General features: G+C 46.8%; 4 protein-coding genes across 13 annotated transcripts in view; 2 read left to right on the top strand and 2 right to left on the bottom strand.

Annotated features, from left to right (window-relative positions):
- ETV7 (ETS variant transcription factor 7) overlaps window positions 1-3,870 on the top strand; it is a 123,187-nt gene extending 119,317 nt beyond the window's left edge. For both annotated transcript variants that reach the window (XM_058432190.1, XM_058432189.1), the window contains one exon: window positions 3,261-3,870. In XM_058432190.1, coding sequence (XP_058288173.1) covers window positions 3,261-3,432 — 172 coding nt within the window. In that variant the 3' untranslated portion in view covers window positions 3,433-3,870. The remainder of the gene's footprint in view (window positions 1-3,260) is intronic.
- Window positions 3,871-21,254: 17,384 nt separating this feature from the next.
- BNIP5 (BCL2 interacting protein 5) lies at window positions 21,255-42,570 on the top strand. Its single transcript, XM_032140735.2, has 12 exons — window positions 21,255-21,431; window positions 27,441-28,054; window positions 29,451-29,567; window positions 31,087-31,151; window positions 31,432-31,675; window positions 32,738-32,869; window positions 34,028-34,089; window positions 34,693-34,933; window positions 35,781-35,912; window positions 37,104-37,168; window positions 38,727-38,978; window positions 40,940-42,570. Exons 2-12 carry the CDS (start codon window positions 27,445-27,447, stop codon window positions 40,973-40,975), a joined length of 1,956 nt encoding a protein of 651 aa, XP_031996626.1. The 5' UTR covers window positions 21,255-21,431; window positions 27,441-27,444; the 3' UTR covers window positions 40,976-42,570.
- A 1,571-nt stretch (window positions 42,571-44,141) lies between these two features.
- PNPLA1 (patatin like phospholipase domain containing 1) lies at window positions 44,142-87,997 on the bottom strand. Its single transcript, XM_032140733.1, has 9 exons — window positions 87,396-87,997; window positions 66,633-66,865; window positions 65,059-65,124; window positions 63,786-63,995; window positions 62,760-62,820; window positions 56,059-56,667; window positions 52,173-52,257; window positions 50,729-50,854; window positions 44,142-46,331 (listed from the first exon to the last, which is right to left on the bottom strand). The coding sequence occupies exons 1-9, from the start codon at window positions 87,598-87,600 to the stop codon at window positions 46,208-46,210; spliced, it is 1,719 nt and encodes a 572-aa protein (XP_031996624.1). The 5' UTR covers window positions 87,601-87,997; the 3' UTR covers window positions 44,142-46,207.
- Window positions 87,998-125,308: 37,311 nt separating this feature from the next.
- BRPF3 (bromodomain and PHD finger containing 3) overlaps window positions 125,309-142,756 on the bottom strand; it is a 92,899-nt gene continuing 75,451 nt past the window's right edge. For 5 of the 9 annotated variants that reach the window (XM_058432577.1, XM_058432578.1, XM_032140263.2 and 2 more), the window contains exons 9-13: window positions 140,070-140,163; window positions 135,827-135,924; window positions 132,738-132,835; window positions 129,033-129,187; window positions 125,318-127,669 (exon numbers count right to left, since the gene is read on the bottom strand). In XM_058432577.1, the coding sequence (XP_058288560.1) occupies window positions 127,486-127,669; window positions 129,033-129,187; window positions 132,738-132,835; window positions 135,827-135,924; window positions 140,070-140,163 (629 nt within the window). In that variant the 3' untranslated portion in view covers window positions 125,318-127,485. Of the gene's footprint in view, window positions 127,670-129,032; window positions 129,188-132,737; window positions 132,836-135,826; window positions 135,925-140,069; window positions 140,164-142,756 lie in introns of those variants that run through there. The other 4 variants (XM_032140261.2, XM_032140265.2, XM_032140266.2 and 1 more) reach the window with 4 other exon arrangements.

Below are 142,756 nucleotides of genomic sequence, written 5' to 3'. Positions count from 1 at the left end.
GTAGTGGCACAATTTTGGCTCACTGCAACCTCCACCTACCAGGTTCAAGTGATTCTCATGCCTCAGCCTCCCGAGTAGCTGGGATTACAGGCGTGTGCCACCAAACCTGGCTAATTTTTTATATTTTTAGTAGAGACAGGGTTTTGCCATGTTGGCCAGGCTGGTCTCGACTTCTGACCTCAGGTGATCTGCCTGCCTTGACCTCCCAAAGTGCTGGGATTACAGGCGTGAGCCAGCGCATTCGGCTGGGGAGGTGTTCTTATGGGAGACGCCCATCATTTCTGCCCATATTCGTTGTCAGAACTCAGGCTTGTGATATTCCACCTACGTTCCTTGCTCCTTTTGAGTGACTTTTCCCCTTATCTATACCATTCTCCACCCTTCTTCATCCTGCTCTGTGGCCAGGAGACTGTCCTGTATGGATTGCCCCAATGGGCTTCCTGTCCTCTGGCTCCTGGTTGGTTTTAGTCAAGGAACTCTCTGGTTGGAGATTGCCAAGGTGTTTTATTTCTCTAGTCCCTCCCTGCTGGCTCCCATAGGTTGGCTGTGTTCTCCTACTTAAGGCCGCAGCTCCTGTGCACTGCCCTCTTTGTGCAGCCATATTCTTTCCAAGCTGTGTCACTGCTCCTTCCCCTGGACCTTTTAGGCTTTCGGTTGAAATCTGTTCAACTGACATTCAGCAGCCCTCTCAGTGGCAAATGGTGTCTTGATTTTCCTGAGATACCTGGCTCCCTACATGTAGATTCAAACATAGGTTTCTCCTTGTGGATCCAAAAAAAAGAGATAATTTGTAATGCACTGTCTGCCATATATCTTCTCCCAACTTCCCATCAAAACTCCATGCTGGCTTCCAATCCTTTACAGCTGCTTCTCTGCATTATGGCATAGAACTTTGATGAATTAACCTGTGATGATGTTTTCACGGATGGTGATGGGGTCCCTCAAATTTCCCTCCATAGTGTATCTCTACTTGATACACACATCTTCACAGGACAATGCCTTAATCCTTAGGAGAGACTGGCAGTGAAGTAATGCAGGTATCAGCCCAGCATTCCATCCACTGTCCTCCTGGTAATAACTTCGTCTCGGGGAGCAACTCTTTTCCTACTCCATCACAGTGTCCTGCCCCCAGCAGTTGAGGGGGGACCCTGTAGCCCAGGCTGGGCCATTAAAAGAAGCCCATTTCCATGGCCACAGCAACTGGTCCAGATGGTGCATGATCCAGGATAGGCCAATCAGGGTCCTCCCTGGGATTTCTCTTTCTGTGTCTGGCTGGGAAGTTACCCCAAGCTAGTGGTAGCTGTGTCTTCTGCCATGAGGGGACACCAGAGGGGCAGAAAGGTGAGGTGAAGTCCCTGGAGGGTCTGGTCTCCACTTCTAATCTTGGGGCTCTTGGAACTGTCATGATCCCTGCAGATCTTTCTTCAATTCTTTTAAAAAAATTGATATATTATAGTTGTATATATGTTTGGGATACATGTGTTTGTTTGTGTGTGTGTGTGTGTGTTTTTTTTTTTTTTTTGAGACAGAGTTTCACTCTTTTACCCAGGCTGGAGTGCAATGGTGCCATCATTGCTCATTGCAACCTCTGCCTCCTGGGTTCAAGCCATTCTCCAGCTTCAGCCTCCCAAGTAGCTGGGACCACAGGTGTGCACCACTCCACCTGGCTAATTTTTGTAATGAGATGGGGTTTCACTATGTTGCCTAGGCTGGTCTCAAACTCCTGAGCTCAAAGCAATCCACCTGCCTTGGCTTCCCAAGGAGAAGGGATTACAGGTGTGAGCCACTGCGCCCAGCCCACATGTGAAATTTTGATAGCTGTAATTGCTTCAATTCTTTGACAATCCCAATAGCTTTCGAATACATCTCCTTTTCACTTATGTTGGTTTGAGTTGTGGTTTCTGTCTTGCACAATTATGAAAGGTCTATTTCTTGAGGAGGTACAATTTTTAGTCAAGGGATTGTTTGATACTCTTTAAGTTCACCACCAGGCCTACCACTTGTCTCTGTTGTAGGAGGAGAGTTCCTGTAACGAGAGGTTTTTAAGATGTCCTTTGTTCTGGGATGAATCAGAGGGAATGACTGCCTTGGAGCTCAGGATATTAAACTGAGTGGTGTCGAATATTCCCAGGATCAATCGACAATGCCATGTGTACCATCTCCTCCTGCAGGGATTAAAGGCCTGACATTTGGATATGATTCTAGTTTTCTCTCAAATCCATACTTTAAGAGCTTATGGGCTGGGTGCGGTGGCTCACACCTGTAATCCCAGCACTTTGGGAAGCCAAGGTGGGCGGATAAGTTGAGGCCAGGAGTTTGAGACCAGCCTGGCCAACATGGTGAAACCCTGTCTCTACCAAAAAATACAAAAGTTAACCAGGTGCAATGGCGCACACCTGTAATCCCAGATACTTGGGAGGCTGAGGCAGGAGAATCACTTGAACCTGAGAGGCGGAGGTTGGAGTGAGCCAAGATCATGCCACCGCACTCCAGCCTGGATGACAGAGTGAGACTCTGTCTCAAAAAAAAAAAAAAAAAAATCTATGAACATCAGTGTTATATACCACACTAATCCAATAAAATGAAAGACAAAACCCACATAATCATCTCAATAGATACAGAAAAAGCATTTGACAAAATCCAAGTGTCTTATCATAAAAATATTCAACAAACCAAGACTAGAAGAGAACTTCCTCAACCTGATCAAGACCATCTGTGAAAACCCCACAGCTACCAACCTACTTAGTGGTGAACGACTAGATGCTTTTCTCCTAATATTGCAAGGTTCTAGTCAGATCAGTGAGGCAAGAAAAAGAAATAAAAAGCATCTAGGTTGGAAAGGAAGAAGTAAAACTATCTCTGTTCATAGATAACATGATACTGTGTATAAAAATTCTAAGGAATAAAAAAAACTGTGAGAACTAATTAATGAGTTCAGTAAGTTTGCAGAATACAAGATTAACCTACAAAAGTCAATTGTATTTCTATGACAATGAACAACCTGAAAATGAAATTCAGAATAATTCTATTTCCAATACCATCAAAAGAATAAAACACAAATAAACTTACAGCACAAGACATATACTCTGAAAACTACAAAGCATTGTTGAAAGAAATTAAAGTAAATCTAAATAAATGGACAGATATAACATGTTGCTGGATTGTTAAGATGGCAATACTCTCTAAATTGGTTTACATATTCAATGCAATCCCTATCAAAATTCCAACTGTTTTTTTTTTTTTTTTTTTTTTTTTTTCAGAAATGGACAAGCTGATCTTCATATTCATATGGAGTTTCCAGTGACCCCAAATAGCCAAAACAGTCTTGGAAAGAAAAACAAAGTTGGAGGACCCACATTTCCTGATTTTGAAACTTGCTACAAAGCTATAGTACTCAAAACAGATTGGTACTGGCATAAGGATATAGATTAAGAACAGTTTTTTCAACAAATAGTGTTGGGACAATGAGTGTCCACATGCAAAAGAATAAAGTTGTCCCCTTACTTTACACTTTCTCCAAAAATTAACTCAAAATATGTCAAAGACATAAACGTAAGAGCTAAAACTGTAAAACTCCTAGAATAAAACATAGGAGTAAAGCTTTATGACCTTGGATTAGATTAGGCCATTGCATCTTAAATATAACACCAAAAGAATAAGTAATAAAACAAAAAAAGAGATAAATTGAACTCCATCAAAATTAAAAGCCTTTGTGCTTCATAGGACACCATCAAGAAAGTAAAAAAAAAAAAAAAAAACCCCACAGGATGGGAGAAAATATCTCCAAATTATATATCTGATAAAAGAATTGTATCCAGGATTGATAAAGAGTTCATACAACTCAATAATAAAAAGACAAATAACCCCAAATTGGGCAAAGGACATGAATAGAGATTTTTCCCAAGAAGATATACAACCAATAAGCACACGAAGAAATGCTAACATCATTGTATTAGTCCGTTTTCACACTGCTGGTGAAGACATACCCGAGACTGGTAATTTATAAAGAAAAGAGGTTTAATTGACTCACAATTCCACATGGCTGGGGAGGCCTCACAATCATGGCGGAAGACAAGGAGGAACAAGTCACATCCTACATGGTGGCAGGGGAGAGAGAGCTTGTGCAGGGAAATTCCTCTTTATAAAATTATGGGGTCTTGTGAGACTTATTCATAATCATGAGAATAGCACGGGAGAGACCTGTCCCCATGATTCAATTACCTCCCACTGGGTCCCTCCCACAACATGTGGGAATTGTGGGAGCTACAATTCAAGATGAGAATTGGCGGGGGTTGGGGGGGACACAGCCAAACCACAACAATGATTAATCCTTAGGGAAATGAAGAAAAAACTACCATGAGATACTACTTCTTGCTCACTAGGATTGTTAGGGAAACAGAAGCATAGGAGAGCCATGGTGACATCATTGTAAAGTCAACTCCATCTTAAAACTATCAAGGCACGTTCCTTGCCAGTCATGACTCATGGTCCTAAGATGTTTACAGTTGAGGAAACACCTTAAAAATACCTGCAAGGACACACTCCTACAATAACAAAAAGTCCAGATGTCCCACTATCCTTAACAAGATATGCTTTTAAGATGACTATAGTCATGCTTTGTTGTACTTATACACTAAAATGCCAAAGACACTTTCTTTAAATCAACAAAATACTAAATTTTATCATGCTGTCAGCCCACCCACACATAGACATAATTTATCTTAGCTTTTACATAGATGAGACTCCTATATGAGAAGAGTTTAAGACAGAGATGGCGTGTTCCTCCTCTTGCTTTCTGAGGATGTCCTATTCTGTGACTGAGTAGCTTTCAATAAACTATCCTCTGTCTGCACTTTGTAACTTGCCTTGAATGCCTTCCTGTGCAAGATCCAACAATCCTCTCTTGGAGTCTGGATTGGGACTCTTTTTCTGGCAACAGCAGAGCTATAATTTAAAAAAAAAGATGGACATTAACAAGTGTTGGAGAGGATGTGGAGAAGTTAGAACCCTCATACATTACTGGTGAGAACATAAAATGATGCAGCTGCTGCGGAAAACAGCTTAACAATTTCTCAAAAAGCTAAAATAGAGTTACTGTATGACCCAGCAATCCTGCTTCTAAGTATATACCCGAGAGAATTAAAAACATATGTCCACACAAAAACGGGTACACAAATGTTCAGAGTAGCATTATTTGTAGTTGCCAAAATGAAAAACAACCCAAATGTCCATTAACTGCTGAATGGATAAACAAAATGTGATCTAGCCACACAATGGAACATTATGCAGTCATGAAAAAGGGATAAAGTTCTAATACATGCTGTAACACGGGTGAACCTTGAAGAAATAGTGTTGAGTGTAAGGAGCCAGGCACAGCATATGATTGTATGGTTCTGTTTATATGAAATGTCCAGAGAGGCAAATCCACCCAGCCAGGTGGGAGATTAATGGTTCACTGGGGTTGGGGGTGAGAGGGCCTGGGAAGGGACTGGTAATGGGTATGGGATTTCTTTCCAGGGGTATGAAAATGCTCTGGAAGTGGGCAGTGGTGGTGATTAATGCACATCTCTGCAAATATATTAAAACTCATGGAATTGTACACTTTTAAAGAGTGAATTTTAGCCAGTCATGGTAGCTCACACCTGTAATCCCAGCACTTTGGGAGGCCGAGGCAGGTGGATTGCTAGAGGCCAGGAGTACGAGACCAGCCTGACCAACATGGCAAAACCCCGTCTCTCTTAAAATCACAAAAATTAGTTGGGTGTGGTGGCACGTGTCTGTAATCCCAGCTACATCAGGAGGCTGAGGCACAGAATTGCTTGAACACAAGAGGCGGAGGTTTCAGGGAGCCAAGATCGTGCCACTGCACTTCAGCCTGGGTGACAGAGTGAAAAAAAGAGAGTGAACTTTGTGGCCTGTGAATGAGATCCCAATAGAGTTATTAAAAAAAAATTTATGAGCAAACAGAGGCTCTGCATAGAGTGGCAGCTTCCCCAAAGAGGGCAGCAAATCAGGGGCACTTTCTTAGGACTGGCAAAGTGGGATGTAGCATGAGGATTAAGAACCCAGGCTTTGAACCTGAAGGTTGTGGGTCTGAATCCTGCTTCCACGTCTTATGAGCTGTGGAATGTTGGAAAATGGACTCAATCTCTCTGAACCTCTCAACTGTAAAATGAGAATAACTCCTACTTTGTGAGGTTCTTATGAGGGTTAACTTCTTGGTAGCTTCGAATATTCAGTAAATGATAGGTAGTTTTATCATTTTTTTCCTCTGGAAACAAGAAGGAAAGAATTCTCTGGAAGGCGACTTTGACCTTGGACTGAAGGTGGAAAGAACAGGCCCATTTTAAATAAGTACAAAAAGATTTCAGGTTCTAGCTTGGGCTAGAGGGATATGGAAGACCCTCTCCAGGCATGGTGGGTGGTCAGTAGGGGTTCAGGGAGGGTGACTGGAGGCAGAAAAAGTACAGACACTCATTCTCCCACTAGGCTGCCAGGTCTGTAGGTTAGAACTGGATGTTCTGGTATTCAAGTTTTGTGCCAGGAGAAAAATGAGATAAGTTATTACCATCACGTTTTGTTACCACTTTTCCCCTCACTCTCGGAAAGGAGCTGGGAGCTCCTCTGCAGTCTCACATCAGATATCAAGTGTGAGCCCAGATCAGCCCAGGCTGTCGTCGGCTGAGCTGGTGAATCTGCGTTGAAATGAACAACAGCAGCTGGCCTGCTAGGCCCGGCATCTCAGTGGGGCTGGCTGTTTTCTTCTCATCAATATTTGATTCTTGTGGAATAACAGATGATGTTTATTTCATTCTTTGTGCCTCTGCTTAGTTTTCACATTGTCTAAAGGGATGAGATATCTAACTAAAGTGCTATTAGGAAAACCGTAATAAGCATGATTCATGCCCATGTTGCCCTTTGTCTAGACTTTTCTTTCTCTTATCTTGCATGGCTGCCTCGGTCAAGATAAAGCATATTTGTGAGCTGTATCAGTCACGGTTCAGCTGGAGGAAACCACAGCAGCTAATTTTAGTGGGAAAGGCATCAGGGGTTTACAAAGTCATTGGAAGGGTGGAGGAGTGGGTTCCTGGTGGGGCTCCAGGGATGAGCCGGAACCTCAACACCGCAGCAGTGATGCAGAAGGCGGAAACCACGCTGCGCATGGAGTGTCAGCATGCGAGCCTTGCTGGAATGCGCAGCTTCTCCTTGACCTTGCTTGTTCAGCAGCACAGGATCCACAGGAAAATGCCCTCACCTCACTTCCTCCTCCCAGCCTTGGCCAGAGCATCGAATTGTCAGATCCTAATTCACATCAGAAACTCCAGCTGCTAAGGGGCCAGGGGAGTTTACTTTTCAGCTTTCCCACCTCTGAAGGAGAAAAAGGGCCTTTGATGGTGTGGTCCAGGCCAACCCACCAGGACCTTACATCAAGATTTTAACATGTAATTTGGTTCAGTACTTACGTGAGATAACTGACAATCCTTTCATTTTTGTCTGTATAAAAATTGTATTTGTGGTGTAAAGTGAATTCCTCCTGTCTGTGGCGTCTACAAGTTGACCTCTGAAGTCCTGTCTGTGAACACGGGTGCCCTCAAAAGCTAGAGAAGTGGCTTCCTGTGGATCAGTCCTGGAATTGGCTCCTGGCATGTGGCATTTGGTGGGTGCTGACATCAACAGTCTCCTTTTCCCCATGAGGTGAGAAGGGTCTGTGTGCCATAGGAAAACAGAGCTTCCACGTATTCTCTTGGTCATAATGAGCACTTCCAGGAGGAAACAATAGAACTTGTAAGTGGATTTTTTTTTCCCAATAAAGAATCTGCTGCTTAGGAACAAACTCAGACGCCAAGAAGCATTTGAGAAGATGTTTAACTTCACTGTGAAAGAAAGGCAAATTAGGTCCAGCACAGTGGCTCACACCTGTAATCCCAGCACTTTAGGAGGCCAAGGCAGGAGGATCGCTTGAGCCCAGGTGTTGGAGACCAGCCTGGGTAACATAGCAAGACCCTGCGTCTACCAAAATAATAAGAAGAAGAAGAAGAAAGAAAGAGAGAAAGAAAAAAAGAAAGAAAGAAAGAAAGAAAGAGAGAAATAAAGAAAGGAAAGAAAGAAAGAAAGAAAGAAAGAAAGAAAGAAAGAAAGAAAGAAAGAAAAGAAAGAAAAGAAAGGAAAGAAAGAGAGAAAGAAAGAAAGAGAGAGAAAGAAAGAAAGAAAGAAAGAAAGAAAGAAAGAAAGAAAGAAAGAGAAAGAAAGAGAGAGGGAGGGAGGGAGGGAGGCAAATTAAGACAAGAGTGGCTCATCTGATGGACAGCAATGAACAGGCTCCACAGTGTCCACAGTGAGCGTGAGGGTGAAGAAGCAGCCACACTCATTGACACAGCTGACGGTGGAAAGAGGCACACACTTTTGGAAGGCAATTCGGCAGGGCCTACCCAGGTTGTAAGTGTGTCTCCCTTGTGACCCAGACATTCTGTTTCTGAGAATACACCTTTCACAAAACTTCTCACATACGTGCAGACATATACTTATAGAGATGTTCTCTAGAGCACTGGTTGTTCTTACAAAGCATGGGGAAAATCCAAAGGTCTAGCAATGGGGTTTGGGTAAGTAAATACAGTGGAATACCCTGTAGCTCACATAAAGAGATCTGCAAGAACTGATGGGGAAGGACGCGTGATGCCCCTGCAGGTGCAAGGCTGGGGCTCCTGGGCCATCTGCCAAGTGGTGATGCTACCCTGTCTGTGAACATGTGGAGCTGGTAAAATGAATGATGATTCAGAGAACACGACACAGCAAGGCATAGTTGCTTTTGTTATATAAAATAATTTCTATAAATTATTTCGAGGAATTAGACTAAAAGTATGGGATATTCTCTAGTCTGTATATCGTCCATATGTCATGAGAATTTTACTTACCTCTCAAGTGCCCTGAGTGAGAAAAAAAAATGGACTTGGATGTGTTGTCAACCGTCTTGGGATCACAAAAGAGAGAAGCATTGCCTTGGGGAGAGAGGCAATGAGTGACCTTGCTGGGGACAAGCTGATTTGGGTTCACCTCCTTATCCCCTTACCCTATCCCTGTCTGCCTAAGTTGCAGTGGGAGTAGGGGCTGCAAGTTCCACTCCAACTTTGCAAGGTTTCAAAGAGAAAAGTCATCAGTGGAAGGCTGAGAAGTTCATGTGGGTGAAATGCAATTATTCCGAATGTCCCCTTGTGTGGCAACCCCCCTTCCTGAGAAGTTGATGGTCTCTTGGAGTTCTGAACCCTTTCCCTTACTAAGTTTTAAAAAAGAAATTATTTGGGGCTTGGAAGAGAGAAGGGAGTCTCCCCCACTCTGTGGCCAAAAGTTCCCTTAGGATAATGTTTTTTGGGAACTGCCACCACCACTGGAACAAAACACAACACCACTAACAACAAAGAGGCCAGGCCAGTAGCTCGCGCCTGTAATCCCAGCACTTTGGGAAGCTGAGGCGAGATGAGTGGATTACTTGAGCTCAGGAGTTCAAAACCAGCCTGGGCAACATGGCAAAACCTATCTCTACCAAAAATTTAAAAAATTAGTGGCCGGGCACAGTGGCTTACGCCTCCCAGCACTTTGGGAGGCTGAGGCAGGCGGATCACAAGGTCAGGAGACTGATACCATCAGGGCCAACAGGGTGAAACCCTGTCTCTACTAAAATACAAAAAATTAGCTGGGCATGGTGGTGCGCGCCTGTAGTCCCAGCTACTTGGGAGGCTGAGGCAGGAGGGTCGCTTGAACCCAGGAGGTGGAGGTTGCAATGAGCCGAGATCGCGCCACTGCACTCCAGCCTGGGCGACAGAGCAAGGCTCCGTCTCAAAAAAAAAAAAATTGTCTTGGCGTGGTGGTATGCCTGTAGTCCCAGCTACTCGAGAGGTTGAGGTGAGGGGAGGCTGAGGCTGCATGAGGTGTGAACATGCCACTGCACTCCAGCCTGGGCAACAGAGTGAGATCCTGTATCAAAAAAAAAGAGGAATAGTAATAATATGATGCTATGTGCATAGAAAAAATGCCTTGGAAGAGCTTTTTCTAAGCAGTGGCTAGTCCTAGGCAGGAAAGTGGCAAACAACAACAATAGTAACAAAACCCTCAGTGGCCATCGCTCAAGTGTGGCGTCTCTGGTGTTGTAAATGCGACACAGCCATGTACTAATTGTTGCAGTACAACAGCCTGGCTCCCAGCAAACCGTTTCAACAGGCTCTCTGCTCTTGTTTTGATAAGACCAAAGTCTGTCTTGGACAGCCCATTTTCTGGTTAATGGGGTGTTCTTATCAACTGAGAGGACAGTCACCTGCTAATGCAAGGGCCCGGCCCTTCCCTGAAATATAGCTCCTTCCCTGAAATACAGCCCCTTCCAGCTTGGGCCTAGTGCCTGAGATCCCGCCATCTGATCATATTTCCTGGGAATTGCAGTTGATTGGGCTCAGAGGGCCTGGCCCTCAAGTTTCACCTTGTGGGCAACCTCTGTGAGTGGAAACCTGGTCTCACCTTGGACTTGAAAGTCAGAGCTAACTAAGAACAAAAGTCACCAAGGGCAGGAAAAAGGGTGAGGACGTGCTTTAGGGGTCAGCCTCGGCACTGGTTTTACATTTTTTACTTCAAGATTAATTATTTTACATCATTTTATTTGCTTATTTTTTAGGGCCACAAAGGGAACACTTTGAGAGTGACAGGATGGAAGATCTTCAGGCTCTGCCACCTGCCTGGCACCCACCCCTTCTGTGGGACAGTCAGGATGATCAAAGCCAGTGCTCCTGAGGGCCCCTGCCCTCCAGCAGGAAGGGGGACACTCCGGTTGACAGGCAGCTCAACCGGGAGCCTGAGTGAGCCGGGTGGGGGCTTCACGACCTGGAGACCCAGTCAGCTGAGTGGCTGGGTGTGAGAGACAGTGTGTTATTTTCCTAGGGTGCTGTAACAAATTACCACAAACTTGGGGATTTAAAACAATGGGCATTAATTGTCTCACAGGAGGTCCACAATCAGGCAGAGATTGATTCCCTCTGGGCATTCTGAGGGGGAGTCCCTTCGCTGCGTCTCTCTCTCTCCCAGCTCCTAGCCTCTGGGGGTGGCGGGCAGACCTTGGCATGCCTTGGTTTGTGGCTGCATCACTCCCATCTCTGCCCCCATCTTCATGTGGCCGTCTTCCCCCTGTGAATCTCAGGTCTCCTCCTGCTCCTTCAGGACCAACTCTCACTGGATTTACGCCCCCTCCAAATCCCGGATGATCTCATCTTGAAATCCTTAATTATGTCTGTGAAGACCCTTTTTTTCTAATCAGGTCACATTCACAGGTTCTGAGCGTTAGGACACGGACGTATCCTGTCGGGAGCCATTCTTCTGGCCATGACCGAGAGGGACCCAACACAGCTGAGGCCAGTTACTGCTCTCCTTCCCTCAAGCTACGGCGATTAATTAGTCATGGCTGTGGCGTGATGGCAGCAAACCTCTCCTTGCCTAACCATTCACATAAGCTCGTATCTGTAAAAGAGGTCCCAGCTCCTGAGGCCTCAATTACATCCTTTTGATGCACGGCAGGCGAGCCTAATATTGGGACTTAGCCCAGGAAGATTCTTGGCTCTGCCCCAAAAACAATCCAAGTTCAAGCTGGTGGTGTTAAAACAGCAAATTTTATTGAAGTGACAGTGTACGGCAGCAGCAAAGGTCCTGCTCCCTGCAGAGCAGGGCTACCCCATAGGCAGTGTGCCCAGAGCAGCAGCTCAGAGGCAGGGCTGCACTCATATTTATACCCACTTGCATTATATGCAAATTAAGGAGCAGATTATGTAGAAATTTCTAGAAAAAGAGTGGTAACTTCCAGGTCACCAGGTAGTTGTCATGGAAAGGGGCGGTAACTTCTGGTGTTGCCATGGCAATGGTAAATCGACATGCCGCACTGATGGGCGTGCCTTAGCGTGTCTTATGGAAAGCTGCTTCGCCCTGTCCTGGTTTTACCCAGTCCTCAGTTTGGCCTGGTGTCCAAGCCCCGCCTCGGCAGTTGAATCCTGACTCCTAGGACTCAGCTTACTCTCAGCCACTTCACACCTGGCTGGAGGGTAGTTATAATGGGGCCCATCTGCAGAAGAAACTGTGGTGCTCAATGGAAAGAGAGGTAGGGGCACTTGGGGCAGATAGTTAGCTCCTTCTGGAATTCTCTCTCCTCCTCTCTGCTCATAGTCATTCCCAGGCCTGTGCTGGTGGGGAAATCCCTCCACATTCCCCAAGCGTCAGGGCTTGAACTGGATTTGCTCAGTGTCCAGAGAGCTGGAGCCACAGCTTCACTGTGACAGAGGAGGCCTGGCCGTGCAGCTGGAGTTTCTCTGTGTTACTGAAAGGGCCCAATGTGTGAAACCCAGCGTGGATGGGAAGGGATCCTTTCATGGGGAAGAGTGACCTGGAAACTGTCACTGTGGCAGGTACTCCTGGAATCAAATGCCCTTTGACAAAAAGGGCCTGTTTCTATAATTTACCTGGTGGGGGACCAAGCCAGAGAAACCCTGGTAACTAATTTTCTTTTTTTCTTTCAGACCGAATCTTGCTCTGTCACCCAGGCTGGAGTGCAGTGGCACCATCTCGGCTCACTGCAACCTCCGCCTCCAGTGATTCTCCTGCTTCAGCCTCCCAGGTAGCTGGGATTACAGGTGCCTGCCACCATGCCCGGCTTATTTTTTTTTTTGGTATTTTTAATAGAGACAGGGTTTCACCATGTTGGCCAGGCTGGTCTCGAACTCCTGACCTCAGGTGATCTGCCCACCCCAGACTCCCAAAGTGCTGGGATTACAGGCGTGAGCCACTGAACCTGGCCTGTGTAAGAATTTTTTTGGAATATACATGTAGTAGTGGAATTGCTGGGTCCTGGGAATACATACACCAGTTTTGACTAACAGTGCCTGATTGCTTTCCAGAATAGCTGCACCAGTCCATATACCCTCCCACTGTAGCAGTGCATGGAAGTTCCTATGCCCTTGTGAATGTTCTGGCCAACACAGGAAATCTGGTTTAAAAACAACAACATGCCGGGCACAGTGGCTCACACCTGTAATCCCAGCACTTTGGGAGGCCAAGGTGAGCAGATCACAAGGTCCAGAGTTTGAGACAAGCCTGACCAACATAGTGAAACCCCATCTCTTCTAAAAATACAAAAAGTTAGCTGGGCGTGGTGGCGGGCGCCTGTAGTCTCAGCTACTCAGGAGGCCGAGGCAGGAGAATCGCTTAAAATCCCAGGAGGCGGAGGTTGCAGTGAGCCAAGATCGCACCACTGCACTCCAGCCAGACAGAGACTCCGTCTCAAAAAAACAAAACAAAACAAAACAACAACAACAAACTAGCATTATGGGAAACCCACCCTCACTCCTATACCCTAAGGACAACTAGTCTCAGTTAATTTGTTTTCAATTTTTCCAATGGCTACTGTATTAGTCAGAGTTCTCTAGAGGGACAGAATTAATAGAATATATATATATATATAATTATAATATATATATATAAATATATTAAAATATTTATTATAATAAATAATATATATTATATATAATATATCATAATATTTATATAATATATAAAATTTATAATAATAATATAAATATATTTATATATAATATATAAAATATAATAGATTTTTAAGTTTAATCACATGTTACAAGGTCCCACAATAGGTGTTTGGGGACAAGGAGTAGTCTGATTCCAAAATGAAGAATTGAGTCTGATTTTGAGGCAGAAGATCCAGGTGGAAAAGTGTAGGTATCTAGATAATGTTTTGAATATCATTTCAGAGAAACCATTCTTATGGAAAAGAAATATCCTTCTGCCTAGTTTTAAAAATTTCCAACAGAATTGCATATAGAAATTATCAAACATTTTTGTTTGAACCTATTGGTATAGTTCCCTGATAGTAACAGTTTCCCAGTTTTAAGTTAATCTTTTTTTTTTTTAATTGAGATGGAGTTTCACTCTGCCTCCCAGTCTGGAGTGCAGTGGTGCGATCTCAGCTCACTGCAGCCTCCACCTCCTGGGCTCAAGCGATTCTCCTGCCTCAGCCTCCTGAGTAGCTGGGACTACAGGCGCCTGCCATCAGGCCTGGCTAATTTTTTGTGTTTTTAATAGAGATGGGATTTCACCCTGTTGACCAGGCTGGTCTCAAACTCCTGACCTCAAGTGATCTGCCCACCTCAGCTTCCCAAAGTGCTGGGATTACAGGCGTGAGACACTGTGCCCAGCTTCAGTCTTAATCTTAATCTTTGATTTCCTAAGACACAGTCTTCTGGGATGTGATGGCTAAGTCATTTAATGCACTTTCAAGTTTAACTTACTGTTTGATCTTAAGAACTACTGTGCATTACTGCTTTATGTGATCCTGTTGTGTCTTTGAGAATGACCAAAACATGTGACTCTCAGTATTAATCAGGGTTAGCAAACTAAGGTCCATCACCTGTTTTTGTATAGCTGGTGAGCCTTTAAAAATGGTTTTTACATTTTTATACGGTTGAAAAAAATTTTTAAGGAATAATATTTTATGACATGTGAAATTCATATGAAATTCAAATTTCAGTGCCCACAAATAGAGTTTTATTGGAACACAGCCATGCTCATTTGTTTAAGTATCAGCTATGGCTGCTTTCTCCCTCCAACCGCAGAGTCGAATGGTTGCAACAGAGATCATACAGCCCACAAAGCTGAAAATACTATCTGGCACTTTGCAGAACAGCTTTGCCAACCCTTGGCATAAATGATTCAATCAAAAAAAGTTTATGGAGAACTTAAACTTTGGTGAAGGACAAGCTGTTCTGGTCTCCATGGACATTTCCTGTCCTGCTAGGGAAACAGTCACAACACAGGGTGATAAGTGCTAGGATGGTGTGGCACAGGGGACTAAGGCCTTGAGCCACACTGAGGAGATCAGGGAGGGCTTCCCAGAGGCAGTGACATCTAAGCTGAGACCTAGGAGTGAGAAGGAGCTGGCCAGCTGAAGAGGGGTGAGGGGAGGTTAGAGGTGGCAGGAAGAATGTTCTGGGCAAGTGGAAGAGCATATTCAATGGCCAGAGGGATCAGGACTTCTTGGAGAAACTGGGAGATGTTTGCATTATTATTTGTATCATAGGCTTATTTGTAATTAGACAATTTAATTTGCATGTAGATAAATAATCATCTACTTAAGGCTCTTAGTGATATAAGCAAGGAAGGGGGAAGGTCAAATCATTGATCAATTGATTGATTGATTGATTCATTCATTCATTCAACGAGCATGGAGTAAACACCTTCTAAGTGCTGAGCACGAGGCTAAGTTCTGAGGATACAGAGGAAAACATGTGGATCCCTGTCCTGAAGGCTTAGTGAGGAAAAGCAGATAGATTTAAAAATAATTTCTGCAAGTATGAGGAGTGTCTAATCTGCCAGGTCAGGGAGGGCCCACCATTTCCATCCTTCTTCCCCCTTGCCACTTAGTCATTTTCCCAGCTCCCTTGCTGCTAGGACTGGATATATATCCCAGTTTTGGCCAATGAGACATACGGGAGATCTGCTGAGAAGTGTCTAGGAAAACTCTCTAGATTAAAGGTGATGCCACAGATGACACCATCGCTTTCCTCCTCTTGCCTGCCTTTGAATGGGATTGTGGTGGTGGCACAATGGGATCTGTGGCAGCCATCTTGTGATCATTAATTGATGAGCATTAGGACAACATTGGTGGTTGTTGGCATCATCATGCTGCTGCCTCAAACCTGGAACTACCTGTCTTCAGGGACTCCTAGTTAACGTGAGATCATGCATGTTGTTATTGCTTAAGCCAATACTTCTCAGCTGGGCAAGATTTTGCTCTCCAGGGGACTTGGAGGCATTTTTGGTTTTCACTGCTGGGTGGGATACTACTATCATCTAGTGAGTAGAGGCCAGGGGTGCTGCTAAACATCCTATAATACACAGGACAGCCCCCCTCCCCTCTAGTAAATAGGTATCCAGTCCAAAATGTCAACAGAGCTGAGGTTGAGAAACTCTGGCTTAAACCAGGTGCTTCCTTTACTGGCACAGTGTGAGAGGGCTTGCCAGAGCCACTGGAGGTTGAGGAGACCAATGTCCACCTTAGGGCCCAGGAAAGAGGAATTTGGGGAATTATCCTGGCTGGGCTCACCCGTATGACACTGTTGGGCTTGGAGCAAGTTCTGTGACAGAGCTGTGGGCCCTAGTGCCATGATGAGACCTCACTGTGGGCTCCTCTACAGTAAATGCTCCCATTACCCAGGTGCCCACCAGCATCCTATGCCAAGTGCTCACTGCATCGCCTCACTCAAGTTTCCTAACAGTCCTGCAAGGTTGCTATCATTTATTCCCATTGAAATGGTGTGAAAATTGAGGTTCAGAAGAACAGTGGAGTGTACTTTGGAGACTGGCAGATTTTTATTTTTATTTTTTGGAGACAAGTTCTCGCTATGTTGTCCAGGCTGGATTAGAATTTCTAAGCTGGAGAGATCCTCCCGCCTTAGCCTCCTGGGTAGCTGGGAACACAGTTGCATGCCACAAGGCCTGGCTGACTGGCAGGTTTTAATCTGCCATTTACTAGTATCACTTAAGCATTTTATCTTTTTTTTTTTTTTTTTTTTTTTTTGAGATGGAGTCTCATTCTCGCCCAGGCTGGAGTGCAGTGGTGCCATCTCAGCTCACTGCAACCCCCGCCTCCCAGGTTCAAGCAATTCTCCTGCCTCAGCCTAGCGAGTAGCTGGGACTGCAGGCGCACGCCACCATGCCTGGCTAATTTTCGTACTTTTACGAAAATACGAAATGTTGGCCAGGCTGGTCTTGAACCAACCCTGACCTCAAGTGATCCACCCGCCTCGGCCTCCCAAAGTGCTGGGATCACGAGTGTAAGCCACCGCACCCGGCCTATTTTATCTTTTTGAGCCTTAATTTCCTGATCTGTAAAATAACAATATATTCTTTATGAACATTATTGTGGGGGCAAAAATCACGTATTTAGAAGCTCGTGCTACGGGCTTGAGGTCTGGTAACCATTTTGCGAATGGCCGTTGTCATTGCGATCACCAGCGCGCCCCCTGGGGGTGAGCAGCCGGAGCTGCAGCGCAGCTCTGCTTAATGTCAAAGCCACAGCTTTCCCACTCCATGGGGATGGGCACTCGAGGCCCCCGCTTGCAGCAGAGACCCACAGACAGCTGAGGGGGAGGAAAGTCTAGGAGTCGCTGGGAGCCACGAGGTAGGGGAGCCTGGAAAGGAACTGAGATTCACTGAGCATTTCCGGCACAAGACCTAAATCAGGCATCGCACACAGCAACCGAAGGGATATTCTGAGGCTATTTTCGGGCTAGAGACTTTGGTCCTGGGTTCTGACGGGGCTTGGGAAGGAGTGAGGTCATAGTCTTTCAGGTACCTCTCACTGAGGACACGGAAGGAGACTTAGGGAAGGCCGGTGGGTTGGAGGCTGGACCTCGAATTAGCAGGTTCCAGGCAGAGGGTGTGGCCCGGGAAAGGAGTGAGAGTTCACCAGCTTGCTCTTTGCTCTGCGGTGAACAAGAGCCGCAGAGCAAATGAAGGTCCAGGCTCATTTCCATATGTAGATAATTCTGCCGGAGTGGGGACGGATTTCTGGGAAGCAGTGTTCACACTCAGAGAGGTTAGAGTGTGCCTTGTGAAAATCCTTCTTAGGTTTGTTACTCGGAACCGCCACATCCCGCGCTCCTGAGACTGGGGCGCTGTGTTCCACCCACTCCTCTCCGTTGGCTACCATCATTTTTATCCAAGACCACGTTTATCTTCCGTGCCCCGTGCTACACACCCAGGCCACACAAGCAAGTGAAAAATCTTTCTAAACAAATGTACAGACTCTTTGGGAAAAAACAAAAAACAACAAAATCTCAATTTTGTGAATATGCCACTGTTTATATATTTTCCTGTTAATAGGCATTTAAGTCGTTTCAAGTTTTTGAGGGTTTGGCTATCACAAACAGCACTGATATACACATTCATATAAAAGTTGTTTGGGGGGGCCATGGGGATGCATTTCTGTTGTGTATCTGTCGGGGGTGGAATTGCTGGGTCACAGGGCAGGTGTTTGTTCAGCTTTGATAGATATTGCCAGCCGATTTTTCCAAGTAGTTGCACCATTTTCCACTCCCACCAGCAGCGTATGAGAATTCTGTTTGCCTCACACCGGCTCTGACACGGGATTGTCTGTCTGAGAATGACAGCACAGCAGTATGGCTGAGTCCCGCAGACATGCAGTGAAAAAAGCCAGGCGTAAAAGAAAACATGCAGACCGATGATGCTCAAAAATAGGCAAAACTAATCTAATCTGGGAGTCATGAGGGGAACAAGGTGGGTTCTGGGGTGCCAGGAATGTTCTCTTTCTTCATCTAGGTGCTGGTTACACAGGTTTATTCCCTTTGTGAAAATTCATCAAGCTATCTGCTTATGATCTGTGCGCCTTTTTATACATTATACTTAAATAAAAATTTCAAAAATATTCTCTCTCAATCTCCCTCTCTCTCCTTCTGCCATCTTCCCTCCAAGGACATGGTTGGGAACTGTCACCTTCAGAGCCCCCTTCAAGGCTGTGTGACCTGGACAGTTGCACAGGGTGTGCACTCAGAAGGGCCTAGTGCTTGGTTTAATGTTTTGCTGTCTGTCTTGAAACTATTAATACTTTTTGAACAAGGGTGCTTTGTTTTCATTTTGCATGGGGGCTCACACGTAGTGTAGCCGCCCTTGGCCCCAGGAGAGGCAGCTGCCAGAATCTGTCTCCAGATCCCTGGCTCAGGACATGGTCTTTGGCAGGCACTGAGGGCAGGGCTACGTTGTCTCCCAGACCCCTGATGGAGAAGGTGTGGAGTGCCCAGAGCTGCCCATGACGGTTCTCCCTCCCGTGAGAACCTAGGAGCGCATGTACCTGCAGATGGGACTGTAGATGAGAGATGCCTGCACAGTGACCCATGCGGCTGTCTGCCCCTCCCCTTGTTTTTATTGTGGTAAAATATGGATGACATAAAGTTGACTGTTTTAACCTTTTTAAAGTGTACGGTGCAGTGGCATTAAGTACATTTTGATTGTTGTACCACTCTCCACCATTGAACCATGTCCACAACTCAAAAGTTGAGTTTGAGTGTGCCTTATGAAAATCCTCCACATCTCAAAAGTTGTGGAGATGGTTCAATGGTGGAGGTAGTGGTACAACATTCCTCTCAAACTGAAACTCTGTACGCATTAAACAACTTCCCATTCCCTTCTGCTTGCTTATGTGATTTTCTCTGTGTGTTTCTCTCTTCCCAACTACTTTGTGGACTCCATGAGGGCTGGGCCAGGCCGGGCATATTCACCTCGGAATAAGAAAGAACACATACAATACACACAGGGCCTGGAAGAAGTGGTTGACACAATAGTTTCATTAAATAAATGGAAAATATGTAATATTATTTAACCTTTGTTTGAAGGCTAGGTGGCTTCTTGGACTAATAAATTCTAAATTTAGTGCTGAGACAGTGTCTGGCACATAGCTGGATCCAAAACCTGTTGACAGAATGAATGAAGCATTAATAACTCTGTTGCCCATAATAAAACAGTGGCCCTTTATTGAGCCCTTACAAGTACCAGGCACTATTAATACACAGAAAGAAAGATGTCTGGCACTCCATACATTTTCTTCTTTCCTTCCTTCCTTCCTTCCTTCCTTCCTTTCTTCTTCCTTCCTTCCTTCCTTCCATCCATCCTTCCTTCCTTCCTTTCCTTCCTCCCTCCCTCCCTTTATTCCTTTCTTTCCTTCTTTTTTTCCTTCCTTTCTTCTTTTTTCCTTTGAGACAGGATCTCACTCTGTTGCCTAGGCTGGAGTGCAGTAGCACGATCATGGCTCACTGCAGCCTTGACCTCCTGGGCTCAAGCAATCCTCCTGCCTCAGCCTCCTGAGTAGCTGAGACTACAGGCATGTGCCACCATGCCTGGCTAATTTTTAAAATTTTTAGCAGAGATAAGATCTCACTATGTTGTCCAGGCTGGTCTTGAACTTCTGGGCTCAAGCAATCCTCCTCCCTTGGTCTCCCACAGTGCTGGGATTACAGATATGAGCCACCATGCCTGGTCTCCTTCTTTTCTTTGTAAGCGTTATCACATTTGGCCCTACAACTACCCTCTGAGATGACTACTTGTTTTATAAGTGAGCACAAGCTCAGCGACATCGTGTCCCCTGCTGTGGTTACACAGCTGGCAGGTGTCTCCAGACGGGGCTGACTCCAAAGTTTGGTGCTTCTGTATCTATTTTGTAATGCCTCCCTGTGTTAATGAACCAAAACAGAATTTCTTAACATTTTTTGCTTTCTTTCTTTTTTGAGACAGAATCTCGCTGTGTCACCCAGGCTGGAGTGCAGTGGCACGATCTCAGCTCACTACAACCTCTGCCTCCTGGGTTCAAGTGATTTTCTTGCCTCCGCCTTCCAAGTAGCTGGGATTACAAGTGTCTGCCACCATACCTGGCTAATTTTTGTATTTTTAGTAGAGATGGATTTTCGCCATGTTGGCCAGGCTGGTCTCAAACTCCTGACCTCAGGTGATCCGCCTGCCTCAGCCTCCCAAATTGCTGGGATTACAGGAGTGAGCCACCGTGCCTGGCCTTTGTTTTCATTTTAATAAAACTAGTTTTTCTTTTCTGATTATAAACATGTATTTACACTCTATTTTTTAAAATAAGGCATTACAGAAAGTGGAAATCTGACTTTTTAAGACTTCTTAGAACGTTCTCTCAAGATCCATGGCAACCCTTCCCGGGCACAGCAGATCAGGAACACGTGGCTCTTGTGGACTCTTCCTTCTGGGTTGTCTCCAGGTCAAGGGATGTATGTATCCCATCGCTGATCTTTCTTTCTAGGTACCTGCCTCCCCACTGATCTTCAAAGATAACTGAGGGATGTTGTAAAGGCAATAAAGCCACCTCCACTTTCTCTCCCTAACCTGCATTTCCCATTAAGGCTTGTTTTCAACTCTACAGCTGGGGCTTTCCCCAGCCAGACCTTAGATTATTTTCTGAGCTTTGGTTTCTTACTGGGGTTTGGGTGCCATAAGGAAGTTGTCAAGTGAAACTGTTTTTTCCAGGGTAGCTGAGCTAAGCCTCCTATCATTGGAGGAACGGGGAGCAGCCCTGGGATGGGTGGTAACAGGTGGAGGCAGGTGAGCCAGCCCATGGCTCTCTGGATTGGCTGCCATGAGCTCAGCTCCTGGGAGATACTGTATATATGGACGGCCAAAGCATCTTCTGAGACACTCAGAAAATTGCCAGCACCAAAGTAGTGGCATCTTCTCCCTGGGAGAGCTGGGTCTGGCTTCTCACTGGACACAACTTCCAGCTGACAGGGAGCAGAGCCTAACACAGAGACCTCTTGTCTGAAGATCCCGGCCCAGGGTGTTCAGGACAGAAGTGATTTCTGTGGTCCAAGGTTGGTTGAACAATACAGTCTCCTTTGGGGGCAGGAGCAGTGGGTATGTATCTTGGGGTCCGGAGAGGAGTTTAGTCCTGGGAGTCAAACCAAGAGTCCAGTCCCAATTCTGCTTCCAGCATGCTGGGCTCTCTCAGAGAGGCAGCGGGGGTGGAGGTGGGGGAATCAGTTTTCTTATCTCTAAAAAGATGGAGCAAGGTTCAATGACATTATCTCAATGGAGTGTTTCTCAAAGGGCTCTGGACTCACTTGGACTTAAAACTCTGTATTCAAGTCCCAGTCTCGCTTATTAGCCGCCACCCTGAGCAAGGAACTTCACTTCCTTGGGCCTCAGTTTTCTTGTCTGGAGGATGGGACAGAATTACATAGCTCACCTGCTAGTTTCCCTACCACAGGATATGGTAGAGGTCGAGTTATAGACAGTATGTGAAGGTACATGAGGGAATCCTCCGATAAATGGGAGGTGTTATTATGACCTATGGTTAAATTAAGGTTCTATGAGTTTTAAGGTTTTTGGAAGTTAGTCCAAGAATGGGGAGATCTTATTAAAATAACTCATGGTCTACTGCTCTCTTGGGTGGGAATTTAGAGGCTGGGGGGTGGATTATAACCCACAGTCCTGACCGACTCCTCACACAGTGGTGCATTGCCTGTGGTCTTGGATAGAGGACAGAATGGGGTGGTGGGGAGGGCATGGGTGTCTATACCTAGGCACATGTGATTGTGTGACTCCATGTGCACAGGTCATGATGGGCATGTATGTGAATGTAGTTATCTCCATCAGTGTGAAATAGCAGGTTTCTCCCCTCTAAGTCCACGTGTAAGTGCGTGCATGTGTATCTATGCTTACATGAGGCCATTTGGTGTAGAATAGAGAATGTAGGATTTGAATCAGGAGAAGTGGGAGAGTCTCAGCTCTCTGCTTCCCAGCTATGTGACCTTGGGCGTGTCTCTTAATGGTCCGGAGCCTCAGTGCCCCACTGTTAGCCCATCTGATTCACTGCCCCGGGCAAAGGTGAAATGAGATCATGTCAATGAAAGGGCTCTCTGGACACCGTGTGGCTGCATGAAGGTGAGCTGGTTTGGGTTTGCACGTGCCTGTGTATCATTTGTTTGTTTCACAAACACTGAGAGCCTCCCAGGCTCGGGTCCCCTCTCATGGAATTTAGAGTTAGGACCGATGGCAAGTGGTGAGCTTGGTCACATAATTATTTCCTTACACTTGGGACAGGAGAAATACAGGGCGTCTTGAGTCCATGTAGGTCTGTGGTGTGCACAAGTGTGTTCTGGTAACACATGGATGTCTGTGGTGTTGACTGTGGGTCAACGTGTGTGTGCCACACACTGTCCCTCAGGGTGCTGCTGTGGTGCAGCAAGTTGGCTCTCTGTGAAGTTTCTATTGTGTGAATCATGGGGTGGAGAAGGGGAGCCGCAAAGTTATCTCCATGAAAGGCACCAGAGCAGTTAAAGAGTAACGCGGCCAGGTGAACAAATTAGAGAACAGCATAGAGATGAGGTCACCGTGCAACTTAGAAAGTAAACAAAACACAGCAGCAAGCTTGGGGAAGGCAGGCAAACTTCCTGCTCCAGGGTCAGCTTTGTGAGCCTTCTCCGGTTCTTTGTTGCTGTTGCTGGACATGTCACCGGTAAATGTCATGTCTTGTCAGAAGAAGTCTTGTGATGTGCAGATCACTCGGGTATTTCTGAGCTGATTTGGACTTTGCTCTGACATCCACTTTCGGCCAAGGCAATAACAAGTTTACAAGATCAGCTGGGTTTCCGCATAGTGAGGCCGCGCTGCTCGCTTAGGGCTCCTGGTCTGGAGCACAGCCTGCGCGGGGTGGGATTCCCTGGTGGTCGGGCTGAACGTAGTTGAGCACCTGGGGCACAAAACCAAAAAAGAAGAAGAAAGGAAAGGAAAGTCTTGCTTTGATAAATCCTGGATAGCAGAATTTTATACTTGGAAAGTCTTGAACGGTTTAATTTTGGCACATGTAGGCAAGGGGAGGTTATTAGGATTAAAAGACAAGCTTCTCAGGGCCTAGAGACTTTAAAAGTCTGAGGACACACCATCCACAGAAGTTCTTCAGGGGTCTTCTTGGGGGCGTGTGTCTTCCCCAGTCAGCCGCACTCTCTCAATCCCTGGCCCAGAGCTGAAGACAATCTTTGGAACATTACAGAGGAGGAGCAGCTGGAGCAGGGGAGAGGGAGGAGAGAGCTGGACTGAGGACAGTCACAGCCACCCAGAGAGGAAAGAGAAAAGAAGGAAGTAGGGCTGGTATCAAATGCTGAAGCGCGTAAGGGAGGACAAGACATGGGAAGAGGCCACTGGATTTGGAATTAGGAAAACTTGGGAGACCCTGGAATCTCTTCCCTGGGGAAACTCTTGGACAGCAGAGGCCCCTTCCTGCCTCTGGGCCGCAGCAGCAGCTGCGGGGCTACTGGCCTTAGTTTCTCTCATCTCCTTGTGGGCTCAGGGCACCGGTTATTCCAGGGAGGGAGCAGCCAAATCACGACAGCTTTCCTGAAAACACATCAGGGAAAGCATGTGCTGGTGGGATTGTGTTAATGTTCTGATCAAGAGGAGCAGCGTGTCCTTGGAATGTGGTAGGAGGATACTGCTGCCATTGGCAATGGTGAAAACCGTTTCCATAGCAATGACAGCTTTTTAAAAGATTACTGCGTCTCTCTTCCCATTAACTGGGTAAGGAAGCGCTGGCCCTCCGTGCGATGGGTCCCACGGAGCCAAGTCTGTGCAGACGGAAGAGGGGCTGAGCTGAACAAGAGTGTCCTGGTTCTGTGGTTTTGTTAATGAACAGCTTCTCTCCAACCCCATCCAATTTGCCCTGACCACAGGAACATATGGAAAACGCAGAGAGAACCCTGACACCGTTCAGTAAATATTTCTGGCTCAGCTTACTTTTTTAAAAATGTGATCTTAAATCACATAGAACTTCAACCTAAATTTATCTTCTTTTAAGACCATGTGCTTCTGAAGAGGGAGCAGATGCAGGGGAATGGAACATTGCTGTCATCACTGTGTACTCACATCCTTACTCCTGCGCATTCAAAGAAGACCAGAATATTCCCTCTGGGGGCACACACTGCATCTCGTCCATGATTGTATCCCTAGCACCGAGCATAATTTCTGGTGCAGAGTGGGTGCTTATTAAATGTTTGTTGAGAGAAATAAGTGAGAACAAACATAAATATTTTCCTCTATGATTTCTTCTCCTTATCCTACCCTGCGTCGTCTTTGGAAACACAACCATAAGGCAGCCAGTCTCACAGCCTTTCAGGAACATTAGTGAATTTCCACATAAGGTACAGATACATATTGCTAAAAGTTTCCATGTAGCCCAGATGTTCCTTTTAAGGAACATTAAACAACAAATAAGTCCTTTTAAATTGCCTGCCTCCTCCCCGGCCTGATTTCTCGTTTCCTCCAAGGTCGTCCACGTGTGGACACTCAGCCCCAATGGCTTCTGGCCTCGGCAACCTGGGGCTGCAATACCGTCTGGTTTCCTTCCCAGACTGGTGCTTGGAGGAGGGAAGGCATCCCAAATGTTCGCGTCACCTTCAACTATGTGTGTTCCTATTTCTTTTCTTCTTTCTCTGTATCTTCTTACTTTCCTGTGGATCCCACACATAAGAAATTGCAATTATAGATTCTTATTTTTGCCTCTAAGCTGAGCATAGCAATAGAATACATTTTAGAGTACATCCCATACCACTAAACATTACTTGGTCAATGCATGCTAAAGCTTTAATGACAAATTAGAGCAGGCAACCTGTGGTCCTAAACTCCATAGGACTCTCCAGGGGCTCAGGTTTGGCATTCAAAACCATATTTTATTTTTCTTTTACCTTCCACTGAAGGGAAGAGGCCTTCTGAACAACTCTGGAAAAATTGGAAAGCCCAAAGAGTTTTAGATTAAAGACACACAAATCAAGTGCACTGCCCACACCCAGGCCTGCTTGAAATGCTGCCCAGGAAGGAAAGTTTTTTTTTGTCTTTTTTCACTGGCCGCTGCTCCACTCTGGATGGAGAATGGAAGAGCCCCCACTGCTCTAAGATGAAATTGGCCCAAAAGCACTGATTTCATGTTAACTACACATCCAAAGATAACTTACATATTGTGCCATTTACTAAATGTGTTATACATCTATTCATTTGTCTAATAAGTGCTTATTGAGTGGCAGTGATATGCTAGACATTGTTCTAGGCACTCAAAGATAGAAGACCTAGTAAAATAAACACAGGAGATGGAGAGAGACTCAGACAGGAAACAACTAAACACATAAAGACACGACATTGCACACCACCAGGCCGTAGGGTAGGAGGGGAAAGGGTGTGCTGATGGGGAATGGGCAGGGAGGGCCTCGATGGGAAGGTGACAGTTGAGTACAGCCTCGAAGGAAATGAGGGAACAAACCATGAACAAACTCATTCTTTCCATGAGGGAAGAATGTTCTAGAAAGAGGGACTGGTCAGTGTGAAGGCCCTGAGGTGGGTGGGCCTGAAGGACAGCAAGCAGGGCTGTGTGTGTGGAGTGGAGTGAGAGAAATGTGGTCAGAGGGGTGATGGAGGCTGGGACGTGTGGGGCATGCCAGACGCTGTAAAGATTTTGAGTGAAAGGGGACCTCTTGGAGGAAGGGAAGTAACTTTTGTTTTAAAAGCCCCCACAGCTGCAAAGGGGAGAAGATGCTGTAAGGAGGGCAAGAGGAGAGCAGGGAGGTCAGTTAGGAGGTGATGGTAACAGTTTAGGTGAGTGCAGATGGGGACCTAGAGACCACAGGGGGCCGTCGGGGTGAGGACAGGCTCTATGAGAGTGAGGCCAACAGGCTCTGCTGATGGGTTGATGTGGGAGTAAAAGAAAGAAAGGAGGCCAGCAGTGGCTCATGCCTGTCATCCCAGCACTTCGAGAGACCGAGGTGGGTTGATTGCTTGAGCCCAGAAGTTTGAGACCAGCCTGCACAAACACAGCAAGACCCCATATCTATTTTCTAAATAAAATTATTTATTTTTTTAAAAAAGAAAGAAGTCGGGGTGACTTTATATTTTTGGCTTGAGCAGTTGGAAGAAAAGAGTTGCCATTGACGGAGCTGCCTCGTGGAATATTCATGACAGCCTGTGAGAGAGGGCAGGGCTCAGGCATGCTTCAGATGAGAACATGGGGCCAGAAAAGGTGCCTGAGCTGCCCAAAGTCCCAAGGCTAGTGAGGGGCAGGACTAGGCCTCTGGCTCCGGCTGTATTCGTTTTCCATTGCTACTGTAACAAAAGCCCCCAGACCCAGTGGCTTTGGACAAGATGAATTAATTATCATGCAGTTCTGGAGGAGAAGTCCCAAATCAGTCTTGATAGACTAAAACCTAGGTGTGGACAGGGCTATGTTCCTTTCAGGGGCTCTGGACGTGCAGCTGACCAGCCCTGAGATCTGAGCACAATCTTCCTGTGGTCCAGTTTTATCCTCTGGAAAATGAGAATAACGACCCCCATTCCCCGAGGGTTTTGGGGGAATTTGCACAAGACAACAGCTTGGAGAAATTGTTGACACTACTCACATTAGTGGGCAGGGTGAATGGGCCCACTGGTCAGCACCGGAAGCCAACTTCCATGTGCCCAGGAGGCCTCTGCTGAGGGAGCTGTTTGGCTGGGCGAGGTGGCTCATGCCTGTAATCCCAGCACTTTGGGAGGCTAGGGCAGGGGGATTGCCTGAGGTTGGGAGTTCAAGACCAACCTGGCCAACATGGTGAAACCCCATTTCTACTAAAAATACAAAAATTAGCCAGGTGTGGTGGCGGGCACCTGTTATTCCAGCTACTCAGGAGGCTGAGGCAGGAGAATCGCTTGAACCTAGGAGGTAGAGGTTGCAGTGAGCTGAGATAGTGCCACTGCACTCCAGCCTGGGCAACAGATGGAGGCTCCATCATAAAAAACAAAAACAAATAAAACAAACAAAACAAAACAAAACAGAAAACTAAGGGAGCTGTGTGTTTTGATTGCAGCCTGATGGAGAATCCAAGGTGCCCAAGGAGGCCCCTGGTGGAGAAGAAAGCCAGGTCTCTGGACAGGCCACCGGCCCCCGGGAAAGGCTCGGAGTCGTGGGACTGTCATTGCCTCTCCCTGCCCACTGCCCCCTCCAGGAAGGCGCTTCACTGGACGACCACTGATTGGGCCAGACATTCAGACAGCCCAGCTCCGTCTGCAGAGGCTCACTGCACCACCGCTGCAGCCCCTAATCCCGAGGAGACCGGAGAGTTTCTCCCCAGCGAGCAGAGGCCTTCGCAAGACACCAAGAAGGGGTGGCTGAAGACCGTGCTGAACTTCTTCGTGAGGACGGGCCCTGAGGAGCCCAGAGAAAAAGCCAGCAGGAGGCCAAGGGGGAAAGAGGGCTTCTCCCAGCCTCCAGAGCCCCTGGAAGCAGCAGGGGAGCCAGCCCTCAGGAAGAAAGCCCACCACGACAAGAAGACCAGCCGCAAGAAGCAAGGTCACAAGAAACACGCGGCCGAGGTGACTAAGGCAGTTCAAGACCAGGAGGCCAGAGGCCAAGAGGAAGGGTTGTCCAAGGCGGCTGCTGCCTTGCGCTCCGGGGAGGCTGACCTGGGCCCAGCTCTCAGGGGTGAGTGGACTGTGCCTGTTCCTATGGCAACCCCTAGGGTGCTCTAAACTTGTTCCAGGAGCCTCTCCACAGAGGGACAGGGATAGTCAGGGGAGCTGTCAGGGGCCGCACCGCTGTGACTTCCTTCCTCTCTTCCTCCCTCCCTCCCTCCCTCCCGTCCTTCCTTCCTTCCTCTCCTCCTCCTTCTTCTTCCTCTCTTTTCTCTTTCCTTTTCTTTCTTTCTCTCTCTCTTTCTTTCTCTTTCTCTCTTTCTTTCTCTCTCTTCCTTTCTTTCTCTCTCTCTTTTTTTTTTTTTTTTTTGAGATGGAGTCTCTCTCTGTCGCCCAGGCTAGAGTGCAGTGGCACGATCTTGGCTCACTGCAAGCTCCGCCTCTGGGATCAAGTGATTCTCCTGCCTCAGTCTTCCGAGTAGCTGGGACTACAGGCGCCCACCACCACACCTGACTAATTTTTGTATTTTTTAGTAGAGACAGGGTTTCAGCATGTTGGCCAGGCTGGTCTTGAACTCCTGGACTCAAGTGATCCACGGGCTATGGTCCCCCAACGTGCTGGGATTAAAGGTGTGAACCACCACGCCTGGCCCACTGTGACATTTCTTTGAGGTAGAACAGCACCGTGGCTGAGCGCTCCAGGGATAACCACTCGCAGTGCCACCGTTCACAAGCTGTGTGGCCCAGGGAGGCAGCTTTCCTCTCTGAGCCTCAACTATTTTCATGGATAAAATGAAGATAAATATAACATTACTGTCTCACAGAGTGGCCACAGCCCACAAGGAAAGTGCTCAGTGCACAACAGCTGTTATTGCCAACTCCTCTAGTTTCAGGAGCATAGACCTAGGAGAAGTGAGAAGGCAGGGAGCCGGGTGAGGAGGGAAGCCCTACTCCCACCCCACTGGTGCCTATGTGCTTCTGGGCTGCTGCTTCCAGGCCTTGGTTCTAGACTTGGCTCCATCAGGAGTAAACTTGCTGTGTGACCTTGAGCTTCAGCTGCTCCCTCTGGAGCTTTTGATTCCCCACATGTAAATGAGGGTGCTGGCTCCCAGGGTGCCTTCCCATTCTGCCTCCCAAGGCTCTGGAGCTGAATGCCTACTGGCACCTAGAGGGAGGAGGGCTCTGCTTTGCAGCACTCAAAACTCAGCATTTATGATGGGGAGAAGATTGAGGATTTGCGGGGAGGGGGTTATCGAGAGAGGTGTCTTGGTGGAAGCAGCCTCTTCTCAAATAAAAATGTTAGTGGGTTTCTGATTTTTTGGTTAAGCCTAGAGCGGGCTGCAGCAGCGCCTGTTGCACTGTGGATTCTGTGCTGTTTTCTCATGTTGATGAACAAAGTCAGGAGAATGTCACTGACACATGCACATACACACCTACATACCCGTTTGCTTTCGTCTCTATTCCAGGCGGGGAAGATTCTGATCACCAGTCCTTCCCCATCGAAGTGGACGGTGCTGGAGCTTCAGATGTTTCTCCCCATGCCGCAGGTCACCAGCCAGAAGAGGAGCTCAAAAAGCCTGACCGTGAGTCGGAATCTCTAGTGAGCTTTTTGCCTGTGGCTGAGGTGGCTGTTACTGAATGAGACGGATTGTTCTGAATGATTACTGAGACCTTGGATGGTGGCTCTCAAAATACATGCACTGGCCTTTCTTGCCTCTTTTGGTGCCTCTGGCCACGTTTGCTTATTTTAGAATTTCACAGAAGGGAGGCTGGGGAATTGGAAAGGCTGCTGGCAAATGCTTTTGCCTTATGTGTTAATGAAAATGAAACTTTTCTTAGTCTTTTAAAATATATTTTACTTTAAAAAATATATAGAAGAGTGAAAAGTATAGTTCAATGCTTTGTATACTCACAGTTGTTTACATGCTGCCACAACTTGTATACTCATAGTTGTTTACACTCTGCCAGTTTGCTTTGTGTGAGTATCATTTTGTTGCTGAATCATTTTGGAGTAAATCATGCTTCATCCCTAAATACTTAAACATGCATCTCCAAAAAATAAGTACAGTCTCACACAAAACCACAATACCATGAGTGCGCCTAATAAATGGAGAATAATCCCCTATTCATCTAATTCCCTGTAAAAAAGATGAGCATATTTTATCACATATGAAATGAAGGAGCTATGCATATGTCAAAGAATAACTAAAAGGCATTGAGTTCGTTATTTTGCAGCTAATCGTTTTCTTACATGAGAGGGAACCAGCTGGTAGCTGAGTCAAGCGACAAAAGCCAAACAATTTATAAGTGAGAGGGAAGTGAGAGAGGGAAGTTAGGAGTAAAAAAAAAAAAAAAAAAAAAAAAAACCCACAGACAGCCTGGGAATAGGGAACTTTGTTTGCATCTCTTTTCATGTAAACTCATCAGCCGGCACCTAGCAGAGGAGAGTGTGGGCACATTGTCCTTGAATAGGCTGACTGGGGTATCAAAGGAAACCATTTCCGTTGTCAGTGGCTTCTCCGTGCAGACATGGGGGTGTGGCTGAGGCATCAGCGTGGCAGGCTGTCTCTGTGTCATGCCTGCTGACGTCCTTTCATCCTCCACCTTAGTTAGGCCAGGTATCCACCATTTTCCCACTGGAATTTTGCAGATTGGAAGATCAACATTAGCCTTGCAAAGTGTTCTCAAGCCCAGTCCCTCATTTGACAGCCTTCTGAGGGAGGCAGGACAAAGATTATGACCACATTTCACTGGGAGAGATAAAGGTCCAGAGAGGTTAAGAAACTTATTCAAGGTCACACAGCTTACTGAACCCAAGTAGACGTTCCTAGATCTGTGACTTTCAAAGGAAATAGTGGGGCACAAGTTGAATGCCTAAAGGGCTGACCTGAAATTTCCTGCATAAAGTGTCATGATTTGGCTTAGTGCCTTCCCCGGTGGATCTTCCAACCTTCTCTCAGAAGAACTTGCCCCTGGGATGTGGTGCTTTCCCTCCACTGTGTGGCCTAAAGAGTTGTTTAAGAGAACTGTCCAAGACGGTAATTTAGAAGGAGTTGTCTGTGCATTTAGAAAGAATAACCGGATGCATTTGCTTTCTTCCAGAGGATGCTATCATTCAGATGATAGTGGAATTGCTCAAAAGAGTGGGAGACCAGTGGGAAGAAGAGGTGAGGAGTAAACTTTGCAGGTCTGCAGGGGCCCTCTGCCTTCTCTTCCCCCTCCTCTGCCAAGCTCCACCTGTCCTTGCAGGCTGGGCTCTAGTCCCTTCCTTCCCTGAAGCCTCCTTCTGCAGCTTCAGAACTCAGCCCGCCCCCTGCTCTGGGCTCTGCTGCCTCCCCTCTCCTGGGGCCATCCTGCAGCTTGGCTGCTCTTCACTTGCATCCAGAGAGCTTTCCCCCTCTCCTCAGTATCATGAGCCTGACTCAGTTTTTCTCCTCTCCCCAACAGCAATCTCTGGCCTCACAGCTGGGGGTGGCCCTGCCAAACCCAGAACCAGCTATTAGGAAGAAATCACAAGAGAAAAAGACAAGCCTCAAGAGAACCTCAAAGACAAACCCCAAGAAACACGGCTCCGAGGAGGCCAAGAGGGGGGCTGCAGATGTTTCCAGTCCAGAGGCCCGGCCACCCAAAAAGTCCAGCTTTCTGCCCCTGTGTGTCGGCGGCCATCGGCCTTCCATCTCCAGCAGCTATGGTGAGCAGGCTCTGCAGTTGCCGTAGCAACCCTGCAGCTGCCTCCAGCTCTGGAACCTTCCCTGAGGATGGAATTGACCATTTTAAAGGTTGCGTTGTGCCTGGCCTGACTTCTGCACTCTGCCCTGAGTGGTGTGAGGATGACTGTGGGAAGAGAGAAAGAATGCCAGCAGGTCACCTCCACACACAAAACCTCAGCGAGGTCTAGGCAACCCCAATAAGCCCTTGATGGAAATTATGTTCCGGGATTCCCCAACCATCCATATTTCTTGGCCACCTCAGCTTCTGCACCCTGGTAGGGAGGGGAGTAGTGTGTGCAGGAAGGAGCTGGAGCAGGGGAGGCAGGAGACCTAGGTTCTAGCATATTGTCCATGTCATTCCCCATTTTTGTGCCTCAATTTCTTCACCTGTAAAGTGAGACATTTCCTTGCTGCATATCTATAACTCAATCAGTCCCCACAGCCATCATATGAAGTACAACTATTATCCCCACCTCACAGATGAAGGACCTGAGGCTTTGGGAGGTAAAACAATGTGTTCAAGGTCACATGGCCCATGGATGATGGGACCAGAGCTAGAGGCAGAAAGGATCAGACAAGTCATTTCTTCCTGGGCATCAGGGAGAACAGGTCATCCTGTTAGGTCATCCTGGCCAAGAGAATTTACATCTTAGAAAGGAGGGAGTGACGCTTAACACCAAAGAGGGGATTTTCAGGCCTGTGGGGAGATATTTTCATGCAGGGGGATTCTGGCTATGATTCATTAATTCATGCCATGGGACCAGGCCTCTACTATTCAACTTGTGGATCAAGTCAAAACGGTGGAGGGAGGAGAGGGCAGCAAAGCCCAGGAAAGCCAGTTCTATGGAAGCACAAACAGATAAGGGAGCTTGGTCTGGGCCGGTAAATCAGAGACACAGCCCTGCCCAGCAGCTGTCTTCCAGCCCCGTAAGACCTTAGTGTGATCCAGCCACGGAACCCACTTTGAGTCTGTGCTAGCTTCTGTGCATAGTTAACAGCCCCAGACGGACAAAACACACCCCCTTTTTCCTTCTGCTTCTCAGGCTTGGAAGAACCTGAAGTCCAGGAGGCCCCATCTACAGAGGCTGGGGCTCCAGGTCCCTCCATGCTTCCCACCCCATCAGAGAGCCAGGGACCTGGAGAGGAGCTTCCGCTGGACAGAGCCTCGGAATACAGTCAGTACTCCTCTCCTTTTCTCAGACAGCCCTTGCAAAACTTCTGCTCTGACTCTCCCCTTGCAAAGAGACACTGAGCCAGAGAGGGGCAGTGACCTGTCCAGACCTCCCTCTGAGTACAGCAGGCTGGGGAGGCAACTTGGGGCCCAGAGCCCAGGCCCAAGCCAGGCTGCCTGTCTGAACCTCGATAAATGGCAGTAGTGTTGGTGCTTACCCTGATGAGGCAGACAGGAGGCAACGGGAGGAAAGTGCTGGCCCACACCAAGGGCTCGGCCGATGGGGTGATCTTATGGACCTGGGTTTGAGTCTGGGCTCTGACTCCTTTGAGCTGTGTGGACTTGGGCAAGTTACTTCATCTCTGGTCTCAGTTTCTTCATCTGTGAAACGGGGGCAGCACATACCTGCTTTCTAGAATTGTAGGCAGCATTCAGGGCAGCCCCTGTTAGCAGCTAATACGTGTTAGATGCCATTTGTTGCTCTTACTGTCGTTGTTGGGTGGCCCAGCTTGAGAGCAGAGCTCAGAAGTAAAGAGGATAGGGAGAGGGGTAGGGGCCTTGGGAGGGAAGCTCAGCTAATGGCAGCTGCCATCTCTGTAATTATTATTTTACCATTGGCAGAGCCAGGCCTAGAAACATATGTGCGTGTGTATATATATATACATATATATATATATATATATATATATACAGGGCAGAGTGCAGAAGTGCAGAGTGCAGATATATATATATCACCGGCAGAGTGCAGAAGTGCAGAGTGCAGATATATATATATCAATATCACCGCCAGGTCTGAAAAGACCTGGAAAGATCTCTGCCCCCTATCCCCTGCCATTCTGCCTTGTTTGCTTTTCATAGAAAATATGCCTTGAAGGGAAATTCTGCCTGGACAGGGAGAAGGTGCAGGGTGAGGGCACCTGTAGGGAATGGGCCTTTCCAGATGGCCCTGAGGGGCCTCCTCCTGGGTGTCTATTTAGAGGCCCTCACTGGTAAAGTGAATATGTATCCCATGAAACCAGCTCTGCCCTCAGGCCACCTCTGGCAGCCCTTTAGCCCCCTGGAGAATCACCCAGGGAGCCACCGGGGCATTAGGAAATGAAGACTGACCACAGAAGAGCTTTTCTAGCACCAAAGTGTAACCGTGCATGTTGATCTTTTTCAGAAGAATTCATTCAGAAGATCATTTCCATGCTCCAAGATGCAGAAGAACAGCAAGGAGAGGAGGTGAGGAAGACGCTCCCCACGTAACCCTGACCTCACTGTGGGCTCCCCAACCCTGCCTGCTGTAACAACTTTCCTGTCTCTGCTGCACTTCTGTGTCCTGCTGCTCCAGTCCCTCCATTTTTTTTTTTTTTTTTTTGGAGACGGAGTCTTGCTCTGTCGCCCAGGCTAAAGCACAGTGGCTCGATCATGGCCCACTACAACCTCCACCTCCTGGGCTCCAGCGATTCTCCTGCCTCAGCCTCCTGAGTAGCTGGGACTACAGGCATGCGCCACCACACCCGGCTAATTTTTGTATTTTCAGTAGAGACAGGGTTTTACCATATTGGCCAGGCTGGTCTCGAACTCCTGACCCCTGGTGATCCACCTGCCTCAGCCTCCCAAAGTGCTTGGATTATAGGCATAAGCCACTGCACCCGGGCCCAGTCCTTCCTTCTTGAAGCTTCCCCAGCCCCCTCCAGACCACACATATTTCCCCAGCACTGAGCATCAACCACCCTTCTCTGGGCAATGCCTGCTAGCCCACCGTGGCTCTCTTTCCCCAGCTCACCTGAGATCTCCTCAAGGTCAGGGACCCTGACTCAGTTTCTCTCACCTCCCCCACAGCAACCTCAAGTCCAGGAGGAAGAGGTGGGTGTAGAAAACCCGGCCCCACACTGCAGAAGGAAATCTCAAGAAAAAAAGTCGAACTTCAGGAGAGCGTTTTACCATAAGAAACACGCCTCCAAGGAACCTAGAAGAGTGGGGGCAGCAGGGGCTGCCAGCCCAGAGGCCCGACGACCCAAGAGGCCCAGCTTTCTGCCCCTGTGTGTCGGTGGCCATCGGCCCTCCACCTCCAGCAGCCTTGGTGAGCAGGCCTGGTGTTGCCATAGTAACAGAGGCTTCCTCTCGGGCAGGGCTGCTGTGTGGACTGTCTGTCGTTGACAGGCTGGCATAGTGGGGGATGTCCACTGTTGCTGAAAGCCCTGACTGTGTCTTTCCATGCTGAGCAGAGTGGGGGGTGTGGAAGTGTGGGGAGAGGTGAGGGGCCAGGTACCAGCAGGACCCCACCCCCATTAGTCCCTGCGCACTGCACACGCCCGCCCCCCTCTCCACACACAAACACTTAACAACAAATATGGTGGGAGATCCGTGCCGCTGTGCATCAGAATCACCTGGCCAGTTCATAGAAAAACACAGAGACCCGGGTTTGATGAAGTAAGAGATGGCCTGGGCCTGTTTTTTCACTACACCAAAGCGTGAGGGCCACTGGTGTACAGTAATTCCCCTGACATCACAGAGTGCCTACTACCTGCTAGTTTCACATATATTATCTCATTTAACCTGCTCGCAGCCCTGTGAGGTCAATCTTATCACTCCCACTTAACAGATGGAGAAAGTGAGGTTCAGACAGGCTAAGTGACCCAGAAAACCTGGCAGAGGGAAAGGGTTCGTTTGGTGGGCCCTGTTGGCACACTAGTTTTAACTGCGCCCCTCCCAGACTGAGGAGGCAGAAAAGGTTGGTGGGCGAAAGTTAGGTTTCTGGGGAAGGCCAGGAGTGCACCATGAACTCCTCTGAGGCAGAGCCGGGGGCAGGAAACTCACCGAGGAGCCTGGAAACCAGCCCCTGCTTCTGCCCGTGCCTCCAAACAGCTTCTTGTCAGGAACTAGATTCAGCTCTCTGCAAAACACTCAACAACTCTTTTTTGCCCTAGATCCAGAAGATCTCGAGTGCCGGGAGCCCCAGCCCGCAGAAGGGGAGCCAGTTGTGATCTCAGAAGCACTCTCCCAGGCCAGAGGCCACACGCCAGAAGGGGCACCTCAGCTGAGTGGAGCATGTGAATCTAGTCAGTAACACTCCTGCTGTTACCTGGACAGCTTCCCGGGCGCTTCTCTTCCACATGGAGTTCACAGGCTGAATAGGGGAGGGTTCTGAGGAAGGAATGGGGAAGGCAGCAGGCAAAGACCCCAGGAGACTCTAGGATGGGGCAGGGGGACACAGGCTTGGCCTTTAAACTGGGGCTGTTGGGGCAGAGTTGCGGGTAGAGGACACCTGTCTATCCTGTGGGATGTAATTAACACCCGCCATTTGTTTGCTTGAATGTTTCATATGGAATTCCTAGCTTGCTCCGGGTCTCATCAGCAGTGGTGTGCTGGCAGACAGGCTCTCCACTGGGAGGAGGATGCCCTACTTTGTAGCATTTGCAGATTTCCATGGCATAAATATTTTTACCTTGGTGATTTCAAGCTGCTAACAGTTTATAACAACTAGTCCACAAATGAATTAGCCTGGCATGGTGGTGTGTGCCTGTAATCCCAGCTACTTCACCACCAGAGTGCACACTGGCCCATCAAGCTGCCAGCACCTGCCTCCTTGTGCCTGAGGACCCAGGGCTGTTTTGCAACTCATGTAGGGGGCAGAATTAACTCCTGAGGCAGGAGAATCACTTGAACCTAGGAGGCGGAGGTTGCAGTGAGGCAAGATCACGCCACTGCACTCCAGCCTGGGTGACAGAGCGAGACTCTGTCTAAAACAAAACAAAACAACTAGTCCACAGATTTCCTGAATATTTACAGTGAACTTAGCACGAGCAGGCCCTGGCACACCACTGCTTAGAACCCAGGTGGATGGGTGCATTCCTAATGGGTCAGTAGCCCTGGCACGTCCCCTCCCTGCATTCTGATGTGCTGCTCCTCGTCCAAACTCCCATTCCTGACTGTGCTACCCTGTAGCCTGGATAAGGGACACTGGGAGGGCTCAGTTTCCCACCTATCAAATGAAGCTGAATGTGGTTACAGGTGAGGACCAGCAAGCTGGAGTCCCTTCTATTTCCATAAAGGGAACCCAAACAAGTCTCTCACACTCCAGCTGTAGTTTAAGGCAAGAATCGTCTTGGTCCGTCATAACTAATGTGTGTGCTGAGTTTTAGAGAGAAAATACTTTCACAGGTGGATGTGTTGTTACAGCACTTTGTTTTTGGAAGGGAACTGGGCATCACCCAGTCAACAGTCACTCAATCCTCCTTTGTTTTCCTTAGAGGAGATCATCATCCAGAAGCTTGTGGCGCTTCTCCAAGAAGTGGATGGCCAACTGGGGCAGCAGGTGAGCACCACTCAGCCCTCCCTAGGCCAACCCCAGCGCCTCATCTACCCACAGCTGAGACCTACCTGGGTTCCATCCCCAAGTCTGCACCTCTGGGCAACTTCAAGCATGTCCCTTAACCTCTCTGAGTCTCGGTTTCCTCTTTTCCAAAATGAGAAATAATTACCTACTTGACCAAGCTTAGTGCATATGTAGAAAACGCCAGACATGTAGCAGATGAGAGAACTGTTTAAAATAACACAATGCTCATGTGGCCTCCCTGCCCCAGCCAGGACCACACCTGTCCAATTCAGCTATTAAAGTTCGGCTCATTTCCCCCGTCCTTGGAAGCCTCCTCCGCCCACACCTGGCCACTCCTGGCCCCACCCGCCTCGCTGATTCCATTCCCTGTGGTCTCCAGGTTCACTCTCCGTCTTGCCGTGCTCTTCAGCATTTATATGGTCTCCCATTCTTTCAAGCTTGTTGATTTTCTCCCCTGATAGGCAGTCTGTAACAGAAGGTTCCCCACCCTTGGAAAACACAGTCTATTTGGAGAGACAAACACAGATCGCATGTGAAGAGGTCAGGTTAAAGATGAGTAATCAGCACAGTGGATGCTCTGGGTGCCTCTCTTCACCACCAGAGTGCACACTGGCCCATCAAGCTGCCAGCACCTGCCTCCTTGTGCCTGAGGACCCAGGGCCATTTTGCAACTCTTGTAGGGGGCAGAATTAACAGCCTCCACTTCCCCATGAGCAGCCCTCAACCAATGGCTGGTGGGAGTTGGTGGATAGAGACCCCAGCTCCCTTGCCTTTGTGGGATATAACAGGAATGTGCTCTCAGCTGGCTCCCAAGGTGCCCTGAGTGGATTTAAACTCCAGTTGCCACCCCCTGGGCCACCTTCCCATTCTTGTTCCAGGTCTCATTCTCCCATCAGCATTTCCTGGAATCATTTAATGAATAAAATGCCTGTACCCAAGTCCTTGTGTCTGGGTCTGCCTCTGGGGAACCCATTTAGTTATTAAGAGAAAGGAGCTTGTTGGAGGAGGCTTGGAAGGAACTAAAATTCCTCTAACATCAATACTAAACATTCCTGTACTAAACATTTTATATAAATTCTGTCATTTCATTCCCCACCACTCCAATCCCCGCCCAGCAATCCTGGGGCTGGGTGGATACTTTACATTTTACAGATGACCAGAGGCTCACACACATAGTAAGTGCGACTTAAGCATCCCAATTCTAGACTGTCATACATTTAAATAATAAAGTACGATTATTTGTCAAATAAGGAGTGGCTAGGGTAGACGAGAAGGCTCTGTGGGGTGTTTGCTTCTGAATTATCTGAGTCTAAACACCTGTACTTCCACCCTTGCCCTCTACTTTGTCCTGCTGCTTTGAGCTGGACCTTGCAGAACAGATTCTGAGAGGCTAGGGGCAGTGGAGGGATGTAACAAGGGGAGCTCATGCCAGGGACAAGGAGGTGCCCCGCCTGCCTGCATGGAGTTGTGGGAGGGGCAGTTGGCGGGAGGGGTACTGCCAGCAACACTAATGACCTGCTTTCATTTCCGATTCCAGATCAGGCGCCACCCCAGCTTTAAGAGGTTTTTTTACGAGTTCTCGGACTCCTCCCTCAGCAAGCTGGTAGCCACCCTGAGCAGCCAGGTGGCCCACTCTAAGCTGGACAGGAACCGCGCCAGGAGACTCTACCAGTTTGATGTTAGCTTAGCTAACAAATTTGCTGGCAACAACAGCCACGCCATGTGCATCCTCATGGGCCTAAGAGACCACTACAATTGCACCCAGTTCCCATACAGGGGGGACCAGCTGGTGAGAGAGGGCGGGGAAGACAATGGCGATGTAGCATAAGTGACAGCAGGCTCACAGCTGGCCTCCAGTGGGATCTGCTTATTCTCCTCTCCCCTCGCCTGCTCAGTTCAGAATTTTTGGGTCTCTTTCAAATGCCACCTCCTCACTGAGGCCTTCTGAGACAATTCTAAACCATGACAACACTTTTCTTTTCTGAAATCTCACTGATTTTACTCCATAATAAGCATCTTCTTTATTTGGCTCTAGTCTTCAATTACATGTACATTTCCATGCTTTTTGATAGAATAGCATATTGGACTGGCTACGATCTTAGCTTGCCTTGTTATTATTTTGCGGGCTGTATTGCTTGGCTTCTCAATTCTAGGCTGTCATAAAATGTAAATAACAAAGTAAGGTTATCTATCAAATAAGGGGTGGCTGAGGTAGACAAGAAGGCTCCATGGGCTATTGGTTCTGGAAGGCTTCCAGGAGGTGATCACTCACTGACCTGGCCTTAGTTGCTTAATGAATAGCCTCTCTCCTGCCGTCACCTTCAGAATGTTCTGAGTGCATTTATGCTTTTCCTAATAATTTCCCCTCCCCCAAGTCTCTGAGATATTCCCTTCAGAGTGATGCTTGTCACTGATATTTTTTTTGAGACAGGGTCTTGCTCTGTCACCCAGGCTGGAGTGCAGTGGTGTAATCACAGTTCACTGCAGACTCAACCTTCCTGGGCTCAGATGATCCTCCCACCTCAGCCTCTCAAGTAGCTGGGACTACAGGTGCATGCCACCATGCCTAGCTAATTAAAAATTTTTTTTTTTTTTTTTTGGTACAGAGATGGGTTCTCACTATGTTGACCAGGCTGGTTTTGAACTCCTGGCCACAAGCAATCTTCCCACCTTGGTCTCCCAAAGTGCTGGGATTACAGGCATGAGCCACCACACCTGGCCTTATTTTTTAAAAATTCTGAGCTCTCATATTTTCTGGTGGACTCTGATAAAGATTTCTTCATCCTTTTCTAATTCACTTAACATAACCTGCTTACAAACATTTGACCCAGATCCACAGTGTAGAAGCCTCTGAATGAAGGTGTGACTTTAGAGGAATGAAATGTCCTGTTTGCTGGTGTTGGACAAATAGGACCAGAACTTCTACATCCAAGTGGTCCCCTGGGAAACCTTTTGCAATGATGCTACTATCACCCAAAGCACTTCTGTCTTTCTTGGAATTACCTTTAGAAGCCATTTGAAAAGTCTCTCAAGAGAGCTGGCTTATTTCATGGTAGTTGTATCTTGTCATTCAAATGCTCTTCTCTACTTCAGCTCATTTTCCTGGTGGGAAATCCTCCTTACCATGGACCCCTCTCGCTTCTTGGCCTCACTGTCTTCTCCTAGAGAATAGGAATGTTACAGATAATTTGCCCTCTAGGGTGGGTTAGGTAATAGCTTACAGATTAATCTGAGTTATTCGTGAAAGACATTATAGAAACATCAATTCTGACATCCTCAGTTGCCCTGACTCCATCTTCTGGTTTTACTAACCATTCATTCATTCATTCATTCATTTAACTGGTACCTATTGACAGCCTCCTATGTGCTTAGTTGTGCAAAGGGCTGGGAGGCTCTGTGGAAGGTTCTGCCTTCAAAGGCTTCATCTGCCAATGGAAAAGACAACTGTTTGATGACAAAATTAAATAGCAACCAAATACCAAATGAGTGGTAGCTGAGGCCCATGAAGCAAGTTGGTCCTGGGAGCCTTCCAGGAGGTGGAGGTGCTGGTTTTGACCTTTGAGAATGGGGAGGCTGTCTGGGGAGAAAGGATCAGGAGAGCAATATCAGCAGGAGGTGTTGCAAGAACAAAGACCCAGAGAAGGAGGCTGGGGTGGGGTGTCAATGGGATAATGGGAAGTCTGTTGTTTCCAGAGTGAACCCATAAATAATTGAGCTATGGCTAACATCTATGTTCTTTTCTCTTCCCAGAACATCACAAGTCCTGAGGTTCAAAGTCCAGATTGAAAGCTGTGTCTTGCACTCAAATTCCCTTGAACTAGCCAAATGGTTCGCAGCTTTAGCCAGGAGACCCTGAAGATGCTCTGTGATGTCCCAATCCCTGCTTCACAAACGTGATGGAAGACAAGAGCAGACAACCACTCTGTGTCCATACCCTAGTATCTGAGAAGCACAAAGCATTCTTCCACAAGGCAAGACACAGAGGCCGTGTCTGGGGAAATCAGCACTGGACTGGGAAAGAGGAAGACCGGGGCTCTACCTGCTGAACCTACCACAGACTTGCTGCGTGACCCTCTACACATTCCCCCTCCTCTCCAGACTTTGGAGTCTAGGATCCCACCCAGAAGGCCTATTGATATTTTCTCAGATGTTCGTTTTAACTGAGTCTAGTTTTTAAACTAAATTTTTATTTAATCTCTAACCAGAACATCCACATGCATCCAAACAGATGTGCATTGAAGTGTATCCCATCATTTCTTCAGTTGACCAGTAGTTCTTCATGCTCATATGGATTTGTAGATGCCTCCCAGGAACTCTGCAGGCCCAAGATGGAAAGACCTAGATACTGGGGACACTTGGTCTCTCAGAATTCTTCTAACCCTGTGTCCTGTCATTCTATGACTAGAGAAATGGAGCTGATACCTTGCACCTCTCCCATCTCATGGGATTGGCTAGGAGTCAGTAAGAAAATGGATGTGAAGAGTTCTGAAAATTACCTAGTGCCATGTCCATGTAGGTACTATAGCTTCTTTTGGGTAGTTTTCAGGAAGTGGAGGAGGGCTTCAATGGGCTGGACTGCCATGGATTGTTGCACAGGGGTGCACTGCTCAAGAGCACCATACTCCAGGAGGTACAATTCATATCTTAGACATTGTGGATTTGTAGATTTATGATGACAGTTTTGCAGCTGGTAGCAGTAACATGTCTTGAGAAAAGGGCTGTTTTTTGTATTTGCACAAAGGTGAAATGTGGGGGTGCCAGAGGCTCTGCCTTCTGTACAGCTCAACAGTTTCAACAGCTTGACTCAGGTGTGAAATTTGCCACATGTTCATATCTATGTGCAGGAAGGACAAGACTGTAGACAGGCAGCCAGCTCCCTTGGACACTGCCCAGAACATGTGGTCATGGGGGAAAGGGTGTTAAACCTGGATGGCAAGTGAGATCTTGTGACCCTTGGGGACATGGTATTGCCGTGTTGAACCTGCTGTCGCACCATGGGGTAGGACTGGGGAGGAGGAGCAGTCTAGAGCGGAGAGGACCTGGGTGCTTATATGGGACTGGCCTCCAACCTGAGGCACTGGCTTCATAAGCTCAACTCAGCCTATCCAGAAAGCCATTTGGTTTTTATTGCTGCTTCTGAGAAGTGAGGGAGAGGTGAGCTATTTGTGGATTTATTTTAGGCAGTGTTCACAATCATAGCACCTAAATATGAAGGATCAGAATAAGTTATGAAATGAAGGTCAGGAACGTTTTGTACATAGTTTCTTGTTTGGAATGATGTTCTTTAAGCTCTATGAGTATTTGGTATGTGCTCCTGATGCTGGCATCTGAGTCTCATTTTTGTACCGTGTTATTTGAGCAAATAAATACATTAATTTGCACAAAGGTGTGATCTGGGTTATTCACCATGGAAGCAAGACAGATACCCACCTGCCACATCTATGACAGTCTGGTGCCTGCAAGGCTGTGTGGGTTGGCCTCCTTGTCCCTGCCTGGATCCCCTCCAGGTGTCCCATTCTTGGAGTGCCAGCTCGCTGATGCAGTAAAAAAGTGTCCTGGGCTGGGTGTCAGGAGACTTGGGTTTTAATCCAGCCGCCCCCAGGCTGGGTGACCCTGGGGACAAGATACTTGCCCTCCAGACCTGACATTCTACAACTCAGTGACTCTCAATGTGACAGTTCATTGTATGTCCAGGAAAATTGGGAGCAGTACTGATTCCACCTTGTCTCTTATTAGTCCCCCAAATCTGGTGCTTAAATTCTGTCACTCAGAGCCAAGATAAAAAATTGTTAGAATACAGCGCTAGGTTTTTGGTCTGTAACATGTTGTCTCCAAGGACAGACATTGATGATGTCCTTTCTCTTCTCTCAGGTGACACATGAGTGTCTGTTCCTCAACCCCTGAAGGCTCACCCTAATGCTCCGAGGAGAGCAGGAGGAGGCAGCATTATTATCTTCCTCTCACAGATGAGGAAACAGAGGCTCAGAGTAGGGAAGCGCCTTGTTCACAGTCACACAGCCAGATACAGACAGAACCCAGCCAGGAGCAGGCTCTGATAACTCCTATTTTAGTGCCCTTCCCTCCAGTTATGATCTAATCCATTAGTTCATTTATTCAACCAATGTTTATTGAGCACTTACTATGGACCAGCTCTGATGCTAACTGTGTGGAATACACAAATGCAAAAGACACAACCCCTGCCCTCAGGATGCTCACAGGCCCCACTGGTTATGGGGCTTTTGTGCCAATATGAATATAGGGCACCCTGTGAGGGTGCTGTGGAGGGGTGGGGCCCCTCAACTCTCACCATAGATGTTTTTGGTTTTGTTCCCTCAAGTGCTGGCAAGTATGTAGAGCAACACAGATGGTTTTTACAAGAGCACTGGGGTGCATAGAGGTCCTGCTGCTTTGCATGGCTTTAAAAAGGTGGGCAAGTAACATCACAACATAATTAACCTAATTCCCTCCCTCTGAGAAGTCAGAAGCTTAAGTGGGTGAGTCAGAGATAATGGGGTCAGCTGAGAACTGGTTGAGCTGGAGGTGTTAGCGGGGGTTGTGCTGTGGGTATCAGTCAGAGGTGCTTGCCTGGAAGAAAAGACAGCATTCTGGTGTTGCCCCAGGCACAAGCGAGGCCTCCCAGTTTCAAAGCACAGTGGCTGACATGTAACAATTCATTCACGTTGATTAGGAAAAAAAAGAGAAAAAGGAGAAAGAAGCTAATTTGGGTTGCCAGATTTAGCACATAAAAATACAGGAGGCCCAGTTAAATTTGAATTTCAGATAAATTACAAATAATTGCAATATTGAGGACATACTCCTACTAAATAATTATTCATTGTTTATCTGAAATTCAAATTTAACAAAATGTCCTCTATTTTATCTGGCAACTCTGAAACTAATGTAAGAACAATTATTTTAATTACCTCAAAACAAGAAAAATAATTAACCCAAGTGAAGGGAAATATGCAAGTGGATGTATTAATACTTTAACATAATTGACATTAAGAGCATCTGGGCTCTAAATACAGACTTTGAATTAAAATAATAATTATGATTAAGTTCGAGTCTTCTTTGGGTCCCAGGGAACAAGCATTCCTGGGCTGTGCAAGACAGGACACTCTCCTCCCCCTAGTTTCCCAGGCCTCAGGCTTCTGCAAACATGGAGGCCACTCCTGGAAGAAAGGCCTGCAGCCAGGCGGGCCTCTCTAGTCAGTCACCCCCCAGTACACACCTCCAGCTGCTTCCTTTGACTGGTCTGGCCACAGATCAACCAGAGTAGGCAGAGGATGCAAGACCCCTGGGACTTTGACCATTTTCAGGGTCTCAAAAGTACATTTTCTTCCCTGAAATGGCTGTTAAGTGGGGTCTGTTGCCGCAGCCAAGCCCCAACCCCCTAAATCCCCAGCCCCACCAGGCTTTAATTTGCATATGGCCTCCTCAGGCTCCAAAGGCCAGTTTAGTATCGTCCTCCACCCATTCATTCTGGGTTTTGCATTTCAGGATTTGGTAAGCAAATGTACCTGAGGCCTGTGAGCAGCTGGGGCTTCATTGCTGGGCCTGGCGGGGCCTGGAGGTTGTCTGCTCTCTGGGGAGGAGGGGGGCAATTCTTTTCTGGACAGGCTGGAAAAATTGAGGCTGACTTTGTCTTCCTCATGAAACATTTCCACTGAGGTGTGAACAGCAGACAGAGAGCCCTCATTTGTGTTGGCTGCAGGGGAGGGACATCTGGCCTCCTTCTTCCTCTACAGCCACCCAGGACTCCAGGGCAGCCTGTCTCAACACCACAGCACCACAGAATCCCGGGGGAGCTCTAAAGCTCTCAATGCCTGGGCTGCCTGACCAACTTCAGCCAGCGATTCCAGTGACCAGCTCAGGCCAAGCCGTTAGTACACTGTAAGAATTAAAAACCAAACAACAGAACTTGGGCTCCTGACACCACAGGAAAGAGGGAGTGTGTCGTTGGCTCAGTCCTGCTGGACCTCCAAGAGTTTTGCCCTTGGACAGGATCCTGGGGAGACTAGAAATGATCTGGCTCATCTCAAAGAGGCAAGCTTAGGCCAAGGTTGAGAGGAAGGTCCATGAGCGCCAATCAGTGCTGGCATCCATCAGTCTGTCCAGAGTAGGGTAGTGGAAGGGTTGAAAGGATCGCAGGAAGCTGAGATGCTCACCCTGGAAGGGAAACAGATCTTGTGCACCATCGGGACTGACAATAGGTGTTGCCCCTGGTCCTCCAAAAGGCCCAGAGTCAGGGGAGTGTGCCGGACAGCAGTGAGAAGCAGGCTTGGCCTCAGGGTCCTCAGGTTCTCTCCCATTCCAGCTCCAATTCTCTCTCTCGGCTCATAGCTTCCTAGGAAATCCCCCATCTAGGACTTCCCTAACCCTAGTTCCACCGAGGATCACCCTTACAGGTTCATACACCTTGGGCAGCCCTGAGCAAGTAGCCAGGCCTTTTATAGCCAATGCATGGAAATTGGAAATCTCAAGCTACACCAAAAGCCAGTTAGGGAGTTCATTTCATTACACAAAGGTCTTTTGCAAGCTTGCAAATGTAATCTCCAGTGGGAGGTGATAAAAGGGTGTTTGAAACATCATTCAAAGTATGAAAGTTCAACTGATACTTTTTTTTTTAGGAAGGGGATAGGGCTGAAGTGGTCTCCGGATGACTGAGTACAGTTGTGCAGATTTTACACTATACAATGGTACCGTGCCATATAAAAGGGGTAGGCGATTCGTAGACTTATGCATGTCTGTGCATGTTCTTTGTAGTTTTCTAGCAGTTGTCAGTCAAGTGTCTTGCTGTACAAAGTGAGTATATTATGACAATTTTCCAGCGGCTGGTAGTCATGTTCTCCAGGAAGGGGTGCTATTTTCTTAGTACACAAGGTACTGCCTAGGCTAGTGTTGACCTTGACTGTGACCAGGAAGGGAAAGGTGGGAGAATAAAAGGAGCTGGATCAATGAGACCCAGGAGTCACCACAGCATCCCAGAACAGGATAGGCAGTATCTGCCTTCCAAGGTCATCCTAAGGAATTCCACACTTCAGGGCAGCATTCCTGGATCCGGCTGGGATGAGGTCTGTAGGTGACCCAAACTGTCTCAGAAGTGGAGAGCAGAGGGAAGTTGAGTGGGCAGGGAGCAGACCTGGATAGGAGAAGCCGAGGAAGAACAGGTGAAAAGAAGGGAGACAAAAGAGAGAATCAGAAGACCTCACTTCCAAGACTTGCCTCCACCTCCTGTGTGACTTGGGGCAAGTTACTTGCCCTCTCTAGGAAATTGGAGGAAGACACTTGCCGAGCCCAGAGAAATGCTGGGATGTGGACTTGTACATTCTTGGATAATTTTCAAATCTCCATAATTTTCAAATCTATCATTCTGTTGCTTAGACCCTGCAATGACTCCGCAGCACCACACGGGAAGTCCAGCCTCATTAGCTGGTCATCCAAGCCAGCCTGACCTACCTTCCACCACATCTCCAAGTTCACTTCCAGGCCTTTCTGCTACCTCCATCCTTGCAACTGCAGTTAACTGCTTGCAGAGACTATTTCCTTGTTCTGGGCCATCCCGTGTGCTTGGAATACCCTCCCACACGCTTATCCTCAGTCTGACTAACTTCTGCTCATCTTCCACACCTCCACCAGGTTCCCTGAGATTCCCCGAGCTAACAGAGTGAATTAGCTGCCTCTCCTCTGTGCTTCTATTCCATAGTAATCCAGTGGTTCTCAAACTCCAGCGTGCGTCAGTCATCTGGTGGACTATGTGAAATACACACTGCTGGGCCCCAGCCCCATTTCTGATTCAGTAGGTGCAGGCTGAGCCCAAGAATCTGCATTCCTAAAAGCTCCTAGGCGGAACCATGCATTCAGACACCCTCTCTCTGCTCCTTTCTCTTGGTGCCCCAGTCCTACACACTGCCCCGGGACCCTCCCAAATGTCCCACACAGGCCTGGGCACTGGTCATAAGGTCCTGACATGTCTTTGTTACCCAGAATTACACAGGATGCTTCCACATTCAGCTTCTCAGTTAAGTCCCAAATAACCATGGGTTGAAGGCAGGGTGGATGTTACAGAGAGAAATCGAAACTCCCACTAAGTAAAGTAACTTGCCAGAATAGAGAAACCAGTGCTAACCCCTGCGACTTCTGACTCCCACCCCAGTGCTCCCACCACCCTCATAGGCTGTATCACTAAAGTTGGAACATCAAGACACTGGTGACAGACAACCTGAATTCGGATCCTGGCTCTGCCACCTATCAACTGTGTAACTTTGGGCATGTTACTTAACCTCTCTGTGCCATGGTGCTGGGCACATAAGTACTATGTAAGTTGTAGCTATGTTATTACACTCACATTGGAATGGGGGAAATTCCATAGAAACTCAAAGAAAAGGATCTCTTCTGGTGGAAACTTGGGGCATCTCACAGACTTGGTAGGAATTAGGAGGATTTGGGGGCAGGATAGGGTCCCCCTTCTCCATTTGTAGCCTGTAGGCAGCCTCTCAATTTCTCAGTCTGTCTCTTCACTTTGAGGCCAGTGACACAGTCCAGAGTTGGATGACGACTGAACTCTTACTGGAGGAGAGCCAAGGCTAGCAGAGGACAGCTAGGCTGATGCATACGCCCACCCAAGCTCCAGGAGAAGAGCAAGTCTGGCATCACTGCCGGTCCTAGAATGAAAGGGGCCCGGATTAGACTTAACCCAGCCTGCAGCCTAAATAGAGCTATCTCAGCCAACACATAGGCCCATGAAAGAGAAACACAAATGTTTGTCCTTGTAAGCCACTGAGATTTGGGGGGTTGTTTGTTATGCAGTGTTATCACAGCAGCAACAACTGACTAATACAATTTGCATCAGAGTATGAATTTCAACCTCTGATTAAAAAACAACACTGATTAGTGTATGGGACATCTACACTTTAGCTTTTGTTCTAGCCTCTCTCTGCTTGTCAGCAGGGATATCAGCTGGGGACTGGAAGTCTGCACAGGACTAGCCATGGATGTGACAGTGGTTGTAATTTGGGAGGAAATGAGCAGGTTTCTCCTCTTCCTGAATCACTCCCCCCTTCTCTATCCCTAACATTTTTGAGCTTCTCTTTTCTACCCCTTACCCCAGCCTTTGGAATTGCTTAAGACCATCAATTGGTAAATTGCCACCTCCAGGCAGGTTCATCATCTGTTCTGGAAAGGAACAAAGCAGACAATCACCTGCCTGGTGTATGAGGTGTGACCCAATGACAACGGTGCTTCCCACAGTATGTGAATGTTGTCTTGTTTGTTTTTATCACAGCCTGCTTCTTCATAAAGCACCTTCATTCCCAGAAGATTTGTTAACCAAAGTGGTTCTTGCTGAATTGCACTGTTCCTGCTTCTCTGCTGCAGTGGGAAGAGAGCTGGCCCTGGAATCAAGGAACTGGAGCCTGGGCTTGGCTTCCAGATAGTGCTCCTAGCCCCAGGAAGGCTCCCCACACCCACCGCAGATCCATGGCTTCCCAAGGCCCAACGTGACCATGAGCTCCTAGAGACAGAGATAAGGACACTCAAAGGTCAGGGAAGTGTTGGGGCTGGAGATCAAGAATAAGTGAGAAGAAGACCAGGCTGGGATTGTTGATCCCATGAACCCAGGGACCTCAAGCTGCTGTCCTGCACCCTCCCTTACCTACCTGTCATCCAGAAAGAGCATGTGGTTTGTTCCACTTCCTGCAGCAGCTCTGAGAATCTCCTCTACCATACTGCTTCCCACCACTCACCAAGTGCATTGCTTAGACTTTGAGATGAGCCTTTGGCCACCGGGTGAGCCTCTGACCCTTCTCTGTCTGATAAATCCATGTGCCCACCCAGGGACCCCACTTGGGACAAGAACAACCAGGAAGGATGTTGCTCAGAATGATTAGAGGTTTTTCTGACCAACAAAGACTTGAAGCGAATTATATAGCAGTGTGGGTCTGTTCCATTCAGAGAATACTATGTTGCCCAGCCCAGACTCCAACTCCTGGGCTCAAGCAATCCTCCTCCCTCAGCCTCCCGAATAGCTGAGACTACCGGCACATGCCAACAGGCCTGGCCAATTCAGAGAATACTTTGATAACCCAATGAAACAACTGTAAATAATACCCATCTTGGTTTGAATCTGAGGCTGTCATTTTGAATTTGCGAGTCTGTTTGTATACATGCGTGGGCCTTTACTTAAAATATGATGACTCAGTGAAAAAATTAAAACTTGGTTTAGGTGGGGCTCAAAGTTCATCAGATTCTTAGGTTTTAGTCTTATCTTTGATCTAAAGTTAGACTAGGAGTAAACTGTTGAAACTTGGGGATAGAGTTTTAATTCATTTTTTATTTTGCCAGAGTCCAGGAGAGTGTTTGGCACTTAGTAGGTGCTCAATAAGTGTTGACTGACTAAGTCAGAGACAGCGTAATATAGTCAAAAAGCTCTAAGAAGCAGGCCTACATTGACTAGGGCCCTTAACTGTATGCTGGCAACAGTTGAGTGTCACGTAGGCACTCACTTGTCTAGTTTTGTTTTGTTTTGTTTTTTCGAGATGGGGTTTCGCTCTTGTTGCCCAGGCTGGAGTGCAATGGTGCAGTCTTGGTGCACTGCAACCTCTGCCTCCTGGGTTCAAGCGATTCTCTTGCCTCAGCCTCCGGAGTAGCTGAGATTACAGGTGCACACCATCATGCCTGGTTAATTTTGGTATTTTTAGTAGAGACGGAGTTTCACCATGTTGGTCAGGCTGTTCTTGAACTCTTGACCTCAGGTGTTCCACCTACCTCAGCCTCCCAAAGTGCTGGGATTATAGGCATGAGCCACCATGCCTGGCCTGTCTAGTTTCTTTTTTTTTTTTTTTTTTTTTTTTTTGAGACAGAGTCTCGCTCTGTTGCCCAGGCTGGAGTACAGTGGTGCGATCTCAGCTCACTGCAAGCTCTGTCTCTCAGGTTCATGCCATTCTCCTGCCTCAGCCTCCCGAGTAGCTGGGACTACAGGCGCCCACCACCACGCCTGGCTAATTTTTTGTATTTTTAGTAGAGACGGGGTTTTACCATGTTAGCCAGGATGGTCTCGATCTCCTGACCTCGTGATCCACCCGCCTCGGCCTCCCAAAGTGCTGGGATTACAGACATGAGCCACCGCGCCCGGCCTAGTTTTGTTTTTAAGTAGTATCTCTTCAGAAGCAGAGAGGTAGCCAGTTAACCTCTGGGAATTATGTAAACATAACACCTACTTATTGTGAGCTATTACACATTCTGCATTCTATGAAGCAATTTACATCATTGATCACATTTAACTCTCACAACTTTATGAAGTGGTATCATCCCCATTTTACAGGAAATGGAGGCTCAGGGAGAGCAAGTGTCCCAACCATGATCCCTGAGTGGAGTTGTGGCAGAGCAGGAATTTTATGTCGGATGTGTCTGTTCCAAAGCCCAATCTCCCACAGCACCCCCTACTCCCTTACACTCTCCTCTATTCCTCGGCATCTCTCTGAACACAGTTCCCAAAGCTGCTCCTCTCCGTGGGATTTAAGGAACATTAGTCATGCTCGCTGCACTTTGCCGCTTGGTTTTTTGGATCCCAGATGTCTTGGGAAGCCTTTTCTGGTGCCACTTGTCTTTTGCTTGTTCTTCTTGAAGACCTTATTCACCCAGTTTGAGTCTTCAGCAGGGCTCTCCCTAGGCAAAGAGATTAAGTAGATGGTTCATTATGGGCCTGGCCTGGGCCCTCCAACATGGTGGCCTGCTCAGCTCCGCAGGTGGACACACCCGCGCTGTGGTTCTCAACCCTGGCTGAGGATTGGATTTCCCAGCAAACTTTTTTTAAAATATAATCAATGAATATTTATCTAAGTAACATCATGCCCATGAGTCAAATGAAACTCAGACTTTTATAGAGTTATATGTAAATGTAAAAAAGTTTAAATTATGTGAACAAAATGCATAACTTATGCCTAAGCTCAAAATTGTTAAATTTATACAAACTCTTTCAAAAAGTTTTATGGTTAAAATTATACTTAATGGGGGAAGCAGGTAAATTTTAATATGCTTAATATGAGAGAGAGTGCAAACATTAAAAGCAAGAATGCCTCAGGCTCTGCTCTCTCAATACCTGCAGCTGTGGTCACGGAGAAACCCAGCTACTGCCAGAGTGGTCCCAAGGCAGGGAGGGATGGAGGGATGAGAGGGGGGCTGGGGTTGTGTGGAGAAATACCCTTGACCCAACTTCTGATCTCCTGCGGTGCCTCCCCCACCACCAGTACAAACGGCATTCAGCCAGCAAGGGAGCCTAGGTAATGTGGTAACTTCCTCAGGGAAGTTTTTAAAAAAGCGGATCCCCAGGTCCTCTCATAGTTATTGCAAAGATATAATGGAGTGTATGTTATGCAACCCAGACACTTGATGTGCATAATAAAAAAGATTTTCTGGGGACAGTCTACAGTCTAGGACTATCAGGTCATTATCATGCTAATAGAAAATAGTTCGGAGTAAGGAAGGACTTTGATAGAGACCCTTAATTCATTTCATGCAGGAGCGACCTAAGGCTGGGAGGTAGGATGCCTGCAGGCCCTCTTGGAACTGTGGCATCACCAGAGAGTAAAATATGAGAGCAGGGGATGCACATTCTTTTTTTTTTTTTTTTCAAACGGAGTCTCGCTCTGTCGCCCAGGCTGGAGTGCAGTGGCGCAATCTCGGCTCCCTGCAAGCTCGGATGCACATTCTTGCACTGCACTCAGAGAAGGAGCATCCCCAGTGTGCAGGAGAAGAGAATGACATCATCAACACGGACAGGCTACTTCCCCACACACTGCCCTAACTGAACAAGAGAAGGCGGCTTTGTGAGATGTAAAGGGGTGGACCTGTAATTACACAATCACACACACCAGAAAAGGATCCCAGAGTTCCTGGGGCAGCTAAGGTGGTGGAAGATATCGCTTAGCCAGGCTCGCTTCTCCCGCCCAAAGGAAAGAGCGTGCTCCACGAAGGAGTAACTTACATTACGTAAGGCTTGCTGATGGTTTCCTTCACATGAACCAGAGGCACAGCGCTTTTTGGATTTGAAGAGACAAGAGGAGCTACAGCTAAAAGTAAAAATATAGGAAACCGGAGTGAGATGGGGAGGGGGGATATGGAGTCATTTTTGAAATAGCAATAGTCAGTAAATGAGAATGTTTAAAAACAGCAAAGAACTCTCTTGTCCTCAGATTCTCATCTTTATAACCAAAGTCATGTTGTGGGACTTGACTGAGATGCAGGCCTGCGACATCTGTGGAGCGGCTGACTCAGACCCTTGGTAGAACATTAGAAACAACTCCCAGGGGCAGGCCCGGTGGCTCACACCTGTAATCCCGGCGCTTTGGGAGGCCAAGGCGGGCAGATCACTTGAGGCCAGGAATTTGAGACCAGTCTGGCCAACATGGTGAAACCCTGTCTCTACTAAAAATACAAAAATTTAGCTGGGAGTGATAGTGCATGCCTGTGATCTCAGCTACTCGGGAGGCTGATGTCAGAGAATCACCTGAGCCCCAAAAGTTGAGGGTTCAGTGAGCCAGGAGTGAGATACCGTCCCCCCACCACCAAAAAAAAAAAAAAAGAAAGAAAAAGAAGGAAAAGAAAAGAAATAGCTCCCTCACAGAAAGCAGCGTGTTAGGGAAGGTTTTCAGGAAAATCCCCTGGAGGGGCCTGGACTTCCCATCACAGGCTTCATGTAATGCTTTTTGCTTGTCTCTTAGAACAGAGTATTAATAGTTTCACAGCCATTGCTCTTAAGTAAGCTCTTTGCATGTTTTTAATGAGTATGGGGGTACATAATATATGAAGGTTAATATGTAATTATGTATTATATATAAATAAAAGTAATATAAAGTGTATGTGGGTTCCTCTGAAGTTATTTTGTTAGAGACTTGTTGTATGTCCCTAACTCTCCCAAATCTATTCACAATGAGGCTTGTCCTTTTGTTTTTGGATTTTCCTAGGGCTTTTAACAATTTTCCTGTTCCCCAATGCCACCAATGGCCATCATTAAATGACTGATACCACTAAACTCTAGGGCAGGGGTGTCCAATCTTTTGGCTTCCCTGGGCCACACTGGAAGAAGAATCATCTTGGGCCCCACATAAAATACACTAACAGTAATGATAGCTGATGAGCTAAAAATAAAAAATAAAAAATAATCTCACAATATTTTAAGAAAGTTTATGAATTTTTTGTAGACTGGTATATTCAGAGCCATCCGGGCCACGGGTTGGATAAACCTGCTCTAGGGGGTCTCAGCTCTGCCTAACTCTCATAGATGGCCTAGGATGTCACCGTTGAGGCTCAGCTGTAAGCTATAACATGGTTTCTCAATCTCAGTACATGCTATTGACACTAAGGGTCAGAGAGCGCTTTGCGCAGAGGCTGTTCTGTGCATTACAGGATTATTTTTCAGTGTCCCCAGCCTGTAACCACTAGGTGACAACCAAAATGTCTGCAGACATTGCTAAATGTCTCCTGGAGACAAAATCACTCCCAGTGGAGGATCACTAGACTATATATGCCCTCTATCCACCCCCAATATGAGTGAGGAATGCTGACTTGGGGCCCAGGATTGCTCAGGTACCCGAAGATGGCCGCCTTCATGCACAGGTGTGATTAATGTAAAACAGATGTTTTGCATTTAACAGGAAATAAGAGAGCAGGTAAAACACTGTGCCCAATTTTCTGACTCTTTTTTTTTCCTTAGACGGAGTCTCACTCTGTCGCCCAGGCTGGAGTGCGGTGGCACGATCTCTACTCACTGCAACCTCCGCCCCCCAGGTTCAAGTGATCCTCCTGCTTCAGCGTCTTGAGTAGCTGGGACTGCAGGTGCCTGCCACCATGCCCAGCTAATTTTTTGTATTTTTAGTAGAGATGGGGTTTCACCACGTTGGCTAGGCTGGCCTCGAACTCCTGACTGAAAGTGATTTGCCTGCCTCTGCCTCTCAAAGGCATGAGCCACAGCCTAATTTTCTTAATGGTGTTTTGTTTTTGTCTCATTAAAAGAGTCAAAGTAAATGTGTTCCAAAGAAAGGGCATCTCTGCCAAGTTGGGGCTAATTCCCAGACGAGGAGACATTGTCGATCTGTGACGTTTACTATAATAGCTCTGGAAGTTTGACTGAGGACCATGAGCACCCTACAATCTGGCTTCAGTCCTTCATTTGGGTCTCTGTCCCTCTGTCTCCACCCAGACCATCCATGGTGGCCACACACAAGTCCTCTCCTTCCTAAAGTACCTTGAAAGTACCCTGCACATTCCTGTGCTGCACCTGAGCGTCTTAAATAAACAAAATCAGAAATGGTCTTTCTACTCCAACCCATCCAATCCCACAAACCACGATGTTCAAAATCCTGCCCATTTAAGCTCACCTGTCACCTCCAAGAAGCTTTTCATACTGCCTCAGAGAGAAGTGGTCTTATTCTCTACGAATACCCTCCAACACTGTGTTTTTATTAGTTATATAGTACTTAATACTTCTGATTTTTTTTTTTTTGAAATGGAGTTTCACTCTTGTTGCCTAGGTTGGAGTGCAATGGCACAATCTTGGCTCCCTGCAACCTCCACCTCCTGGGTTCAAGCGATTATCCTGCCTCAGCCTCCCAAGTAGCTGGGATTACAGGCATGCACCACCATGTTTGGTTGATTTTTTTGTATTTAGTAGAGATGGGGTTTCACCATGTTGGTCAGGCTGGTCTTGAACTCCTGACCTCAGGTGATCCACCCGCTTCGGCCTCCCAAAGTGCTGGGATTACAGGTGTGAGTGACCACACCCAGCCCCTGATTGTATTTTTGAGGTTAGTATCCGTGTTATCTCCTCTGCTGAAAGGGAGATTTCCTGAGTAAGGAATTGAGAACATTTTATCTTTGCAGGCCCTATAGTGGTGCTTCTGAAACTGTCTGTAGTAGTAAGGAAACAGTTTTTAAAAAATTTCTGGCCGGGAGCGGTGGCTCACGCCTGTAATCCCAGCATTTTGGGAGGCCAAGGCGGGCGGATCACAAGTTCAGGAGACTGAGACCATCCTGGCTAACATGGTGAAACCTTGTCTTTACTAAAAATACAAAAAATTAGCCAGGCATGGTGGCGGGCATCTGTAATCCCAGCTACTCGGGAGGCTGAGGCAGAAGAATGGCATGAACCCGGGAGGCGGAGCTGGCAGTGAGCCGAGATCACGCCACTGCACTCCAGCCTGGGCGACAGAGCGAGATTCCATCTCAAAAAAAAAAAAAATTTCTTTGTAGTCTATAACAAACTAGTAATTTTGTGAAATACAATGCAAATTAATTAGTAAAAAATGGTCAAGCTCCGGGATGTTGTGGCAATACCTTAGTGCTATGAACGTTTCTAAATGATTACTCTTAATTTCTGCACACACTCCGTGGTGGGCTAGTAACACACAGTTGAGGGCTGGATTGGTCTGCGGACCACTCTTTGAGTAGCACTGCCCAGCACAGCAGGTTTCACAGTAAAAATCTACTGGCCCAGCGGTCTCAAATGTGAGCAGGCAAAAAATCACCTGGAGGGCTTGTGAAAAAGACAGCTGGGCCCCACCTCCAAAGCTGGTGATTTAGTAGGTCTGCAGTAGGACCTGAGAATTATAATTTCTAGCAAGTTCCCAGGTGATGCTTTTGCTGCCGGTGGGGGGACCGCACTTTGAGAAGCACTGCACCGAGGGAAATGAACCAATGTCTATTATACTGCCCCCTTGTGGCGGACTGTCCTCATAATGGACAGAGACGCTAAAGCTCACTGCTAACTTCAGCCACGCACCCCTAAAGAAGCAGTTATCAGCTCTGGTGTCCTTGCTCGCTTGCCAAGGGGCTCCAGGCATGAGAAAGTCATAAGAAGCCAGAAGGGTCCATACCTTGGGACTGTTCTTGACCTAGTTCCTCCACAGGTGGCTGAGCAGGGAAGGCTGAAAGAGAACTTACGGGTGGTGTTTGAGGTGCCCCCACAATTGAAGGCCCCAGGGGTGGCCTGGGTGAAGTGGGTGCCTGAGAGTGTGGGGATCTGGCTGGTGATCCAGACGGTTGTACCTGCTGCTGAGGTGACAGAGGTGACAGTCCAGGTGGTGGGGTGGGCAGTGATGAGCCAGGTGTGGAGCTGGGTGGCTTCTGCACAGCTGGGAATGATACAGGTGGCATGCCAGTTGGAGGAAGTGGCGTTGAAGAGGCCAGTGGCTGTGCAGGTGGCAGTTCAAGTGGAGAGACTGGTGCTGAAACAGGTGACTCGCATGTGAATTCAAGTGTCTGCACAGGTTGGGACACAGGCGGACCATGGCCGCCCCTTCCATCCCCTTTGGGAACCCACTCCGTGTGAGGTTGCGTGGCTCCTTCCGGACTGGCCTGCCATGCTCGAAGGCTTGGTTGACTGCGTTCAGGGCACTCATTGCCAAGGGCGAGTTCTATCTGGCAGTACACTTCTACCCGGGGGAATATCACTCTCTTGGAGGGAGAATTAAGATAAACAGCATCTAGGGAGAAACAACAGCATGGGGAGTTACTCAGCCCTGGCAGCAGCATGGCCTTTGCAAAACTGGTTTCTTGAGTTATTTTCCTAAACAGGAACAGTGCTTTTCAAAGGTCTTTCTGTACTTACTTGAATTTATAGTGAGTGAAAACAAACGTGATGGTTCCTGGCACTTACGGTGTAGTGTAGGGGAGCAGGCGTTGCCCACCCAAATCATCTAGAGCTTCAACTGAGGCAAGTGCAGGAAGAGAGGAGTGTGGTACTGTGAGAGAGGGCGGTCATCTGAGGGATTGGCAGTGAGCAGAGATCTGAAGGGCACGTGGCCCAGGATGGTCAGGGCGGGGTGGTGAGGGTGTTTCAGCAGAGGGAACAGCACACAAAAAAGCCACAAAGTTTGAGGACACACCAGGTGGTGGGGGGCCTGAAAGGTCAGTGTGGGGCGGGGGTACTGTGCTGGGGTGGGAGGCTGAGGAGGCAACAGGGGCCAGACCATGTCAGGGCTCTAGGCAGCAGCTAGGATCCTTGGTTTTCATGGCAAGCATTATTGTAGCACGACTTTTAGGCAGGGGAGGTAACCAGCTGAGGCTGGTTCTGAGAAGGTCACTGTGGCTGTAAGACTCATTGAGAAAGGTGAAAGGGTTGCTTGAGCCTGGGAAGCTGAAGCTTCAGTGAGCCATGATTGCGCCACTACGCTCCAGCTTGGGTGACAGAGTGAGACCCTGTCTCAAAAAGGGTGGCGGGGGGGGGCGGCATTTATCTAGGCCACATAACGGCCCTTAAATAAGAAAACAAACAATTCAGTTTTTAAAATGTGTAAAAGAGCCAACTTAAAGGGCTCCCAATGGCCAAAGCTGGAACAATTTGAGGAACAAAATAAAGTAGTATTGAATAATAACCCAAAGTATAACATAACCGTGAGTCCACACGGATATAAACATGTATTACGTAAGTAAGTAAATCAGGGAGAAGAGAGAAATCTCCCCTGCAGAAGAATTCTAAGTAATTTATGTAGATGCTTGACCCTTTAGGAAGTGGAGCATAACTTCTCACTCCTTAAGTATGAGCTGTGCACAGTGACTTTCTTCCAAAAACTGCAGTAAGGATAGACGGAGAAAGAGTACTTCACAATGGAGAAACCTGACGGACGCTACCTCGGCCAGGCGGTCACGGTCAACATCAGCAGGGATACATCATGTTGGCAGCACGTGCCTGTGAGGTAACGTGATGTGAATAGCACCTTACCTCTGTGGTCTCCTCCCCAGAACTCACAACCGCAGCCTAATCATGAGAAGAACATCAGACAAACCCCCAACTGAGGGATGTTCTACAAAATACCTGACTGATAGTCAACTCTGTCAAGGTCATCAAGAATAAGAAAAGTCTCTGTAATCCCAGCACTTTGGGAGGCCGAGGCGGGCAGATCATGAGGTCAGGAGATCGAGACCATCCTAGCTAACACGTGAAATCCTGTCTCTACTAAAAATACAAAAAATTAGCTGGGCGTAGTGGCAGGCACCTGTAGCCCCAGCTACTCGGGAGGCTGAGGCAGGAGAATGGCGTGAAGCCGGGAGGTGGAGCTTACAGTGAGCCAAGATCGCACCACTGCACTCCAGCCTGGGCAACAGAGCAAGACTCTGTCACACACACAGACACACTCACACACACACACACACAGAATAAGAAAAGTCTGAGAAACTGTTATAGGCAAGAGGAAACTGAGGAGATGGGACAACGAAATGTAATGCGATCCCTGGGTGGGGGGTCCTGGAACAGAAAAAGGAATTAGGTAAAAACTAAGAAAATCTGAATAAGCAATGGCTCTTAGTTAATAATGTATCAAGATTGGTTCATGAGTTGTAACAAATGTACTGGACTGAATACCATGTTATATATGTACCATTCTGTAACGTCTAACAGATGTGAGACAAACACCCTGTATTATTTTCACAAGTTGTCCATAAATCTAAAACTACCCTAAAAAAAAAAGCTTATTAAGAGTCTAGGTGAGAAATGTACAAAAGAGTAGAACGAATGCTTCACCAAAGAAGATCTACGGAAGGCAAATAAGCAAATGAAAAGATGCTCAAAGTCATTAGTCATTAGAGGAATGCCGATTAAAACCACAATAAGTTACTGACATGCACCTGTTAGAAGGGCTAAAATGAAAAATTCTGAGCATTAATTAAAAATACCAAAAGTTTTGGAGGAATGGGAATGCTCATCCACTGCTGATGGGAATGAAACATGGTACAACTGCTTTGGAAAACAATTTGGCAGTTTATTAAAAAGTCAAACATATATTCTGGTTATATATCCAAAATAATTGAAATAGGATCTGGAAGAGACATCCATGCGCACTGCAGCGTTATCCACAATAGCCGAAAGATGGAAACAACCCCAGTGTCCTTTGTCAGATGGATGGACAAAGAAAATGTGGAATATATTCAGCTTTAAAAAGGAAGAAAATCGACCAGGCCCGGTGGCTCACGCCTGTAATCCCAGCACTTTGGGAGGCCGAGGCAGGCAGATCACGAGGTCAGGAGATCGAGACCACCCTGGCCAACATGGTGAAACCCTGTCTCTACTAAAAATACAAAAATTAGCTGGGCGTGTTGGCGCATGCCTGTAGTCTCAGGTACTCAGGAGGCTGAGGCAGGAGAATCGTTTGAACCCAGGAGGCAGAGGTTGCAGTGAGCCGAGATCATACCACCGCACTCCAGCCTGGGCAACAGAGCGAGACTCCATCTCAAAAAAGGAAGAAAATCCTGTCACATGCTACAGATACAACATGGATGAACCTTGAGGCCATTATGTTAAGTTAAATAAGCCAGTCACAAAAAGACAAATACCGCATGATTCCATTTATATGAGGTACCTAGTGTAGTCAAAATCATCAGCACAGAAAGTGGGATGGTGGTTGCTGGGGGCTGGAGGAGGAGAAAAGGGGGAGTTGTTGATCAACGTGTGTAAAGGTTCAGTTTTGCGAGATGAAAAAGTTCTAGAGATCTGCTGCACAACAATACGAACATAGTTAACACTACTGAACTGTGTGCTTAAAATTTGTTACCTGTTTTTTTACCACAGTTAAAATATTTGTGTATGTATGTTAAACATGAATGTACCATGCAATCCCGTCATTCCATTTCTAGGTATTTACCCTAGAGAAATGAAAGCATATGTCCACACCAAGACCCATGCATGAGTGTTCATAGCAGCTTTATCCATAATAGCCCAAATCTGGAAATAACCTAAATGTCCATCAACAGGGGAATGGGTAAATGGGCTGTGGTATATGCATACAGTGGTATATTCAACTCTTTTGGTAGATGAGCTGTGGTATATTCATACAGTGGCACGGAACGTAAAAAGGAACAAACTATTTATACATTCAACAACACAGATGAATCTCAGAATAATTATGCAGAGTGAAAGAATTCAGATTTTTTAAAAAGAGTTCACATTGTAGTGAATTAATCTATAATGGCAGAAAGCAGATCGGGGTTGCTTGGGAATGGCGGGGGTGAGGGAAGGTGGGAGGGATCACGAAAGGGCATGAGGAAATTTTGGGGATGACGAATTATTCACTATCTTAATTGTGGTGATGGTTTCACAGGTGTGTGTGTATGTGTGTGTGTACAGAGAAAGAGAGTCACTTACTAAACTGTGAGAGGGAAGAAGGGAGTGGGGGAGGAGAACGGAAGAGAGGTTTGGCCAGGCATGCCTGAATGCCGGATGGATATTTTAGACATGGCATCCTCTGAGCTCCAACCTCACTCAGCACCCACATTCACACATCTGTGTGGGGAATGCGGATTTTCAAGCACGCCAGCATGCGCTGCCCTTCCCTTTGGCAGAAGGCTGCTGCCAGGATGCGCCGAGTGTAGAGAGAGTGGCTTGCCTGGCAGCAAGAATAATTAATTCTCCTCCTTTGGGAGGGAGGAGAAAGAGGCTGTGAGAATGTGAGCTGAGGAGTGGAGGGTGACACCTTTTGGGGTGTAGTTTCCTGCTGGTGGTGACCCCCCACCCAGAAAGCAGCCCAGGGGAGGCTGGGCGGACTCCCATTTTCTGTTCCCAGATGGCAGGTGGGGATAAGAGTGTGGCTCCAGAGACCAACTGCAATTTCTCAGTATGTGTCAGTAGTTCCTCTTCACATCTGATGCAGGGAGAAAAATCCAGTCCCACCAAATCCAAGAGGACTGAGGTGGTGGAGGTGAAATCTGTGCTGAGAAATCCATGCCATACACTGGCAAATTGGAAGAGGAAGCAAAAATAGCTGGTAGTCAGCACGAGACAATTTCTCCGTTAGGAATTGTATCTTTCCTACTTGGAGTGATTCCAGGGCCGTTGAAGAAACCTGCCCCCATCCATGTACTGGCTCAATTTTGGGGGCGGATTCCTGAAGTGCCACCATCAGGTTTCACCCAGCAGTAGGCGGGACTGACTGTGGCTAGGACTCAGCACTTTGACGTTGTCATGAGAGCTACCATTTATTTGAACATTGTGCTAAGGGCTTGTGGCTTCGCTCCTTTAATCTTCAAAATAAAACCATAAGGTTCCATGATTAGGCCCCTTTTACAGATGAGGAAACTGAGACCCCAGGAGATTAATTACCTGCTCAATATCACACAGTTAGTAGGTGTCAGGAGCTAGGATCTAAACCCCCCCTTTTTTTTTTTTATAGATTAGGAAACCAAGCCTTACAGAGGGGAAGCGATTATCCGGAGGTCACACAGCTTGTGGGTGGGCTGGGGGCCTAGAGCTACTTGCCTCCAGAGCCCAGGTTTTCTCCATCCTGCTTTCCTGTCTGCCCAACCTCTCCGCACCCCTTGTTGGGAGAAAGGACCCAGGAGAAAGTAGAGACAGGATAAGGGGAGCTTGGGAAGCAGGAAGGAATTTTGAAAAAGGGAAAAATAAGTGAACACCTCCTAGGAAGAAAATCTCATCCAACCCCTTAATCTCACCCGCAGAGTATTTTTTTTAAAGCTACATACACAAAAAGTTTACCACAGAATTACTCATAATCATGAGCATTTGGAAACTCAAAGGAATGATCAAGCAAATTTTTCTGCACAGCTATGATGGAATATTATACAACTGCCAAAAAAGACAGTCACAAAGACATGTGGCAACAAGGAAAATGCTTCTGATGTAACATTAGGTAAACCCTTTGATCTGGTGATCCCTTTTTCTGAAAATGATTGATTCTAAATATGGCAAAGCTTTTGTTGATTTCTTCCTTTTTTTAGAGACAGGGTCTCACTCTGTTGCCCAGAGTGGAGTGCAGCGGTGCAGTCATGGCTCGCTGCAGCCTTGATCTCAAGTAGCTGGGGCTATAAGCGTGTGCCACCATGCCCAGCTAATTGTTTAATTTCTTGTAGTGCTGGGAATCTCACAATCACCCAGGCTGGTCTCAAATTCCTGGGCTCAAGTGATGCTCCTGCCTTGGCCTCCTAAAGTGCTGAGATTACAGGCATGAGCCACCACACCCAGTCCTGTTCATTTCTTTTAACAAAGATGTTTGCCATGCAGTTAGCACATAAAAGACATGTCATTGGAATTGTTTCTTCTACTCTGATAAAGCACAGAGAATATATAGATGGAGGGACCACCATTCCAAACCTACATAGGGCAAGGGCTCTTCTCTGTGATTTGCTGATCAATAGGTCACTCAAAGTCTTACACAAATATAAACTAATGACATCCAGTTCTACATTAATAATGTGATTTTATTGGAAAGAGAATAAACTGGAAGAGAACGAAATGACATGAAAATGGAATTCTCCAGGAAGATCTGAACTCTGGATTTCCTAAATAGAGTTTTTACATTCATAAACATACATGTACAACTGTCCTAGACACTGTGCCCTTAGTTAACCCCAAAGGCCCCTTTACATGGAGATCCTGCTTTCTGGACCCAGCGGTCTGGGCTGGTCAATGCAGCCTGTTAGGTCCCCACCCCCATTTCCAGCTCTCCCAGGTGAAGGGCGTCTCTGGGTCACAAATTTGAGGGGAATACCCCTCCATTCAGCCCTTCTACTGTTTGAACTTTCCCTACCCTCCAACACTACCCTTGCCTGGGGCCCCACTGGTACTTACTCAGCCGCCTCAAGTACAAAACTGCATCATCGTACCCTCGGTAGTAGTAATCGTGCAGGATCTGGGGGCGGGGGCACCAGGAGAATAACCAAGGCTGCAGGAAGGAAGGGAGCCACAGTTCCCCCGACCCAGGGCAGCTACTCCTATTGCTCTTGAACTTTATTTGACGGGCTTTTCAAAATGTACCCATCCAGTGTCCCATCCCTCACTATCTGCTAAGAACTGAGGAGAAATTCCTGATCACACGCCCCAGCGATGCTGCGTTCATGAGTTACACCATTCATGGTGGATCCTCAGCCTCCCCTGGGTGGGAAAGTGTGGAGTGCTCATGGCAGTACCACAGGAGGTGCCTCGGGGCCATATGAAGAGCAAAGTTTGGAGCCTGAGTTCAGGTCTCTGGGCTGCCCCTTATTGGCTGTGTTGCTGTCACCTCTCACAGCCTCAATTTCTTCATCTATAAAATGGGGACAGTTATAATATTGATCACAGAGGATGCTAGAGGATTACATGAGATATTGCCCATAAAGCCTTTTCTGTAAAGGGCCAGATAGTAAATACTTATTTTGGGCTTTGCTGGCCACATGCAGTCTCTGCCTAACGTTCTTTTTCTTTTTCTTCTTTTTTTTTCCCCCATAACTCTCTAAAAATGGAAAAAGCTTTCTTAGCTCACAGGCTGTACAAAAACAAGCCATAGGCTAGATTTGGCCCGTGGGCTGCAGTTTGCCGACCTTTGATTTTGTACATGAACTGTCTGAATGGAAGGGTTCAGTTAATATTTCTATCAGCACTTCTGACATCATCTCGCTTTACAGGGGAGAATATTGAAGCTGGGAGAGCTTAAGGCACTTGTTCAAGGTCACATAGCTAGTTAGCAGCAAGGCCAGGATGCAGGTCTAGGAGGAAGTTTAAGGGATCATTTGAGTGGGGGAGACTCAGATGGAACTTGAGTGGGCCCCAGTGACTCTCTAACCCCACCCCTAGTCTCTGGTACCTTCCCCCACTCCCCAGACCCCTCCTGCCTCTCACCACCAGGTCCGGGGGGAACAATGCGTGGGTCATCCTGGCGATGTTCTCCAGGGAGAACTGGAAGGAGCAGTTGAACATGCGAAAGTCGTGGAAGATGGCCGGGCAGTCCCGGGGACAGATGTCCTGCTGCCCACTGAAGGTGGAGATGGTGATAGCATCGGTCCAGAAGGCACAGGGCTGCATGCCCGTGAAGCCCCCGTCGATGTACCTCTGTGGGGGCAGAGTGAGAAATGCCCACCTGGGACCAGAGTTCTCAGCCCCACTCGGAGTACATCGAAACGGCCCGTAGAACATGGCACCAGCTTCAAGGGCCCATCAAGGAAGGTCCAGAAGACCCTTCAGGATAAGGCTGGAGACGGAGGTCCTGGTGGGTGTGTGGTGTGCCCTGGTCACTTAGTGAGTCCGCACTGGCCTCTGGACTCCCAGCCCGGTGCTCTGTCCTGCAGTGATCCTCCCTCCACCATCTTAGTGGCTCTGAGACTGGGGCTCCCAGGGCTCTGTGTGCAGGGGACCCATATTCTGGGTAAAGCAGGAGATGTGCTCCTCTGCCACAGCCCCACCACCTGTTCATCCACAAGCCCCTTCCTTTCTGGGGCTTCTGTTTTCTCACCTATGAATGAAGGATGACAAATACTGAGGCTCTAACTCTCAGGGCTGGCTGACATGCAATACGGGCTCCATCTACTACCTGAATCCTAGTCTCTGGCCCTGACTTTCTCTGCATATAAAATGAGGAGGGGGCATGAGCTAGACCATCACCACTCAGAGTGTCGCCCACCCACCAGCAGCATGGGCAGCACCTGAGGCTGGTTAGGGGCGCAGACCCTCAGGCCCTGCCACAGACTGCCTGGATCAGAACTTGCATAATTTTACGAGACCCCAAGTGATTCACGGGCACATTAAAGTCTGTAAGGCCCTGGCCTACAGGGCCTCAGAAAACATCCTCATCATTTGAGGTTCCAGGTCCCAGCGCTTCATCTCCTCTGCTCTGTCAAGTCTGGGAAAACCTGCCAAGCCTATGGAGCCTTGATTTGCTCGGCTCGGCAGTGGGTAGGTGGGTCCAGAGAGGAACCCACCCCAGCTGGAGAAGTTCATCTTAAAGGTCCAGAAAGCCACCTACATTGGGAATTCTGAGTAACAACACGAGAAACTCTCCAACTCCAGGTCCTCCCACTGCATTCTGAGACCAACCCCCTGCTCCCCCAGGTGTGAGTCACAGGGACCCGAGGTCCCTTGGATCTCGTCTCACCCCTCACCATGCCAGAGCACTCACCACACCGCGGTAAGTCGGGGGGATGAGGCCACAGTACACAGGGACGAAGCAGCTGCAGTATAGGGCCTGTGTGGAGAGAAGAGGGCTGAGATGGTGGAGGCCCGGGGCGCGGGGTGGGGACAGCTCACCTGTCAGCTGCTGGGCCACCCACCACCAGCCCGGACCTCCTTAAATCCTAGGTGAAGGTGCCGCACTGGGAAGCAGAGCTCCGAGTTCAATTCCTGGCCTGGCCTTCACTAATTGCGTCCTTGGTAACCTACTTAGTCCGTCTGGCCCTGATGTCCTAGCTTTAAAGCGGGAGGGGGTCCTCAATAGCTTCGGGGTTTCTTCTGATGCTGAACTTTCATGAATCCAATGGGATTCAACAACCATTAATGTGTGTCAGCCCTGGGCCAGGCCCTGGAAGCAAAGGAGGCTGAGAGGCCCACCCTTGGGAGTGTCCTACGAGAGGGAGCGAGCAAGTGAGTGACGGTGCAGTGGGGTGACAGGGGCTTGGTGGAGGTGAGAATGGGCACCGTGGCTCCACAAGAGGGGTGCAGGCAGGGTGGGAGGGGATGAAGGGAAGTGCCCTGGCAGGAGGGACTGGGTTTCAACAGCAGGCAAAGCAGGGTGGGAAGGAGGGAGGGGATCCCAGCCAGAGGGAGTGGCAGGTGCGAAGGCCCAGAGGCCTGGCTTGTGTGTGGTTTGCTAGGGTTGGCATGGTAGGAGTGGAAGGTGGGGGAGAGGGCTGGGGATAGAAAACTGCAGCAGTGGGCGATGAAGTCAGAACGGGGGTGGGTGTGAGGAGGCAGATCTGGAAGAGCTGGCTGCTGATAAACCCAGGGGGCCGTGAGGGGCGAAGGAGGTATCTGTGCCTACTGCCTGTTCATCCCTCATCCCCAGGATTACTGCCAGGCCAGTATGGGATGAGGATGGGGTGGCGAAGGCCCTGTATGTGGGGGAAGGAAGGAGAATGGAGATGTGGGATGGAGGCCATGCAGCTTAACCCCTTTGTCCCGAAAGACACTGGGACCTATCTGCGGCCCTCTCCAGCAATCATTATTCATAACTAAAATTCAAATTAATGAGCTTAGGGCAGTGCACTCAGGATTAGCATGCACTTTTCTAAGTGTTAACTGACTTGGTAACAATTCAATCCCTTATCAAGGGCCACTGGAAGAGAGGGGGCAGAAAGGAGACATGGGGGCCCCTCTCCCCTGACCGTTCCCACAAAGTGGGAGAATTCAGGGGGGATGCATGGCAGCCCAGCCTGGAAGGCCCTGAAGGAGCCCTGGGCCCTCTGCAGGTCACTCCTGGGCCTCTGGGAAGCTCCAGGCTTAGCGCAGAGGGCCCGGCGGGACGGCTGTGAAGGCCGAAGCATTGAGGGTGGCGGTCAAGCCTGGTTTGTCCTGGGCTTCTGTGTCCATCTCATCTAACACTGCACCTTGCACAGGGAGACACTGGGGGCATGAAGGAAGGGAAGGACTAGGGAAGTGAGGCAGGCAGGTGAGGCATCGGGCTGAGCTGTGGAGAAAGAGCAGGAGCAGCCCTCCCGTGCCCCTCCGTGGCCCTCCCTCTCGGCCCAGCCCCCTTGCCTCAATGAGTTCCTCCTTGGACGTGAACTCTGAAACCACCACGTTCTCTCCGTCCGTTAAGCGGGTGAGGCTCACATGGAGCTTCCCCGTGGTGACCTTGTAGGAGTCCTCGGGCAGGACCCGGTACAGAAACTGCCTCATCATCTGCACCATCTTACAGGACGGGGACAAGGGCCCCAGGAAGGATTTCTTCACCTCGGCCACACCCACGTTGAGGACTCTGAGGTACTCATCTGCAAAGGAAGCAGAGAAGAGGGGGCAGTCGGCGCCACCCAGTGGCCAGGGGCCAAGGGAGGTCTAGGGTAGTTTCTCCAACTCATCTCTGAATCCAACAAATGGGGAAACCAACTCATCTCTGAATCCAACAAATGGGGAAACCTGGAATTCAGAAGCTGGGAAAACCCCAGGAATCAGCCTGCTGTCTTGCACATGAGGGAAGCAAGATACTGAGGAAGGAAGTCGCTGGCTCCAGAGAGCCCAGAGCTAGGCAATGGTGGAGCTGGACCCAGGCATCCTGACCTTTGTCCAGGAGTTGCTACGTGACAGACACCTTCATATCAACAGTTAAAGGAACACTTTAGCCCAACCCCAAATAGCTTTCCCCAACTTCTTGTCACTCTGCCTGGAAGCCCACTGACAGACCACATTTTTGGAGTCCTGTATGAGATTCCTATTAAAACACTGGTGCAGTTGGAAGTTGTTCCCAAATTACTCCCTGAGATACTTGCTTAGTGCCCACTGAGTCTGTGGGCAGGGAAGGGGTGTTGGCCTTGGGCCGGTGAATCACGAGGAGGAGGTGAACTTTGTCTTGAAACCATTGCATCATCTTTCCTTTATGGCCCTGCTCCAGGTCTGAGAGGGAGATGACCCTGAGATATGGAGTATGTAAGGCTCGCCTGTGCCATGTGCTCAGTGGGAAGATGCGCTATTCAGGGGGTGGCAGAGGAGGGTGTAATCTTCCCCACCCCAAGTCCCCAGGATCCCACCAGGGAAGTCTGGGTTGTAAGCTTAATAAGGGCTAACTTGCTTAATTCCCACAACAATACTGGGAGGTAGGTATTTCTGTCTTCCTTTTACTGACCAGTAAACTGAGGTTCAGATAGGTAATATAACTTTCCCAGGGTCAGCGTCAGCCAGTTTATAAGTGGATAAAGTAGCATTTCAACTTAGAATGTGTGACCCCAGAGCCCAGGCTCCTTCTATTACACTAAGCCAAAAGCTTCTTCTGGAGCTGAGCCCACACCTGCTTTTTGCTGACCCCTGCTCATCTCTACCCTGTGCAAGCCTTTGGGAAAATCAGGAGTGAAAATAGCTCTGGAAAGGATTGCTAACTTTTTAAAGCAAACATTTATTTGTAAAATATGCTATAATACGCTATATGGAAGAACTTTCTTATAGTTAGTGTCATGTAGCAATGGCTACATGGGGAAGCTGTGCAGTCATGAGTTTTTTGCCATAGGAGGTAACGAGGCAGAGGCTGGACAAGTATCTCTGTCAGAGAGTTTATCAAAAAGATTCCTGCATGAGTGGTAAGGGCTAAGATTCCTTCCAACTTTGAGATTCTGGGATTCTCACAGGCACCTTGCAATATATCTGGGAAGTAATCAGTGTGCCTTACTCGCCTATTTATAAATAGAGCAGCTGAGACACAGAGAGGTTAAGTGATTTACCCAAAGTCACATGGCAATTTGAGGACAAGCCAAAACTAAAGATGCCCTACTCCTCTTGTGTTTTATGGTTTACCGATTATTCCACCCCAGTCCTCTAGGTGAGTAAGAAAAGAAGCTTCAGCACCATTTTACAGATGCAGAAACTGACACAGAGAAAAGCTAAGTGTCTTGCCTGAGGTCAGGCAGCCAGGCAGTGATTTTTCTGACTCCATACCCCACCTTCTTTCCCTGGGGTTTGGACTGATCTCAGGAATGAAGAGGCTGAGCAAGCCTGGGTTGCCTTGGTGACAGCCTTTTTTTTTTTTCCAACCTTCAGAGTCACAGCTGCATATGTGTAGTAGGGACCTCCCTGAGCAATGGAGCAACGTAGCTGTCACCCTCCCACAGGGGGAGGGTGCTCCTGGGAGGTGGAAAGGCCCTACAGTTTTAGTGAGGTTAGCCTTACCATGTGCCAGCAGAGGTAAACAGTGTTTGCCTTCAAGGGAGGGCAGCGGCTAACCCACTCACAGGTGATGTGATGTGGCAACTGCTCATTTGGATACCAAGGTGTTGGATCACTGCAGTCTCGCCCATAAGACCAGCTGGGATGGGGAGTCAAGCCGGGGCAGGGAATTCTTAGTGAGCAGCTTAACACCTGGCAAGGGTCAGTGGCTTTTCCCATGAGGCCTGGGAGCCAGGAAAGCCTGATCTCCCAGCAGAAGCCACCCCTGGGAGGGAAGCAAGGAAATTTGTTCTTATTACAAAAATCAGACATGCTTATTGTGGAAAAACTTTTAAAAATGCAGATAAGCAGAGAGAAAAAAATTAAAATGTCTCGGAATCCCTCCTCCTAGAGACTAACATGTAGTCTGTCTTCTTAAACTAAATATTTTATTTTTATTCATACTTATAAGGGGTCATACAATACACACTATTTGTAACTTGCTTCTTTCACCTAATATGTTGTGAATGTTTTTCCAGGTCAAGAAATATCCATTTATAACCTAATTTGTTTTTTCAAATAGAGTTTTGTTCTGTCACCCAAGCTGGACACCATGATAGCTCACTGCACCCTGGAACGCCTGGCTCAAGCAATCCTCTCGCCTCAGCCTCCTGAGTAGCTGGGATTACAGGCAAGTGCCACTACACCCAGCTAATTTTTTTATTTTTTTAAAAATAGGGTCTCGTTATGTTGCCCGGGTTGGTCTTGAACCCCTGGTCTCAAGCAATCCTCCCACCTTGGTCTCTCAAAGTGCTGGGATTACAGGCATGAACCATTGCACCCAGCCTATAACCTAATTTTAAAAGCAGTATGGAAAGCTGTTGTAAGGTTATACCATTATTTATTGATCAGGAAACCAAGAGTGGTTGGCTATTTAGTTTGTTTTATTGCTTTTCTAAATAATGATGCAATGAACAATCTCATGCTAGCTTCTTTATCCATATACTTATTTTCCTTAGAATAAATTCCTCGAAGTGAGAATGCCAGGTCAAAGGCACGCATATTTAAAGTCTTATAATGCTTACTTTAACGGTGGCTTTAGTATATTATTCATCTATAGTCAACTCTCACCTATTCAGGGGTGGGGTTGGGTGACAGGAACAAAACAGTGGACAAAATAATGCAAACAGTGTCGACATTCCAAAGTAGTCACATCTGAAAATGGTGCTATCTGGAAATTAGCAATGCTCTAGCCAGTCATGTCACCTGGGAGGAAGAGGGCAGGAAGTTTTCTGATTCTCAGTCTAGCTCTCCTGCTGCTGGCTGAAGCCACACACCAAAGGATTCTGTTATCTCTGCATCTTCTTACTTCTCTCCAGGGGTGTGTGTGTGTGTGTGTGTGTGTGTGTGTGTGTGTGTGTGTGTGTTTATGTGTTTCTGTCTGTCTTCAAAGTCTCTGACTGTCTTTCTCTGTGTCTCTTTGTCTCTGTCTCTCTCTCTCTCTCTCTCCTTTCTCTCTCTCCCAGCAACTAATCTGGTTAAACAAATCTATGCTGGTAGAAAGTTAAGTGTTAAGCACAGCAATTGCTGGGTGCTGAGAGAGGGGATAAATTTAGCTTCTTTATGTATTACCATATTTTCCAGCACCTTCTCCCATTTAAAGGCCTCCTTCAGAGCTGCAGGCTGCCAGGCTCTGACACACAGAGTCCCACATTAACCACAGCAAGGTTATTAGAAGCAGCACCGCAGACCCAATGTGTCCTGATCAGGGTACTCAAAGTTGACTGCTCCCACCCCTCAGCCCACCGTAGGCACATCCACTTCTGCTCAAAGGAGGGGATTCTCTGAGGGTAAATCTGGTTCTCCTCCTCCTCTCACAATAGCCTATCACTGAGTTTTGCCCATAGGAAGCTCTTCAGAAACCTCCCCTGAGGGCTGGAAATTCCTCCAGGGGAGAGATGGGCCATACTCCATGCCCACCAAGGCTCTCAGTGTGTGAACAAAGGAATATAAAAACCTGAGAGCAATGGAGATGCCCCCAAGGAAGAGCTACTTGACTTAATTACCCAATAAAAGCTTGAAGGCAAGATCATCCCAGATAGATGGATAGACAACAAGAGTTAACAATATTGATTAGTGTGGTCAGCTCACCAGGTTTTATGAGTCTAATGTGCCAAGAAAAATAAGTAAATAAGATGCTGGGTCAATGCTGGGTGTGGTGGTTCATGCCTGTAATCCCAGCACATTGGGAGGCTGAGATGGGAGGATCACTTGAGCCCAGGAATTTGAGACCAGCTCTGGCAGCATAGCAAGACCCCTGTCTCTACAAAAAAAAAAAAAAAAAAATTTAAATTAGCCAGGCATGGTGGCATGCCACTGTAGTCCCAGCTACTCAGGAGGTTGAGGTGGGAGGATCACTTGAGTCCGGGAGGTCGAGGCTGCAGTGAGCCATGATTGCATCACTGCACTCCAGCCTGGATGACAGAGTGAGACCCTCTAAAAAAATAAAACGTAAAAAGATGTTGAGACTGGGAGATTTTTGAATGGCACTTGGAAGCTATATTTCCAAGTTTCAGCCACTCAGAGAGTCTTTCTTTTTTAAATTTAATTAAAATTTTTTTTTTAGAGACAGGGTCTCACTCTGTTGCCCAGGCTCCTCAAAGGATCCTCCCACCTCAGCCTCCTGAGTAGCTGGAACTACAGCATGTGCCACCATACCAGATAATTCTTTTTATTTTGTAGAAACAGGGTCTCACTGTGTTGCTAAGGCTGGTCTCGAACTCCTGGGCTCAAGCAATCCTCCCATCTCAGCCTCCCAAAGTGCGGGGATTACAGGCATGAGCCACTGTGCCCAGCTGATCAGAGAGTCTTTCCGTGACTACATCCATTTCTTGGAAAGAGCTTAGGCTCTGGAGCCAGGCAGATTTGGTTCAAATCCCAGCTTCACCACATGCTATCTAGATCATCACTGGCCACTTAAATAACACCTTTCATCCTCAACTTTGTTGCCTGTAAAATTAGTACAAGAATACCTACCTTACTGGATTATGATGAGGCAGACAGCTTTTAAAGTGCCTGCACATAGTAAATGCCCAAATATTGGGTATAGCAATAATTCCTTATGTGACAAGGCATTTTGATGATTCAGACTCTCAGCCTGCTCATCTGAACAGGAGATAGTGATCCCTACCCCCACATCCTTATCAAGGTGTGGTCAGGCTCATGCATGGAATCAAAGAGCAAAATACGAGCTTGGAGTGAGAGGGTGCACCCCAGTTTCAGAGTAGTGTAGTCCTGACTGGGAGACACTCCCTCTCCTGTCAACTTGGGGGACCCTACAGATATAGTAGGGGGAAAGAGGGGCTAGAAAAATCACCAAAGGGGAAGAAAAGGGATAATTGTACGTGCGTTTATTTTATTTGTTCAGGTGGATAATGTTCCCCCCTTCACTAGGGCAAGGATGGTCTCTGTCTTGTTCATTCCTTTGTCCCTAGCACTCAATATAGTGCCTGGAATACGGTGGGCACTTAAGAAACATGCACGCAGGCATGAATAATGGATAAATGAATGAACTCCAGAAACTGAAGCGGGATACTGAGGTCCAGAGAGAGAAGTTGCTATTCAAGATGACCCAGAGGATAAAAACAGAAGGCTTCTCTTCCCCAACTCCACATGGCCTCTTGCTAAATGAAAAATCATAGAAAGGCGGGCACTTGGGGCTGATAATTTAAGCTGCTGAGGATGCCGTTCACAGGGTGCCAGAATTAGGTCTGCAGTGAGGGATGGATCTGCCACAGAGGATGGGACTGCGGGGCCCCATGCTCAGGGCGCACTGGTAGCCTAGCAACAACCTCTGGTTCAACCAATCACTGCGAGGCGCCGCCGCCGGCCCTGCTCCCAGAGCAGCGTGCGTGGTGGGCGCGCAGGAAGCAGGGGGCGCAGCAGCCCCTGGGGAGGCGCCGACGAATGCTCAGAATCCCTGCATGGATCACCTGAGAGTTGGCTGCTCCTAGCTGGTCCCTAATTGCAGACTGAATTGTAATCTGCGTTTTCCTGTGGGTATATCTTGAATACCCGACCCCAGCGTAATAATAATTGTTATCACCTTAACAACAATCGTTTCCCTAAGCAGGCTTTCCTACCTATTATCTCAGTTTATCCTCACAGTGACAGCCAGCCTCTGAGGAGCAGTGACCCTGATTTATTTACCATTTTATTTCTATGCCCTACACTGCAGGGGTATTGATTGAAAAACAATTTGGCTTGAAGCTACAGTGTCACTACTAGAAGGTTTACAGAGACTCTCTGGGGCAGTGAGTTTTCAGTAAGGGAGCCTTTGTTCAAAAGAAATCTTAAGTGGAAACCCAATATATAAAACAGCTAAAAATGTGGCTGTTCTGGGTTGAGGCTGTTCTGAGACTGTCCCATCGCCCCACCCACCTTAGGAAGGTAGCCCCTAAAACACTGCCCTGAGACTCCTAAGATTCTGGGATCCTAGATCAGAAATACAAGTCCCAATGAATTCTCACATTTTAAAGGTAAGAAATCCTGCCCAGGAAAAAGGTGAGGCTCAATAAATGTTGGCCAGATGGATGGATGGATGGATGAATGGATGGATGGTTGGATGGTTGGTTGGATGGATGGATGGATAAAGGAAGGACATACCCTAGGACCTAGTTTTTGTTTGCAGAAATAGAACTAGAATGTATATGAAAACTCTCATTTTTCTGCTCTGCCCTAAATGCATTATAGGCTTTCGCCAATAGCAAAACAACTCTGACCTATTCAGCACTTCGAACCAAACCAAACAAAACAATATTTTTAATGGATAATAACAATCCTCCACATAGACCTTCTTCTAACCCTAAGAGTTTACTAAAGAATTGAATTTAAAAGTTCAGACTGGCTTATATCCGATTGTCATGGAAACAGAAGTGTCTCCTGCTGATTCATCACCCATGCTCCTAGCAAGGTGTCCGCAGGACCGTTTGCTTGCCCTCAGATAGAGGGCCTGGGGCCTCAGCCCTCACCCCACTATGAGCTTTTCCCCCCAGAATCCAGGCACAACCTCCAACATCCCACTGCAGGTTCTTACTGATCACCCTGAGGTGAAACAGGCAGAGAGAGAATGCATCTAGAAAGCTCCCGGGAAATGATCATGTATTCAGGGCCATTGCCCCTGCTCTTTTCTCTCTGTTTTCTTTGGTGGACCCAGAAGTCCTTTTGGGGCCCTGCTCCAAGGTAGAAATTAATACTGCCTCTCATCTAGGCTGTGGCCTATCCTGCCGTACAGATTCTCCATGCACTACCAAGGGGAGACTGGGATGATGTTACAGCTGTGAACTAAGTCACCCCCTAGTCTTAAGACTCAGCTGGACTTGAGGTCTCATGGGGCAAACCACAGGCAATGTGCTCTGTCAATCCTGCTTCTAACTTGTGCTCCCACAGGGATGCATGCTAGACTCTGAGCTAGGGCATAGGAGGAGATTCTTTCTTTTTCTGTTTTTTCTTTCTTAATCTTTTTAGAGACAGGGTCTCACTACATTGCCCAGGCTGGACTTGAACTCCCGGGCTCAAGTGATTCTCTTGCCTCAGCCTCCTGAGTAGCTGGGGCTACAGGTGCACCACCATGCCCAGCTGAGGAGATTCTTCCTTACGTGGTGATTTCATGAGGACAGAGTTGGGTTACCCACAGGATTCATGGGTGAACTCCTAACTCAGGGGAACCAAAAAAGTCTGGAGGTTTATTTACCATTTGTTTGGCTGTCTTCCCCCTAGAATTGGAAAAAGAGCTCAACTGTCTTTCTTGAATTTGAGCCCAAAGTGAAGCAAAGAAAACAATGCTATTTTAATACTGTCTAAGTGAGTTGGTTTAAAAATGGATCCTCCAAATGCAGTGTGGAATCCTGGATTGGATTCTGGGACAGAAAAGAGACATTAGTAGAAAAATCGGTGAGATTCTAATAAGTCTGCAGTATAGTTAATAGGAATGTACCAATATTGATGTCTTAGTATTGGCAAATGGACCATGGTTATGTAAGATGTTAACATTAGGGGAGACTGGGTGAAGGATACACAGAGCTCTGTACTATTTTAGCAACGTTTCTGTGAAGCTGACATTATTCCAAAATAAAAAGTTTATTATTAAATTTTTAAAAATCACAGATCAGGCCAGGTGAGGTGGCTCACGCCTGTAATCCCAGCACTTTGAGAGGCCAAGGCGGGCGGATCACGAGGTCAGGGGTTCAAGACCAGCCTGGCCAAGATGGTGAAACCCCATCTCTACTAAAAATACAAAACTTAGCTGGGAGTGGTGGCATGCACCTGTAATTCCAGCTACTCAGGAGGCTGAGGCAGGAGAATTGCTTTAACCCAGGAGGTGGAGGTTGCAGTGAGCTGAGATCTTGCCACTGCACTTCAGCCTGGGTGACAGAGCAAGACTCTGCCTCAAAAAAGTTAAATTAAATTAAAAACACACACATACACACAGATCAAGCAAGGCTGTTAGGGATACAGTGCCTGGCACTCACAGGGGCTCAGTTAGCGCCTGTTGATACCAGGGGGATGGATTAACATATGTCACGTACATGAGTTGCTTTCCAAATAGATGTTTGTACTATGTAACGAACACATTCAAAGCTTTACCAGATCTTCCATTCAATGTTCTTCTACTAAAAAGTCCAAGGGATTGTTTGGGGAAAATGAATCTTTATCCATTTGGATAGAGAGGTTTAAATATGTAAAGCATAAGTTCCTTTGAGTGAGATGGAAGATACTGGTTCCAACATGGTAGTGGGAGTTACAACAACAACCACACAATGACACCATTTCCATAATATTGTATAAAAAGTCCTTTTGTATTTGTCACGCCACTTGATCTTTCTTTCTTTCTTTCTTTCTTTTTTCTTTCTTTCTTTTCTTTCTTTCTTTTCTTTCTTCCTTTCTTTCTTTTTCTTTCTCTTTCTTTCTTTTCCTTCCTTCCTTCCTTCCTTCTTTCCTTCTTTCTTTCTGTCTGTCTATCTTTCTTTGACAGAGTTTCGCTTTTATTGCCCAGGCTGGAGTGCAATGGTGCCATCTTGGTTCACTGCAACCTCCCCACCCCCTGGGTTCAAGTGATTCTCCTGCTTCAGCCCCCCGAGTAGCTGGGATTATAGATGCCTACCACCATGCCCGGCTAATTTTTGGTATTTTTAGTAGAGACAGGGTTTCACCATGTTGGCCAGGCTAGTCTCAAACTCTTGACCTCAGGTGATCCATTTGCCTTGGCCTCCCAAAGTGCTGGGACTACAGGCATGAGCCACTGCACCCAGCCAGATCTCACTTTCTTAACCAACGTATAAATAATTGCTTGACCCATGGAGTGTAACAAGAAAGCTGTCATGTTGCTTGCAAAGCAATTTCTGAAATCACAATTAGAGAGGATGTAGAATGTAGACATTTAGAGAAATCCCAGTCTTGGCTCTGTTGTATAAACCTGGGAAAATTATCTAATCTCTAAATCCCTCTTTCCTCATTTGTAAAGTGAGTATAAATATAGTATCTGCTTCATAGGGTTGTGAGGGGATTAGAGTAAACGATGCATATGAAGCACTTAGCACGGGACCTGGCACATTCTAAGTGCTTGGTAAATAGCTGTTATTCGAAATACACTAAGATGTGAATTTGAGCAGAATACATTTTTACAGAAAACACTGCCATCTCAGCTAACTAATTTGGGGAGTGATTTTTAATGAAGACATTTTGATTCTGAAAGTGTACCCAGCAGCCAGGACTGAAATCCAAGTTACATCTGGGCAACATATACACGTACACACCCACTCACACTCACCCACACACCTGCAACAGGAAAAAAATAGAGGTTCTCATTCATGTATTAAGGAACACTGGAGAGACTTCCAGCTCCTGTAGTATGGTGGGCTGAGCTAAAGAGGAACCTTTCTAGCTTCAGAAACAAGAGATCAGGTGCCATGGCTCATGCCTGCAATCCCAGCAATGTGGGAGCCGGAGGCAGGCAGATTCATTGAGGCCAGGAGTTTGAGACAAATGTGGGTAACATACTGAGACCCTGTCTTTACAAAAAAATTAAAATATTAGCCAGACATGGTGGCACGTGCTTATAGTCCCAACTACTCAGGAGGCTGAAGCAGGAGGATCGCTTGAGCCCAGGAATTCAAGGTTACAGTGAGCTATGATGGTGCCTCTGCACTCCAGCCTAGGTGACAGAGAGAGACCCTGTCTCAAACAACAAAAACAATAACAACAAAAAGCCCAATATTAAATACAATATAAAACAAAGTTGTAAGACATGGTTGAACTCACAAGAAAGGAAGAAATGAAGAGGGAACTGAAAGCCAGTGGCATGAGAAGGAAAGCTGATGATGTGGTAACTGCAGGGACTGTTATCAGACAAGAAACTGGCAGGGACAGGGACTACATTCTTGGGCTGGGTGAACTGAGACCTCTGCTTAAAGCTAGGACCCTCCAAAGGCTGCTGGGCTATTACAAGGTGCCAGTGGCTTGTGTCTGCCCAGGGATCTGGGTGAAAAAACACAGTCTCCCATAAAAAATGAAAGACCCAAATCTGTATTACATATGGTTTAGAGCTTGAATCAATACAACCTACAGAGTAATTAACATGAAAATTGGTCCCAAGTCAGCAATAATCCTAGGGTGTTTGGCTGGAGCCAGTGCATACTAGCTGAGATGGGTCCTTCCACTGCTGGGGCCACACAGAATTCCCACAGAAAAACCAAGTCCTTGTGCAGATGAGCTTACAATTGCCATGAAAAACATTGCTCAGACCAGGCTGGATTCCAGTCGTCTTTGTTTTTGTTTTTGTTTTAGTTTTTTGAAATGGAGTCTTGCCGTGTTGCCAGGCTGGAGTGCAGTGGTGCAATATTGGTTTACTGCAACCTCTGCCTTCCGGGTTCACACAATTCTCCTGCCTCAGCCTCCCGAGTAGCTACGACTACAGGCACGCGCCACCATGCCCAGCTAATTTTTGTATTTTTAGTAGAGACAAGGTTTCACCGTGTTGGCCAGGATGGTCTTGATCTCCTGACCTCGTGATCTGCCCACCTCGGCCTCCCAAAGTGCTGGGATTACAGGCGTGAGCCACCACACCCAGCCTGTTTGTTTTAATAAAGTTTAATTTGTTCTCTGGGACATTCTTGACTTTGGAAAGTGCTGCTTTATCTATGCTTTTCTATTTCAAGGTAATTTTCTTTTCACGTATTCACCCATTCATTCAACATTCATTCTTCAAAGACTTATTTTGTGACTAATATTTGCCAAGCACTGGGCCAGGAATGCATCCATGACTTCTTTTGTCTTTCACCATAATGTCCAAGGGATGTGTTTCCAATTACCCAAGTTACAGATGGCAAAACCAAGGGCAAGATGGGTCCCTGGACAGCCAAGAACCCACGGAACTTGGGGGCAGAGTTGGAAGTTCAGCCCTAGCCCTCCTCCTTCCTGGGAACTCTATTCTCCACTAATCCTGGCTATGTCTCATTCTTCAACTGAGTGACGAAGATAGGTGCATGAGTGACCAAGGAAAGGAGTTACTAAAGCGAGGTTCTCACAGAGGAAACCTTGACTCTCCAGTGTCAGCCCCAGTGGACCAGAATACACCTTGAGCCACCTACCAATGACAATAACCAGCCAGCCTCAGCTCCAGGGCCTCAGGAGAATTTCAGTCACTGGGCGGGCAGGAGCTGCCGAAGATAGCACTGGCCCTAGTGTGGGAGGCTGACCAAAACGCTTCTCCAGTGCTCTGTCTCCATGGGAGGAGTTGTGCTGGGTCCTGTTGTGCACACATTTGCGGGGCAGGGGGCAAAACACATGGCTCCTCTCGACCTCTCATGTTTTGCAAGATCCCTTTGAAGCCTGTTTCCTGCCCTGAGGAACAATCCATCTCCCCTTCTGAGAACACAAGCATGTTTGCACCGGGGGGCAACTACAGACCTCTCAGCCTGGAACTCTCTTCCCTCAGTGCACGTGGCTCTCTCCCTAGCTTCATCCACCTCAGAGGGGCCTTCCCTGGCCAGCCCACCCAACACTGTGCCCTTGTGTCATTCTCCCATCCTTCCCCTGCTTTATCTTCTCCTTTGAGCACGCATGCTGACCTTTTTTATATGCTTAATTTTCTATGGTTTAATTTCACCAAGAGAATATCAGCTTCACGAGGGTGGACATCCACTGCTTTGCTCACTGCCAGATCCCCAGGACCTAGAATGAATGAGCGAATGAATGATTTATTTCATCACCGTAATTCAGCCAAAATCTGATCCTCAACCTCCTTGTCTGCATCTTGAGGGAACTGGGCTCAAACAGTTAAAAGAAATTACTGAAAGATTTTCTTTACATATAATTTTAGCAAGATCCCCCATGGATAAGATGGACAACAGCGGGGCTGTACTAGTGCAGCTGGGGCTTCAGATGTGTCTGTCCCCTGCTTTTCCTCCCCATCTGCAGAACGCTAAGGATCCCTGGAACACAGTTTGGAAACTACTGGCCTAAGTGAGGTCTGCCTCCAACTAGTCACTTTCTCTCCCAGGGTCTAAATACAATTATCTGCAAAATGAGGGAGCTGGACTTACTGACCTTGACACTGCAACATTCTAGTGTTATATCTCATATCCATAACTACAGAAAATTATCCAAGAGCCAGGGAAACTACAAAATACAAATAGCAAAGACACATTCAGTGTCACACTGGCCAATAGCCAGCAAACACCAGGAGTTTATCAAGGAGTTCTTGTTTTATGAGCAGTTTGTGGGAGCCACAGGACCCACAAGGTCTCAGATTGCTCAACCAACCTAGTTGATGAAATGAGACACCGTATCTGAAACAGTTAAGACCATACAACATCAAATGCTAGAATATGTGGGCAGATTTTATGGGCAAACTAGACATCATGGAAAAGAGAGATGGAGTGGGGTAAAATGGGATGGTGTCTGGGGAGGAGGTTTTCTCTCTGAAAGGGGGACAGAGGGTCATTCTAGGCAGGAGACACAGTAGGTGCCATGGTGCATTTCCCAGGCCCCCTGCTGCAAGACCGAGGCACTCATGCTCCCACAGCCAGGGGGCAGCTGCTGGTGGGCCAGAGCTGAGCCCTTTCCCAGACAACAAACTGGACTTGGCTTTGTGATTGTTTGTTTGTTTGTTTGTTTGTTTTTAGAGACGTGGTCTCACTCTGTCACCCAGGCTGGAGTGCAGCGGCACAATCGTAGTTCACTGCAGCCTCAAACTCTTGGGCTCAAGTGATCCTCCCACCCCAGCCTCCTGAGTAGCTGGAACTATAGAGATAGGTCACCACACCTGGCTAATTATTTTATTTTTTGTAGAAACACAGTCTCACTTTGTTACCCAGGCTAGCCTCAAACTCTTGGCCTTAAACAATTCTTCCGCCTCAGCCTCCCATAATTCTGGGCTCACAGGCAGGAGCCACTGCACCTGGCCAACTTTGTGATTAGGAAGTCATGGTCTTGGTTTCAGGCAGGGGCAGAGTTTCTCCAGGATCCTCATGCCATTGATTATGGTTGTTGCAACAGAGACTGCTGGTTGTCCCCAATACCCATTCTCCCCTTCTTCCTTTGTAATTGAACCTCCAATTTTTAGCTGGCCACGTGGCCTCCCAAAATAAAGTCTACATTTCCTGGGTTCTCTTGCAGTCAGGTGTGACCATGTGACTAAATTCCAATCCATGGGATGTAGCTGACGGGACATGTGTTACCTCCAAGTCCTGCTCTAAAAGACTGTGCCCTTCCCTTTTCCCTTTCCCACTAGCTGGAGATATGGCAGGGGACACTTGGACCACAGGAAAGGCAATGCCTTTCAACTCCCGATGTCAGTTGACTTGCACTGTTTACCATGCTCTGGAGGCATCATGTTTCCCCACTGTGTGGCTTTGTCGTGTTGTCATGCTATGTCCTTGCTGGAAGCCTTGGTTCCTGCCCAACCTGTCTCTACCTGTCCAACTTCTACTCACATTTCAAGCATGGACTAGCTCAAATACTGCTTCTATGAGGCCTTCCATGTTTGGAAGTGTTTTCTCCATTCCTCTGCACTCCGATGCCTTATAATTCTCTAACATTCAATAGGAGCTTTCTTGCATTATAACTGTTTGGTAGCTGCCTTTAAGTTTGAGTGGACTGTAAGCTCCTTGTAGCAAGATCAGAGTTTCATTTTGTGTTATATCTTCGCATCCTCTGCAGGGCCTAGTATGTGATCAACTAACACGGAAGGAAGAAAGGAAGCAAGGAAGGAAGGAAGGAACGAAGGAAGGAAGGAAGGAAAGAAGGAAGGAAGGAAGGAAGGAAGGAAGGAAGGAAGGAAGGAAGGAAGAAGGAAGGAAGGAAGGAAGGAAGGAAGGAAGGAAGGAAGGAAGGAAGGAAGGAAAGAAGGAAGGAAAGGACGGACAGACTGGCTCGCCAGTTTTTTACGGGGAGAAAGGTGCCAAGAAGTAGCTTAAGTGGGAGTAGGGTTTTAAGTCTGCCAAATCACTATTCTTCGATAAGAAACATTTTATTTTTCAAAATTATGCAAATGCAGCTTCAAGGCATGTTTCCAACCCCACTTCTGACAAGATTGGAAATTCTGGATCCCCCAGTGGCAATCACAGAGACCACCCCTCTTAGGTGAATGAACGGATTAATGAAGGTTACCACATCTCTAGTAAAAACCAGGCACTATGTTAAGTGCTTTTACAACATTTTCATGTGCCTTGAACTGGCCTAGTCACAGAACTGAGCATACACGCCAGAAGAAGCACCTCTGCCACCTTAGCTTTCACAAGAAAAAAACACAGGATCTCAGGACAGAAAATCCCCAAACTGGCTACAGAAGTAGGGACATGGCCTTGAGGAGAGCCTCAGAAAATGCTAACTGGGTGCAGTGTCTCACGCCTGTAATCCCAGCACTTTGGGAGGCCGAGGTGGGTGGATTGCTTAAGGTGAGGAGTTCGAGACCAGCCTGACCAACATGGTGAAACCGTGTGTCTACTAAAAATACACAAATTAGCTGGGCGTGGCGGTGGGTGCCTGTAAGCCCAGCTACTCGGGAGGCTGAGGCAGGAGAATCTCTTGAACCCAGGAGGTGGAGGTTGCAGTAAGCTGAGATCACACCACTGGATGCTAGCCTGGGCAACAGAGCAAGACTCAGAAAGAGAAAGAAGAAAGAAAGAAAGAAAAGAAAGAAAGAAAGAAGAAAGAAAGAAAGAAAGAAAGAAAGAAAGAAAGAAAGAAAGAAAGAAAGAAAGAAAGAAAGAAAGAAAGAGAGGGAGGGAGGGAGGGAGGGAGGGAGGGAGGAAGGAAGGAAGGAAGGAAGGAAGGAAGGAAGGAAGGAAGGAAGGAAGGAAGAAAGGAAGGAAGGAAAGAAAATGGCATAGGTGAAAAAGATCCCATTTCCCATAGCAATAAAAAATAAAACTACAAGGGAAAAACAAATCTAATAAAACACACAAAATCTTTACTGAAGGATAAAAAAAGACCAGAATAGAAAGATCAACTATATTTATAAACGGGAAATGCAATTTCAGTCGAAAGCCCAGCAGAGCTTTTCACATGGGGCGGGGAAAGGGCCAAACATAATGGAGGCAACATTTGAAGACGACAAAAGGAGGAGAAAGAGGAGGAGATTGCTTGTCATATGTGATGAACCCTTTATTATAAGACTATAATGATTAAAGCAGAAATAGACAAATTAGCCAACAGAATAGAAGAGACACTTGAATATTCCAGAAGCAGCATTTCAAGTAAGTGTGGAGATAGCCTCTAATTGGCTATCACATGGCAAAACAATTTAAAAATTAGATTTCTACCTCAACCATTAACAAAATAAATTCCTGAGGAATTAACCTAAATATGAAACTTTTAAAACTTTTGAAAGACAATTTAGAAGAAATCATTGTAATAAAGATATTCTAAAACACAAATTATAAGAGGATGGCCAGGTGCAGTGGTTTACGCCTGTAACCCTTGCAATTTGGGAGGCTGAGGAGGGAGGATTGCTTGAACCCAGGAGTTCAAGACCAGCCTGGGCAACATAGTGAGGCCCTGGCTCTACAAAAAATTTTTAAAAATTAGACGGGCATGGTGGCACGCACCTGTGGTCCCAGCTACTCAGGAGGCTGATGTAGGAGGATCACTTGAGCCTAGGAGTTCGAGGCTGCAGTGAGCCATGAATATGCCACTGCACTCCGATGTGGTGCCAGGATGAGACCTAGTCTCAAAAACAAAACAAAACAAAACCCAAGTTGTAAGATGAAAAGATGGATGCATTTGACAGCATTAAAATTAAAATCTGAATAACAAAAGACATCAAAGCAAAATAAAGATACAAGAAATGGAGTGGGAAAAGAGAGGTGCATTGTGTGTAACTGGTGAATGATAAGTGTACAGAATATATAAAGAACACCTATACCTTAAAGGAAAAAGATAACTCAGTAGGAAAAAAACAGGGAAAGGTGGTGAGCAGGCAAAGTACAGAAGAGGAAACGTCTAGTGGTCAATAAGTACATGGGGATGCTGAACATCACTAGCAATCAGGATAGATAGACTAAATACAGTAGATGAGATACAATTTCACATTTATTATATTGGCATAAGATTTTCAAGTGTGACATTGTGGGGAAATTAGACCTCATATCTGCTGCTTGTGGGTAAATTGGTACAACTGCTTTGGAGAGTAACTTATCAAAGTCATTAACAAAGTTAATGATACAAATACCCTAGAATGATACACATTCCATGTGAGCTTGGGAGATACAAACAAGGATGGTTATAACAACAAGGAAATTTGTCAAATCCATCAATAAAATGACTAACTATACTGTGGCATAGGAATACAGAGACTTGAAGAAAAACCAGAGACCTAGCCCTGCTTCCTTTTCGGCTTCTAACTAACGATGAGACTTTTGCTTCTGCGTAGAATGCTCTCCCCAAGATATTCTTGGGCTCATTCCTTTACCCACTTCAGGTCTGTGTGGAAATTCCACCTGCTCAGAGAGACTACCCGATCCTGCCTCCGCATCACTTAACATTGCATTGTTAAGCAGGGCAATTTAAAGGATAAGAATGTAGACTCTGGCCAGACTGGGTTCAAATTCTAGCTTTACCAAGTGCTATCTGTGTGACTGTAGGCAAGTTATTTAAATTTTCTGTGACTCAGTTTCCTCCTCTGTAAAATGAGGATAATAACAGTTTTCACCTGGGAGGGCTGTTGTGAGGACTGAATGAGTTAATATGGCAGAGGTAGAACAGTGCCTGATATAAAGGAAGTGCCAGTTAAGAGTAAATCGTATGACAGTTAAAATGAGTGAATGAACTAGACTGGAGTGACTGACGAGCTTCACAAACATGCTGCTGAGCGGACAGAGTGAGTCCCACACATACCTCCCTCACCCTTCCCTTGACTTCTGCCATAATTACGAGCAGCCCACAGTCTAGTCCTTGATTACACCCCACTGCTTGATGTCCTTTTTACAGGGTTTAGTTCCCACCACTGCCGTCCATGACAATCACAGCCTGGCCAAGTAGGTTTGCAGCAGTATTCATCAAACTGAATGAGTTAAATTAGGTCTGAAAAATCTTTTCTTTCTTTCTTTCTTCTTCTTCTTTTTTTTTTTTTTTATTTTGCGATGGGGTCTCCCTGTATTATCCAGGCTTGTCTTGAACTCCTGAACCCACACAGTCTTCCTGCCTTGGCCTCTCAAAGTGCTGGGATCACAGGCATGAGCCACTGTGCCCAGATGCTGTATTTTAAGATGACATAAAGACAGAAGAGTGAGGGTAATGGAGCAGATGAGCAACGCAGGCACCTGGAAAAGGAGAGAGAATCCCTGCACCAGGTGTTTCCAAGGCAGGACTTCTGAGACTCCAGGATAGAGTGGGGGCTGTCACCCTAGCCCCATTCTGAAGGCCTGGAGTTCACTGGGGAAGAGCCATTAATGGCTACATTCACAGAAGACTGTGCATTAAAAAGATCGGGAAAGATCCATGCCTAGCCCTTAACACTGGCTGGAGGAGGGAGGGTGGGATTAGGGGCAGTTGGGCAAATGGAGGCTTTCTTTCTACTCTTTATTTATTTCCTTATCTGAGACAGAGTCTGGCTTTGTTACCCAGGCTGGAGTGTAGTGGCGCGATCTCACTGCAACCTCTGCCTCTGGAGTTCAAGCAATCTCCCACCTCAGCCTCCCGAGTAGCTGGGACTACAGGTGTGTACCACCACGCCTGGCTAATTTTTGTATTTTTTCAGTAGAGAAGGGGTTCCACCATTTGGCCAGGCTAGTGTTGAACTCCTGATCCACCTGTCTCAGGCTTCCAAAGTGCTGGGATTACAGGCATGAGCCACCGTGCCTGGCCTCTATTTTCTACTTTTACTCTATACACTTTCGCATTGTTTGAATTTTGTCCAGTAAGAAAAATGTGTTTATTACTTGTGAGATATTAAAAAGAAAAAATTATCTTACACATTAGAGGTACTCAGTGAATGGGCATTACTATTATTCTTTAAAATAAAGACTTTCCACCCAGCATAGAGGTCCCCAGCCAGGAAGGCACCTTGCTTGGGCTGGGAGGAGGCTATTGTCTGCAGCCTCTCCCTCACACAGCCCAGCCGGCCCTTCAGCAAGTCTCATTGGCTCTACTTTCAAAGCACATCCTGAACCCAATCTCTTCCCTTATCTAGTTTCCACCTTGCCCCTTCAAACACACTCTGCCCATCGTTCAGAGATCTTAAGAAGCCTAATCAGATGATTGCCACATTCCGAACACTTGCCATATGCCAGGTATTGTTCTAAGTAGGTATTCATATTAGCTCAGCCAATCCTATAACCAGGGGTTCCCAACCCCCAGACCATGGCTCTGGGTCTGTGGCCTGTTAGAAACCAGGCCTCAAAGCAGGAGGTAAGCAGCAGGTGAAGCTTCATCTGTATTTATAGCAGCTCCCCATCGCTCACATTACTGCCTGAGCTCCGCCTCCTGTCAGATCAGCGGCGGCATTAGATTCTCATGGGAGCGTGAACCCTATTGTGAACTGTGCATGGGAGGGATCTAGGTTGCACACACCTTATGAGAATCTAATGCCTAATGATCTGTCACTGTCTCCCATCACCCTCAGATGGGACTGTCTGCTTGTAGGAAAACAAGCTCAGGGCTCTGATTCTACCTTATGGTGAGTTGTATAATTATTTCATATATTAAAATGTAATGACAATAGAAGTAAAGTGCACAACAAATGTAATGCACTTGAATCATTCTGAAACCATCCCCCACCAACCCTGGTGTGTGGGAAAATTGTCTTCCACAAAACCAGTCCCTGGTGTCAAAAAGGCTGGAGACCGCTGCTATAACAATGCCGGGAACTAGGCGCTATTAGGATCGCCCTTTTCTGGATGGAGAAACAGAGGCGCAGAACGTTCAATAACTTGCTTCAGGCACGCATCATGAAATGGCAGAGCTGGGATCCCTCCTGAGGAGCTCACGCCCTCTGCCCCCTCCCCACTTGCTGTCACAGCCATCTGTACTCCCCCTCCCTTAGGTGAGATCAGAGCTTGTGGCTAAGGCCACATGACCTGGCCCCTGTCGACCTCCCACCACCTTTTCCACACTACAGGCTTCGTGGCTGCTGCTTCACCAGGAATTCTCCTTTTCAGGAGCTCCCAGTAGCTTGTTCTGTCACTATACCCAGCTCTAGGCTTGAATGTCACCTCCTCAGAAAGGCTTCCCTGACCATCTTCCTGACATAGTCTCCATTTTATTCTCAGTCCCTTTCCTGCTTTAATTTTATTCACAGATCATATCACTTCCCGACCTTACACTAGAAGGTGCCTTGTTTGAATGTTTATTATCTGTTTCTTTTCTCTAGAATTTCTGCTCCACAAGGGCAGGGACTTTGTCCTAAGTGCCTGGAACAGAGCTCCGTCTAGAACAGGAGCTCTGTAAATGAATAAATGCCCCTCCAAGGTAGCCCACTAGGCTGTTGGGCTTGTTCCTCGGGGCTGCTAGACGCATCTGCTCCCCGGGACAGTGTTTCTCTCTGGGTTAGCAGTGTAGCAATCCTTCTCGCTGAGGGTCCTGGACCAGCAGGACAGAAGGTGAAGTGAGAGCTTCTGTATTCTCTCCCCACCCCTTCCTATTCTTCTCCCACTCTGGGCTCCCTCCTGTCTACCCCTCCAGCCTCAGGGCATTCATCCTTTCCAGCTACCTGGAAATGGTGGACAATACATCCCCATCAGGGTGATAGAGATTTGAAGAGTTGCCTCTCCCAAGGGTATTTGCATTTTGAAAGAGGCCAGGCAGGAGCAACACTGAACCCCAAAGTATGACTGCCGCGGTGTATCTTCTGACAGCACCATGTTCGATGTTCAAGGGAGATACTGCCCTTCACTCTCCCAGGCTCTGGGAGACAGAGCATCTCACAGGTAAGGGCACTGAGGGAGAGGGACAGGGGTCCAGGCTCACCCTGCAGGTTAGAGACTGGGGCCTGGCAGACCCCAACCTTCAAATGTCACAGCTGCTGCTATCCTACTCCAACCAGCTCTTCCCTTCCCTTCCTGCCACCCAGGCCTGGCTTTGTCCCCCAAAGCATTCCCAGCCTCCCTCACGCTCTTTCTGTCTCTGTGGAATCCCCCAAGAGACTTCCCAGGGGACCCAGAACACAGGCCTTACCCATTTCAATCCCGCAGATGGCCAGGGCGGCGATCACAGCACCAGCCGATGTCCCTGCAAAGCGGTGGGCTGTTTCCAGCATCCGGGGGGCCAGGTCCCACAGGGCGTCCACGGCCCCTGCCTGGTAGAAGGAGAGGAATCCACTGCCGGAGAAGGAGATGGAGTGAGGGGTGTCCGGGTCCCCCTTGAACACCTGTTCTTCCATCTCCTCGGCCTCTGGCTTTCTGCGGAAGGCGGAGCCACCCTTCAGCACTTGCCTGCCCGAGCCTGGGCTGCCGCTCCCTGTAGGAACTCCCTGCCCAGCTTCTCTGCCACCCTGGAGCTTGGAATGTGTCTGTCTACCTGGCTGGAGCAACCACAGGCTGCTCAGGAAGCTGCCTCGGCCTGTTAAGCTCCGCCAGGAGGCAACCCCAAAGGTTGGAAAGGGGCCCCAGATGAGATGCAGAAGGCCCTCCTGGTGTGTGAGCAGGGTCCTGATCCTGTGAGCCCCCCACTGGCTTCATTTCTTGGCTGGATTCATCTCGAGCACGGGATCCTCAGCCCTCTGCCCATCCGTGGTATACCATGGCGCATTCACTGCTCCCCAACGCAGGGCCATGCCCAAGGAGGCGGGCTCTGCCCAGCCCTCAGCTGCAACATTCAGTTGCAAAACCTCCGTGATGGTTATCGGTGGACACCTCCCTCCCCAACATGCTGCTGCAGCAGTGAAGGGCTTCCAAGCCCGCCTCCCTCCAGGAGGATGGTGCCTACCCCGTCTCTTTTGGACGGGTCCCCCAAAAGAGATGCCCCTCCTGGGCTCCTTCAGGCTCTGTGGTATGTGTGAAGTGTTACACAAGCATTTTTATTTGTTTTTCTTACATAAACACCCCTTCGTTTATTCACTTGTTTGTTTATTTACATGTTAGCATCGGCCCTGGGTAAATTTTTAAAAGAAGTTTAATTTTGGAGGCCCCACCCACCACCGCCTCTGCACCTCTCTCTGTCTCTTCTCCCGGGCCCTTCACTGACCCTGTGACCTTGGTCAGTGCCCTCTCGCCAAGCCCCAAGCCGTCATGCTATCTTCTAAGTGTGCAGGAAGAAATCAACCTGAAATCTAGATCATTCTAAATGTGTGAGGCTTTGTGTTGTGTGCTCTTCTTCCCGCGCAGAAATGAGAAGTGTGAGATAGCAATGTTTAACCCCAAGGAGGAGCAGCTCGGGAGGTCACCTGTGGGGACGTCGGGGTCAGAGCAGAGAGACGTTTTGGTAAGGGAGGTGGTGTGAAAGGACCAGGGTTAGCTCCAAGGGCCGCGGTTCTGCCCCCTGAGGGGCTGTATCATGTGGTCCTGATGGGGAGGAGTGGTCCTCACACCCACAAAATGTCCCCTCATGGAGATATAACAAAGAAGGCAAGATGGCATCTCCCGCTCCCCTCAAAGACCACACAGCAAGAGGACCAGAATCAGAATCAAGACAGCAAGGCCTCCACCAAGTGCCAATCCAGCTCCAGCCTCTCTGTCAGGATGTGACATCAGTGGCTTCCCCGCTCCTGGGGAGCTCGCACCATTCTGGTGGACTCACTGATCTGCATGGGAATTCCACAGTGAGGGCAAGGCCAGGCTTCAGTTAGGAGGGAGTTTTCTCTCTTGGATAGGTAATTCCAGGCATATCATTGCCTCAGGTTGAAGAGAGAGCTTTAGATTAGATAAAGTGTGTGTGAGTACATGCATGTGTATGCATGTGTGCGTGTGTGTGCAGATATGTGAGGCATACTGCTGGGGTGGGGGCGGGTGTGTCAGGGTGGAGTCCAGTCAGCTTTTGGACAGCAGAGACCCTGCCCCCTTCCTGGGAGGTCAGGTCAGCTCCACTGAGGGCTTGTGTGCCAAGCCCTGTGCTGTGTTGGGGCCCTGGGGGACAGGAGCACATAGACGCTCCATCCCCAATTCAGACATTTGCAGGCTTCTTGGGAACAAGACAGGCAAATGTGAAATAAGCAGAAAACCATACAAGGCAATGTATAATTAAGTACTAAACTGTGCAGGGCTGAGATTCCTGCCAGAAAAGTTAAGAGGCGGGGCTGAGCAGTGTGGGCTGGAATATCTGAGGAGCTGTGCGGCGGAGGTGTGGGCTGCGGGACTGGAGGCAGCTGGGAGGAGCAGACAGGGCACTGGACGAGGCGCAGCAAGAGCCTCTTGCAGAGAAGGGAAGGGATGTAATGGGACCTGTTTCACAGGATGAAGGGCTTTGGATGAGAACCCTTCTGAGTCATGACGTTGGATCCCAGCTCTGCTATTTACAGGCAGTGTGACCTGTGCATGATTTCTCTGGGCCTCAGTTTTCCTCATCTGTGAAAGGGACAATACTGTCATTCCTATGCTGCACAGTAGCTGTAAAGGCTAAAGGTAATGGCTGTAGGATGCCTGGCACACGGCGTGTCTGTGGTTATCAGAGGGTAGTAAGAGTCAAGGCTTCTGGAACAAACAGACCCCAGAGATAAGGTGGAATAGAAAGGCAGGGTCCAAAGGGGAGGGCTTGATCCACATGTGACATGCAGAGGAGCTTGGGGAGGTCTCAAGCAGCAGAGCCTTGGAAGGAAGATGAGACTGCGGCTGGAGAATGAGGAAGGTGGATGGTGGCCCATTCTCCTAGGATGATGGTGGCCAGGCCAGGGTGGCAGCTGCAGGAAGACAAGTTAATGAAGTTATTGCTGCAGAAGACTCTCAGGGCCAGGGACTGGTTGGATGGGCAGGGTGAGTCAAGGCTGAGGCCTCACTTTTAGCCTGGGGGTAGGGAGGAGTGGGGCTGTCTTCCACAGAGTTGGGGAAACTGGAACAGACCTGGGGAAGGTGGGTGGAGGATGATTTTACTTTAAGTGCATCTGAGATGACAGCAAGACATGGGCACTATCCATGGGGGACAGGGATGGCACCAGAACCAAGAAGAGAGATCCCTGCCACTGAGGCAGCAGAGAAGGGTAAGCAGGCAGAGGAGGGTGTGGGGTCATGTTGAGGGGAGGACAGCTATGGATAAGTTTCTTTTTCCAGGTCATCCCAGTGAAACAGAAAGCAAGGCCACCTGCTGTACATGGGCTGCAGGCACCTGGGGGGCTGGGGACCCACCACCCCTTCAGAGACAGTGCATCCTGACATGGCCCCCGTTGTCCCCACCTCCTTGGACCTGGCTGACTTCCACGAATGCACATATGTTTCTGTTCCCTGTGGACGTGGAGACAGCAATGCCGCACAGCCTCCTCCATGCAAACACGTCAGCCAGAAATCCGTGACTATACCCGGGAAGGCCATAGAGGAGCTGCTAACCTGGACCCTAAAGGCTGAGCCTGGCAGTCTGGTCTCCACAGCTGACAAGGGCTGGTGAGCAGCAGGCCTCAGCCTGTCCTCTGCTGGGTGCTAAATTCTTGAGAAGGTTCCTTTCATTCGCCCTGGTTCCTGACCCTCTACTCACACCCTAAGAACTTCAAGCGAATGACATCAAGGAAGAATCACTTTCCAGCATCTCTGTATTTGATTTTTAGTCATCTCATGATCTTTGCAGGTGTTTTTTAACTAAGTTAACACTGCTTGTATGACTCATCCATCCCTGAGGAAATCACGTGGGAGAAATAGATTGCTTATTCACACACACTTCCAACAAGACAACCCAAAATGAATTTCTAGAGGAACCTGGACTTCCCATAAGTTTAAGATATGTGAAGCCACCCAGGACAGATACTGGGGAGAAAGATGCACGTAGACTCCAGATTGGCTTTTGCCTGATGGGGTATCACCCTCTGCTTACATCCTGAAAATGTTAATTTAGTGAAGAACCTGGCGGTTTCTTGATTCGGTAGAGTAGGAAGGTCACAACATCACCCGTGAATATTCTTGCCAAAACGATGTCACCTCAATCTAATTGAGGCCTAACTTCCAGCTTACAGTAAATATGGAGTATGAAGGATGCCAGGTGCAAACAATCAGACAAACGGAGCCTGTGGGAGGCTGGCAGAGACTGTTGCTGGCTACCAGCAGCCATCTCTGGCCCACTTGCTCCTTGCCCACCTCCCTGTAAAGCAACTGAAAGGGCTGGTCCTCGGTTTCAGCTAAGGGTGAATCATGAGCTCACAGTGATCATCAGACCCCACCTCCCTGGACAATGAGAAGTAACAGGGACTCTGCTGGATTGCTTCTTAGAAAGATTTCCCTCCTTGATAAAAGGTAAAAGTCACATAGGGAGACCCCTGTAGCTCCATCCCCTTTTCTTCCTGCCAGAGACACTGTCCTGGGAGCATATGGTGTGTGGATCTATGACAAATGTTTTACTTCCATCAGGGGAAACGTGACAGACACGCTGAGTGTATTGGTTATCCATTGCTTCATGACAATTTACCCTGAAACATGGCACTTTCAAACAATAAGCATATATTATCTTATACCATTTTTGAGGGTCAGGAAACTGCAAATGGCTTAGCAGGTGGTTCTTGCTCTTGTCTCTCAAGGTTGCATTCAGGCTGATAGCCAGGGTTGCAGTCATCTCAAGGCTCATTGGAGCTAAAGAACCCACTTCCAAACTCACCCTTCTGGTTGCCAGTGGGTATCAGTTCTTGGTCAATGTTGACAAAAGCTTTAGTGCCTCATCAAGTGGGCCTCTCCATTGGGAGCCAACTTTCTTGGCAGCTGACTTTCTTCAGTGAGAGATGAAGAGAGTAAGAGAGATAACGAGGAAAAGAGAGTGTGTGAGCCCAAGACAGGAGCTGCAGCCTTTTTATAACCTAACCTCTGATGTAATCTCAGCTATATTCTATTGGTCACACAGACCACCCCTGGTAAAATGTAGGAAAAGTGTGAATACCAGAGCGTGGGTATTATCAAGGGCAAATTTGAAGGCTGGCTAAGGCATCAAAAATCGTATAAGAGAAAGCAAGAAAAAGCCTGGGTCCTTGATGAGATTCTTGTGTGACTGCACCAACCCTCACACCATTTGTGTGTGTGCTTCCTATGATGACAGATAACTCAATGTCTTTGCTTTTAGTCACTGTTCCCTCGGTGTTTGATGCTGAAAACCTCATGGCCAATGCAAGGGCACTTAAATATTTCTAGTAAAATGTAGCCCTTATTTTGAGAAAAATGAACGAAATATGCCCTTTGCTTTTAGTAAAAACAAAAGAAATACTTTAAGGTATAGATACTTTGTTATTATAGGTAAAATAACTGATTCATGAAAATTGTGAAAAACTTAATTTGAAAATTTGTATATATTTTTAGAAATTGTTTAACAACTTATTTTTGTTAGAAGCCAAGAAGTAGATTTTTTTTCTCTTCCCTACCCCTCCTGAAAAATACAGTGGGGGTCTGATAACTTTTTTCTTTTTGAGATAGAGTTTCGCTTTTGTTGCCCAGGATGGAGTGCAATGGCACTATCTCAGCTCATTGCAACCGCCACGTCCCAGGTTCAAGAGATTCTCCTGCCTCAGCCTCCCAAGTAGCTGAGATTACAGGTATGTGCCAACACGCCCAGCTAATTTTTGTATTTTTAGTAGAGATGGAGTTTCACCATGTTGACTAGGCTAGTCACAAACTCCTGACCTCAGGTGACCCGCCCCCCTCAGCTTCCCAAAGTGCTCAGATTACGGGCATGAGCCGCCATGCCTGGTCCTGATAACTAATTAAACAGCCTTCCAATGTAGCACTGGCCTTTTCAGGTGTGTGACTTAATTTTTGAATACTTGAGCAAACATGTAGACATATCCATGGTGGGGGTAGAAGTCTTTAAATGTTTCCAAAAAGTCAGGAATTTTTAAAGATACAATGTAAGGAGAGAGGAGAAAGTTTGACACAGCTGAGATGGGCACAGTTGAGAAGCTTGCTGGCTTCCTGAGCTGTTATTTTGTAGGACCTTGAGATTATTCATGCAGCCTAAATAGTATCTTTTTTTCTCATAATGAAAGAGCTCTAGCATAAAGTACCCAAACTAGTGCAGCAAACATTCATATACCCACCAGCCAGACTGAAGAAATCTTAACATTTTACTACATTTGGCTCAGCTATTTCCCTGGTTTTAAAGCAATGAGACCTCACAAGTACAGGTGAAACCTCCTCAAACTGTTTCCTAATCAATATCACCCTTCACTTTCTCTCCCATGAGAACCGTGTTCCAGGTTGAAGGGACTCTTTCCCTTCCATGTTTTTTATATGAATATGTTTTATAAACAATATATGCTATTGTTTTATAAATCTTTTTTAAAATTTCACATAAACAAACGCATTGCCTTTATTTTGCAAATTGCTGTTTTTACTCGGTGTTATGATCCCTGGCTCCAGTCTTTTCCATTTTCCTGCTTTCTGGTGACCCATTATGAGACCATGGGACAACATGTATCATTCTCCTCCTGATGGACATTTGGGTTGTTTCTAGTGTTTTGCTGTAACCAGCAATGCCACAGTGAACGCTCTTGTGTACATCCTTCCTTGGCCCTGCATAGGAATTTCTCAGGTCACAATGTGGGTTTATCAATGGTACCCACAGGATTTCAGTTGATGGAGGTGACTGAGTTACCACATGGAGAGGTTGGTGTCATTGAAGAGATTTCTATCACACGTACTTACATTTCCTTGCCATGCAGGACCGCATAGGGAAGCCCCAGGTTCGGTCAGCGGGCAGAAGGGATGAAAGGAGAGCACAGCCCAGAGCCTTTACGGTGTTTCCCATGGGAAAGGGAAGGGAAGCAGGGAAGCAGCTTAGGGGCAGGGAAGCGGCTTAGGACTGGCTGATTCAAATCAAGGTGGCGGGCTCTGGGTCATAGGGGTGGTCTCTAGTTGACTGGTGCCTGGCTCTGGGTGATTTTGCCTCTTGGAGTGTAAAAGCCAGATAGAGAGGGTGGATCAGAGCATGGGCTAGTTTACATATGAGAGGCGCCGCTGCCCCACCCACCCCAGCCCTCTGCTATCTCTAAGAATGGGGTAGCCCTGGAAGGGGCAGCCTCGCCCCCTTCAGTGAGGCCACAAATGCCAGAACATCAAAAATTGACAAAATAAGAAAGCATGGTTAATACAGTGGGCACTTCCGCAACTCTACAAGGAGTTGCTCGATTGCTCTCTAGAGTTGGTGTGCCAGTTGCCACTCTCGCTGAGTGTTTATAAGAGACCTAATCACATCACTTCTCTTGTTACCAGATTTAAAACATTTTGCCAGTCTGAGGGGTATGAAATGCTATCTCACTGTTGTTTAATTTATATTTTCCTTATTTTTTGGTGAAGCTGGGCATCATTTCATTCATTGGTTGTCCCAGTTTCCTTTTCTCTGAATAGCTTGTTCTTAGCCTTTTTCCATTTGGGAATGAAGGGCAGGGGGAGTGTTGTCTTTTTGTTAACAACATGTAGACGTTGGTACTAATGTTGGCTCCGCTGAATGCATTGCAAATATCCTCTCCCGGTGTGCAGGTTTTTAGTCAACATTTTAATGGTGTCTTCGGTGATACAAAAGATTTAAATTTTAATGTAATAAATTGTATCATTCTTTTCTTTTATAGTTTATATTTTTGTGTTTATGGTTTATGTTTTAAAGGCATCAGGATGCTCTCCCATATAAAATAAAATCTTGGTTATTTTAAACGATTTGACCATCAAGCCTAAGCTATTCATTCAGTCTCCTTTGGAAAGCTGCATTTTGGTGGGCAATTTGGCACCATCTATTTAAAAATCAATACTTGCAGGAATTTATCCTACAGAAATACTCATAGGAGTCCTCCAAAAATATATGCACAGAATTTTTAAATACAGCATCAATTGTAATAACAAAGATCCAGAAATAAGCTAAAAGTATATCAATGGCAAGCTAGTTAAATGAATGATGGTATAGCCACATAATGCAATTCTCTGCAGCTATTGAAAAGAATAATTGTAGACATGGGTGTGCTCATAGGGAAAGTTCTCCAAGATATATTGGTAAGAAGGAAAAATAACGATAAAGAAACAAGGACTCAAGCAATATAGTATGCTACCATTTATGTCTAAAAGGTAGAGGAAGAGCTTCTCTATGTATATGCATGTAACATTTCATGCTGAGGATGGTTACTTCTGAGGAGGGGACTAGGGCTTGCAGGTGGAGGGAAATCCATTTTTCACTGCCAGCCTCTTGTGTTGTTTTCATTGTTACTTCCATTACAGTAAACAAAGAAGAATTGCTGTGGATGGTCACATTTTCTGTGCGCTGCTATTTGTTTTGGCATTTGGAATATTCTGAGGTGAAGAGGGCCTTTTGTTCCAATAGCTATGAAGAAATTGAATTATTAGAAATGGGGCAGGAGGTTTCATTATATGTGCTGTGTAGCCCCGTCTGGCTAATGAGATTTAGGCTTGCTGTTGTCTGGGGACTGAGGGCAGAGTGGGAGCAGTGGAGGATAGGAGGGTTGTCTGTGGGACAGAGGTAGGGTGGGACGAGGTGGGGGACAGGGGAAAGTGGATTGAAGGTGGGACAGGTCTGAACCAGAGGATCAGCCTGGGCTTCTGTAGCCCCAGGACCAACTGTGTGAGGTCTGGGTCACCCCCAGGCTCTCAGTCTCCTTGCACTGCCTGGCTGCAGGGTTGGAAGAACCTCTGCACCCCCTCCCCAGTGGAGAAAGAGATCCCAATCTCAAAGGCTCTGACAGGCAATTCTCCCCAGAGGATAAAAAGCCGTGCTCATCCTAGGAAAATGTTCATCCAATAAACGAGAAATAAAGGCACCCTGAGTTTACCCTGGTTAAAAGAAGAGAAAGGGATCGGATCAGCATCCATGGAGCAAAGACAAGATGTGCCACCAGGGTTTAGTCCAGCCGCCTTTCTCAGGGCAGTACAGTATGGCCACTTAGGGAGTCCAGCTGTCTTAGTTCAAGACACAGCTATGTTAGTTGCACCTTTGACAAATTATTTGACATCTCTGTGCCTTAGCTTTCTAATCTAGAAAACGGGAAAATAATTAAACTTGCCTCCTAGGGGTTTCTCCTGGCACATGGCAAGTGCTTACCAAGTGTTAACTGTTTTTATTCTTTATTTCTCACTTTTGTAAGTTCAGTGCAGCTGGGGCCTAAGACCGTGATATGGTCAGTGCATGAAGATTGGAACTACGTCTGAGGTGGACACACGTTCACCAAACTCACAAGCCTGATGAATGAATTGTAACCTAACTTGTTAATTTATATTGACCTGAACATGTAGGTAATCCCATCAGCACTTTCCTCTCTTGTCCTCATGTGGGAGCCCAGACTGTCCTCAGAGGCTCTTTGGGGGATGGGAGAACTTCTGTGCCTTATTTACTTCCCTGGCTGTTCCTGCTGTTTGACTGTAAGTCCCTTGGGGGAAGACACTTTGGTACACAGGAGGCTCGCCATTCATGGTGGTCAGAAAAATACCTGTTGAATGAGTGATGGTCATCGCAGTGCTCTCTATCATAGCAAAACACTGGAAACAACCTAAGTGTCCAACAACAGGGATTTGTTATGAAATTGTGGTCTAGTCACCTCACAAAAGTGAACAATCATTAAAAATGATCATTAAAATGGTCATGGCCAAGCTTGGTGGCTCATTCCTGTAATCCCAGCACTTTGGGAAGCCGAGGAGGGAGGATTGCTTGAGCCCAGGAGTTCAAAGCCAGCCTGGGGGACATGGCAAAACCTCATCTCTACAAAACGCACACACAAAATATTAGCCAGGTGTGGTGGTGCATGCCTGTGGTCCCAGCTACTTGGGAGGCTGAGGCAGGAGGATCGCTTGAGCCTGGGAGGTTGAGGCTGCAGTGTGCTGTGATGGCACCACTGCAAGCACTCCAGGCTGGGTGACAGAGCCCACATCCTCCTCCCTGCCCCAGAAAACAATCATATGGAAAGATAGAGAAATGCTTGTGATGTAATCTTAGAAAAACAAAATAAATAAAAATAATCGAAACAGACCTGATGTGGATTCATCTGTATGATATTTTAAGTACAAAATGAGGTTCAGAAGAGGGTGTATAATATGCTACCATTTGTGTAAAAAAGGGGGCAAAGAACATAAGACTTCACTTTCAGATATAAGGATAAACTACCTCTGAATGAGACACAAGAGACTGAAAACATTGGTGGCCTCTGGGGAGGGGACCAAGAGATGGAGAGTAGGGAAACCTGTCCCTGACAATACTTTTGCACCTTCTGAATGTTGAACCATGTGAATGTGTTTCTGATTCAAAATTTAAATAATTTAAAACACTTTCTGGTACATAGCAAAGTAAAAGTAAAATAAATATACTTTTTCCATATATTTCTCAATCCTAAGGCACATATTTTCCCCCCACGTTGTAAGGTTTCTGATATTAAGATGTATCTCACCATCAATTGCCTTTTTGTTATTTTTTATCCTTATTTTTAATATTTAGGGACAGGGTCATACTCTGTCACCCAGGCTGGAGTGCAGTGGTGTGTCATAGCTCACTGCAGCCTTGAACTCTTGGGCTCAAGCAATCCTCCTGCTTCAGTCTCCTAGTAGCTAGGACTATATGCGCACACCACAACACCTGCCTAATTTTTAATTTTTTGTAGAGATGGGGTCTCACTATGTTGCCCAGGCTGGCCTCAAACTCCTGGCCTCAAGTGATCCTCCTGCCTCAGCCTCCCAAAGTGCTGGGATTTTAGGTATGAACCTGGCCTCAATGGTCATTCATTTTAAAAAAAAATTTTCAACTTTTATTTTAGATTCAGGGAGTACATATGCAGATTTGTTACCTGGGTACGTTTTGTGATGCTGAGGTTTGGGGTACAATTGATCCTGTCACCCAGGTACTAAGCATAGTACTCAATAGTTTTTGAACCCTTGCCCTCCTCCCTCCCTCCCTAGTAGACCCCAGTGTCTACTGTTGCATCTTTATGTCCTTGAGTACCCACTGTTTAGCTCCCACTAATAAGTGAGAACATGCGGTATCTGGTTTTCTGTTCCTGAGTTAATTTGTGCAGGATAATGGTCTCTGGCTACATCCATGTTGCTGCAAAGGATGATTTCATTCTTTTTTATGGCTGTATAGTATTAATGGTCATTCTTATTAGGTTCTCACAGTGTTTTTTTCTCCTGAAAAGCTTTTACTAAATCAATGTTGGATCTTAAAACTGATAGTATTTTATAATCAAGGAAATATAGTACATAAAAATGTGGGTGTGTGGAGAGGGACTGTACAGTGAAAACCATTGTGTGGCAGGATTGCGAGGATCTTTCTTTTTCAAAATAGTCTTTACTGGTATATTTACATCACCTTTTCAATATTTTTTTTCTTTAAACACAGTTTTAACTGCTTGCAGCGGATAATTGATGGTTTGGAGGAGTTCCCCAGATAACCTGCAAAGCAATAACCCCATGAAAGTCACCAACTCCTCAGCTTGGTTTAGCTTAAATATAACTGACAGAGTAAAGCCCTGAGCCCTAAATTTAGCTGTGGTTCCAAGGAAAGACCCTTTGTCTTTGGATTTTTCATGAGAAATCCACCTTCTAGGAACAGGTTGTGCAAAACTGGGATAACACTCACTTGGTCACTAGAAGGGTCTGTTCCAGCAATTGGTTCAGACCTCAAGTTTTGGTCTGAACCATTGCTGTGGTTCACAACAGAATGATGAGTTGGAATAGGTGATACAACCCAGAACCTGCTGGCCAGACTGTCATAGTGGGGCAGCACACTGAGCATTGTGACCAAAGGGTGGCCTTGAAACCTTGCTGCTTCCAGAAGTTCAGACCAGTCCTGACAAATCTCTGTGGATAAGGGACTTCTAAATCAAATAAATACAGTTAAGGAATATTGCAGGTGAGATTGGGATAAGCACTTGGAGAGCGACAAAGCAAACCTTCATATTAAAGGCACTGAAAAGTTCTGTGTAGCATGTTTTATTGGATTCCGGTCCCTTTCTTCCTGACTAAACAAATCCTAATTCTGTTACTTTCTTCAGGGCAGCCAAGCCCTTCAGGACAAGAAGACCCCAGAACAGAGGAGTTTAAGAAAGAGCAGATGAAAACAATTCTGGCCCATAAGGTAGAGAATAAGCCTGCTGGGGAATTCTGAGAAAGACGTCTTTGCTCTTTAAAAGGACACTAAAAAAAATTTTGCATTCAGTAGCGGCTGAGTAGCTCTCATAGGACCACGAACCTCCCACATGACAAAATTATAAAAAGCAACTATGAAAACCCTGGAGAGTAAACAAAAGGCATGGATATTGGAGGGGAGACAATACTTGGAAGAAGGGAATAGCAATGGATTTTTTTTAATTTTTTGTAGTTTGTTTGCTGAGGGAAGCCCCTAGTCAGGGACGTGTGGGTTGGTTAAAACTAGGATATAAAGCTCACGCTTGTACTGGCATGAAAAACCAGAAGACAGAGTTCTGGTGACTACACAGCTGGAAAGTGAGGTAGGAAATCCTGGAAAGGAGAAGGAGCCATAAATGAGTAGCCTCAAATTCTGTGTATAGACTCTGCTCAAATCTCTGAACCCCACATGTGCAGGACAGACTCCAAGCTGCACGCCTAAGGCTAAGTGATCTAAACTAAGATTTCAGCTCCCAGCCAGATGTAGTGGCTCACATCTGTAATCCAGGCACTTTGGGAGGCTGAGGCGGGAGGATTGCTTGAGACCAGGAGTTCTAGACCAGCCTGGGCAATGTAGCAAAACCTCATCTCTACAAAAATAAAAATAAAAAAATAAAATAATGGTTTCAGCTCCTATTCATCAGAGGGAAGAGCATTTGCAGTTTGAGAGTTCAGCCAATTTAACTCCTAGCTAAAACAAATAAGCACAAACAGTAATACTTTTCAGAAGAACAAAAGAAATCCGGAGTTCCTACACCGTACACTCGTGATATTCAGGAGACAGTTCAAAGATGCTTGACATTAGAAGCAGGAAAATGTGACCCATACAAAAGAGAAAAAGGAATCAATGGAGAACAACCTTGAGACAACCCAGATGTAAAAACTAACAGGCAAGAATTTTAAAGCAGCTATTATAACCATTTTCAAGAATGTAAATGAGAATATGCTCACAATGAATGAAAAGATGGGAAATCTCAGCAGATAAACAAAAACTGTAAAAAGACCTCAGTGGGAATTCTAGCACTGAAAAATACAACATCTGAAAGAAAAAGACAAACAAGCAATAACCATTTTTTGCCTTTGGCCATCATCAGGATGTGATGTTTATTTTGCCACAGTAAACTTCTGGTCATAAGGATAGCCATCCTGAGGACAAGGCCTATGTGCTGTGCCATCTATGGCAGAGCAAGAAGACAGAAGGAATCTGGGTCTTTAATCATGTCTCTGAGCCACTGGATTAATTAGAATTTCCCTGCTGCCAGATGTCTTGTATTGGGAGAAAAATAAAATATCCTTATTTAAGCAATTTCTGTTTGGATTTTATGTTACTAATATGAGAAAGAAAGCATTGTTGGGGCTCAGAAAATGATATCCTAAAATATGCTGTTTTGGACTTCAAACTGAGAGTACCTGGGGAGCAGCAAATGCAGGGAAGGGTTTTCTCTGAAGTTCTCTACCTAAAGGCTCCTCTGGAAGATATTTAATTGCTGTGAATCCCTTCCCCACATATTTCACCTACTGGAGGAAACTGATGCATATTGCAAAAAGGAATACTAGAGTTGACACCACACCCAGAGCCCAGGCAAAATTTGTCCCAGGCTATTGTCTGTTCTTCAAAACCATTCATCTCCCCTAAAAATCATTTACTCTTCTTCTAAAGTTGCCTATATCCCCCCACTTCCTCTCCCCTATGAAGAGGGTATTTAAGCTTTAATCATCTTGCCCTTCTTTGAGTTTCAAGCTTTATGTGACTCCCATTCATTTGCATGTTAATAAATTGGTATGCTTTTTCTCCTATTAGTCTGTCTACTGTCTGTTTATTTCAGACAAAATTATCAAATCTCAGAAATGTGAGGCGTAGGCCAGGCGCGGTGGCTCACGCCTGTAATCCCAGCACTTTGGGAGGCTGAGGCAGGTGGATCATGAGATCAAGAGGTCGAGACCATCCTGGCTAACATGGTGAAACCCCGTCTCCACTAAAAATACAAAAATTAGCCAGGCATGGTGGCACGTGCCTGTAGTCCCAGCTACTTGGGAGGCTGAGGTAGAAGAATTGTTTGAACCTGAGAGGTGGAGGTTGCAGTGAGCCGAGATCACACCAATGCACTCTAGCCTGGCGACAGAGTGAGACTCTGTCTCAAAAATAAATAAGTAAATAAATAAATAAATAAATAAATATGGGGGATAATTTCTTAGAGCATCATAAGTGATAACACTCTGAAGTAAAGAATTTGGCTTAATTTATTTAACCCAAGGTTCACTAAATGTATGTGACTACATGTTTTGTTTTGTTTTTTTCTAAGACAGGTTCTTCCTATGTTGCCCAGGCTGGTTTCAAACTCCCGGGTTCAAGGGATTCTCCTGCTTTGGCCTCTCAAAGTGCTAGGATCACAGGCATGAGCCACCATGCCTGGCTGACCACATCTTTTTAAAGTAACATCTATTGACATATCAAGCACACTTAGGAAAATCTTGTGTAAATCCTAGTTTCTACTTTAAAAATCTGCATCATTCAATTATATCACCTGTAGGATATTAAAGGCCCAGGCTATTTTGACCATATAACAAGTGAGATATACAAACAACTGGTAACTGGAAGTCTGCTAGGAACCTACTGTTAGAAATTTTCATGTTTGAAAATTACTGGAAACTCTTGGTACTCAAAGTGTGGTATGTGAACAGCAACATCTCAGCCCAAGCCCAGACCTACTGAATCTAAGATCTGCATTTCAGCAAGACCCCTCAGTGTTTCATATGCATGTTAGAGTTTGAGAAGGACTCCTGTAAACTATAAACTGCAATAGAGATGTTAGCGGCACTGTTATTAATGAAAAAACTACTACAAATAATTTCTTCGCCTGCTGTTTCAGAGACCTTCACAGAATCATCTCATTTGGCTTTCACAGCCATGCTGTCAGTTAGATTTTTTTTTTTTTTTTTTTTTTAGATGGAGTTTCACTCTTGTTGCTCAGGCTGGAGTGCAGTGGCATGATCTTGGCTCACTGCAACCTCTGCCTCCTGGTTTCAAGTGATTCTCCTGCCTCAGCCTCCCAAGTAGCTGGGATTAGAGGCATGTGCCAACACATCTGGCCAATTTCGTTTTTATTTTGTTTTGTTTTGTTTTTTGAGACAGAGTTTCACTATTGTTGCCCAGGCTGGAGTGCAATGGTACGATCTCGGCTCACCGCAACCTCTGCCTCCCAGGTTCAAGCAATTCTCCTGCCTCAGCCTCCCAAGTAGTTGGGATTACAGGCATGCGCCACCATGCCTGGCTAATTTTTGTATTTTTAGTAGAGATGGGGTTTTTCCATGTTGGCCAGGCTGGTCTCGAACTCCCAACCTCAGGTGATCCATTCACCTCGGCCTCCCAAAGTGCTGGGATTACAGGCGTGAGCTACTGACCTGGCCAATTTTGTATTTTTTTTTAGCAGAGAAGGGGTTTCACCATGCTGGTCAGGCTGGTCTCGAACTCCTGACCTCAAGTGATCCACCTGCCTCAGCCTCCCAAAATGCTGGGATTACGGGCATTAGATTTTTTTAAACCTCCGTTTATAGAAGAGGAAATAAGATTTAGCGAAGTAAAGTGACAGATTATGTTGAGTTATGATTAGTCCCATAGTTGGGAAAGAAGTTGCCATTCGTTTTCCAGGTACTAGGTCATTGTTTTCAATGATGCAGGCATTTGATGCCCAATTAAACTCGGAGGCAAGCCCCTGCCATCCCTTTGAACATCCTTTTGCAGTCTCTACTTGGATCGTGCTCCTCTCTCAATGCCCAGGGCTGTCCTGTGCCCCAGAAGGAGAGAAATGATAATCCAGTTCACACAAGCAGCCACTTCTGTCTGTCTACCAACGGCCCAAAGAGGTCTCAGCCCCTGAGAGGGGCCTGAATCCAAGGCTCAGAGTTAAGTAGACCCAATGGCCACAATAACAAATTCCTGGTTGCGAAAGCCAGGCCAGTCCCTAGAGCAGCCTGCAAGGACTTTTTAAACTTCACTGCAGTTAAGATGGCCCATTCTTTTCTTTTTGTTTCTGTTTTTGTTTTTGTTTTTGTTTTTGTTTGAGACAGGGTCTTCCTCCGTTGCCTATGCTGGAATGCAGTAGTGTGATGATAGTTCACTGCAACCTTGAACTCATGGGCTCAAATGATCCTGTGCCTCAGCCTCCAGCGTAGCTGGGACTACAGGCGCACCCCACCAAGCCCGGCTAATATTTTAAATTTTCTGTTGAGACAGGGTCTCACTATGTTGCCCAGGCTAGTCTTGAGCTCCTGGGTTCAGGCAATCCTCCCACCTCAGTCTCCCAAAATGTTGGGATTACAGTTGTGAGCCACCCACCCTTCCTAGGATGGCCCAATCTAATCAATTAGGGAACCGAGACCAGGATGGGATTAGGATGTGATTGAAAAGAATTCATGATTAGTCAGAAAAGAGCAGAAGCAATTAGTTTTTAAGAAATTTAAGTATTACTTAAAGGTTTATTTTTAAAAACAATTCATGATGCATTCTTTACTTGGCTATTTAATGGTTGTTTAGCTGTTTAATAAAGGGTTGCAATTTTGTTTCTTTTTTAAAGGTGAGAAAACATATTGCTTTCTAGCTCAGTTAACAGTAGCTACAACTTTAGCTCTGTAGTCAGACCATATGACCTCGGAATGGGAGCAGCATACCCTGACTGTAAGGAATCTAAGATGAGGACAGTGCTGAGGGCTAAGCTCACATGGTGAGAATACAGCCAAAAGACATGTTAACTTCTTCCTGGTTCAGGTGAGCCAGTCTTGCACTTTAAATGTTGAACAAAATTCTCATGTGCGATGATAGAACCATTCTGGAAAGTAATTTGCTATTTATCAAGAACTCTGGCCAGGAGCAGTGACTCACATCTGTAATCCCAGCACTTTGGGAAGCTGAGGCGGGAGGATCATTTGAGGCCAGGAGTTTGAGACCAGCCTGGGCAAAATATCGAGACCCAGTCTCTACTAAAAAATTTTTAAAAGTTAGTCAGGTGTAGTGATGCATTCCTGTAGTCCCAGCCACTTGGGAGGCTAAGGCAGGAGGATCGCTTCAGCCGAGGAGTTTGAGGCTACAGTAAGCTACGATCGCAGCACTGCATCTAGTCTGTGACAGAGCAAGACTCTCTCTTTAAAAAAAAAAATTATCAAGAATTATAACAGTTGTGTCTTAGGTGAGACTCACTGTTTTCGATATTTCTTTGACTTATTTATCCCATTTGTGGTAATATATTCTAAGGAAATAACCTAACTCTAAATAAAAGAGCTCACCGCATTATTTGAACTATTCAAGCATTGTAAAGCTACATTGCAGAGTAAGGGAGTAGTAAAATGATCTACAGTGTATCCACCCAATGCTATGTTGAGTAGCCATATTTTAAATGATGTTGACATTCATAGTATATTTGGTATTGAACTAGCCTCCTCTCTATTGCCTTTATTTATTTATTTATTTATTTATTTATGAAGACAGCGTCTCTCTCTGTCTCCCAGGCTGGAGTGCAGTGGCTCAATCTCGGCTCACTGTAACCTCTGCCTCCCGGGTTCAAGCAATTCTCCTGCCTCAGCCTCCTGAGTAGCTGGGACTGCAGGTGCATGCCACCATGCTCAGCTAATTTTTTGCATTTTGGTAGAGACGGGGTTTCATCGTGTTGCCCAGGCTGGTCTCGAACTCCTGAGCTCAGGCAATCTGCCAGCCTTGGCCTCCAAAAGTGCTGGAATTACAGATGTGAGCCACTACGCCCGGCCCTCTATTGCCTTTCTGTCCAACAGACGAAAATGGTTGAAACAAAGTTAAAAATGAAAATTGCAAGGCAAAGATTTTTTGTGAAGTACTAGCTGTAACATTTGGTCTAAGATAATACCAGGAAGGGCCTGCCTAGACATTACCATCTCTTCCATCTACTCAAATCTGAAGCTCAGCCATGCTTCATGTCCTGTCCTCTCCACGAGGCTTCCCCTGAGTCCTCAGCCCTCCTTTCACAACTCCTACAGCACACTTTGGTCCTCAGATAAACTGTCTTATGGAGTTGGTGTCTTCATTAAGTACCTGTCTCTTCCCTTAGGCTCCCTGACATCAGTGCCTGGGTTTTTTTTTTTTTTTTTTTTTTTGACCCCTTTTGCTGTGCACACACACAGCCCAACCCCTGAAACCAGTCGCTCACCTAGTCCTACTGATTCCGCTTCCTGGCTTCCTTACTCCATCCCCGCCTCTCTGTCCCTTCCGTGAAGGTCTGAGTTCAGGGCTGCCTCATCTCTTGCTGCGTTACTGCAGCAATCAATGCTGTCTCTGTTAGGCTGCTTTGGGCTGCAAGTTACAGAAAACTCAATGTGCAGTGGATTACACAACAAGACTATTTGTTTTATTGGGGAAAAAAAACCCTTTCTAGAAAGCCCTCCAGAAAGTCCTCAGGATCTGCCAGCTGGAACTGGGTCATGCGTCCATGCCTGAGCTGCAGGGGAGGCTGGGAAAGCCCTCATTTGGCATTTTCCATCTCTACAGTGATGCAGTCTCTGCCTGGAGGAAGGAGACAAGGCAAGGGGCAGTTTCTATTAGGACAGGGAGCTGACAGTTCTGCCTCAAACTTCCTTACCTTGGGTCTCCCCACCCCTTTGCTTCATTCCTGACACTGCCACTATTCATTCATTGATTTAACTAATCGTTCATTCATTGCATTAGTCAGCTTTGGCTAGGTCTTTTTGTTTTTTTGGAGACAGGGTCTTGCTCTGTCATCCAGGCTGAAGTACAGTGATGCCATCATAGCTCACTGCAACTTAGAATTCCTGGGCTCAAGCAATCCTCCTGTCTCAGCCTCCCATGTAGCTAAGACTACAGACTTGCACCACCTTGCCTAGCTAATTAAAAAAAAATTTTTTTTTTGTAGAGACGGGTCTCTGGCTATGTTGCCCAGGTTGGTTTCGAACTCCTGGCCTCAAGCAGTCCTCCCACCTCTGCCTCCCAAAATGCTGGGATTTACAGGTGTGAGCCACTGCCTGGTTATGTTGTGGTAACAAACAATCTTGAACTACCAGTAGCTTGGAATAACAAGTTTACATATTTGGCAGCAGGGGGAAGAGAAAAAGAGATCTGTGCCAGCTCTGAAATACTTCCACCTGAACTTGACATGCATCACTCCTGCTCACATCTTACTGGTTAAAGCAAGTCACATAGTTACACCTAACTTCAAAAGGGCATAGAAGAGCAATCATCCTTTGTGCAGGATGAACAGAAGTAACAGTTACCACACTCAACACATATTTATTAAGCATCTACTATGACATTGCTAAGCAGAGAAACCAACCCCAGCAGCCCAGGAGTTCTAGGTTGCAGTGAGCTATGATGGCATCACTGTACTCCAGACTGGATGACAGAGAAAGAGCCTGTCTCCAAAAAAACAAAAAGATCTAGCCAAAGCTGACTAATGCAATGAATGAAACCTTCGTTAAATGAATGAATGAATAGTGGCAGTATCAGGAATGAAGTGAGGGGGTGGGGAGACCCAAGGTGAGGAAATTTGAGGCAGAACTGTTGGTTCCCTACCCTACTAGAAACGGCCCCTTCGCCTTCTCTCCTTGCTGGCGATGCATCGGTGAGCAAAACGAAGTATGTGTTCTGAAAGCCTTTACAGGCCGGGCGCTGTGGCTCACACCTGTAATCCCAGCACTTTGGGAGGCCGAGGCGGGTGGATCACGAGGTCAGGAGATCGAGACCATCCTGGCCAAGATGGTGAAACCCCGGCTCTACTAAAAATACAAAAATTAGCTGGACATGGTGGTGTATGCCTGTAATCCTAGCTACTCGGGAGGCTGAGGCAGAAGAATCACTTGAACTGGGGAGTCAGAGGATGCAGTGAGCCGGGATCACGCCACTGCAATCAGCCTGGCGACAGAGAGAGACTCCGTCTCACAAAAAAAAAAAAAAGCCTTTACAGATGAAGATGGAATAGTCTACCCCCACCTTTTGCCCTCATGCTAACACATAGAGACTTCAGTTGTACCACCTCTTACATTTTTTGTTTGTTTGTTTGTTTTGAGACAGAGTCTTGCTCTGTCACCCAGGCTGGAGTGCAGTGGTGCAATCTCAGCTTACTGCAACCTCTGCCTCCTGGGTTCAAGCAATTATCCTGCCTCAGCCTCCCGAGTAGCTAGGATTACAGGCGTGCGCCACCACACCCAGCTAATTTTTGTATTTTTAGTAGAGACGGGGTTTCACCATATTGGCCAGGCTGGTCTCGAACTCCTGACCTTGTGATCTGCCCATCTCGGCTTCCCAAAGTGCTGGTATTACAGGTGTGAGCCACCGCACCCAGCCTACCTCTTACATTTCTATTGCATTAAAACAACAACGTGCCTGTCTCCCTGAATAGACTATAAAACCTTAAGGATGGTTATCTCTTCTTATGACCCTAATACCTAGAATGGTACCTAACACCAGTAGAGACTTAATAAATATTTGTTGAGTGATGTATGAGACAGGATGAACTCAGCTACAAGGAATAAGATGCCCAACTGTCGTTGGCTTAAACAAGCATGGGTTGTGGTGGTATTTTTACAGAGTAAAAAGTCTAACACCCAATAATTGCTGGAGTTGGTTTCTCTGCTCAGCAATGTCACCCAGCACCCAGGCTCTTTCCAGCCTTACACCATGATATTCTCAGCTTTTGGGCTTTCCTTCCTGTGACTGTGCCTCATGATCACAGAACTGCTGCCACAGCTCCAAATAACGTACAGTATTCATATTTAAGGTGAGAGAAGCAGAAGGGACCACAGGGGGCTCTTCTCTTAGGACTGTTGCTTTAGCAGGGAACAAAAGGCTTCCCAGAAGCCACCCAGTAGCTCATATCTCACAGCAAAGCATGACCACATGGCAGAACAAGGCCAGGAAAGAGAATATCTGGATTTCCAATCTCTGTGGTTGGAGATGGCAAGGAAGGGGCTGGGAATGGTTTGGGTAGCCAACCGAAAGCATTCACCGCAAATGAGGAATATGTGCTTAATAAATATTTATTAGTGGAGGCTCAGATTTTTATGGTCTGGTTCTTCCTTTATTTGTAATAGCATATAAAGAACCCTCATCATTGCAATGACTAACCACTATTGAACACGTTTTCTGTTCATCCTGAACTCTGTGCTAAGCAAGTTATACGAATTTTCTTCTTCTATCTTTGCAACCTTAGGACAGAGGTAATATCAATCTCTGTTTTATATATGAAGAAATTGGATCTCAGAGTAGTTAAGCAACTTGTCCAACTTGTTCACTTACCAGCTAGTAAGTGATGAAACAGGGATGTAAACTCTCATGATCTGAGTCCAGAGCCCATGTTCCTATCCTAGATTGTTAGTTAGATCTCAGGGGAGCCTAGAGCTCATCAGACACAAATCCTTCACTTCCATGGTGCTGAAGCTGAGGTCCAGAGTTGGCTGGTGACCTGCTCCAGGTTACACCACAAGCCTAAATCAGAGCCAGGCCCAGAACCCACGAGTCCCAACACCCAGGCCATTGTTTTATTTTCTGCCACACTGGGCATCCTCTGTTTAGAAACTCCACATCAGTTCACTGATCTTTAAAAAGACAAAATGCCAAATTTGGAATCCTGCGGACAATTCTGTCAAAAATAGAACTGTATTTGACTTAAGGTTTGGCAAATTAGAACAAGTTGTTTCCTTTTTTGGAGTCAAAACCTGATGATAAGCTGGTTCCAACTCTTTTATTCATCTCAATGGAAACTCCAGTGTGTATAATATTTTTTAGTTCTCAGGAAATAAAAGGAAGAATGTAAGGTCAGAGCCTCAGCTGGGATGTACTGAGATGACTTCCAACCCCAAGCTCATGACCCAGAAATGCCTTATTAGTAATGTTTAATCATGTCCTGTGTAACACAAGCCTTGGGAAGTCTCTTGGAGGAGAAAGTATGCAGGTTATACCACCTCCTGGCTGTGGGATCCCATGACTAGGCCCCTAACAAAAACTAAGCAGCACCAATGGACAGAAACACCTGGCATGAAGTGGGAGTCTGTAAGAGCAAGTTCCCTCTCACCTGGCCTCTGCACCTTCTCTGCTGGGCCTCTCTAGGGCAGATATGCAGCCAGCATCCAGTGCAACAAGCAGTGCCGACCTTGCCCACACCCACCCTGTTTCAGAAGATCAAGTTCTTCTCAATAGGACTCAGTCTTTTGGGGGGGAAGTTTGCTTAAATTGAAAAGTTGGCCAGGTTCAGTGGCTCACACCTGTAATCTCAGCACTTTGGGAGGCTGAGGTGGGCGGATCACCTGAGATCAAGAGTTCAAGACCAGCCTGGCCAACATGGCGAAACCTTGTCTCTACTAAAAGTACAAAAATTAGCTGGGTGTGGTGGCATGAGCCTGTAATCCCAGCTACTCAGGAGGCTGAGACAAGAGAATTGCTTGAACCCAGGAGGCAGTTGCAGTGAGCTGAGATCGCACCACTGCACTCCAGCCTGGGTGACAGAGCAAGACTCCATCTCAAAAAAAAAAAAAAAAAAAAAAAAAATTGAAAAGTTATTTTGGTGCAGCATTTAAGACACCTAGAGAGTGAGGTTATAAGCATGAGCCGGAGTGAAGCAGGGTTTGAATTTAGGCTCTGTCACTTCCTAATAATGTGTGTGGTTACGCAATTTCCTTGTGTCTCAGTACAATAGAAGTAATAATAACAGAGCCTCCCTCGGAGGGCTGTTGGAGGAGCAGATGAGGTGCTACATACAGGGCCCTCAGAACTGTCCTGTCGCTCAGGAAGCAAGTTTTGCAGGTTCACCAGAGCCTTGTCGAATCCTTCCATCTGTTCTCCACTGCATTTTTCTTTTCTTTTTCTTTTACCTTTTGTTATTTTTTTTAATCACCTCCCTTCCTCCCATAGCATTGTTCATCTGAGTGTTCAGTGTGGATTACACCAAACATTTTCTCTGCTTCTTTTAAGGGTGTGGACAATCGGGCAAGTGACTGCATGTGACAACAGAGAGAGGGCATTGTACACGGTGGCAGATGAGCCCGGGACTGGAGGCAGATCTGGGTTCCAGTTCCGGCCCTACCAGCAGCACCCATGTGTCCTTCTGTTCTCTGGGCCTCAATTTCCTGTTGTAAAATTCAGAACTTGGAAGAGGTAAGTGGTTAGGTCACTCCTGAGACATCCCAGATAATCGCAGCCATCCAAACGTTGGCTCGGGAGCCTTGAGTAACCAAGACTGCAGGAAGCAACAGTTTAGTAAAGGTTCAGAAGCCTGTGATTAGGGCTCGAGAATGAAATACTCTTCTAAGATCTTCTCCCAGACCAAAAGGAGCTAATTAGGAAAGAATGGTGGCATTCTCTGGGCAAACTGGAGGAGACCCTGGGCTTGGCCTCCTTCTACCTTCCTCCTTGACCCTCCTCTAGCCCCCTTGGACACAATGCAACTTCCACCGTCTACTTTTTTCTCAGATACTAAGGTAAACCTACTCTCAGATCTTTCTCCACACCTAGGAAAAATTCATTCATCAACTATACGCTTTAATGAATATGCACTTACTATGTACCAGATATTCTTTGGCAACTAGGGCAGAGTAGCAGGGACATAGCCCCTGTCCCCGTGGGGTCAACACGCTGGTGGGGGCAGTCAGAGGTAATAAAATAAGCAAGTAAGACACACAGTAGAGCAGGCAGAGTCGGCGGAGAGCTGGATCTAACTGGGTTGGGGTTTTGCCAAGCGAGTACAGTCCAACTTGGGGTGCAGAGGGGAGGGTATAGAAAAGGTAGGGACTAGAATAACTAACCCTGGAATTTAGGCTGGGAAAGGAGGAAGGAGGGATTTGAAAGCGGGTGAGGTCAGTAGTCTGTTGGGCCCTGAGGGGGCAATGGCTCCAAGGCACGAGCCGGAAAGAGGTTTGACAGTGGCTTCTCTGGAGGGCTCAAGCTTGACCAGGAAACTGAGTGCCGAGCCCTGGAAGATCACTGGGGAGAGGAGGTCAAAGAACTGGGAGCCCAGGGCACCATCGGCGGGCTGGTAAGTGGATGGCGAAACCACCATGCAGGGGCAGGAGGAACTGGAGAGAGGACATGAGATGGAGCTAAAATCTGCAGGGAGTGCGGAAAGCAGTGACAGCAGTGAGCGCGGGGAGGCTGGTCCTGAGTCTGGGATGGGGCGATGGAGTTCAAGAAGACATATTTTAGAGTACTGTGTAATTTTACATGTGGGAAGAACCTTTTGTTTTCATAATTAGAACTACAGAAAGGGACAGAGCTGTTTATGTCATGAAAAGCAGGCCTGAGCATTAGAAGACTGAGAAATACCTGGGAGGATCTTGTTTCAATGGGGCTCAAAGCTGTGGGCTAGAAGGATGGAGCTTGAATTGTGCAGTTGTGAGTGACTCGAAGCTGGGTGGGAAGGCGTCTAGTTTCTTATGCATAAAGGACCTTCCTGTTGTCTCTGAAATCATACCAAGTAGATGCCACCATTTCAGCAGAGGCTTGAATTATATTGATAATGACAAGTTATCAGTATCATATAACTAATGTAATTGATTGATAGGAGGAGTTAAGGACACGGGATCTGGCCGGGCACCGTGGCTCACACCTGTAATTCCAGCACTTTGGGAGGCCAAGGTGGGCAGATCACTTGAGTTCAAGAGTTCAAGATTGGCCTGGGCAGCATGGCCAGGCAACATGTAAAAATACAAAAATTAGCTGGGTGTGGTGGTGGGCGCACCTGTAATCCCAACTACTTGGGAGGCTGAGATGGGAGAATCATTTGAACCTGGGAGGTGGAGGGTGCAGTGAACTGTGATTGTACCACTGCACTCCAGCCTGGGTGACAGAGTAAGACCTTGTCAAAAAAAAAAAAAAAAAAAAAAAATCCCCAAACGTGGGATCTGTTTAAACTCTGGCTCTGCTCCCTGCTACTCATTACCCTCATCTGTGCAGCAGGGGTGATATCAGCCCCCACCCCTCTGTTTCTGAGAAGTAGATGAGCGCATATGTGCACAGAGACCTGCCTGAAGTGTTGTGAGGACTCACAAAATGTTGGCTAGATATCCTAATCTTTCTCATGTTTGTTGGCAAACAAAAACAGGCTGAGATGGCCCTGTGCCATTGGTATTTCTGTGTGTGGAACAACAGATAGTATAAAGCTGAAAAGCAGGTCCTTCCTTGGCAAATTGCATTTCAGCAGCCGCTGGGAGGCAGTGTGGCAGGGGGCGGGGAGTGAAACTGTGCGGGGAGTCAGGGGGTCTGGGTTTCCTCCTCAGCCAATGAGGCTGAGGCCAAATCAGGATGTCCCTGAGCCCCTGTTTGCCTGCCTGTAACATGGGGATGACGGTTCCTGCCAGGTACCCACAAGGCTGTGGTGAGGACTGAATGAGGAAATGCTCCTTGAAGGTAAATGACAATGCCCCAGAAGAGCGGATGCAGCTCCCCTGTGCTGAGTACCCACCTACTGTGTGCTGGGCACAGGGGCAGAGCCACCCACCCATCCCTGCAGCAGTGCCTGGAAGGCAGGACCAGCATCCTGATAGCCAGAGCTGAGACAGAGTTTAAGGGCCTGCCAGGCATAACTCCCTCGCCAGGCATGGAAATAAAGGAAAATCTTGAGTTCTTTCAAGGGAAATTCCAGGCACCTAGCTAGCCCTGAGAGTAAATGAACAACATGATAAGCAAGAAGGTAATAATAGCTTTTTAAAAAAATAGCCAAGGAAGTTAGAGTCACAAAATACTTGGTTCCCTATTGAAACTTAAGATAACATCTTAATATATGTTCCTGAGTTGTTTTTCAGAAACCCAGGCCCCCAGCAAATGGAAAATGCCATCCACTGGCACGGAGACTTCAGTTGGGAGCCGAGGACTGAACTCAGACCACCATTCTTTGTTCAACACTTCTTCCTGAGGGGCCTGGAGGAAGTCACGCCCACAGGCCAGAGCTCAACATTCCTTTCTGCTGACCCCAGGTTTTTAGACAAAGCTTTGCCTCCTTAACCCATCATAAACCAGAGGATCTTTGAATCCACCTATGACCTGCTGTCCCCACTTCGAGATGTCCCACCCTTCTAGGTCAAACCAATGCACAGCTTCCATGTACTGATTTATGACTTTGCCTGTAACCTCTGCCTCCCTGCCTTTAAAAACCCTTACCTGTGAGCCACCGAGAAGTTCGGGGCTTAAGCATGAGCTGCCTGATGCTCCTTGCTTGGCACCCTGCAGTAAATGCCTCACTTTCTCTTGCTGCAAATCCCAATGTCAGTGCTTGGCTTTGCTGCACCTGGTGGGCAGATCCAAGTTTGGCAGCAGAGTCTGTGGGAGAAAGTGCTGTCAGAGGAACATGCTGGAGCAGCCAGATTATAGAAGAAAGAAGTATCGTTATGGTTAAGTCTGTGAGCAGATTTGAGGAGAAGGTAATGAATGGCACCATGTGTGTTCAGCATCTCCCTCTAGGGTGTCATCTGACAGATGTGTTATCTGACAGATGTGCTGCTCATGCCTTCTGCACCTGAGGTCAGGGATGCTCACACAGAATGGGTTGTAACTGCATAAGGTCGGGAGCCCCCTCTACATCCACCAAATAGAGGATGAGTTGAATATGCAGATAATAAAGCAGAATAAGGAAAGGCTCTTTATGAACTGCTCTACTGAACCCCACATCCCTTTATCCCGGGCTGCACCTCCTTCCTCAGATGAAAATAGCAATTCTCAAACACAAGTGTGCATCTGAATTTCTGGTGCAGGGCCAATTCCTGGGCCCACCCCAGGACTTTGTTTTGCCCACTGAGTTCTTGAAGATGGAGCTCTTGCCACCTCTCAGGCAGTAGGTCCCACACCCTTTACAATCCACATTTCTCCCCAGTTACGCACTGGTTCCCAAACATGTCCAAATCTTTCCTCACTCACTCTCCATGCTTCTGATTTTGCAGATCTCTCCTTCAAGAATCTTCGCACCACCCCCCACCACGTATTCATGCACATTTTCCCACTTGCCTAAACGATGCCTACCTTGGTAGAAGCAGCTCGATCATCTCCTCCTCCAGGAAGCCTTCCAATGTGTACTGCCCTCCAATGTGGGCTCCCCTCTGGCTGATTTTGTGTCTGTCATAGCATCTTCATAGCTTACTTGAATTAGAATTATCCTTGACAACAATGAAAGCTTTGACTAGTGAGTGCATGAATGTGAGTGGTTTATTAACATTGGCCCTCATCTGCCCCACGCCCACAAGAGGTAAGTGCTATTGTCCCTTTTCATAGAGGAAGAAACTGAGTCTGAGGGATGTCAGAGGGTTTGCCCAGGACACAGCACATAGGGGATGGGTTGGAATTTGTCTGTCTTTACCTGTTTTTTTTGTTTGTGTGTGTGTGTGTGTGTGTGTGTGTGTGTGTGTTACTGCGCCCACTTTTGAGACTAAACACTCTTTAGAGTGGTTGTCAGTTTATTTTTCTCTCTTTCAGGGCAAGGCAAAGTCTAATCCCTTAGTTAATACTAACTTGGATTCTCGAGATGGGGATGTTGATAAGAAAGATGTCTGTCAGTGACTTGGAAAGCTGAGGGGGGAGGATTGCTTGAGCCTAGGAGTTTGAGACCAGCCAAGGCAACATAGTGAGACCCTGTCTCTACAAAAAATATAGCTGGGCATGGCAGCGAGCAGCTGCAGTCCTAGCTATTTGGCAGGCTGAGGCAAGAGGATCGCTTGAGTCCAGGAGTTTGAGGCTACAGTGAGCCATGATCGCACCACTGCCCTCCAGCCTGGGTGACAGAGCAAGACCCTGATCAAAAAAAAAAAAAAAAGGAAAGAAAGAAAGAAGGAAAGAAAGGAGAGAGAGAGAAAAAAACAGAGAAAAAAAAAAGGAAGGAAGGAAAAAGGAAGAAGGAAGGAAGGAAGGAAGGAAGGAAGGAAGGAAGGAAGGAAGGGAAGGAAGGAAAGAAGGAAGGAAGGAAGGAAGGAAGGAAGGAAGGAAGGAAGGAAGGAAGGAAGGAAACGAAGGAAGGAAGGAAAGGAAGGAGGGAAGGAAGGAAGGAAGGAAGGAAGGAAGGAAGGAAGGAAGGAAGGAAAGAGAAAGAGAGAAAGGAAGAAAAAAGAAAAGAAAAAGTGAGAGATGCCGGGTAGAGACAATTCCTGAGGAGTCTATGAGGAGGTGGGGGTGGCTCGAAGGGAAGCGGGTGGGGGACAAACATCATCATCTGAGAGAAAAGATGGTATGGTGCAAACAGGACAGGGTGGATACCATTCTGACCCTGGGGCATTCATGGAATTAAGGGAATTTGTTGAAAATAGGGAGGCACAGGGCCAGGGGGAGCAAACACTCTTTCCTTTTCTTCTAAGCATCTCAGGAGGTTCCTTTGAAAAACCTACATGTACACACCCCCATGTGCAGCTGCAGCCTGCTATCTATACACAAAGTTATGCATTGCAGAATCGACTGTAAAAGGCTGGAGCCCACACAGTGTCTATCAATAGGGAACGGGTTAAATCGACCATGAGATTTTCATATGACGATGGAACACTCTCCAGCCAAGAAAGGAGGAGGAAGTTCTCACTGCTCTGATATGGAATAGTCACCAAGACATATTTTAAGTAAAAAAATGCAGCATGCATAACCAGAGAAATGAAAACTAAAACCACAGTGAGTTACAATTTCACACTGATCCGTCAACAAAATTAAAAAGCTGATAACTGCAGGTGTTGGTGAGGAAGTGGAGCGAGGGGAATGCTCAAACTACTAGCGGGTGTGCGAATGGTTATAACCACTTTTTTTTTTTTTTTTTTTTTTTTGAGACGGAGTCTCGCTCTGTCGCCCAGGCTGGAGTGCAGTGGCGCAATCTCGGCTCACTGCAAGCTCCGCCTCCCAGGTTCACGCCATTCTCCTGCCTCAGCCTCTCCGAGTAGCTGGGACTACAGGCGCCTGCCATCAAGCCCGGCTAATTTTTTGTATTTTTTTTAGTAGAGACGGGGTTTCACTGTGTTAGCCAGGATGGCTTCGATCTCCTGACCTCGTGATCCGCCCGCCTCGGCCTCCCAAAGTGCTGGGATTACAAGCGTGGGCCACCGCACCCGGCCTGGTTATAACCACTTTTTAAAATTTTGGCATTATCTACTGAAGTTGACAATGTACTTTCCTAATGGCCTTGCGAATGCCCTAGAGAATTTCTCGCCCAACCCCCCCATTCCCCCCAACACACACCAGAAGAAACAATTAAGAACATTTGCACCAGCTCTGTTCCTAGAACCCCAAAACTGAGGCCAGCAGTGAGGCCAAGCACAGTGGCTCATGCCTGTAATCCCAGCAGGCATGAGCCACCCTTTGGGAGGCCGAGGCAGGAGGATTATTGAGGTTGAGAGTTCAAGACCAGCCTGGGCAACATAGTGAGACCTCATCTCTATAAAAGAAGTTTTAAAAATTAGCCAGGTGTGATGCTCATGCTTGTAGTCCCAGCTAATTAGGAGGCTGAGGTAGGAGGATCGTTTGAGCCCTGGAGGTTGAGGCTGCAGTGAGCCATGATTGCACCACTGCACTCCAGCCTGGGCAACAGAATGAGACCCTGTCTCAAAAAATAAAATTAAATGAGAAAACAATAATAATCATTATTAATAAATAAAATAGTCCAATGAAAATAATCATACTATCTCCATGCAATGGAATTCTATACAAGAGTGAAAATGAACTAACTCCAGACATGCATATCAGTACACTGAACTTCAGAACTATAATTATGGGTAGGACAAAAGCCAGCTGTAGAAAGCTATTTTATTCTTAATCCAAAAAAGTGAGGTAGTATACCATATTAATTTATTATATATATTTATGTCTGTTATATATAATATTTATTACATTTATCTTAGTATAAAAATATAGTATATTTATTGTAATCTATTATAAACAAGTAGTAGGATTATAAAAAAACAAAAAGGGCAGGATAAGCGTAAAATTCATGGTAGTATTTAGGGGAAGAGGAGGGTGGGGCTGGAGAGAGGCACATGGTTTCAAAAGCCCAGCTTCTTTGTCTAGAACAGGGCATGGGTACCCATGCTGGTCTATTGTATTGTGGGTGTTTTTAAAATGTATATATATTCTATAACTACTATTTTTGTATCTACTCAATATTTAATTTTAAAATTTTAAATGAGGCCTAGAACAGTATAAAAAGTATGCTACCGTTTGTACAGAAAAAGTGGATGCGCACATCACTCGTGTGCATAAAGTGTCTCTGGAAAGTTACACGTGCAACTGGTGAAATTGGTTTCCTCTGGGGAGGAGAACTGGGAGACTGGGGACAAGGAGGGACAATAAGTCAATTGAAATTAAAAATCACAAAATTTAAGGAGAAGGAGACAAAGAAGCGAAGGAGGAAGAGAAGGGAGGGTGGAGGGGAGAGGCCAAGTCCTGGTCCCAGGAGGGACAGGGAGCAGAAAGAGGACTGGCCAGGCTCTGGCTATCAAAACCTCTGTGTGCCACAGGCACGAGTGGAGCCAGAAGCCTGCAGGCCCGCCCACGAAAGCCTGTGTCCTCCATGCACAACTCAGGCCTAGACCCAGAGAATGCTCTTTCTTGCACCTGAGGACGGAGCTGGCTTCAAACAGTTGCCCAGGTTGACCCTGGCTCTGCAGTCTTTTGTTTCCAGAGCTTTGCTTCCAAACGAGGCTCCCTTGGGTCTCTTTCCCTGGTCCTGCCTTCTTATCTCCAACCTTCACCCCACCTGTGATCCAAGCAATTCCTTTGAAGTTGCTTCAGAGTCTTCTGAGCCTTCATCCTTGATGACTCTGAAATGTGCGTCTGTGGCACCAAGGTCAGCCAACAGCAAGTAGGCCCTTTTCATCTCCTTTTAAACCTTCCCCTCAAAGACTCAGTGTCCTTCCTGTATTGCCTTATCAAAACCTGCTCACACATCCTTTGTTCACACTGGGATACCAGTCACTTAAAGGAAAACAGGCCCACTCTAACCAGGGTCACTGCCAAGTCCCTAAGGATCATGCCCTTGAGAGGTAAAAGCATGAAGCACTAAGGGTAGAATTTTGGGCATCAGCCAGTGGACAAGAACAAAATGGGTGCAATATACAGGGGTCCCTTCCCCCCCACCGGTAACCATAACACCTCAGGACACAGGCTGGGGTCTGTATTCAAAAATGGGTCCCTCAGACCAGGCACAGTGGCTCACGCCTGTCATCCCAGCACTTTGGGAAGCCAAGGCCAGCAGATCCCTTGAGCCCAGGAGTTTGTGGCCAGCCTGAGCAACATGGTGAAACTCCATCTCTACAAAAAATACCAAAATTAGTCTAGTCAGGCATGATGGTGCACACACCTATGGTCCCAGCTATTTAGGAGGCTGACCGGGGAGAATTGCTTGAGCCCCAGGAGGCAGAGGTTGCAGTGAGCTGTGATTGAGCCACTGCACTCCAGCCTGGGCAACAGAGCGAGACCCTGTCTCAAGAAAACAAAAACAGAAAATAAAAAAGCAACACTTGAGCAAAAGTGGGTCCCTCAGAGCCCAATGACAGTGATGAGGAGGATGAAGTGGGAAAGGTTGTGTTACTCTGAACTAAAGAGGACTACCCAGTGTGACCCTATTTCCCAAACAGCCCATGCAGGGATCTGGCTGGCACCATAGTACGGAAGTGGGTGTTAAGAGATGCCTGGGCTGCACAGCCAGGTGCATACATGCCCTCGCGTCCAGGACAGGATCAGCAGCGAATCCACTCCAGGGAGCTCTCTCCTCTCACCATCCTCTCAATCAGGGTTCCTCAGTTGAAAAGCACCTTGGCAGTTCATAACTCTCCCTCTAAAGCCAGAAAGTGCTGTAAAGGAAAACAGAAGCCTGGCTGCACAGTGGAGCTTAATGGAAGTCATTCAACAAGCAGGTCTGGAGCAAACATCATGGACTGGCAGTACTGTGTGTTGGCACAGATGTGAAGCAACTACACTCTGATACGGCTTGGGTATGTGTCCCCACCCAAATCTCATACTGAATTTTAATTTCCAATGTTGGAGGAGGGGCCGGGTGGGAGGTGACTGGATCATGGGGGCGGATTTCCACCTTACTGTTCTCATGATAGTGAGTTCTCAGATCTGGTTATTTTAAAGTGTGTAGCACCTCCCACTTTGCTCCCTTCCTCCTGCTCTGGCCATGTAAGATGTGCCTGCTTCACCTTCCCATTCTGCTATGATTCTACGTTTCTTGAGGCCTCCCCAGTCATGCTTCCTATGCTGTCTGCAGAACCGTGAGCCAATTAAACCTCTTTTCTTTATAAATTACCAAGTCTCAGGTATTTCTTTATAGCTGTGCGAGATCAGACTAATACAGGTGGGGAGCCATGCAAGATCAGACTAATACAGGCAGGGATATAAATTGAACACCAAATGGGAAACTGGCAGAATTCACTAAAGCTAAACATATATCTGCCCCGTGACCTAGTAATTCCACTCCTGGGACATACAAGCACTTAGGTCCATCAAATGACATGTACAAGAATGTTCACAGCAGTGTTATTTATAACAGCCCTAAACCAGAAATAACCCAGTGCCCATCAGCAGGAGAATGGATACACAAACTGCGGTGTGTTTGGATGATGGAATATTACTCAGCAACAACAAAAAGCAAACTATAGCTACATGCAAAGCAGGGTGGAGCTCAGAGCCACAATGTTAAATGAAAGAAGCCAGACACAAAAGAGCGCAAGCTGTATGATTCCATTTATGTGAAATCCAAGAACAAGCAACACTAACCCACAGCAATGGAAGTCTGGATGGTAGTTACACTTGCAGCAGGGGTCCTGATTGGACAGGGTCATGAGGAACCTTCTGGGGCACTGGAAACATTCTGTATTTTGATTTGGGTCACAATTTCATGGGTGGGTACACATATGAACACTCATAGAGATTAAACTTAAGATTTGTGTGCCAGAATTATTGTATGTAAAACTATATCTAAAATGTGAAAATACTCAAAGTTCGGGCTCTGTTCCTCCTGCTCCCGACCTGATTACTCCACTAACTGGTCCTGCCCTCTGAAGCATGTTGTATCTGCTGTGGAGTGATCTTCGTTCCTGATGCTGGTGGCTGTACCCAAAAGCAGAGGTGGGAACTTCTCAATCAAGAGGAGAATTATATGGCCACATGGTGGCTTCCTCACTCATTAGATGTTTGTACATGGGGCAGAATTTGATCTAGGACTGAATTCCATGGAAATTTACCCAAGAGAGCAAAGTTGTTGGGATGAAGATATATAGCTCCCACCTAATTTCAAATGCTATGGAGACTAGCAATATTTTAACAAAACAGAGGAACAAACAGGCAACGCTTGGTTTAGGCCAGTCCACGATCCACAGCAAGTGAGAAAAAGCCAGACTTAGGCTGAGGAGGCGTGGGAAGGACTCGCATTCCAGTCGTACCACGAGCTTCCACAGTGATGTCAGAGAGCTAATAGACTTCTCAACTACCCAGTACAAGAAACTAAAATACACGCTCTACCTAGAAAAAACAAGAGACTATAAGGAATTACATTAAAATGGTAATTTCTGTGTGGTCAGAATAAGGGTAGTTCTTAATTTCTTCTTTGCACTTAAAAATTTTCCCATATTACATACAAAAAAAACCCCATAAATGTTATAATCTTTCATGACCAGCTTAGATAAAATCTCCTTCAGGTGTCACTCTGGACTGTGAAGCTGGAGGGAAGGAGCCTACCCCTGGGCCCTTATGTGATACTCCCTGCCCATGAGGAACCATCAATGTCGCATCCCCAATATGGCTTCTGTATCCCCCAAAGGGACAAATACCAGGCAGAAAAGAAGAGGAAGGGATTGAGACACGGCTTCAGGAATTCAACCAAATCCACTCTCTTCCAACCAGCCTTACAGGTGTCACGTAAAGGACATAAAATGTTCTCAGAAACAGCACCACGGCCCTTCTGAAATTTGGGGACAATTAGCTTTTTTGACTCTATGTAGCCTGTGATGGGGGTAGAGCTCAGTAGTAAGGTGTTTGACTGCATGTAGCCCATGAGTCCTGGCCCTATTATTTAAGTTGAAGAGAATACTTACGTATATGTATACACACATACACACACACGCACGTTTTTTCTATCCCCAATTACCTTCTGCCACCCTCGAAGGGAAAGGGCAGACAGAAGGTCACCCCAGGTGCCAGTGAAATGGGAAAAGTTCCCTTATCCCCCTCGCTGGGCATGCGATGGGGGTGTGGCTCACTTCTTTGGTGCCCCATAGCTCAAACCCCTAGGGGGAGCATGCAGACAGGCAGGTCATGGGGAGGGTGGGCTCCGACCCCACTGCAGCGTCTAAGGTTTGAGTGTTTACAGCTCCCGAAGCCCCAGTGGGTGTGTGTTACAGCATGCTCTTCCAGTTTAGCCATCCGTAGACAGCCTGTGTTCATCAGCTCAATTAGACCCTCTGCCTTATCACAAAGACAGAGGGCTTTCTGTATCCTGGGTTCTTGCCTTGGTGTACCAGAAAAATAGGATCACATGTGGGCTTGGAGGATGGGTGCAAGGTTTTATTGAGTGGAGGTAGCTCTCAGTGAGGTGAATGGGGAGGCCAGAAGGAGGATGGAGTGGGAAGGTGGTCTTCACCTGGAATTGGGCTGCCAGGCAGCTGGACTCCGACCGCTGCGCCAAATTCCACGTCATCGTGCCGTCGTCAATAGCCTGTCGGCATCTGCTGGTGCCTTTCGGTGTGTTCTTCCACTTCTCTGGACTTCCAGCCGCTGGTGTGTGTGTGCCCGCTAGGGTCTCGGGGTTTTTATGGGCCCAGGATCGGGGGCGTGGAGGGCCAGAGTGGTCTTGGAAAATGCAACATTTGGGCTCAAAAACAAGAGTGCCTGTCCTCACCTAGGTCCGTGGGCCAGGCCTGAGGGTGAAGCCCTCACCAGCGACCCCGCTCTTCTCTACCCAGCACTTCCCTGCCCTTCTCCCGTATCACCAGGGTGGATCCAGCACTCCCCTCCAGCTCTAGCCCAGCACATATCTCCCTGGCCCTTCTTCCTCACCACAGAGTAAGAAACTTCTGTCCCACCTTTTGGAGAAACCACTTCCCTCCTCCAAAGACCTCCTTCCCTCATCCCAGCTTCAGTAGAGGCCAGATGGCTGCAGCCAGGAGACCTGCACACTCATTGCCCTACTGCAGACACTGTGGGAGGCCTGCAGACTTGGGGTAGTCAAGGCCCACACCCTCCCTGTCTCCTTCAGCACTACGCCGAGCCTGGCAGTCTTGCCACTAGCCCCACCTCTTCTCTCAAAGTGAAGCTCAGAGCCTAGCCAGGTCAGGAGAGCCCATCTGACACACTGGCACATTCACACTCAGGTGCTAATGGCATCTAATACATTAATGGAAGCAACCAAGCTGACCAGGGATTTTGGCAAATGCTTTCAATGATATTTTTTAACTTGTTAGGAGAATGGGATTCTCTATTCCGAGAGTCAGAGTGTCTCCAACACATGTCCCAATATTACAGTATCATTTTAGACTTGAGTTCATGAATTTCAATCACAACACTGATAAAATTTATTAAGGACACTTTTGCCTACTTTGAGTAATACATAAGTCCGTGGAGAGCAGAAAGGGCTGGGTGCTGAGTTCTGGTCCAGCCCTGCCTTTTCCTGCTTTGTGATGCTAAGTACATCTGACCTGCCCCCTCCTCCATCTGTGGCATGAGGGCTTGACATTCCGTGAGGCCCTCCCTGGAGAACAGACCCCTCAAAAGGTGCTGTCTCCCCCTTTACCCCAACCCCAGACTCTAAATGTAAGGGGCTTCCCTCAGGTCTGTCCTTCGCCTTCCTTGCTGTCCTTGGCCATTCTTCTAACTGCCCAGGTGGGCTCCAGGGTGCCCACATTTCTGTCCTCTGCTCCCATCTTTCTCTTGAGTTCTGGGCTCAACTCCCATCTGCTTGCTGGAGGTTTTTCTTAGATGTCCCATAGACAACACAAACTCATCAAAAAACTACACTTTCTCCTCCCTTCAAAACCCACAGCGATCCCTCCAGCAGCCACCCAGCATCCTGTCTTAACACTCTTGCTTTTTAACTTTGATGTTTAGTTAGTTGCCAAGCTCCAATCAAGTCTCTGCCCTGTTCAAATCTTTCAATGGATGCTGCTACCTGCCATATATGAATGGCACCTACCTTGCCCTGTCTTTGGGATCCTTTATTATGTCAGTCTTAGAGAGGCCCACGGTCACAGAGTAAGTGACAGTGACAGGGCTTTTAAGCCCGATATACTGCTCGCCACCTCAGTGGGTTCCAGTCACATGGGAGGTCAGCTAGTCACTGGAGCTGGAATATGCACAATCTCTGAGCCATGATTTTGTCTCCTCTTCTTAGCCTCGCCTGCTAAAATCCTACCCATCTGGCCACTTCTCTTTTATTTCTAAAATGTTTTATAGAATGAGCTTGTAATTTCACCCTAAATATTTTGTAAATATTTGCAAATGTCTTTGCAATTCAACTTACAATGCATAAATACTTTCTTAACCCCATTTGTCAAGGCTTGAATTAATTGCTGCTTCTGAAAGCTTTCATTACTCCTCAACCAAACATGTCTCTCCCAAACGCCTCCACATGTCTGGGACCTTCACACTGGCCTTACGTGGAGTTATGTGAGATGTATCTTATAAATCAGGTTGTGAGTGTCTTGAGACCAGGGGTGTGTGTCTTTGCAGCCCCAACATGTAATACAAGGATTATCAGCACATTGGCAGTACTTTGTCAGTGTTAGGCCAAAATGAGAATTTTGACATTTTTTTTACTTCAATGACAAGGCTGTCAAAGGCCCCGTGGAGGAAGTGATCAAGAGACCCGAGTCCTCAGCCACACCACTGAGACAAGCATAGGAGCTAGGTAGGACCAGAATGGGATAGGAGTAGGGACAGGGGAAAAGCTATTCTATGCCCAGCAACTAAGCAGTTTGTCTCTGGGAACTCCCCTCTGCTTCTGCTCTTCAGGACATTCCTATCCAGAAATGCCAGAGCCACAGCCAGTGAGAGAGGAACACGATACAGAATAGGCCAGTGGAGTCTTGAAATGCTGTGGAGCCCATAAAGAAAGCCTTGACCAGATCCTTGTCCCAGAATTCTGCCACAATTTCTTAGCTGGCTGACCTTGTCTTTTAATTTTGCTGGTCCCTTTCCTTGTCTGTAAAATGAAGACCAGGTAGGCTCAAGGATGCCTTCCAGCTTTAAGAGGAGTGAGGCCTATATTCCCCTGTGTGTGTGTCCCAGCTACCCATCTACAGAATTAAAACAGCAGCAATGACATGAGAGGTGTGAGCATCCTTGAGTCTCAAGTTCAGCAAGCTTGGTAAGCCAGGTGTGTCCAAAGGGTCACTCTCCTTCTGAATGAGGAGCAGAGGCTCCTAAAGGAACATGGCCACAGGGAAGGCGAGGCATGGGAAGGTAGGATGGGCCTTCCAACAGCTCCCAGAAGGTGCCAGCGCTGTCCAGGAGGGAAGCAAAGTCAGAGAACATCTTCACACTGCTCCCAGGAGTCCAAGAGAAAGACAGAGGCTGGGCATGGTGGCTCCCACTTGTAATCCTAGCACTTTGGGAGACTAAGGTGGGAGGATTGCTTGAGTCCAGGAGTTTGAGGCCAGCCTGGGCAACAACAACAAAAAAATAGCTGGCCGTGGTGGCACGTGTCTGTAGTCCCAGCTACTGGGGAGACTGAGGTAGGAGGATCTCTTGAGCCCAGGAAATCGAGGCTGCAGTGAGCTATGATCGTGCCACCACACTCCAGCCTGGGCAACAGAGACGCTGTCTCAAAAGAAAAAAAAAAAAGATACAGCCCTCGCTAGCTAGGAAACTTTCTTAATGGTCCTGGCCTGTTGAGGAGGAGGCTGTAGGGAATGGGAAGAGAGGGGTAGGCCCCTACTGATTAAACACAACACAGCGACTACTGCCCATTAGAACATTTATTTCTCAGAGAGAAAATAAGTTTCAGACAGTCATATTATAGTAGGTAAAATTAACTTTTGTATTCTTTACAAGCATAGATTTTTCTCTGTTTATTACCTCTCTTATACCATCTGTTATAAACAATTCTAGAAAGCAAATAAAGTCACTTTCTACAATAAATAGAGCATCATGTGCTTCACAGCAGACGCGACAGAGACACATAGGCCCCGTGCCACAGCAGGATCTGAGCCGTTTCCCGTTCTAAAAGAGCATTTTAAAAAATGAGACTGAGAGAGAGACTAAAATATTCAGAGATTGAAAAATAAAGAGAGAGACTAAGAAGAGAAAGTGTTGGGGGGAAGAGACAGACATAGAAAGAGAGGAAGTCCCAAGATCTTACAACACAGGTTTAGACAAAGGTCACAGAGTCCACAGCTGACCAACTACCTGGGGAGAGGGGAAGCACTGGCTCCTTTAAATCAACGACACTGTGTGGCCACACAATGGAGGACTCCAGTAATGGAAACTATAGGCCTGAATAATTTAGAACAGTATTTTACAATTATATACACCATGTCCTTCCCTAGCCATATGCTGTATTGTTTTTATTATTATACAAAATCCAAAACCCCATCCTTTTAAGTTATAGTGTTTTGTTGGTTCCCTTTTAAACTCTGGCTCATGTCCCAAATGTATAAGAAGTTGTGGTGGTTGGTTGGTTGTATTTTTAAAAAGTCAAGTGTGTAAAAATGGCAGTGATCTCCCCAGTGACTTTGTTTTGTCCAAAACTCCCCTATGAAAAATTTAAAACAATTAAAAAGAATATCAGGTTAAAAATCAACATGGCAATCAGTGGCCTGCAACTGGCCCTGCGACTTTGGTGCTCAGGAGGTGAAAAGAAATGTCCAGAGAACAGACACTGAAGCCTCTGAAAGTTGTGTTGGTTTGTCAGTCAGCATTCCCCATTCACAGTTTTTTTTCCTTCCATTTTTGAGAAGGTGAAGGTGGGGAGTGGGTTAAAGAGAAAGGAGGAAGGAGGCAGAGGGTTTGAAATAAAAGTAATGCATTCCCTGGAGTTAGGAAGTGGGAGTAGCAGAGGCTAGGCAGGGCAGGGCAGAGCACAGGCCAGGAAGATGTTTGGTGGCAGGCGCCATGCCATCCAGGTGGCGGAGAGTGAAGCTTAAGACTGCAATTGCAGAAAAAGTCCATGAGGGGAGAAAAGAGGGAAGAGGGCAGACCCAGCTGACGAGCACAGCTCCACCCAAACCACCCTCGACATCCACGTGGACAGATGGACACTCGCACACCCAGCCTGACAGGAGCCCACCCTGAAGGCTTGGGCCACCTCGTGGCAGCAAAAAAAAAAAACAACAGGGGACCCGCCTTGATCCAGGGGGCACACTCGCAGAGCCAGGAAGTTGTGTCAACAGCAGAAGGGAAGGTCTGTGGGTGGGAGGTGGTATCCTGGGGGAGGGGGTCATAGGTTGTGGGCTGGCCTCTGTCTGGGCCTGAGGAGCCTGGCAGAGACACCACCTGGCATAGCAGCTGGCCTCAAGGGGAATGAGACATTAAAGAAAAAGACCAGTGTGGTGACGGTTTCTGTCAGTTTGGCACAAGAGAAAAAGAAAAGGAACATGGGAAAGAGAAAGCAAGACTGGGCAATGGGTGCAGAAGATGGGACCGGGAAGAGGTGTGAGAATAGGCGATAAGCGGGAGAGAGAGTGAGCTTGGGGAGATGCCCCTTGGGACCCTGGCGTATCCACAGCATCTCTGGGATCAGTGTCAGAACCTCACCCGCCCTGAGGTGTAGTTAGTGGGAGTAGGATGGAGGGGGCCAGGCAGCCCCTCAAGAAGGAGCCCAGGACCTCTTGCCATCTGGGCGGGGTCCATCTCCTAAGCTGGGCCCAAGCCCCACAGCTGTTTCTACTTCTAACTAGTTCTTCAGTGAAATATCCCCTGAGGGACCTTGGGTGGGAGTTTTTGGCACACAGCAGGCCTGCCAGGAGAACCATGCAATTGGTCAAACTGGGGCCTTGCCCCTAGTGGGGAGAAAGCCCAGTCCCTGGCCTACCATGAGAGGGGGAAGCTGCCAGCCATACATCTGGCAGGGGCAGAAGAGGTTTCTGTGCCCTGTGGGACGGAGGCAGGGCAAGCAGATGCAGGCCCAGCCCTGCCCTTACAGGTAACTGGAAGTGACGAAGGAGTGGGGCCCCCGGACTCTGCTCAGGTGGATCATCGCACGGTCATAGGCCACCTGCACTGACTTGCGGATGCTGGTCTTGCGGCCTTCCAGCATCTTGAGCTTGTCCACGGTGTCTTCCACACCCAAGGGCAGGACTTTGTCCCTTGGAAGCCACTGCCTGAAATGCAAGCACAGTAAGAGGCTGGGCAGTAGTGGATCTCACAGGGGGTTCCTGTGGCCCTACTTGGCCAGGACCAGCAAAGCCACAGAGAGGGTACAGGGCAGAGGGAAGCAAATTGGGGGACTCCATGCAGGAGGCCACCAAGAACCTAGCAGGTCAGGACAGCAAGCAGGATATGCAGGAGTCAGGTGGGGGAATGGCATGGAATCAATTTTGCAGCTAGGTCCTTCTCTGGGCCCTTACTCTGTTTGGAGAGTTGTAAGGGTCCATAGGCTAAGAAAGGCCCACCTGCTGCCCTCTGGGGCCAGATGAGCCTCCCTGGAGGGCTCTGAGCTTCGCCTTGCCTTGGAGAATTAGGGGGCGATGGCTAGCAAGTAGAGCTGATGCCAGGAACTGATAAACTCATCTGTGGTGGGGCCTGCATACTGTGTATGTGTTTTTAAAGCTCCCCAGGTGACTATAACATGTGGCTAAGGATACAGGCTTTGGAGCAAGATCTTGTCTTGTATCTCAATTCTGGCTACAGGGTCTGGACTTTCTGAGCCTCAACTTCCTCATCTGCAAAATGGATTATGAGGGGATTAATGAAGACTTAAATGAGGATTAAAAGAGATCAGATATATAAAGCAATCTGCATAAGTACATGGAGTAAGCACTCAATGGCAGCTACTATTATCACTATTTTTATTAGCTAGTTCTCCCTCCTCACTCTATAGAAGCTAAGGTGAAAGCACTCTCTTGTTGGTGCTAAGAGAAACCTTAAGTGTTGTAAACCATAAATGAGCAAGTCTCCTGTAGTGGACACTGCACTGGCCAGAACCCCTCTCAGGACGGAAACATGCTTCCCAGAAGCTACTGGAAGTGTTGGAAGCCGACAGGCTCTCATCTGAGTCCCTCTCTAAGAATCACCCTCCACCAAGGAAGCCTCTGGCCCAGGCCACACCCCTCCCTCGGGGCAGTGGCATTCAATAACTAGTTGGCACAGGGCAAAAAGGCACAGGTCCAATTCCTGACACCTCTATCTTGTTGAGCCACCCAGCTCCAGATGTGCCCAGTGGATGAGCTGAGGCAGCAAGTGGGCTGTAGTTCAACTTCTCCCCAGTGCTGCATCGCTCCTGCCCCACAGCTCTCCTCAATAAGCCACCTGATGCAAGTCTCGACCTCACAGTGTTTCCCAGGGAATCTGATCTGCAACACCCCTTAGTTACTATTAACATGGCAAGTGCAGGCCTTTTGCTGGCAAGTGGAGACCAGGGTAACTGGTAACATCCATGGCCCCTCTGTATATCTCACTAGCACAGCACCACTGGCACAGACCCCTGGCGTGCCCCTCAGCCCCCTCACAGCAGCACCCACTAACCAGGTGCGCTTGTTGTCAAAGAAGAGGACAAGGAAGAGCTTCTCTCCAGCCTCTGCCTGTTTCTGCTCTCCCAGCTTCAGCACGTCCAGCGGGGGGACAGGGATGGGAACGCCATTGTGCAGGAGGCCCTCCCGGGGCATCTTGGGATCGATGATCTGGAGGCAGAATAGAAGATGGGCACTCAGTGAGGGAGGCCAGGGTGAGCAGTGCCCCTGCTGCAGGACCAACTGCTGAAGCACCCACGCCAGGGGAGTATCAGGCCTGAGTGGGGTATCTTTGATGTCCAGACCAGACAGGCAAACCTCTTCCTCCAACGTCCCTTAGGACAGAAGAGTAGAGGTCACTTTTTTTTTCCTGTCAATTTCCCCTTAGTACCTTTGCAATTCACCTCAAATGCTTGGGGGCCTTCCCTAGGTACCACGGCTATGAAGAAGGCTCTGCATCGGGAAGGCCATCCAGTTGGTTCTAATGAGGTCTCTGGTTACCCACTACCTTCCTGTCTGACTACAATCCTTCCTGATACATGGACGAGATATATTTGTGACACCTCCATGGTAAGATCAGAGAGGAGGCTCAGTGTATAGCTACAGAATGAGCTTGGAGGTTGATGGAGAGGGGAGTATGATGTGGGTGGAAACAAGGGCCACTGGAGGCATTAATCCTTGAGGCAACAAGCTCCACAAGGGCAGCAGCTGGGCCCTTCTCCTTTGGGTTTGCTTCTGGCATCCAGCCCCGCCTTGCCTGGCTCAGAGACGGCAGGTGCTCAGCAAAATGCCTGGTAGCATCAACACAACAATCAGAATCCAGGTTTAGGGAGCACTTTCAAAGTTTCCAAAGCTCCTAATTATTCACACATCATCTCATTGCCATCTCTTGCTGATGCTGAGAAGTCTGCTAACAGGTGTTAGCTGACAAGAGGAAAACACCAAGCACAGAAGCAGAATGTAGCTGGCTAAAACCACACTGGGACTAAAACCAGACAAGGCTTGGGCCTCCACAGCCCACTGCCTCCTACGCAGCCCCTGCTTCCAGAGCAGACAGCTAATAGCTCTGGGAGCAAAGACTAGGAACTTACTGAGGAAGCAGCCTTCTCCAGAGACAGAGCAATCTTACTTCCTATACGCTGTCCCAGTGGGCCCCTTCTCATAATAAACTGCTCTCATTATTTACCTTTGCATGTCTGCCAATTTCACTACATCCCTCTCAAGATAAGCAGCTGAAAGCAGCTGTTCTGGTTAGGAGTTTAAGGAAGAACCACCTTACCCCACCCACCAGGTGTGTAATTTGATCAAAACTCTCCCAGCCTGTCTGTCCCTCCTGGGATTGAAGTAAAGGGTCTTAACGAGAACTACCATACAAGCCCTTGTAAGCTTCCTTGATTACCAAACAAGACAGTGAGGCTACTCTGATAGGTTTCCTCTTGACTAAGGTATGCTGGTTCCTGCCTTGGAACCCAGGGTGCTTGCAGAGGGTAGATTGTGAACAATTTCCCCTGAGGGCAAAAGCAAGGTAGGTAAGTCTGCCATCTGAGGAGAGCTTTTGTTTCCCAAAATAATAAATGGTCCATTCATTCAATGAATACTATGCAAATGTAAAACAACATGGTAACAAAGCTTGTGATAAAACTTAACATGTGTACATACACTATTATTACAACTATAATATGAATATGTGAACAATAAATAGAAAGAATGATACAAAATGCTTGGACTCAACATTAGAATAGTGGGGGTTTGTGTTTTTTTGCCTCTATTTTTACAAACTTCTATAATGCAGTATATTACTCTTACAAAAAAAAACAAAAAACAAAAAACAAAAACAAGAAAAAATGTTTAAAAGACAAGAAAAAAAAGACAAAAGCCAGAAAAAATTAAAAACTTTATATCCACTATCTATGGATGCAAATACATACTGAAGAATGCATAGGAAAAAGACTAGGAGAGCATACACCAAAATAAAAACACAGGTTGTGTTCAGGTGGTGGCTGAATTTCTTTAATCATGACAGAAAATGTATAATTAAGAGGGTAATTAAAAAAAAAAGACGAGTTTCAGACTAGTGTTTTTGCATTGTGAGGTATTCTGTTTGTTTGTTTTTTTAATCCAAACCTGCACAGCTTAATCACTTCTTTAATGACTGAGCTGGGAGTCCTGCAGTTTCACCGCTGGCAGGGCAGAGAGCCCTGTGAAGGCAGGCAGCCCCAGGCCCTAACTCTTCAGCTGCTAGGTCACAGTATGGATGTTCCCCACCTGCTACTGCTAAGGAGGGAGTAGAGTAGGCAACATGGCTTCCAATATGGCTCCAACAAACTGTATTAATACAACCTCTTTGAGCTATAATTTCCTTATCTGACCAAACAGGATCAGAATTCCTCCTCTCCTTATCTTAAAAGGCTGCTGTTAAAAGTTGCATATATGAAGGGGCTGGGAGAAACCCAGAGTCCTGTATACATGTAAGAGGCTGGTGGGGTGGTTCCCAACCCTGGCTACAGCTCATCTAGGATGTTTTCTAAAAAATATTGATGCCTCAGTCTGGCCTCTGAGAGTCTAATTTGATAGTGCTGGGGTGGAGGTGACTTGATATGGGTATTGTTTTAAAAATTTCTACAGATTATTCTGACATGCCCCAAAGGTTTAGTATCAGTGGTATCTTCCAGAGCCAGGTGGACACTACCTCCCCAACTGAGAAAGAGTTCAGAAATAACAATCAAGGTGGTAAAAATTGAATTTTTAGCTGCTGCTACTATGACAGAAATGAAAAGTTTAGTTACTGCTGGTGTGAGTATAAACCAAAATGAACTTCCGGCAACTTGGCAACTTGTATCAGAATTCTGCATAGACTTTGCCCCAAGAAGGGACTCCTAAGAATTCACTGTAAGGAAATAATCATGGATGTGCACAAGGGTAAAACTACAATGATGTTTATTGCCAACTGTTTATCATAGTGAAAAATTCAAAACAATCTAAGTGACCAACTAGGGAATGGTTAAAATATGGTACATGCATACAACTGAAGACGATGCAATCATTAAAAATGATGTTGACGAAGAATGTTTAATGGCATAAGATGTGCACGTTCATGATATGCCGTTAAGTGAAAGGGAGGCTAAAAGCAGTATGGTCTCATATATATGCATATTTATACATTTTTTATAAAAGAGTAAGTGGATATACACCCCAAGTTATCCCTGAATAGACAGGACTGTGGATGATTTCGAACTCAGTGGCTCAGAACACAGGCTTTGACATCACACATTTTAAACCCTGGGCTCAAATTCCAACCCTGTCATTTATTAGCTGAATGACCACAAATCGTCAGTTTTCTTCCTTACAAAATGTAATAATCATACTTTCCTCAGTATTTCAACGACTTAGCATGACAAATATTTAATAAAACGTCTAAGCATTATCAGTAGCTTTAAAGATTCTCTAAAATGGGCCCTGTTACTTTTATGCATAATGAAATAAATAAATGCTATTAAAACTCTAAGAACCCTGGCCTTGATCTGCATACTTTTAGCCTATTTTTAGTGCCCCAAGCTGGGAGCCTTGCTAGTTTGACCCACTCAGGCTGGGGCAAAACCCCCCTCCCTTCTATAGCTAAAGACACTCTGACTCCCACCACACTCTGCTGGCTTAATCCAATCAGATTAGCCCCCAAAGCAAGGCAGGGGAGGTAGGAGGGTGGTGTCTGGGGCAGACTCACCAAGGCAGGGTAGGAGGGGTAGCCTCGGCACTTGGCCCACACCAGCTCCAAGGGCTCCAGGTCTCCGCGGTCTTCAAAGGGCAGCAGGAGGCTTCTGCCTGGGGGTGGGGGAGGGGAGGAGACAGCACCCAAAGGGGACTTGGAATGGTGCCCAAAAGGCCTGCCTGTGGCCTCCACTTGACTGGGGCAACCCAGAAATGAGTGACAACATCCCCTCCACCCTTCCTTTTCCCTCTCCTTTCCTTAGAAGTTAGACTGGATCAGGGGTCGGCAAACTAGTTCTGTAAAGGGCCAAATAGTAAATATTTTAGCTTCTGTGGGCAGCACGGCCTCTGTTGCAATTACTCAACACTGCTGTTGTTACCGCATGAAAGCAGCCACACACACAATCTATAAATGAATGAGCATGGCTATGTCCCAATAAAACTTTATTTTTTGGACACTGAAATTTGAATTTCATGTAATTTTCACATGTTACGAAATATCATTCTTCTTATGATTTTCTTTTCAATCATTTCAAAATGTAAAAACCATTCTTGGCCCATGGGCTATACAAAAATAGGCAACAGGCCATAGTTTACCGACCTCTGAACTAGAACCCTAAGATGGCTTTCCCTGGAAAAATGTAACTGCTTCATCCTCATGGCCTTAGGGAGAAGGGCCATAATCCAGCTTGGGCAATGCCACATACTGCTCTCCGGGCCTCCCTGAGTGCAGAGTCCTCAAGATGGAGGCTTCATGGACAAAGATGCCAGGCAAGACATCCTGGTAAAATTACTTGCTGAGTTATTTTCTGACAGAGTCACACCTGGCCATCTAGGACACCTGGATGCACAGCACTCAGCAGAGCTAAGCGGTCTGCAAGTCCTTCACATGCCTTCTTTTGTCAGAACTGAGACTGGGTATCCCTGGGGCAGGCACTGCATCTTTTCATCTTACTTTGCTCTGCACTCAACGCACTAACACATGTGAATGAGTGCTTCACAGATGCTTCTGAAGACACAGAAGAACCTCTCTTTTCCTCTCCACATCTATACACTGGAATGGGCAGGTGACCACACTCAACCAAGGAAAAAAGTCCAAATCTAACAGAGTGGAAATTGTTATTTCTAAGGAAATATTACTACCTCACTTTTTAAAAATTTTTATTTATTTATTTTTTGTAGAGATAGGCTCTCACTATGTTGCCCAGGCTGGTCTCAAACTCCTGGCTTCAAGCAACCCTCCCACTTTGGCTTCCCAAAGTGCCGGGATTACAGGCGTGAGCTACTGTGCTTAACTCTACTTGTAATTTTTAAAAATGTATTAAAATTATAAGATACTATTTTGCACCTATTGAATCAATAGCAGTAACAATAAAAAGATAAAATCCAATACCAAAGAGGTAGACTGAGTAGAAACTGGTGCAATCACATACTACTGATGCAACTGCAGACCAAACCCATCCTTATGGAATGTAATTTGGCAGTATGTCTGAAGAGCCATTTTAAAAATGTATGAACCACCTGTTCCAGTAAATTCCTTCCCTGGGAATTTATTCTAAGAAAAATAACTTTAAAGATGAATAAAAGGATTTTAAAAATATGGGTTCACTACATTACATATAATGTTAAAAGCTGGAAACAACCCAAATGCCTAACAATAGAATGGTTAAGTAAATTATAATGCATTGTTAGATACATTGTTCCAATAATATGAGATATATAAAGATTATGTGTCAACATGAAGAAAGTACAAAAAAAATTGAAAAAAGTAGAATACAAAAGTGCATGTGTTTGGATCAGCATTTTGTTCAAAATGTGCCTAAAATAAACAGAAGGCAACACAGAGAAATGAAGACAATCATGTTACAGGTGATGGAACTATGGGAAGTTAATATCCTTTGGCATCATTTTAGTAAGCATGTGGTTTTAAAAGTAAGAATAAGATGTCACCACCAGAAGCACAAAGTGTGCCAATCCACTCCTGGCTTTGTGTGAGATGCTGTACAAATTCATTTAGACATGAGCCTGACCTTTTGGGAACTGACAGTTACAGAAAGCAATGAAACACACAGGCATGCATTCATCAACACACATACAAGAAAGAAACTGATGCTAAGGGAAAATAAAGCAGTTGGGTAAAGGAAAGAAGGAAGAGAAGCCCTGCAGCCTGTGTGTTAGATGGAAACTTCAAAGACAGGGCATCCAGGGAGCGCACACCCCTGTACAGCAGGGCTGGACAGAGGTGAGCTCAGAGAACAGCCTGCTCTGCACCTGTCCCACCTGAGCACCACCCCAGGCCTCTCCCCCAGGTCCTGCCCTGCCCTTTATTCCCTTTGTCCAAGGAGAAAGGCCCATAAAACTACAGGGTTATGTATGTGTGAGATTCAGTGATACAGGCTATCACTGATAACGTTTGTGAATGGGGACAGGCAGTATCCATGAAAATTACAAACACGCACTTCGTTTAATTCAGTAATTCTACTTCTATAGATAGACTCCCTATGGATATAAAATTATCTATGCATAAGGTTGCTCACTGCAACACTGGTTACGATAATAAATGAAAACAATCTAAACGTCCATCTTTTAGAGGACTGGCTAAGCAAATGATGGCTTTCCTATATAATGGGACACTGGGAAGCCAATAAAAAGCATAGAAGGATCTCCAAGATATATTATTAGCTGGAAAAAAAGGAATGGTTTAGAGGAACATGTGCATATTAGGCTTCTCCACTCACTCTCTTAATTACTCATGCAAGTTTTGGCTTGTATACATATGGATTACCTCTGGAAAGATATAAAAGAAAATGCTAGCAGTTGATGTTCCAGGGAGGGGAGTGCTAGCTTTCATTATACACACTTTTGTACCTTTTTGATTTTTATTACTATAGGCATGTATAACCTATTCAAATTTAAGATGCAATTAAAAAAAAAAAAGAGTATGATTGGCCTGGGAGAGGGCCATCTCCCTGCCCAAGGGCCCAAGAGTTTGGGGGAGCTCAGGGACTGGCTGCCTGGTACGGAGCCCCAGCAGTGCAGCAGCCTGAAGAGCTGGCTCCTCAGAAGGCCTGGCCCCCTCAGCTCTGCCTGAACACTGCTCCTCACCTGAGCCATTGTAGTCAGAGTCTCCGTTCACACCTTCCAGGAAGGGCACTCGAGACAGGGCTGGCTTCCCACGGCTGCGTTTGGGGGGCGTCAGACCACTGCACACAGAGCAGGGAGAGAGGGGTGAAATGAGCAATTTCAATGACTAAAACGCCCACTCCCCTTCTCCCCTCTCCCCTCTCTGACAGGAGTGGAGCTGCAAAAACTCTTTAGGGAGGACAGTTTCTCACCTTCCCCTAAAAACTCACACTAACCCATGTTTTTGACTGAAAAGTTCCCACGAGATTTTGAGGAACCATTTCATCCACATGGAAGGACTGAACCCGGAAGGAGTTGCTCGGTTCCCTGCTCAGGAACCTTGGACTTCATCCAAAGGAAAGGTCACACCAGTCATTTGTCAATCCTTCCAGAGTCTAAGCAGCCTTGCCATGACAGGGGCCATCTTACATCTGCCCAGAATTCTTTGCTCTGGTTCACGTCGTTTCTCCTTTAGAAACCAATTTATTTTTGAGATTCAAAAATTTGCCTCTTTGCCAAATTTTCTAAAGTGGACATGTGATACTTCCTTAATTAGAAAAGACATTTTTAAATTGGAAAAAAAAATGCACTTCTCACTTCCAAATGGTTTATGTGTGAAGTTTTTCTTGGATAGAGAGAAGTGGATTTTTTAAAGTAAAAAGTGGGCTGGGTGTGGTGGCTCATGCCTGTAATCCCAACACTTTGGGAGGCTGAGCTGGGCAGACCACGAGGTCAGAAGATCAAGACCATCCTGGCCAACATGGTGAAACCTTATCTCTACTAAAAATACAAAAATTAGCTGGCCGTGGTGGCATGTGCCTGTACTCCCAGCTACTCAGGAGGCTGAGGCAGGAGAATCACTTGAACCAGGGAGTCGGAGGTTGCAGTGACCCAAGATCATGCTACTGCACTCCAGCCTGGTGACAGAGCAAGACTCCATCTCAAACAAAAAAAAAAAAAAAAAAAGTAGGCCAATTTTTGTTTCATGGCAATTGCAGAGGCAAAATATATATTACACAAAGACTAAAAAGTGATAAGCAAAAATTAGAATAGCAATACCAAAGCAATGTTGCAACTGAAGCCCACCTGGGCATCAGTATTTTCAAATTGTTCCCCATACAACTCTAACGTACACCGTAGCTTCTGGGCAAAAATGATATATATGGCTAGCACTTTTTTCCATCCAAACTTCAAAAAATAATATTACTCCTATATAACTTTAAATTTTTTTACTAAAAAATGCTTAAAGAATAGGTCGTCAATCCGCAGAAAAGCAGAAACGCTTAAAGAAACCCCTGGTGGGATAAGAAACAGCCAGGAGTAGGGACTGGTTGGAGAGTAGGGTATTCCCGTTTTACTGAATCAGAACTGACTTTATCAGGAACGTATGCTAAGAAAACTTTGCTTAACCAAAACCCAATGAATCACAATTTTTCAGTAACCAGTAGTTGGGTTGGTAGTTTTTACTGCTAGTCAAAATAGGAACTGTTTGGGAAAAAACAAAAAATACCCAGTTTACATTTAGGATTTAGTTCCCATTTACCCTACAAAAATCTGCCAACATATTAGAGAAATTGAGGCCTTGTACAAATGTAAAGTGCTAGTAATTTTATCAGGAAAGCCTCTCAAAGTTCACATCAAGATGAGAAAAAGAAAAACAAAGTTCACATCAAGAATCTGGGGAGACATCTTCAAACACAACAGAAGAGAGCACAGCAAAGTAGTTAAGAAATTAAACTCTTGGAGCCTATCTGGGTTCAAAACCCAGCTCTCGTTATCAGTTCTGTAACCTTCAGCAAGTTACTTAACTTCTCTGAGGCTTACACTCCCCATGTGTTGTTGTAAGGATTAATGAACGAACACTCATAAAGCTCTCAGTACAGCACATACCATGCAGTCAATAAACACAGCTGTAGTTATTGTCATACGAAGGATAGTAAATTTTAATGTCTTACTGAAAGTATTACAAACTGCTAATACTGTACTATAGAATGATGAGCTCTGAGAAGGATGAGCTCAATAAAATAGGATGCAACACCAAAAATAAGTCTGTATGTTCCTGATTTGTAGAAAAAAGCACAACTGACTCAATCATGGCCTGCATTTCAGCCCTTTCTCCAAGTTACCCTGGCCTAAGCAGACAACCCAACCTACAATTATCTTATTTACTGGTTTAACATCCATATCCATGAGAACAGACACCTTAGAAGATAATCTTCATGAGAACAGGTACCTTAGTGCTTAGAACAGTACCTGGCATACAGTAGGTGTTCAGTTATCAGTATTTGAATGAGTGACCTATAGAAAGCACATGTAGCACCAACCTGCTCAGAAAATCATCAGAAAAGATAAACCAAGGGGTAAGTGAAAAAGGGAGTGTGGGGGATGGGTTAGTGACCAGTTCTTTCAAGGTTATTTCTAATTCTGGGATTATATGATTCTGGTCTAATAAATAAGGTCTTCCCTTATGTACTTATTACCACAGTATGGGGGGAAAAAGAAAAACAACCCTTGCAGTTGAAGCCCTTGGATCTCCTATTTTAAACCCTGAAATATTAATATACCCTTCCTCCAAGGGGCCCCAGATAAATCAAGGGCATTGCACTGGAGTTCTGCAGAAAGGCAAACACGCCACCTGAATTAGCAGGCTAACCAGAGCCTGGCCTTGCTTGCTCTTGTGGCTAATAGCTGAAAAGAATGCCCTTCATAGAAGAAGGGGCCAACACACCTTCCACCTTTAGTCAAGAGCGGGAAAAGGATAGTTTGATGGGTCCAATCCTACCCTGACCCCAACAAAGTGGGCTTCCAGATACCTTATCTTTGAAGGGAGTCAGGAACTTCAACCCAGGTCCAGGCTAGAAGCATCATGTAAGATTCTGAAATCTTTCTCTTTCCTGTGCCCGATAATTTTTTCCCATCTACTTCCCCTGTATCTCTGGAGGCTGCAATAGGAAGCTAGGGCAACTCTGAGGGTTGGCGGGGCATAGGGGAATCTCAGAGAAACCACAGCAGGGAACCAGTCCAGGCCAACAAGTAGCTGGTGACCCCCTCAGCCCTACCAGTAGTCCCACAGCCCAGGTAGACTGAATGCCTAAAAGAACACATGCCCAGTCTGCCTTGGAAGCACTTCAAACACAAATAGTCTTCTGGTGCTGCCCTGGGACCTTTCCTCCCCTACTCTGAACCTAAGATCCATTCAGCAGTCATGTGGTGGGGCCATGACATTAGCCTTCAGGACAAGTCACTTTTCCTTTGTGGCAGTGAGGGTTTCTCATTTCTAAGAGTCCTCCCCGCCCTGGTGTCTTACAGAACACAGAGCAGGGGCTCCATAAACTCTTGTGCCTGGAAGAAACTTTAAGGTCTGGTCTGAGAAATCCTCTCTTCAGATAAAAGAATGGGAAGAAATCCATCCCTTTTCAGCTCAAGGACTGTAGAAGAGCTTTGGGGCCTTTGTCTGAATAAAAAGCAATTCCAGGCCAGGCACGGTGGCTCACACCTGTAATTCCAGCACTTTGGGAGGCTGCAGTGGGCAGATCACTTGAGGTCAGGAGTTCAAGACCAGTCTGGCCAACATGGTGAAACCTCATCTCTACTAAAAATACAAAAATTAGCTAGGCGTGGTGGCATGTGCCTGTACTCCCAGCTACTCAAGAGGCAGCGGCAGGAGAATCACTTAAACCCAGGAGGCGGAGGTTGCAGTGAGCCGAGATCGGGCCACTGCACTCCAGCTTGGGCAGCAGAGCAAGACTCCATGTCAAAAAAAAAAAAAAAAAGGCAATTCCAAATTTCCTACTTGGTCATTTCATACACCTACACCACACCTCTATAAAGAGGCTATGACGCCCCAAAAGGCAAAGAGCAAAACCAAGTCTGTAATGGCTGGGTTGTCTAAATGTGTGTAGGGGCAGCAGGGGACTTTGGCTCAAATGTTAATTTCACTGAGCCATAGGAGATTTAGCTTTCCCTATCCTCTAGAGTCCAAATTCAGCCCCACAAACCCTGTAAAGCATCAGCACTACTCTTCCTCTCTCAGATCAGATCTGAGAGTCAAGGGTCACCCTGTTTCCTAGGAACTCCCAGAGTTACAGATAAGAGGCCTCAGGAAATAGCAGGAGTGGGGGAAGAGAGAAAAAGGTAAGCAGGAGGAGGTTCAATCTGTAGTTGAATGGCGAGTAAAAGGAGGGGTAGCAGAGCTGCTGACAAAGCTTTGGGAATGTGTTCTTACCTGCAAGCTTCAAATGCCAGTCCACCACTGAGACCCAAACTACATTCAGAGTCAGACCCGCTTTCGGTGTGTTTTCCAAAGCCGTTGGTTATGCCTGCCAAGGACACACACAGTGAGTCTGAGTGCAGAAATTCCCCTTCCCAACACATGCTACAGGGTGAGGCAGCCACCTCAGGAGGGCTCAGTGAGGAGTGGAGAGGATGGCTATTCCTTTCCCTGTGAGAAATGGGTCTTGGGTGATAGAGAAGATCTGATCAAGACAAAAGTTTGGGGGGAAATATTGCTGGCTAGGGCAAGGAGCAGACACTGCAATTTCCTTCCCATCCTTCTGCTTTTTGTTTAAGGAAACCATAGCACACAGCTCACTCAGCTACTGTCATTTGGCTACACAGGGAGATACTAAGACTTCTCCTACCCTGGCTGGCTCACAAGTCCTTGGATCTGCTTCTAATTTCAAACCTCAATTATCAGGTAGCCTTCTCTGCCTTTTCCAGGAGCCCAACCGCCTTGCCTCTTCAGATAAACACTCACATAACCTATGCATCACACAGCTGGCAACAGCTAGTTTGATTCTTTGGGGGTGGTGTCAAGAGAGACTAGAGATGGATAAGGGCCCTTTGTCAACCACACCCTGAGATATCTCACAAGGCTAATCCAAAGTGAGGATGGGGGCACTCTTCAGCGGAACTAAAGCAGCCCAGAACTTCCTGGGAGGGAGAGTCAGAACCTGGGGTTCTAGGCTGGGCTCTGAAACACAGGTTCCTTTTCTCTTGCTTTGAGGTCTCTTGACCTCTCCTTTTGTGAAGTGAAGATAATACCTTACTTACTTACTATTCAGTATGTATGAGAGAAGGTCTGTTTATAGTGGGGAGCCCTTCAGAGGCAAATGAAGGCTGTTTGGTCATCCCAGGTATATGACCTTGAAGTGAAGGCTTCCACTCTCCTATCTATCCAATTTATTTTTCTATTTTTTGAGATAGGTTCTCGCTTTGTTGCCCAGGCCAGAGTGCAGTGGCGTAAACAAGGCTCACTAGAGCCTCGATAGCATGGGTTCAAGTGATCCCCTGCCTCAACCTCCTGAGTAGCTGTGACCACAGGCATGCGCCCTATGCCCAGCTAACTGCTTAACTTTGTAGAAACAGGGTCTTGCCATGTTGCTCAGGCTGGTCTCGAGCTCCTGGGCTCAAGTAATCCTTCTGCCTCAGCCTCCCAAAATACTGGGATTACAGGCATGGGTCACTGTGCCTGGCCTTTATCCAATTGCTAGCCACACTAAAAGTCCTATAATTCTAACAGCTGAGCCAAGAGGTGTACGGAGATGGGCCAGGCACCTGATTTGAAAGCTGTAAATTACAGACACCGTAACTAGAAAACTGTGAGGCAAGTCCCTCCTATAAGAGCAGGTGTCTGAGCCACAATGTCTATCCTCTGACCTGGCTCTGCCTCTAACATTATGACCACAATTTAAATCACTGAAGCCATCTGTGTCTTGGGTGCCTCACTTACGAAGGATCAACACCTCTTTTTGTGAGATTCAACTAAGGTTGTATAGAAGTATTCCTGAGTGTCAGGCAACTGGGATGGTGAGAGAGAGAGACAGGATTCTAGCAGTATCTCCAAGCAACAGGCCCCCTCAGGTTGGATAGGCCTCATGTACAGAGCTACTTCCCAATAGCAGGATCTTTCATTCTTTTAATGCAGTGTTCTCAGCACTGTATGGCTAAGCCTGATTCAGCTGAGAGGATGACAGTAACTGCTACCATCTACTGCTATATGCCAAGTGCTTTATAAAGGGTATTTCTAGTTCTTAGAACCCTGCAAGGTAGGTATCAGAAACTCCATATTAAGAATAAGGAAACAGACTCAGAGAAGTTAATTAATTTTCCTGTGGTTACACAGCCAGTAAGAAATTGCGGATTTGAGTGCAGGTATGCCTAACTCCAGGCCTTAAGCTCTTGCCTCTATATACCAACTTACTCCCCTAACACAGAAAAGTTTTGGCCAGATGAGATGGAAAGGTATTGTTGAAAACAAAATATCAGGCAAGAAGACAGAAAAGCAAGTGCTGGCCACACAGTCCAAAGTCACCACATAAAAGTACATGAGGGACACAAAGAGCAAAAGCCAAGAGCAGCCCTCCCTGCCAAGAAGGTCGGTCTTCCCTAACCCACCAAGACCTAAGTACTCTGCACGGCATTCAAAGTCCTTCACATTCAGTCCCATCTCACCCATCCACTCTTGGCTCCTGATGCGCTGGGAAGCCCCTCTCTAAGCTATCCCTCACAGAGATTCTGTCCTCCTCCTTGTTCCCACACACCCAGGCCTGAGGCCTTCATAACCATTCCTTTCCACAGGGCCTCATCCCACAGGGACAGCTCAGCCCAACTCCTACAGCTCAAATTCCCTGAACACCTCTAGCAATGCTACCTCTCACCCGACAAATAACAACATACTGTCCACCACTGTGATTTCTCTAAATTTTGAGAGACTCATTTGCCCAATGGCCTGTGAACCTTCCAGAGCTGGAATTAAGTCTGACTTATTTTATTACTTCCCCACAACTACTCATGACTAGCTCCTGCTGGATGTATATTAAGAATACTTTAGGTGAGGCGTGGTGGCTCATGCCTGTAATCCCATCACTTTGGGAGGCTGAGGCGGGCAAATCACTTGAGGTCAGGTGACCA

Source organism: Hylobates moloch, unplaced genomic scaffold (genome assembly GCF_009828535.3).
Source record: "Hylobates moloch isolate HMO894 unplaced genomic scaffold, HMol_V3 SCAFFOLD_20, whole genome shotgun sequence".
Lineage (NCBI taxonomy): Eukaryota > Metazoa > Chordata > Mammalia > Primates > Hylobatidae > Hylobates > Hylobates moloch.
This window is presented reverse-complemented; position numbering and strand designations above follow the sequence as displayed.

Bases quoted from the DNA above. Each gene is read 5' to 3' on its own strand.
- BNIP5 (XM_032140735.2), top strand. From the start codon at position 27,445: ATGGAGAATCCAAGGTGCCCAAGGAGGCCCCTGGTGGAGAAGAAAGCC. The intron at 32,870-34,027 runs GTCAGTACTCCT...GATCTTTTTCAG, and splicing joins GGACAGAGCCTCGGAATACA to AAGAATTCATTCAGAAGATC. The intron at 34,090-34,692 runs GTGAGGAAGACG...CCTCCCCCACAG, and splicing joins AAGAACAGCAAGGAGAGGAG to CAACCTCAAGTCCAGGAGGA.
- PNPLA1 (XM_032140733.1), bottom strand. From the start codon at position 87,600: ATGGAAGAACAGGTGTTCAAGGGGGACCCGGACACCCCTCACTCCATC. The intron at 65,125-66,632 runs GCAAGGGGGCTG...CTCTCCACACAG, and splicing joins CCAAGGAGGAACTCATTGAG to GCCCTATACTGCAGCTGCTT. The intron at 56,668-62,759 runs GTAAGTACCAGT...GTTTCTCCCTAG, and splicing joins TTTGTACTTGAGGCGGCTGA to ATGCTGTTTATCTTAATTCT.